The sequence below is a fragment of the Thamnophis sirtalis genome, unplaced genomic scaffold (assembly GCF_051295495.1).
Source record: "Thamnophis sirtalis isolate CommonGarterSnake01/CBP01778 unplaced genomic scaffold, rThaSir2_p1.2 scaffold_13, whole genome shotgun sequence".
In the NCBI taxonomy this organism is placed as follows: domain Eukaryota; kingdom Metazoa; phylum Chordata; class Lepidosauria; order Squamata; family Natricidae; genus Thamnophis; species Thamnophis sirtalis.
Window position 1 is genome coordinate 1,439,088 of NW_028261393.1, and position 125,000 is coordinate 1,564,087.

Consider the following 125,000-nt stretch of genomic DNA (forward strand, 5'->3'; position numbering starts at 1 on the left):
TCTATCTATTATCTACCTATCCTACCTATCTACCTATCCCATCCATCCATCCATCCATCTTCTCTCTCTCTCTCTCTCTCTCTCTCTCTCTCTCTCTCTAAATCCATCCATCCATCCATCCATCTGATCATTTCTCGCCTTTACTGTTTTCACAAGTAAGTCAAGGCAGAAAACACATCCCACCCACCTTCCTTCTTCTATTTCCCCCCACAACAACAACCCTGTGAGGTGGGTTTCGCTGAGAGGGAAGGGTTGGCCCAAAGACACCCAGCCGGCCTTCATGGCTACGACAGGACTAGAACTCCCGGTCACCCACTTTCTAGGCTGGCACCTTAATCGCGCCTAGACCAAGCCACCTCCTGCTTCCTCATCTCGGGTCCATTTCAATGGGGCAGCCCCCAATCCCTCCTAATAAAGTGGGGAGGGGAGGGGGAAGCCTGGGGATCCCACCCCCTTTTCTGTTCTCCTCAACACCCCCCACCCCGAGACATCCGTCCTCTGGTGCCAACCATTTAATTACTGCAGCAGTGACCTCCGAGCTGACTTGATAGGGGAGAAGCAATTTCATCTGTCAGCGGTAATTAACACGTCTGCACATTAATTTCCCCGACGTTCCTCTTCCCCGACTCCACCGGGGTTGGGCCAAAGCTTTTTCCTCAATGAGACCTGTTGCCCGGGAGCCCCCCCACCCCACCCCAATTGCCTAGGCCAGGGGGGGGTGTCTCCAACTTTAGCAACTTGGCGGACTTCAAAGCTGGCTGGGGGATTCTGGGAGTTGAAGTCCTCCAGGCTTAAAGTTGCCAAAGTTGGGAGACCCTAGAAACTGGGTGGTGGGTGATAAAGCAAAGGACCCCTTCTTGGCCCTGGACAGACGGACGTCCGTGAAACCCACTTTCAAGGCCTGGCAGATAAAAGGACCCAGAAAAACCTCCCATATCCTTTTTAAAAGAAGAATCAAGAATTGGCAGAGACACCCAGGAAAAATGTCTCGTCCACCCCAAACCAGTTCGACAGCACAGGTTAAGTCCTCCAACTTACAACCGTTCGTTTTTGTGACCGCTTCGAACTTACAACGGCACTGGAAAAAAAGTGACCGACGGCCGTTTTTCACACTTACGACCGTCGCAGCATTCCCCACCGTCACGTGATTTACATTCCAAAGGCGTGGCAACGGGTTCGAATTAAGGGGCTGGCAAAAGACACACACACACACACACACACACACACACACACACACACACACACACACACCCTCCCCAGGATCCAACAGAAAAACGGCAGTGAGAAGAGAAACCCCAAACAGCTTCCAGCCCCCTTGGTCATAATTGGGGAGGGGTCTTTTGTGGGAAGAGAAAGGCAAAAGTTTCCTGCCCACCGTCTGTTCCCCCCCCCCGCCCCAATATTCCCCTACACACCGGTGACACACACACCGAGGGACAAATCAAATTGCTTCCCCATAAATCTGCATTAGCTCCCGAAAAGGGTCTGGGGGAGGCAGCCGGCAGCACCAGGAGCCTGGGAAGAAATCTATTTCCGAAGGGTCTCCCACCTGGCCAAGCAGCCAAACCAGGTTAAGGCCTCGGTTTCCCTCTGTGTCGAGGCCCCTAACTCAATTGGCCCCCCTCGCCTGCCACCCCCTCCTCGCTCTCTCACAGCTGCATCCAGCGCTGGCTAATTAGGTTCCCACCAAGGGAGGGAGGGGCACCCCCAAACCCACCACGGCTGAACCAGCCCAGAGCAACGGCCTGAATGCAGAGTTCTGGGTCTTGAGAGAGGAGGAGGTGGGGGGCTCATGGGGAGGGAGGGAGCGGTGGGCAGCCTGAGTTGCCTGTGGGGGGGAGGAAGCTGGGTTGGAGAGGGGCAGGTGGGGGGCACGGAAAGGGACCAGAAGACGAGGGAAACAAGGCCTCAGATCCACTCCTTGCAAACACAGTCCTCAAGTTATGACTGATTGATTAAAGATGGCGTCAGACTTTTGACAGAGGGAGGGCGGAAGGAAAGAAGGAAGAAACGGAGAGAGGGAGGGAGGGGGAAGGAAGGGAGTTGTGGTCGGAAGCCCCTTGGTGAAGGGACACAACGCGGACTTACCTGCAGGATGTGGCCCCCCAGGTGCTTTTCGAAGAGCTCCGTTAGCAGCCCATTCATACTCCTTCGACCAGGCGCTGGAGAGAAACCAAGATCAAAAGGTTAGCCAGGAGGATCACAAGTGGCCACCCCCTCACCCCCGGTGGGCTTCTTGGGGTCATGAAGCCTGAGAGATCCGTGCTACAGGCAAGATCTGGCTAAGAGGAATCAAAGGTCCTCTGATATCTGTTCATCCGTTCATTCGATTTATATGTCTATTCTGCTTTTATTCTCCAATGTAGCCCTGAGATTCCAAACTCAGCTCAGAGGTTTGGGGGGGATCAGATCACAGATTCCCCCAGATTCCCCACCCATCTGAGATCCCAGATCGGGATCCAGATCTAGACCAAATGTTTGTTAATCTTTGCCCTTTTAAGATGGATAGACTTCAACTTTACTAATAGGTAGGTAGGTGGGTGGGTGGGTGGATGGATGGATGGATGGATGGATAGATAGATGATAGATGATAGATAGATAGATAGATAGATAGATAGATAGATAGATAGATAGATATGTATGTATGGATAGATCAGATAGATAGATGATAGATAGAATTATAGATAGATGGATACCATAGATGGATGGATGGATAGATAGATGATAGATGGGTGGATGGATAGATAGAAAGATACAATACAATACAATAGCAGAGTTGGAAGGGACCTTGGAGGCCTTCTAGTCCAACCCCCTGCCTAGGCAGGAAACCCTATACAGTTTCAGACAAATGGCTATCCGGCATCTTCTTAAAGACTTCCAGTGTTGGGGCCTTCACAACTTCTGGAGGCAACTTCTGTTCCACTGATGAATTGTTCTGACTGTCAGGAAATTTCTCCTCAGTTCTAAGTTGCTTCTCTCTTTGATTAGTTTCCACCCATTGCTTCTTGTTCTGCCCTCAGGTGCTGAACAAGATAGATAATGGAGATAGATAGATAGATAGATAGATAGATAGATAGATAGATAGATAGATGGATGGATGGATGGATGGATGGATGGATGGATGGATGGATGGATGGATGGATGGATGGATGGATAGATGGATAGATAGATAGATAGATAGATAGATAGATAGATAGATAGATAGATGATGGATGGATGGATGGATGGATGGATAGATAGATAGATAGATAGATAGATAGATAGATAGATAGATAGATAGATAGATGATGGATAGATGGATGGATAGATAGATGGATAGATGGATGATGGATAGATGATAGATAGATTGATAGAAAGACAGACAGACAAGCAGTGCTTTTGGCTGGCGTCCGAAGGGGAGGGTCTCTGGCCAGGACCGTCACTTAGCAGGGGGGAGGGGCAGAGGCGAAGGAAGGGGCTGAATTTGGGTGAAGTCAAGGATAGAGCAGGAGGGGGAAGGAAAGGGGGGGGGAGGACAGGACGCGCCATTGTGTCCTGCACATTCCTGCCAGACGAGAGGAGAATACTTATCAGGCTCAGCATTCACAAGAGCTCCGGCCAAGCTGAAAAGCTGGCCAGCCCCTAGGTTAACCTCTCCTCCAGCCCCACTGCCCCCCTCCCCCCCAAACGGCTGGGGACCGAGAAGGGGAAGGAAGGTGGGCTGGAAGGGAGCCACACGTGCGGGGAATGCTGAGTGGGCTGCATGGGGTGACCCTCAGTGGCATCCCCAGACCTTTCCACAGCCCAACCACCTGTTCAGAAGTTGCAGAGAGTTTGCGGGCTGTTTGGCTTCGTATTTCTCTCTCTTTCTGTTTATTAATCCTTTGTTTTTATGTGGTTGAGTCCACACTTGGAATCCTGCATCCGGTTTTGGTCGCCAAGCTACCCAAAATATCTTAAGATTTTGGACAAAGTTCAGAGAAGAGAGACGAAGATGATAAAGCAGATATGTCCAATCTTGGCAACTTTAAGACTAGTGGACTTCAACTCCCAGAATTCCCCAGCTTTCTGGGAGTTGAAATCCACAGGTCTTAAAGTTGGGGAATTCTGGGAGTTGAAGTCCACAGGTCTTAAAGTTGGGGGATTCTGGGAGTTGAAGTCCACAGATCTTAAAGTTGGGGAATTCTGGGAGTTGGAAGTCCACAGATCTTAAAGTTGGGGAATTCTGGGAGTTGGAAGTCCACAGATCTTAAAGTTGGGGAATTCTGGGAGTTGAAGTCCACAGGTCTTAAAGTTGGGGAATTCTGGGAGTTGAAGTCCACAGATCTTAAAGTTGGGGAATTCTGGGAGTTGGAAGTCCACAGATCTTAAAGTTGGGGAATTCTGGGAGTTGGAAGTCCACAGATCTTAAAGTTGGGGAATTCTGGGAGTTGAAGTCCACAGGTCTTAAAGTTGGGGAATTCTGGGAGTTGAAGTCCACAGGTCTTAAAGTTGGGGAATTCTGGGAGTTGAAGTCCACAGATCTTAAAGTTGGGGAATTCTGGGAGTTAAGTCGACAGAAAGTTGGTAAGATTGGCCAGTCCTTTGATTAAAGGGGCTGGAAACGAAACCATACAACGGAAAATTAAGGAAACTGGTCTAACAAAGATAAAAACTAGGGGGGGGGGCACGACAGCATCTTGAGATATTCGAGGGGCTGTCCCAGGAGAAAAAAAGAAGGGGGGTCCTCCTAGTCTCCAAAAGCCCCCGAACAAGAAGCAATGGATGGAAACTAATCGAGGAGAGGAGCAACCTGGAACTAAGGAGGAAAAACATCCTTAATTGTGAGAACGATTCATCAGTGGAACTCCCTGCCTCCAGAACTTATGGGTGCTCTTAACAAACTTCATTGATTCACTTAAGAACGGTGGCCCCAAAGGGCGTAAACATGAGGCTCCCTTGCACTAAAAGCTTCCCCAGACTCGCTTCCCAACTGTCTCGCTTAGCAGCGGAAATTTTGGCCTGAATCGGGGGTCGTAAGTCAAGAACTACCTGTAGCCAGTCCTAGGGGCTAACACCCCACCCACCCCAAAAAAAAGAAAATGGGGAAAACGGCTTGTTTGCTTTAGGCCGCAAAATTGATTGGATCAGACATGGGGTACAAGGAACCCCAATCTTTTTGGGGAAACTGGTTTCCCAAGGAGAAAAGCAATAAAAAATAAAAATCATGTTTTCCTTTCTTCTTTTCTCTCTCTCTCTCTCTTTAAATCGCTGCGGCAGCTTCAGAGGCACCGAGCAGAACGGCTGCCTCAGTTATCTGTACAAATTTACTTGTAACTAACAAACAGAGACCGACTTGACAGACAATTGGGAACAATATGAGCTCCGCTAATTGCAGCAATTTCCTCTGTCATTTTCTTTAATTCTTTCATTTTTCCTCTCTCGAAATAACCCCACAGGTCAGACAGAATGCTCCTATAATTAAAAGCATTTAATGCAAGAATTAGAAAGCTGCTCACATTATGGGGAAGGGAAGGGGACAGAAGCTGGGGGGGGGGCATTGCTAGCCCCCCCACCCACCCTCTTTTCAGGTTTGCAACTTGCCAACTTTTCAAAGCCCTAAAACAGCATTTTCACCCCCCCCACACACACACCCCAAAAAAGAAAGAAAAAGAAAGAGAAAAAAGGAAGCAAAGGGAAGAGAGGAAAGAAGGAAAAGAGAAAAAGAAGGAAGAAAGGGGAGGAGAGAAGGAAGGAAAAGAAAGGGGGAAAAGGGAAGAGAGAAAGAAGAAAAATAAAAAAGGAAGAAAGGGGGGAAGGGAGGGAAGAAGAAAGGAAGGAAGGAAAAGGAAGAAAGAGGAAGAGAGGAAAGAATAGAAAAAGAAAGAAGAAAGGAAGGAGGGGAAGGGAGGAAAAGAGAAAAAGAAGGAAGAAAGGGGAGGAGGGAAGGAAGAAAAAGAAAGGAAGAAAAGGGAAGAGAGAAAGAAGAAAAAGAAAAAAGGAAGAATGGGGGGAAGGGAGGGAAGAAGAAAGGAAGGAAGGAAAAGGAAGAAAGAAAGAGGAAAGAATAGAAAAAGAAAGGAAGGAGGGGAAGGGAGGAAAAGAGAAAAAGAAGGAAGAAAGGGGAGAAGAGAAGGAAGGAAAAGAAAGGAAAAAAGGGGAAGAGAGAAAGAAGAAAAAGAAAAAAGGAAGAAGGGGGAAGGGAGGGAAGAAGAAAGGAAGGAAGGAAAAGGAAGGAAGAAAGAGGAAGAGAGGAAAGAATAGAAAAAGAAAGAAGAAAGGAAGGAGGGGAAGGGAGGAAAGGAGAAAAAGAAGGAAGAAAGGGGAGGAGAGAAGGAAGGAAAAGAAAGGAAGAAAAGGGAAGAGAGGAAGAAGAAAAAGAAAAAAGGAAGTAAGGGGGGAAGAAGAAAGGAAGGAAGGAAAGGGAAGGAAGAAAGAGGAAGAGAGGAAAGACTAGAAAAAGAAAGAAGAAAGGAAGGAGGGGAAGGGAGGAAAGGAGGAAAAGAGAAGGAAAAAAGGAAGGAAGGACAGAAACAAAGAAGAGAGGGGGGAAATTAACTTGGAAAAGATGAGATTTCTTTTTCTTTCCTATTCATTCTTTTTCCTCATTTTCTTTTTCAGCCAAGGAAGCCCTAAAACAAAATCAAAGAGGGAAGGAAAACCACGGGAGGAATCACCTGGGATGTCAGCCCTGCCTGATGACGTCATCTTGGAAAGGTTGCAGATCTGCATGACGTCATCGGGATACAGGGGACTTATGGGTGGGGGTCAACACCCCTTTGCCCCCCGTTATGGTTGGCGTGCAAAGCCAATGGATTCCTGCGTCAATGAAATGCAACTTTTATCCCTGTTGCAACGAGACACGAAACAGCCAAAGGAGAATCTCCTGAGAGTGGGTGGGCTTTATTTGAGACCAGTGGGGGGGAGGTCTCCAAACCTGGCCTCTTTAAGAGTTGTGCCCTCCGAATGAGAGTTAACGTCACAATTTTGCTGAGATTATTGGAGCTGCGACCCGGCACGCAGCCGGCTCGGCCTCGTCACCGAATTCTTTGGCCGAAAGCGTAATTATGTGGGGAGAATAAAGCTGCCAGCAACACCGGGGATGATGGGTCCACAGCTGCAGCCCATTCTTCCCGTCCGGCTTGTGACGGAATTAGCTGCAGCTGAGAGGCCAAAGAGTTTGCCCGCCTCCCTCGGGGTTGACGGAGTTTGCGGGAATCGGAGCTGGAAGAGACCTTGGAGGTCTTCTAGTCCAACCTGCTGATCAAGGGGGAGATGGGAAATGGGACCGAGGTGGGGAGAATGGAGCAGGACAGCATCCTCTTGTCCCAGGGATCCTAGGTACGGTTTTGGCTACTCAGAGGTTGCGTGTTGCATTCGCCGTCCTTGCAGTGCTGTTTAAGAGCACTGTGGTGGAATGGGGTCTGGATTCCCAAGAGGGAGGGGCTGCTTCCCGGAGGGCAAAGTGGCAATGGGCTTGGAAGGACAGCTAGGGAGGAAGGAAGGAAGGAAGTTTAACGGCTTCCAGGATATACAGTCTCTGTAGTTATGCAAATAATTTATTTAGGGTCGTGGTGGCCTCTCAGCTTGGTGGCTTGAATGAAAAAAGAAAGAGGAAAAAAGGGAGAAAGGAAGAAAGAAAAACTGAATGAAAAAAGAAAGAGGAAGGAAAGAAGGAAGGAAGAAAAACTGAATGAAAAAAGAAAAGGAAAGAAGGAAGGAAGGAAAGAAAATAAAAAGGGAAGGAAGAAAGAAAAACTGAATGAAAAAAGAAAAGAAGGAAAGAAGGAAGGAAGGAAAGAAAATAAAAAGGGAAGGAAGGAAGGAAGAAAAACTGAATGAAAAAAGAAAAGAGGAAGGAAAGAAGGAAGGAAGGAAAGAAAATAAAAAGGGAAGGAAGGAAGAAAGAAAAACTGAATGAAAAAAGAAAAGAGGAAGGAAAGAAGGAAGGAAGGAAGAAAAACTGAATGAAAAAAGAAAAGAGGAAGGAAAGAAGGAAGGAAGGAAAGAAAATAAAAAAGGGAAGGAAGGAAGAAAGAAAAACTGAATGAAAAAAGAAAGAGGACGGAAAGAAGGGAGGGAGGGAGGAAGAAAAATTGAATGAAAAAAGAAAGAGAAGGAAGGAAGGAAGGAAAACAGCCAGCATCTGCTGATAGAGCTAGGCTATTATCCATAAATACTACCAACATTCTCAGAATCTTGGCCTAATGGCGGCTAACCAGCCCCTCGCCCTCTCCCAAAATACTCCCAAGCCCCCTGCCCACCTCCTCTTGGGATAATGAGTCATCCCGCCTGGCATATTTCCTTTCCACCACTCAACCATTCCAAGCCTTTTTTCTCCAGGCCCCAATCCGTACAAGTTTCTAGTCCTCATTGCAAAAACACAAACTCATGAAGCGCCAGGCATCCTCCCTCAACCAAGCCCCTCCTTTATGGGGCAAAAAGAGGGGAGGGGCAAAACCCCTGAGCCATTTCAGGCCCCCAACCTTTTTTTAAACAACAGGGAGCCACAGCCGCCCCCCCCCCTCCGGTTTTAAAAAGTTATTTTCGGTCTCCGTTTGGCAACTCTGACGAAGATGAGTTCCCAGCAGATTTGGGATGTCCCCCCAAGCCCCCCCCCCCAAATGAGCTGGGGAGGAAGGAGAGAGTAGAAGGGGACCAAAATGCCCCCCCCCCGCATCTCCCTCTCCTCAGTGCTGGAATCCGCTGTTGCAGGAGGGGAGGGGGGTAGGAAGGGTAGCCCCCCACCCATCTCCCCCAAAACAATAGACAGATGTTATCCCTAATGCTCAGCACCCTCGTTATGTGGCTGGTAATTACCCCACAGCTAATGATAGTAATCAGAAAATCCCGCAAGCCGTATTCTTCCCAGGCAGTTAATTTATTTAATTACAGATTTTGAAGCCCCATTATTTAAATGGCGATTTATTGCCTGGCTAATCAATGCCACTTTGCCTGGGTAAGGGGCTTCGGGCAGGCGGGGACGGGGGGCTGGCTGTGTGCTGGAATGGAGCCTTGCATTGGCCTGGGGCTGAGGGGGCTGGGCAGGGGGGGTTGGACTAGATGGTCTCCAGGGTCCCCAACAAGCCTTCCGTTCTGTGCGTTCTCTGCTTGCAAAATCTACACAATGGAAAGAAAGGAACTGTGCAGGGAGCCCTGGACTTACAACCCTTCACTTAGTGACCGTTTGAAGTTACGACGGAGCTAGAAAAAAGGGACCCGGGACCATTTCCCACACTTATGACCGTGGCAGCATCCCTTGGCCACAGGGTCAAAATTCAGACGGTTGACGACCGACTCCTACTTATGACGGTCACCTTTTGCGGCCTTCAGTCAACGGGAAAGCCAGATGCCAACTTAACCAAGGCCACGGTTCACTGAACAACGGCATCAAGGAAGGTCGTAAAACGGGGCACAACTCTCTGAGCAAACGTTTCGCTTAAGAATGGGAATTTGGGACTCAATTGGGGTCCTGGGCTGAGGGACTTCCTGCCGTTTGCCATTGCCATCTTCCGAGGGCTGCCAAAGAGTGGCTGGCTCAGGATCACCCGGCTGCGTTTCAGGCCCAAGGGAGGATTAGAACTCAAGGTCTCCCAAATTGTAGCCTGGCGCGTTCACCAACCTGGCTCCCTTTTTTCGTTTTACTCACAATAAAATTCGGGTTTTCACCCAGCCCCAGCCAGATGCCCTCTGCAGCTCCGGTTGCCCACCGCCCAAGCTCCCCGAGTGGTCAGTACTGCCCCCCGCCCCCTCCCCCTGCCCCCCCCCCAGCACCAGTCCCCTGCACCCACCGTTGCCCGCTGGGGCGGGGCCCTCTGCCCGCAGGATCCAGGGTGGGTCTCCCTGGAGGGCGAAGGTGCGCATCTTCAGGTAGGTGATGGTGAGCCGGACGATGGAGGCCTTGTCCAGCTGGCTGGTGATGGCGCCGGGCAGCGGCAGGAGCTTGGCCAGTTCGTAAAACTCAAAATTTTCCTTGCCTCGGCGGGAACGAGCTGCGTTGCGGGATTTTTCCTTGCGTAGAGCCTGCAGGCTGGGGAAGGAAGGAAGGGAGGAAGGAAGGAAGGAGAAATAGAGAAGGGAGGAAGAGATAGAAGGAAGAGGAAAAGGAAGAGGGAGGGAAGGAAGGAGGAGAAAGAGAAAAGGGAGAAAGAGAAGGAAGGGAGGGAGGGTGGAAGGGAAAGAAGGAAGGAGAAAAAGAAAAGGGAAGGAGAGTAGGAGGGAGGAAGCAGAAATAGAGAAGGCAGGAAGAGGAAGAAGGAAGGGGAGAAGGAAGAGGGAGGGGAGGAAGGAGGAGAAAGAGAAAAGGGAGAAAGAGAAGGGAGGGTGGAAGGGAAAGAAGGAAGGAGAAAAAGAAAAGGGAAGGAGAGTAGGAGGGAGGAAGCAGAAATAGAGAAGGGAGGAAGAGGAAGAAGGAAGGGGAAAAGGAAGAGGGAGGGAAGGAAGGAGGAGAAAGAGAAAAGGGAGAAAGAGAAGGGAGGGAGGGAAAAAAGGAAAAGAGGGAGGGAGGAAAAATAGAGAAGGGAGGAAGAGATAGAAGGAAGGGGAAAAGGAAGAGGGAGGGAAGGAAGGAGGAGAAAGAGAAAAGGGAGAAAGAGAAGGGAGGGAGGGAAAGAAGGAAGGAGAAAAAGAAAAGGGAAAGGGAGTAGGAGGGAGGATACAGAAATAGAGAAGGGAGGAAGAGAAAGAAGGAAGGAGAAAGGCGGAGGGAGGGAGGAAGGAGGAAGAGAGAAGGGAGGAAGAGAAAAAAAGAAGGGGGAGGGGGTGGGAGAGAGGGAAGGAAGAAAAGAAAGACAGGAAGAAGAGGAAGGGAAACAAAGGGAGGGAAGGAAGGAAAATGAGTTGAGCTGAGGGATAATGGGCCAGTGTGGTCCTCCAACTCCCATGCACCCCAGCCAGCAAGGTCAGGGATAATGGGAGCTGTAGTCCAAGACTATCTGGACATGTACCAGTCCTGGGTATCATAAATCGGTCAACCTTTTCTACCAAACAGCCGACCAAATGGAAAGATAGGGGAGTTGGGGGCTCCAGCCCCCCCCCCAAAGTTGCCCATCTGCCACCCCCATCATTCTCCCGAGGGGTCCGTGCCTGCAAGGAGGGAGGGTCCCAGCACCCCCCACCCCGACCTTCCCAACAGCCCCTGGAGGTGGGCCGAGAGAGCATCTAAGGAGACCAAACGCTCTCGGTCATCGCAGCGGCCCCTGGCCCAATGCCCACAGGATGCCAACTTACCAGGGCACCGGCTGGTTCTTGACCAACAGGCCCTGCAGGAAATCCCACTCCACGCTGACGCACTTCAGTTCGCTGCCGTAGAGGGAGGCCATGGCACCCAGCGGGGACCCTCCAACTGGCGCTGGACGTACCAGGCCCTCCGGCCACTCAGGACGTCCTCCGGTCAGCGAGGCCCTTCACGGACGCAGCCGTCTGAAAGACATGTGGGGAGGAGTCCCTGTCACATCCCTCTCTCTTAATACAGGCCGTCCTCGACTTACGACCACAATTCAGCCCGACATCTCCGTTGCTAAGCGAGACGCCTGTTGTGAGTTTTGCTCCGGTTTTACGACCTTTCTTGACCCAGTGGTTAAGCGAAACGTTGCCGTTGATAAGTTAGTCACCGGTTGTTAAGTGAATCTGGCTTGACAGAAGGTTTCCGAAGGGGACCAGGTGACCCCCGACGAGGCTACACCTGTCGTAAATAGGAGCCCGAATTTTGATCGTGTGTGACCGTGAAGGGGGGGGGGGCGTCGCAAAGGTCGTAACTTTGAAAATTTTGAACGGTCACTAAACTGGAAAGTTTGTAGACTTCAACCTCCCCGAATTCCCCAGCTAGCATACAGGGGTCCTGAGTTCCTGAGCCAAGGGAGGGCAAAAAAAAAAAAAAACCCTCAAGTTTCTAGTCCTTATGCTTGGAAGGGGAGGGAGAGCCAGGTGTTTAGAAGATGGGTTTATTTTTTTGCTGCATTAATTATTATTCTTTCTGGAGGAGGGGCAGAGAGAGAGAAATATTTTCTGAAATTGCTTAATTGCTGTTTTCTCCCAATTATCTCGGAAAGACCCTCAAAGTCCAGATATGAGAACTAGCCCCCCCCCCCCCGGAAAGAAATCAGCAATCTGTAAAAATTCCGAAAATGGCTAATCAGCCTTTCTTTTTTATTATAACAACAATAACAACAACAACAATAATGATAATGGCTGTGAATCTCACCAAAGATTACATAATAATAATAATAATATTTAAATAATAATAATAATAATAGTAATAATATTTAAAAGAAAGTCAAGAACATCTATTAATCGAAGTAAAGATCAAAAATCTACTGAAGGTCCAACAGGCGAAACAAGAATACAGAAAAGATGTGATAAAATCAAGAATGGAGAGTTGGCAGAACAAAGCACTGCATGGCCAATTTCTGGAAAAAATAAAAGATAAAGTGGACAGTGAACAAACTTGGTTATGGTTAACAGCAGGTACATTAAAGAAAGAAACAGAGTCACTAATCCTGGCTGCGCAAGAACAAGCTATCCGCACAAATGCCATTAAGGCCAAAATGGAAAAATCCTCTGATGATGCCAAATGCAGACTTTGCAAAGAAGCTGATGAAACTGTTGATCACATACTCAGCTGCTGTAAAAAATTCGCGCAGACTGATTATAAATTGCGGCACAATTCAGTAGCACAAATGATCCATTGGAATTTGTGCAAAAATTATCATATTAAAACAGCAACAAACTGGTGGGAACATCAGCCTGAAAAAGTCACCGAAAATCAGATGGTCAAGATCTTGTGGGATTTCCGTATACAAACGGACCAAATACTGGCGCATAATACACCAGACATCACACTGGTTGAGAAAAATAAGGTCACAATCATAGACATCGCAATACCAGGTGATAGCAGGGTCGCCGAGAAGGAACATGAAAAAATCGCAAGATACCAGGACTTAAAAATCGAAATTCAACGACTATGGCACAAACCAGCAGTGGTAATTCCAGTGGTAATTGGCACACTGGGTGCTATTCCAAAAGCACTGGAATTACATTTAAAACAGTTAAAAATTGACAAAATCCCCATCAGTCAAATGCAAAAAGCCGCACTGCTTGGATCTGCACGCATATTACGAAAATACGTTACGACGTCCTAGGCCCCTGGGTGGGGCCCGACTAGTAACCAATGCCAAATCCGGCGAAACAACTGGCCGCTGTGATTCAATTGTATAATAATAATAAAAATTAAAAAAAACAATCCTTGAATTCTACCCCTTCAGAGGGGAATGGCCCCACCTGCTTTTCGTCAGCGGCAAACCGAGGAATTTATTCCCGTGGCCTCCGTCTTTCGGGAAAAAAATGGCACGGAAGGATTGCCATCTTGATTTCCAAGTGTTTTGCACTCAGGACCCGTCCTCAGCCCTTCCACCCTCTCAGCTGCCCCTTAGAGGAGATTCCCCTTCTGCCTGCTCTGGCAAACGTGGGCAAGGGGGTTTACTTTTTGATGCTCATGGTGGGAAGAGAGTACAGGTGGTCCTCGACTTACGGCAGTTCACTTAGTGACAGTTCGAAGTTACAACGGCACTGAAAAAAGGGACTTCCACACTTACGACCGTTGCAGCATCTCCGCGGTCACGAAATTCAGACAGACTGGCAATTGCCTCATATTTATGACGGTTACGACCTTCACACAGATAATGGAGGAGAAGCCAGATTCACTTAACGTCTCTGGGACTCGCTTAACAACTTTAGCAAGGAAGGTAGTGAAATGAGGCAAAACTCACTGAACAAACGTCTCGTTGGGCCACAGACATGCTGGGCGCATCGGTGGTCGTAAGTCGTGGACGACCTGTATATACGACGAGCAGCCATGGACAAACCAAGCCTCCAGGGTCAGAAGCAGTCTATCTGAACCCTTTGTGGGCTGCAGGCGGATCTTCCTGGAGTCGCTTAATTTGAGCTTTTAAGTCGCCTTTAGATCTTGTTCTCGCTAACTTTGAGACCTGGGGACTTCGACCCCCAGAATTCCCCCTGCTGGCACTGAAAAGAGTGACTTAAAAGTGACGGTCCTCACACTTACGACCATCACAGTATTCCCCACTGTCCCGTGATCAGAATTCAGGGAACTGGCACGCCTTTTATGATGGGGACAGAGTTGCCTGATCGCCACTGGTGACCTTCGCAGCCGGCTTCCCCGCAAGCAAACTCACCACGGGAAGCAGGGTTCGCTTAACGACTGCCCAATCCATTTAACAACCGGAGCCATCTGCTTCACGACCGTGGCAAAAAAATATCGTAAAACGGGGGGGGGGGGGTGCCGCTCGATTAAACAACCACCTTGCTTAGCAATGGAGAATGCCGGTCCCTGTTTATGGTCGTAAGTCGAGAACTACCTGTGAATCCTGAATCTAGACCAGTGTTTCTCAACCTTGGCAACTTGAAGATTCGCTGGCTGGGGAATTCTGGGACTTGAAATCCAGACATCTTCAAGTTGCCAAGGTTGAGAAACACTGTCCTAAACACTCAAAGCTCCAGAAATCTGGAATATGGATTCATGGTTTATCCCCGAACAATCCGAGGAGAAATCCCGACCCTTCGAGTCGCAAACGTCAAGGTAAGAGAGATGCGACGGTTGCAATAAAATTAACAAACCAGAGTTTGCAGCCGGTGGAGAAGCGAGGATGGTCAGTCAGCCAAAATTTCCCTCAACGGTGAAATGCATGAAAGTGACTCTCAGCTGGGAAGGCCCATTTCTCTCGCACCTTCCTGGTTACAGAACAACAGGAGCTGGAAGGGACCCTTGAGGTCCTCTAGCCCAACCCCTGTTCAGGCAGGTCTCAAAGTTAGCAAGAACACGCTCTAAAGGTGACTTAAAAGCTCAAATCCGCCAAGATTCACCCGCAGTCCTTTTAAACTGGCACTCAAAACCCACAAAGGGTTCGGATAGACTGCTTCGGACCCTGGAGGCTTGGTTTGTCGATGGCTGCTCGTCGCATTTCACACAAATGGTTGTGCAATCTCTCCTTAAAAACCTCCAGGGTTGGGAGCACCCACAACTTCTGGGGGCAAGTTGTTCTCCCTGTGAAAACAGAGACCCCCCCCCACCGGAAGCAACCAATCCTGACCTTAATCCTAATCCTAACCCGACCAAATTGCTCTTCTCAAATTCCTAACTTGCTGCAAATGTGAGATCGACAGAACCAGCGTCATTTAAACAGCCAGAATTTGCAGCCCCCATCGGAGAAGCTGCTTGCTTTCCGGAAAAAGAAGAATGACACAGACGTGGGGGGCCCTATTTACGGCGAGGGTCGGGTAACCAGAGAGGCTTACTCCCTTCCCCAGCGAGTGGTAAGGCGGGAGGGGCGGCCTTCCTGGCTCCGGGGGGGGGGGGGAGGGTCTTTGCCTCCTGTTAGCACCAGGAGGGTGGCCGACCCAGACTTTCGGGCCAGAGGTGGCTGGAGAATTGCCACGGACCCTCGGCCCTTCCTGCTTCTCCATCACTTCAACCGCAAATAAATCAAAGGGAGGAAGCGCCTGTCACTTACTTCTCAACTGAGGGAGAGGGAGAGAGAGAGAGAAAGAAAAGAAGAAGAAGAGGAGGAGGAGGAGGAGGAGGAGGAGGAGGAGGAGGGAGAGAGAGGGGGGAGAAGAAGAAGAGAGGGAGAGGGAGAGAGAGAGAGAAGGAGAAGGAGAAGGAGAAGGAGAAGAAGAAGAAGAAGAAGAAGAAGAAGAAGAAGAGGAAGAAGAGAGGGAGAGAGAAAGAGAAGGAAAGAGAGAAGAAGAAGAAGAAGAAGAGGAAGAAGAGAGGGAGAGAGAGAGAGGAGAGGGAGAGAGAAAGAGAAGGAGAGAGAGAGAAGAAGAAGAGAGGGAGAGAGAGAGAGGGAGAAGAAGAGAGGGAGAGAGAGAGAGGAGAGGGAGAGAGAAAGAGAAGGAGAGAGAGAGAAGAAGAAGAGAGGGAGAGAGAGAGAGAAGAAGAAGAAGAAGAAGAAGAGAGGGAGAGAGAGAGAGGGAGAAGAAGAGAGGGAGAGAGAGAGAGGAGAGGGAGAGAGAAAGAGAAGGAGAGAGAGAGGGAGAAGAAGAGAGGGAGAGAGAGAGAGAAAAGAAGAAGAAGAAGAAAAGAAGAAGAAGAAGAAGAGAGGGAGAGAGAGAGGAGAGGGATAGAGAGAGAGAAGGAGAGAGAAAGAAGAAGAAGAAGAAGAAGAGAGGGAGAGAGAGAGGAGAGGGATAGAGAGAGAGAAGGAGAGAGAGAGAAGAAGCAGAAGAGAGGGAGAGGGAAAGAGAGAGAGAAGAAAAAGAAGAAGAGCGGGAGAGGGAGAGAGAGAGAAGAAGAAGAAGAGAGGGAGAGAGAGAGAAGGAGAGAGAGGGAGAAGAAGAAGAGAGGGAAAGAGAGAGAGAAGAAGAAGAAGAAGAAGAAGAAGAGCGGGAGAGAGAGAGAGAGGGAGAAGAAGAGAGGGAGAGAGGGAATGACATTCCCGGGACGAGCGTTTACCTAACGGAGGAGCAGAGGAGGCCGTAGGAAAACTGTTCAACATCCTGACACCGAGCCAGGAGGATGGAAATCCCGTTTGCCACGGATGGCTACACGCTTGCAACACGCACCTGTCTCAGCCCGGCGCGCTAGACGAGCCCGGGAGCAGCGCCTTCTGCCAGCCGACGAACCCGCCGGGGGGGGCCACCCGCCCTCCCTCCGTCCCCTTCCCCACGCATCCACCGCGCGAGCGCCCACGCATACCGATCCGGAGGCACGCACAACTGCACTCGCACCCCGTCTCCCATACCAATACAAAACCCACGCCTCTTGCGCATATAAAATGGAGATCATCAATAGACACACCGCCTGGCGCATACCAATGGGGGCAGCCTCCGGAGCTTGGCTAGAGCCACCTTCGCAAGCTCGGGCAGGGCAAAAGGGGGCAGGGGTGGGGTGAGTCCTGAAACTTTGCAAAGGCTCGCTTGGTGGGGGGGGGGGAGGCGGGGGCAAAAACGAGGGATTGCAAAGAGATTCTCTCAGCCCCCAATTTGGAAGGGGGCAAAGGGAAAGCGATGGGGGGGGCACACGCAGACCTGCCTTTCGGAGGGTGGCGGCCAGGAAGCGGTTTAAACTTAACTGCAGCTGGCAGGATCTGGTTGCATCTTCCCAAAGACTATTCAGAGACTTCTGCCTTTGAATAAAAAGTGCCAGTCTGGAAAAATATCAATTTTTTCCTAATCCTCGGCTTAAGGAGAAAGAATCGGTTGGGTCAAACCTCTTCCGAAGCATCCAGATTACCTTCCAAACAACACAGAAATACCAGGTTTCCACGGGCCAGAAAATTCATCTCCCGGATCACCTCGTGGTCCCCAGATTTTCACAAGGAGGTGGAAGGGGGGGGAGGAAGAAGCAAGGGGGTGCCCCCTCCAACACGCACCGGGCAACTTGACCCGATTGTCTGCAATTACGCTCTAAAGCCGAGCTGTCAAGACATCCCCCCCACCCACCCCACTCACTCCCAACCGTGGTCGGAACCCCACAATTGTGGGGTTGACAGGAGCCCTCCTGCTTCCAGCTGAGGTCGTGCCGACCCCCGGTGAGGAGGATTTGAACCCACGTCATCTAGACCCCAAGGCGAGCAGCCTTTGAAATGACAATCTCCCCCCCCCCTTTGCATGGTTGGGCAAAGAGCAAAGTTGGCACCAAAGCTTCCTTAGAGAGCTGGTGGCCAAGTGAGTGAGGGGCTCTGAGCTATTCTGGCTGCTGCCACCCCCAGCCAGCCTGCCTGCCCATTTGAAGGATATCTCCTTCCGTGCTCTCTTCTCCCCACCCCACGTCCATCCTCAGTCCAGAGGATTGGAAGGGGAAGAAGAGGGACCCCGGCTCCTCTCTGCAGAATTTCTGAGCCCTGGTGGCGGACAGCAGCGGGCAGCGGTGGGCAGCTTGCTTAGCGTGGCTCAAGGCTGACCACTCTGGCCTTCTCCGTGCCGAGTCTCTCCTGCCCATCTCAGTCGTGTCTCCTGGACCGAATTCCTTACTCATCAGCTCCACCCCACAAATAAGGGTGGGTGGGCTGGATGCTGCAGCCATGGCAGAAGGTGGGGTCCCTTCTAGGTCTGCAGCCCAAGACCCCTGACCCCCACAGGGATTGAGTGGGGGGGCAGGGGGAGCAAGCAGGCTGCCTTCTGGCTCTTCCCTGCTTGGAGGGTGCTGGAGAACCGGAGGAAAATGTTTCACTGCGGACATCCTTCCTCGTGCCAATCCCCGCTGGTTTTATTTTTTGCCCTCTGGAACCGTTCGGATGCAGGGGGCACCCCCACAGCCAAGCGAGACCCCCAAACCCATTTTCAGTGGGGCTTAGTAGTGCCCGGATGGGATGCCCCCTCCCCTTTCGAAATCAAATACGAAGAACCAAACGAATCCTTTGGGTGGGATTATTGATCTGGTGGAATTTCAAAAACCAGCGAACGACGTTGAACTGAACAATTTGGGGGAAAGAAACAGCAGGTCAAACTAAATATACGGCCCTTCCAAGGTCCGATTCCAGCCATGGGGGCCCCCCAAGCCCCTAACAAGCCCCATTTGAACCATTCTCCCTGGGATGGGGAGGGGGCTTCCAAAGGGCCCCTTTTTCAATGAAACCGCCTGCAAACCCAACCTTCTGCCCAAATTCGACAAACACACACAAGGTTTTTTCGGGATAACTCCACCGGCTGCCCAGGCGGGTTGAGGAAGCTGAAATGGCACAGCGTATTTTTGCAAAAAAGAGGGGAAAAAAGAGAGGAATTTAATGCATGCAACCTGGCAATTCCATTTCAGGATATAGAAATCCCCAAAAGAAATGTGCATTTTCCAGAAATGGCACTCATATGCTCCCAAGGAGAGCCACGAAAGGTGGGAGGAAGTGGGACCTGATCATCCAACCTCTACCATTTCCACCAATCGTTGGGGGACGGGGGGGTGTCAATAAAAGCACCCACCGTTTTTGGTGATCTCAAGGATTCCCTATTTCGAGCCCCCTCCAGTTGTCACCAAACAGCCCACCCAAAACCGCATAACCAGCATGGACCCATTTCTGCCAACGGGGCATCAGTTCAAAAAACTTGGAACTGAATCTGCAAATTGCAACCTTAAAAATCGTTCTATTTCAAACCGGATTCCCAAAGGCCCCTTTCTTTGACCAAGCCGTGCCCCTCCCCTCCTCCAGACAAGCACCCCAGACAGACAGCCCCCTCCCCAATTCACCCATGCATCTTCCAGAATGCGGCCACTTGGATTGGGGAGGGGGGTGTTTCTGATTCACCTTCGTCTGACCTGTTTTGGCTTCAGGTGTCCCGGCCCATCCTTCTCCAAGGCTGGTGGGGGGGGGGGTGTCTGGGGTCTTTGCCAGAAGAAATGTTCTTGGATTGAGGGAGGGGGCTATGGAACCCCAAGTTTTGGCTTCTTCATTCATACCTTGACAACTGCTGGCAGGGATGGTGGAAAAAGATGCTTGTCATCCGGAGCAGCCGTGGTGCCTCAGTTTCCCCCCCCCCTCCCTTGGCATCCAGCGGTTGGGCGAAAGACGGCAGCCGAAATCACGCTGGCACCTGTTGCCCAAGCGTGGAGGGGGAAATTCCCAGCAAGGTAGAGAGTGCCTCTGAGGGCATGCAGAGTGCCTTTCCCTGACCGCTCAACCAGTCTAATCGGACTCCCCCAAATTGCCCAGTCAAGGCTGGCAGCTCCCAAATTTGGCCACAGAGCCACCCACTGACCCCTTGGCACAATGGAGGGCAGAGAGAGAGAGTCCCGGGCAAGCGCCTGGCTCCAGCAGAGAGAGAAAGAGAGTTCTAGCATTCTTCACCCAGGGAAAGGCAGATTTCTAGTATGGGCAGGTTGCTTTGGGTGCCGCCCGACACCCCCCCCCCCGGTGCCCCATCCCTCGCCCAACTGGCAGCCTGGCACGGAGGCAGGTGAGGAGAGCAGACGCCCCCTCCCCTTCCCCAGCGGTAATCAGCATGGGGCTCATGCAGACAATGCAGGCGGCGGCATCTCGGCCGAGAGCCCGCAAGTTTCCTGCCCCGCACGCGGCCCCAACCCACGCGCGCACACAGAGCCCCGCCAGGCACCCCCAGGCACCGCCGAGCCCCGCTTCAACTCACCGTCCTCCGCCGCCGAAGAGCCGCCCGAGAGAGTCGCGCAAGCCGCGGGGAAGCCTCTCGGCCGCTGGGGGCGCCACCTTCCCTCCCGAAGACTGGCCTCCCCAACCGGGCGCCCGCCAGCCCTCCCGGCCCCAGCGCTGGATCCCCGGGCACCGCGGAGACCCTTCGGCCGCTTTCTCTCTCTCTCTCTCTCTCTCCTTCCTTCCTTTTCTTCTTTCTCTCTCCTTTCTTCCTTCCTTATCTTCTTTCTCCTCCCTTTTCTTCTTTCTCTCTCCTTCCTTTCCTCTTTCTCCCTCCTTCCTTTTCTTTCTCTCTTTCCTTTCATTTCTTCTCTCTCCTTCCTCCCTTTTCTTCTTTCTCTCTCCTTCCTTTTCCTCTTTCTCTCTTTCCTTTTCTTTCTCTCTCTCTTTCCTTTCATTTCTTCTCTCTCCTTCCTCCCTTTTCTTCTTTCTCTCTCCTTTCTTTTCCTCTTTCTCTCTCCTTCCTTTTCTTTCTCTCTCTCTTTCCTTTCATTTCTTCTCTCTCCTTCCTCCCTTTTCTTCTTTCTCTCTCCTTCCTTTTCCTCTTTCTCTCTCTTTCCTTTTCCTCTTTCTCTCTCCTTCCTTTTCTTTCTCTCTCTCCTTTCATGTCTTCTCTCTCCTTCCTCCCTTTTCTTCTTTCTCTCTCCTTTCTTCCATTTCTTCTTTCTCCCCTTCCTTCCTTTTCTTCTGCCTTTTTCTCTCTCTCCTTCCTTCTTTCCTTCCTTCCCTCCCGCGGGCCAGGGTCTCCCTCACCCGGACTGACCCCATGGGCGGAGGGCAGACCCGAAGCCCCCCACGACCCAGATCGGCGCCCTGCTCATCCCTTACAACCGCCGGAGCGGGAGCCGCATCAGGGTAGGAAGCGCCTCCGGGGGTCGCCGCGGCTTGGGCCGACCCCCGCCGCCTCCCCGGCAAACTTCCCCCGCCAGCCCGGGGCGCTCCAGCCGCCTCCCCGCCTCCTGCAGCCCATTGCAGGCGCGCTCCCCCCCCCCACGCCCGGGGTTCCCTCCCCCCGGCCCCTTCCCCAGGGCCAGCCCCCTCCCCACAAAGGCTGCCGGAGAAAGGGCTGCCGAGGCGCCCCCCTTTCCTTCCCCCGGGGGGGGGTTAATTCTTCCCCCCCACCGGCTCCTCCCCCCTCCCCTCCGGACGCCCCACCAGCTCCGCCCGGGACCCCCGACTCTCCCGACGGCGCCCCCAGCCCCCAACTCCGCCCTTCCCGCCCGGCCGGCAGCCACGTGCTCGGGGGCGCCTCCGGGCGAGACTCACTCACCGGCAGCCGGCGCGACCCCCGCCCGGGGCTGGCCGCCCACCGCTGCCTCCGGGGCTCCTCCGTCATGGGTCGGTCGGGCTCGGCAGCAGCCCCCTCCCCACTGCCGCCCGTCCCCCGCCCCCCCTCCCACCTCCCGGCTGGCGCTTTTCCCGGGGCGAGGAGCAGCGGGCGCCACGTTGCTCCTCCAGCCGCCGGTGGGCAGCCTGCAGGAGGAGGGGGCGGGAGGTAGGGGTAGAGGCAGGCCGAGCGGCTTGACGAGGCGGAGGGGTGTGTGTGTGAAGGCAGCCCAACAGCGGCCGAGACCCCCGCCGGCATCCTGCACGCAAGAGAGCGATGCACGTGTGAACGGGGGCGAGGGGGGTTAGGAAGCCAACCCGAGGTGGCCGGACAGCAGGAAACGGGGTGGCTTCGAAACCGACCCAAATCTTGGAAGTGGGGGGTGCAGAGGCAGCCAGCCCCCCCCCCAATTTAATCTCAGGGGACCAACTTGCAAAGAGGAGACTCTGCAGAAGGCGGGGAGGTGAGGGACGTATGGAGGGAGATCCAGGACCTCACCTGCACAGGTGACTGAGTCAGCTTGGCACCTTCCGTGGGTCTCTTAAGCCGTGGTTTATGGGTGGGCCCCCATATTTGGGCCCCCAAAGTGGTGGGGAGGGTGAACAGGTAGGACACGGATGGCCATGAGATCATAGGATTGGTTGGGCCTCATATCTACGAATATAACTGGAAGGGATGTATGTGTGTGTGAGAGAGAGAGAGAGAAGGGAGGGAGACAGAAAGAAAGAGTAAGAGGGGAAGGAAGGAAGGAAGGAAGGAAGGAAGGAAGGAAGGAAGGAAGGAAGGAAGGAAGGAAGGGACAGAGAAAAAAGAGAGAGAGACCAAGAGAGAAAGAGAGGAAGGAGGGAAGGAGGAAGGAAGGAACAGAGAGAAAAGAGAGAGAGACCAAGAGAGAAAGAGGAAGGAAGGAAGGGACGGAGAGAAAAGAGAGAGAGACCAAGAGAGAAAGAAAGAGAAAAGGAAAGAGAAGGGAAGGACAGAAAGAAAGAAACAAAAGAAGTGAGAGAGAGACACGGAAGGAAGGAAGGAAGGAAAATAAAAAATTTGGTTGCTATACAAGGGCGTTGTTAAGTGAGTTTCACCACATTTTACAAGTTGGCCATGCCTTCCTCTTGAACCCAGGTCCCACCTTCTGGTCTTCAAACTTGGCAACTTTAAGACTTGTGGATTCTTCAGAGCTGGCTGGAGGATTCTGGGAGTTGAAATCCACAAGTCTTAAAAGTTGCCAAGTTTGGAGAGCCTGATATAGATAGATGATGATAGATAGATAGATAGATAGATAGATAGATAGATAGATAGATAGATAGATAGATAGATGATAGATAGATAGATAGATAGATAGATAGATAGATAGATGATAGATAGATAGATAGATAGATAGATAGATAGATAGATAGATAGATAGATAGATAGATAGATAGATAGATGTATATATATATATATGGCATTTTTCCAGTCCTTATGGTTTGGGGAAGAAAGTTAACATTTTGTTAGAATCTTGTCACTTTTCATTTTTTCCAAGGATTCTCAGGCGAATGTCCATCCGGATCTGAGAAGGGACAGATTTTTCCACAGTCAGCAGAACAAAAGAATTTCATTTTCAGTTTTATGTGCTGTTCTTCAGATTCACATGCGTTGGCCATCATTCAAAGGGAAGATAAAACATTCATGGCTTTCTTCCCTTTTATCTCCTTGCAGTGACTCCCGATTATTTCCCTCCAGCCCAAACGCCTTCTCTGAGCCGGCCAAGAGGTCAGTCCATGGAGGCTCACGGGTCACAGGTCACGAGAAGTATATATATATATATATATTTCCAGCTTGCATTTATAGTAAGTAGAATTGATCTTTCCGCCTGAAAGTTCAGAGAGGAACTTGGAGATTCCCAAAAAGTCCGATAGCCTCTTCCTGAGAGGGAGGGTTTTTAAAAAAAAAAAAAGAAACCGAAGCAAACGAGGGGATGCCAGCATGGCTAAACAGCAGGGTCAAGGAAAGCCGTTGGGAGGTAGCTTCAATAAATAGATGGCATGGAAGAGAAGATCAGCCTCTATCCAAATTTGCAGGAACAAATATATCAGAAGCAGCATAGAAGCCTGGGCTTGCAAGAGATCTTAAAGGTCATCCAGCCCACCTCCCCTCTGCTCAGAGATGGAACCCCTTTGACCCCTGGAAGTTCTCGGGTCAGGAAACCCCCTCCTCATTTTGAGCTCAAATTGTCCCTTTCCCTTCCTAGCTTCTCCCCCTCAGGAGCTTTGGAAAATAAATGTGTTTGTTTGCTTAATTTCTGCCCTTAAGTAAATGTAGGCGCTTTGCAGAGGCATAATAATTGCATATTAATGTGCTGTTTATAACAGCCCAATTACGACATTAACGTGCCTAGATTAGCCCCAAGGAGAGATGGGCAGCAAATACGTTTAATTTTATTAATTCAGTTTAATTAATAAGACAACCCTAGAAATGCAGGCATCAAAACACAGCAGAGAACCAAAGTTAAAAACATATTAAAATTTGCAAGCAAAAGAGAAAGAAAGAAAGAAAGAAAGAAAGAAAGAAAGAAAGAAAGAAAGAAAAAGAAAGAAGAGTCTGCTTAGTCTCAGGGCTTCAGGCACCAGGCTAGAAAGCCGGAGTCAGTTCAAGGGCCGCCTTAAACCAGTCCTTCTCTTTCTCTCCACCCAGCCCACCTTGAAGGGTTGTTGTGATTGGGGAAAATAGGAGGAGGAAGATGTGTTGGGTATGATGTTTGTCGCCTTGTGTTATTTGTAAAAAATAATAAAGGCAGAATGCAAATAAACGAAGGAAGGAGGGAAGGAAGGAAGGAAAGGAAAGAAGGAAGGAAGAACGGTTGCAGGAACTGGGTATATTTAGTTTAATGAAAAGAAGGACTAGGGGAGACATGATAGCAGTCTTCCAACATCTCAGGGGTTGCCCCAAAGAAGAGGTAGTCAAACTATTCTCCAAGGCACCTGAGGGCAGGACAAGAAGCAATGGGTGGAAACTAATCAAGGAGAGATCCTTCATTCTCTCCTCCCTTCCTTCTCTCCTCCCTTCCTTCTCTCCTCCCTTCCCTCCTCTCCTCCCTTCCTTCTCTCCTTGCTTCATCCCTCCCTCCATTTTTTCTCTGCTTCCTTCCTTCCCAACTTCCTTCCTTCCCACCTTCCTTCCTTCCTTCCAGTATCTCAGGGGTTGCCCCAAAGAAGAGGGAGTCAAGCTATTCTCCAAGGCACCTGAGGGCAGAACAAGAAGCAATGGGTGGAAACTAATCAAGGAGAGAAGCAACTTAGAACGGAGGAGGAATTTCCTGATAGTTGGAACAATTAACCAGTGGAACAGAAGTTGCCACCAGAAGTTGGTGCTCCATCCCTGGAAGTTTTTAAGAAGAGATTGGACTACCACTTGTATGAAATGGTAAAGGGTCTTTTGCTTGGGGGGGTGGGGGGGTGTTGGACTAGAACAGTATTTCTCAACCTTCCCAATGCTGTGACCCTTGAATACAGTCCCTCATGTTGTGGTGACCCCCAACCATAAAATTGGCATCTCAGTTCTTAAGATCATCGAAAATATGTGTTTTCCGATGGTCTCAGGAGACCCCTGTGAAAGGGTCGTTCGACCCTCAAAGGGGTCCCAGCCCACAGGTTGAGAACCACTGGATTAGAAGACCCCCCAAAGGGTCCCTTCCCACTGTGATTCTGTTAGATAAATCCAGTCCATGGTCTCACCAGCGGTGCCACCCTCCTGCATGGAGGTGAGCTGGAAGCAGCTGGAGCAAGGATACCGTCGGATTCAGGCTCCCCCAGAAACAGCGGAGGGAAATCAGAGGAAGGGGTGCCCTACATTTATCTCCCCCCTCCCCATAATTGCGCCTGACGCATGTAAGTAAGCCCCTCTCTCTTCCAGCAAAGGGTGATTGGCAGCCCATGTCATAGGAATGCTGGGAGATGAGCAGATAATGGACATCTGTCAGCCATAATAGCCGAGGACGGCCCGTCATGTCACCTGGCGCTTGATCGACAGGTTGAGGCTGCTGGAGGGCAAAGATCACCGGCAGCCCCCCCATGGTGCTGGGCAGGACGCATTGTGTTCCCCCGGCCCATGGAGGTGGGCAGAGCGAGGGGGGGAGGGGGCAAGTCCCTCCAACGGCAGCCATCCTCCTGTTCTTCTCCCACTTTGACAAATCAGTTTGTCAGGCGTGGCAGCTGTCAATCCCAAGGTGTTATTGTTTTTTTTAAAAAGAATCTTTGTCTTTTCTTGATGTGCGGCACAAAACGGAGAAGTTTCTCCCTTTGATTGCAAAGAGATGCGGGAAATAAAACTGATTTGGCAAAGCTACCTTCGGTCAGATTATAGGAGACAATTTCCTTCCTTTCCTTCCTTCCTTCCTTCCTTCCTTCCTTCCTTCCTTCCTTCCTTCCTTCCTTCCTTCCTCCTTCCTCCCCTTTTCTTTCTGTTCCTTCCTCTCCCTCCCTCCCTCCTTTTTCTTTCTTTCTTTCCTTCCTTATTCATTTAACAGTTCAAAATCACCAAACTACTGAAAAAGTGACTTATGGCTGGTTCTCGCACTTACGACCGTCGCAGCATCTCCATGCTCAAATGATCAGAATTCGGGTGCTTGGAAACTGGCAGATACTTATGACTGTTGCAGCGTGTGTGTGTATGGGGGTGTGGGGGTGTGGTGATCGCCATTTGTGACCTCCCCAGCCGGCTTCCGAGAAGGAAAATCCATCAGGGAAGCCGGATTCGCTTAATAGCTGCAGTGCCTCACTTAACAACCACGGCGGAAGAGGTTAGAAAATGAAACACGATTCACTTAACAATTCTGTCGCTTAGCAATGGGAGTTCCTGTCCCAATTGTGGCCATAATTCCAGGACTACCTGTAGTTTTTTGGGGGGGAAGGGGGTGATATTCCCTTCCTCCAAGCACCTCTCAGACACCCAAATGGGGTGGGGAGAGAAAATGCCCCCCACCCCCATTGCTTCCATGTTGGGAGCTGAATTCCTCCTCCCCCCCCCCCACAGAAGGGGCCACAGCCCCCTGGTATCCACCTCCATGTTTTGCATCTATCTTTTGGCTGCGGTACAGATGGGGAGGGGGAGTCCCCTTCCTCCCCCCCTCCCCACCGGGCGATGCAGCTTCTGGAGTGTTTTTCTGCAAGTGGCACAGCCTTAACCCCCCCCTCCACTCCCCCTTGGCAGAGTCCCCCTCCAAGCGGTGGCATGCATGCCCAACCAGAGAGGGGAGCGTCCGGTGATGCACGGGGGGTGGTGGGGGGCAGGCGGGGTGTCAGGAGGGCCCCTCCCCGTCCTGCCTGAAGGGACCCGGCCCAAACGTGACCTATGGCTCAGCTGGGGAGGCCTTTGACACCGGCTGAGCCGGAGCTGTCAATCAGCAGCTTCCCGTCTGTGCCAGGGAGATCTCTTGGGGAGGCTCCTCGGTTTCCAGACGCTGCCAGCTGCTGACATGTGCTTGACCCCCATTAACTCTTCCGCTGCTGGTTGGGCTTGGCTGGCAAGCCCGCGGGCAGGAGAGCGGGGAAAGGGGGGGCCGCGGCCGATGGCAACAGGAATTTGCTGCGCCACCGACTTCCCTTTGCAAGGATGCTGGCTGCATCCTGTTCCATCCTCAGCCGGGTTTCTGTAGCCCAGGATGGACCAGGAAGGGAGTCGGTGTTGGTCTGTGGGAGCCCAGAAGTTAGTGGGGTGCTTGTAACACCTTTTGCCAACTAACCATTTTTCTTAAAGGGGTCTGATTTTTGTGAGTTACAGGTCAGAAAAGCCAGTGCCCTTCAGTAAGGAATTAACTGTAGTTGGAAAAGGTGTTACAAGCTTTTTTATTTTATTATTTTGTTTTATTTTGTTTTATTTTATTCATCTTATTCATCTTATTTATTTTATTTATTTTAGTTTATTTAGTTTATTTAGTTTATTTATTATTGTATTTATTTTATTTATTTTATTTATTTTATTTATTTTATTTATTATTGTATTTATTTTATTCATTTTATTTATTTTATTTATTTTATTTATTTTATTTATTTATTTTTTAATTTAGTTTATTTATTTTTTTATTTTTTATTTTATTTATTTTATTGTTTATTTATTTATTTATTTTATTTATTTTATTTAGTTTTTATTTATTTATTTTTATTTATTTATTTATTTTATCATTTCATTTTTTTACTTTTTATTTCATTGATTTATTTTAGTTTATTTATTTATTTTTATTTTATTTTTTATTTTATTTTATTCATTTTATTTTTAATTCATTTATTTTACTGCATTTCACTTCATTTTTATTTTTATTTATTTTCGATCTTATTATTTTGGGGGTGGTGGTCCTCAACTTACAACAGGTCATTTAGTGACATTCAGTTATAACAGCACTGAAAAAAAGGATTTATGGCCATTTTTCACCCTTACAACCATTACAGCATCCCCATGGTCACGTGATCAAACTTAAGACACTTGGCAATTGACTCATACTTATGACGGTCGCAGTGTCCCAGGGTCACGCGATCCTGTTTTGCGACCTTCAGTCAATGGGGAAGTCGGATTCACTTAACAACCCTGTCACTGACTTAAAAACTGCAGTGATTCACTTAGCAATGGTGGCAAGATAAGGTCATATCACGGGGCAAAGCACACTTAACAAATGTCTCACTTAGCAACATAAATTTTGGGCTCAGCTGTGGTCGTAAATCGAGGACTTCCTGTATTCTCTTATCCCAATTTGGGAATAAAGAGGGATGCGGTTACCTGTATACAACAGGTATCAAAATTGAACAATAGCACCATCTGCTGGCCGTGGAAGCAACTACATGGCACACTTCTGTTTCCAAGTAATTTAAAAGCAAATTAACTGGAGGGAATTAAGGCTTATTGTTACCTCATTTCACTGAATTAATGGCAGCATATAAACATCGATTTGAATATTCACCTTTTGCATCCATGTAATTCGCAGGCAATTCCCATTTTCCTCTTGAAGATTTAAACCCTGAAATTAAGAAAATTAAGGAACTCGGAAAGACAAGTGGGTCATGTTTAAAAGAAACAAAATATTGCATTAAGCAGGGGCCCTGCTTATTGCAAGATTTTGTTTCTTTTAAACATGACCCACTCGTCTTTCCGAGTTCCTTACTTTTCTTAATTTCAGGGTTGTCCCACCCAAGACGTCACATTTACCTTCCAGAACAATTATTTTGCATTTGATTCTCACTGATAGGAGAATCCCACTAAAATGGAGCAAAGCCAACTTTTGAAGTGTAATTTGCTTTTCGTTTGCACCAGGTAGTAGAAATGCAGCCTGCTTGCACTCGGGGTGCCCGGCCTGCGTCCCCAAGGGCATTGTCCTCCTTTTCTAGCAGAAGACAGAGGGGGTGAATAACTGTGCACTGAGAGCGATTGAAAAAAAATCAAAGGGTGGAATCTGGGCAATTGAATTGGAGCTAGCAGAGTGTTTTAATGGCCGGATGCCCTTCCTGTCGCCAATGCGGAGTTTCGTTCAGCAGATATATTTTCATTGCGCCCGGAGAGAGAAATATCTGCCTAGGATCGAACTCACAGCCTCCTGATCGTGAGGCGAGCGCTCACGTCTAAGCCACCGCACCACCACCCCATTTGCCAAGTGGGTTTCGCCCCATTGCACGACTTTTATCGCCGCCTTTCTTAAGCGAACGCTGCCGTTGTTAGTCACGTGGTTGTTAAGTGAATCTGGAATCCCTGTTGACTCAGAAGCTCGCAACGGGGGATCGTGTGACCCCAGGATGCCACAACCGTCATAAATGTGAAGTTGTGGTCAAAGTTAAATTGGCACTTATGGTCGAGGGGATTCACGGGGTGGAAATTGGCAGAGTTGGGTCGCTTGTGGCTGCACAGTGATTCCAAACTTATGACATGTTTAACGCTGCCTTCCAGCTCGGAATTCTTCTTCTCCGATGTTGGGGAGGCTCCGGTGCCCCTAGTCCTTCGCCAGCGAAGTCAAAGAGTTGCCTAGAAAGTGGAAATGTTGTCAAGCCCTTCCTGTCAATGTTGTGGAGGGTCCCCTCTGCCCTGTTAGGCGAACGGGCAGGATGTGCGATCAAGGAAACAATTAGCTACTTGCCCTTAAACAAACCACTTCGCTCCCCAGGATTTTTGCGGGCAGAGACGTAGATTAATCATAGGGTTGCATCTGCTTAATGTGTGAACGCATCCTTTTCTGGTGCACTGAAGCCAAAGGATCCATTGACTGGGGATGGGGGGGGGGGAGAGAGGGGGGAGGAAAGAGGGATATAAGCTTCCTAATTGCTGGGTGCAATTCTACAGGGCAAAATATTGAGTGGACTAAAAAGCCAGTCTGGGACTGGCTGAGATGAATAAGCAGGGGATTTGGGGACCAGAGAGAGGGATCCTAGGAGAGGAGGGGGAGGGGAGGGGCAGCCAGCAAAGGAGCATGTTTGGCAAAGGGTTAAGAGCAGAGGTGAAATGCTACTGGTTCGGGCCGGTTCACTCAAACCGGTGGTAAAAAAATGCTACTGGTTTGTAGAACCGGTAGTATAAAATACTAAAAAAAGTTTTTTTAAAAAATGTTCTGACGATCGCAGGTCGCGCGGCTGGTATTTGGATCTTTTTTTCCTTTTACTTTTTAAGCATTTTTTTAAAATACAGGTTGTCTGGAAACGCAGCGGGGTGTGTCCATTTTTGCCCCCAAAAACGGGGCTGGGGGCGTGCTGAGAATAAAGAAAGGAAGAAAGAGAGAGAGAGAGAGGGAGGGAGGGAGGGAGGGAAGGGAGAAAGAAAAAGGGAGGGAGGGAAAAAGGAGAGGAAGGAAGGACTACAAACCTGGCACTAGATGCAGCATCAGAGGATAATCCAGGGCTGAAAGGGACCTGGGGGTCATCTAGTGAGGATCCAGACTGTGGGGGCGATGTGCTGACTCTGTAAACTGCTTAGAGAGGGCTGGAAGCCCTATGAAGCGGTATATAAGTCTAACTGCTATTGCTATTAAGTTCCCTTTGGACCTTCGGAAAGACAGTAAAAAATGAGCCTTTTTGCTTTGAGCTTTTGCGCCCGATTGGGGTCTCTCCACGGGAGAGCAAAAGGATGGTGATATTTTGGATTTTTTTACTCCTTGCTTTGGGGTTTATTTCCATAAAGAATTCCTAATAAAAATGAAATCAAGGTAAAGGAGAGGGAGGGAGGGCTTTAAGCTAAGGGAGCCGAGGTGGCGCAGTGGTTAAATGCAGCACTGCAGGCTACTTCAGCTGACCACAGTTCTGCAGTTCAGCTGTTCAAATCTCACCGGCTCAAAGGTTGACTCAGCCTTCCATCCTTCCGAGGTGGGTGAAATGAGGACCTGGATTGTTGTTGGGGGCGATATGCTGACTCTGTAAACCGCTTAGAGAGGGCTGAAAGCCCTATGAAGCAGTATATAAGTCTAACTGCTATTGCAATCAATCTATCTATCTATCTATCTATCTATCTATCTATCTATCCATCTATCTATCTCTGTCTGTCTTTCTGTCTATCTATCGGATTGTTGGGGGCGATATGCTGACTCTGCAAACCACTTAGAGAGGGCTGAAAGCCCTATGAAGCGGTATATAAGTCTAACTGCTATTGCTAACTGCTATTGCTAAAAATGCAAGCACTCAACACTAGAGGGCAGCAGCTGCATTGCGGAATGCTTACAAGTTGGTTGTTTTTGTAAACTCCTCCCTGAACCTCCTGATAAGAGAGGAATAATAAGGGGGAGACGAGGCAGGCGGGGTGCCTTCCCCCCCCAAGCAGAAGCCGGAGGGAGATGCTTTCTTTGGGAATCCTGCACCGAGACAGAGCCAGGGGTCTCAAGGAGCTCTCCCAATCTGAGGACCACAAGATCCAGGTCGTCACAAGGGTCCGAAGTCCCTAAGACTGCTTTTTGAAAAGACCACCGGAGACGTTTCGCTTCTCATCCAAGAAGCTTCTTCAGTTCTGGTAGAAGTTCTGGTAGAACTGAAGGGAGCTTCTTGGATGAGAAGCAAAACGGGCAAAAAGCAAAACCCAGGGGCCCTTTGGGAAAAAAGGCATCTTGATCTGGGTGACTTGAGAATTTCCACAGACACAAACTTCCCAGGGCAGGAGAGCCGTCTCCTTTTGAGGGCCCACCTCAGGGGCCCCAACTGGGAACCTATAGCAATAGCAATAGCAGTTAGACTTATCTGCCGCTTCATAGGGCTTTCAGTCCTCTCTAAGCGGTTTACAGAGTCAGCATATCGCCCCCAACAACAATCCGGGTCCTCATTTCACCCACCTCGGAAGGATGGAAGGCTGAGTCAACCTTGAGCCGGTGAGATTTGAACCGCCAAACTGCAGATAGCAGTCAGCTGAAGTGGCCTGCAGTACTGCACTCTAACCACTGCGCCACCTCGCCAACCTGGCAGCCAAACAGGGCCGGGTCCAGTTGGACCTTCTGGACAAGCACGGGGGGATGAATTCTAAACTTGCCTGTAGTCTTTCGTAGATCCGGCTTGAAAGCGGGCAGGATGCACGGGAGGCCTGTTCCACACGATCCATGCGATGTAGGTCAAGGGTTTCTCTCCTTCGGCCACTTTGAGACAGTCGGACTTCCAACTCCCAGAATTCCCCAGCCAGCCAGCCAGCCGGGGATGGCGGAGGATTGGCAATTCCACATGGCTGGAGCATCAAGTCGGAAGTCAGATTCTTTAGAGCGGCGTTTCTCAAGCTTGGCCCCTTGAAGATGGGTGGACATCCAACTCCCAGAATCCTCCAGCAACAGGCTGATGAAGGCGAAGATGGGTGGACTTCAATTCCCAGAATTCCCCAACCCGCGTTGCCACCCATCGTCCAGAGCCCAGGTTGAGAGAGACTGAACAGAAGCCCACCGAAACATGCCAGGGGGGGAAAAAAGCCAGTTTTTTTTAACAAGATTGATTTATTAACTATGATACATATCACATAAGGCCTTTTAAGTTTTTACACCATTCCCATTGAGACACATACAATACTCTGTAGCAAATAACATGATTTTTTTTTCCTGTTTAAATTCAGCAAAAAAAAGGGGGAGCTTTTTCTTTCGTTTGCCCAGAGATTTCAACAATTTCATGCACTAATTGGATGGGCTGAGAGAGGAGGGGGAAGAGAAAGAACCACAAAGAGTTAAAAACGTCCTTAATAGAAGCATAAAAAGGAAATATAGTCTATCACCAATAACTAAAGGATGTCGTTAGGCTCCTAAAAATACAGAGAAATAACCATTATACTTTTTTTTCCTTTTTCTTTTTTACATACAGGTCTTTTCGGTAATTCTTGCTTGCTTTTGCTGAAGAGTGGGGGGTTTTTTTGGGGGGGGGGGGGCACAGGTTTAGCTGGAACTACTACCACGTTTTATTACCATTCATCGTTGTCTTCTTCAATTGAAATGTTAATCCAACATATAGAGAGATAATTTTACAATGTGGAAATACAAGTACCAGGAAAAAACGAAAAACCAAGAGCTGAGTGCAGAACTAAATCCAACTTTTCAGAAGTTTTATTCCCATACAATTTGAGAAATGGATGTGGCTTTTTTTTAAAAAAAAAAAATTGATATACACAGGGGAAAAAAAATTAAGATTACTTTAAAACAATAACTTATGCCCTGCTTTCAACTACATTTTGGAATACAATATGTCTCTATTGTATGTCCGTTTTACCGAAAGGGGAGGGAGGGGATTTGACCTAACGGTTAAGCTAGTGTTGACCAAAAGGGGCAACGAACCCCCCACAATGGGACCTCTGAAGAATACTGACCAGGTGAGTTGGGGGCAAACTGACCTTCTGCGTTAGGGGAAGCCACTGGCTGGTTAGAGCAGTGTTTCTCAACCTTGGCAACTTGAAGATGTCCGGACTTCAACTCCCAGAATTCCCCAGCAGTGGTTAGGACAGTGTTTCTCAACCTTGGCAACTTGAAGATGTCCGGACTTCAACTCCCAGAATTCCCCAGCCAGCGAATGGGAGTTGAAATCCAGACATCTTCAAGTTGCCAAGGTTGAGAAACACTGGGTTAGAGAACCAATAAAGAGGGGAGGGGGGAGCCAAAGCCAGAAGGGATCCACTTCTAGGAAAATTAAAAAGAAAAGCTAAGCCAGACCTTGACCGCTGCTGTCACCGCAGGACAAATGATTCAGACGAGCAATCCAGAACTTTCCTTTTCAGAGGCGAGGATTTCAAAGTGGGCCGCGGAGACCCTGCGTGGGGTGACCCACCAAGAGGCTCCCGGGGACCAGACAGCCTCAAGACGCTTCTGGTTTTTCACTGGGCATTGGAGGGGGGGGGGAACGGATGGGCCTTAGTAAGAGGTGGAGAACCATCCAACGGCTGGGCATCTGGCGGCCAAGAACCGAGGCCAGCAGTGCACTCGAAAGGAGCAAGGCCGCAGTGGCGGGACGAGGCGGGCCCATAAAAGCGCGCGGGGAATTGTTCAGCGCGCAGGGCCGAAGGCGCAGACGCTGCTGCCGCTGTCTTGGTGGCGGGAGTGGGATGGGAAAAGCCACCCCACGGCAACCTCCAGCGGAAGAGGGACCGAGGAAAGCTGGCCTCGGGCAAAGAAGAGGCAGCCCCGGGCTCCACTGTATGGAAACCCGTTGTCTGGATTGAGAAACGGGCATCGCCTCTGGACGGGAGAGGAGGCGGCGCTGCCAAAAAAGAAAGGCCCCGGAAATTGAAAAGGTAGGCAGGTTGTTTGGAGGCACCTGGCCCAGTTTAAAGGCCAGCCAATGCCAACTGGTCCCAGAAGAGGGAATGGCGACGGGCCAGGAAATCCATGGCCACACACTGCAGGGAGGCACCGATCTTGGCTCAGGCACCTGGAAAACTGCTCCCCTCTCCGGATCTTAAGGCCACAGGCTGACCTGTGCAATGGGCAGAGCAGCTCCGGTCCTTCCTCTCTCCTGCCCATTTCCAGCCCTGGGCTCGGTGTTGAAGTCAGGGGCCTCCCTACAAGATGGTTCCAACCCAAAGACCCTCCCGATAGCAGCTTGTCCGGTTGGATATTTGCGGCGCCCGTCGGAGCCCGATATTTTCTCGCCGCGATGCTTCCGGTTTCCCCACCGCCTTCCCTAATTTCAAGAGCTGCTAGCAATTGTTAAGGGTGAAATTTTTTAGCACACTCACAAAGAAGGCACAGCGGCACTGGACGCGGGCGTAAGGGAAGGCCCATCCCAGGTGGGGAACGGGCGTCCCCTGCCCACGTCAGCCCTCCCTTTGGGTCAGCAGCCCAAAGACTGCAGCTCGGGTGGGATTTCCACGCGTTTTCCCCACCCCGGAGAAAAGCCAGAGGGGGGGTTTTCCCCGCCTTCTCAGCCTCCTCCCTACAAGCTTCCTTTTCCCCCGTCTGCGTGTTTGTTTCACATGGCGCATGCATAATGGAGGGGAGGTGGGCCGATGCCGTGTTCCTTGTCAGGAGTCGAAAACAAACCGTTTTCCATTATTTACACAAAAGGCGGTGAGAGTTATAAAAAGGAGGGAGGAGGAATGCTTGCAAAGAGGGGCTTTCAAAGCACACAATTCCGACACAGATACAACTTTTAAATGTGGTTCTAAAATAAGGAGTACATAATTCAGCTTATTTATAAGAGAAAGAGAGAGAGAGAGATTGCGGAAGGAGGAGGAGGAAGAGGAGGAGGAGGGGGGGCTCTGGATAGCAGGAAGCAGAATGGAAGTGGAAGAGAAGTTGGGGGGGGGGGCTGAGGGGGGATGGGTGGGATGGGAGAAGGACCGGAATTTCACTCCCACCCAATGAATGTAACACAAGTATTCTTGAAAGGCTTAAAAACAGCATTAAACCACAGGTTTCATTTTAAAGTGCGAAAAGACAGTGAGGATGGCCGAAGGATCGCTCCCCCGTCCACCCCAGTGGTACCGTGGAAACTCCAGTTCAAACTGCCCTGTTGATGAGAACGACTATACCCCTTGCACGCTCTCGCACACACCCAGACACACACACCCAGGGACACTAACAGGGCAGTTTACCAGGCACTGCTGATACGCAACCCTCTTCGTTGGCAGCTTCTCCCAAACCAGGAAGCTGGGTCAACCTTGGCCTGGGAAGAGGGGGAAGGTCGTCCTTGGCCACCAACCTCTTCCTCCGCAGAAGGGTGTCCACCACCCACACACAACAGCCGCCGCTTGGGAAGGTGCCAAGGAATGTGGCGGCCCTGAAGGGGGCCCAATGGCAGGAGGCTCTGCCCAGGGGTTTTAAGCGTTTCCCATCAGCCTCTCTCTCATGGCAGGGCTGCCCGCTTCCTGGTGGGGCAGCAACCCCTGGAGTTGGCTCGGGGCTCCCCGCTTCAGCCCCCATGGACCTCTTCCCGCTCTCTTTTTCACCCATCTTTTCTTCCGGGGGCCCCCGTTGATTCGGCTCCTCCGAGAGACTCCAGCGAAAGAGCCCTCCGGAATATACCCCGCTCATAACTCGCCTCAGTTTCCCCAATTTCCAATGGAAAGAAAGGGGCACCTGCAGGTTTGCCTTGCTCTCTCTTCGCCAGCAACGCTTCTCCCCACTTGCTCCCAAACAGACACGCACACGCACGCACGCAACGAACAACAGTGTTTCTGTCAACGTAGTGTTCCAAAGGAGTCCAACCCCAGGCCTGACAGCCAAACAGCCAGCCTTCTTCCCAAATGGACATGTGCCTCCCCTCCTGTCCCCTCTGTCTCTCCTCTGCTAAGTGCTAACACCAAGATCCTTCCAGGGCGGGAAAGGGAGGAGGGGAGGGGGAGGGGAGTGAGAGAGATGCCGCGATTCGTCCCAGGGAGACAACACGGCCAGTGAGATGGCCCTGCCCTGCCCGAGAGACTCCGCCAGCCACCAACCCTCCGGGTTCTTCCTCTCCAGCCTTCCGGCCTTCGCTCGAGTCGAGTGGATCCAGCTCGCCTGAGCCACTGCTGGGGACGCAGCCGAGGGGTCTGAAGGGACCGAGGTGAGATGTCCAGCACTGCAGGAGAGGCCTCCATCGTTCCTGGAATGTGCTTGGGGAGGGGGGGGGAGGAGAGGGAAGGATGCCCCCCCCCTTGCTTCACAGTCCTCTCTGTCCACGCACGGATTGAGGCCGAGGAGGGAGGGGTCCAACGCCCCGACTGGGCTAAGCCTGCCTCTCTTGCGTGGGTCCGAGTAGATCCCGATGGGAAGGAGGCTCGCCCGGGAGGCTCTCCAACCGCATCCTCCTGCTTGTAAGCCCAGGGGTGCCCTCCCGTGCCAGCCCCCAGGCCGAACCGGGCTCCAGAGGGGTCCGAGGCGCCAGCCAGCCCGCCATGGCTCAGCCCCACAGAAGTCTGGAACCGAACGGCGGAGGCGAGGGCGGGCCAAGAGGCGCCAGGGCGGATGGTCTCGGCCTCTGCGTCGCGACGGAGGCCTTTCTTCCTGACCCGTCCTGGGTTCACAGTGTGTGCTGCTCGGCCTGGAGCTGCGGCGGGAGCAGGGACTGGAGGGGGGACTGGGGCGAGGGGGGCGGCGTCTGGGGCGGGGAGGGCTGGGCGATGATGGGCGTGGAGGAGAGGAAAGGGGCGCTGATGGGCAGGGCCGAGGGGGAGTTGGGGGTGGCGCCGGCGGGCTCGACGATGGGCCGGCTGCAGAAGAAGAAAGAGCACTGCTGGATGAAGAGTTCGATGATTGTCTGGTAGATGCGGGTGGCAGTCAGGGCGTCCATGGTGCTGAAGTCGGGGCGCATCAGGGTGGGCCAGAAGCAGATGGAGAGGTTCTCGCTGGTCATCAGGTTGCTGCGGTTGTTGTGGCTCACCCTGCAAGGACAAAGGGCGGGGAAGGGGGGAGGTCAGGCACTGCCCCTCACCCCCTCCCCTCCCAGAGGGGACCCTGCCGCTTTCCCAGGGCCACCAGCACTCCCTGCTCTGTGGAAGGGAGGAGCTGGGAATGCGGAAGCCGAATTTAGTGATCGTTCGAAGTTACCACGGCACTGGGGAAAAAGTGGTTTAACTGGAAGAAACGGGGAAGGGATTCACCTGGGGAGGGGGGACCTTCTGCTGTCCCAGCGGGGTTTGTGCAACGACCCCCATGGGAGATTTTAAAGCCCTTCCCGGGTGGGTGGGTGTGACGGAGGCGGCGAGGGTTCCAGCTCACCGCAGAGGGACGGAAGGGATTTTTTTTGGGGGGGGGGGTGCCTTACTTGTTCAGATGAGAGATGACGTATTTGAAGACCTCGTAATTCTCCCTGGGGAACTTCCTCAGCACCTCTTTCAGCGCCTGCAGCCTCTGCTCTCGGTCGTTGATCTCTGTTGGGGAGGAGAAAAGGAAGGCGATCGGAGGGTCTTCCAAGTGGAACCATCAGCAGCAGCTCCGGACTAAGGAATAAACCTATTTACCCTGGACTTCCTCCCCCCCACCATCGCCCCCCAATATCAGCAGAGGCTACCCCTACAAAGTTGTCCTAAGGAAGGAGGCGAGCTAATAAGGCAGTTGATACACACGACTTACAAATGGCAAAACATCTGAGAATTTTATTCAGCCAAATCTGTCTTATATGAAGATGACAAGGAATATGTGGCCATTAAAATTAGTTCCCCCCCCCCAAAAAAAAAAACAACCTACTGTAAGAGGTACCAGATACTATAAACTATATAAATTTATTGGACTTTGCATTTTTCTTCCCCAAGTCCCAAGAACCTCCAATTGCTGGCCTAGCTGAACTAGCAGGAAGCTGGGCCCGCCTAGTTCAAAGCCTCACATTTCATGAAATCCGTTCTATTTAAACCAGGAAGGGGAAAATAAGTTTGTCAGCAGAATAATCAAGTCTTCCCAAGTGATCACAGAAAAATCCAGGTACAATGTAGGCTAGAATACAGAACAACAGAGTTGGAAGGGACCTTGGAGGTCTTCTAGTCTAACCCTCTGCTCAGGCAGGAAAGCCTCTTATCATTTCAGACAAATGGTTTGTCCAATCTCTTCTTAAAAAACGTCCGGTCTTGGAGAACTCACAACCTCTGGAGGCCAGTTGTTTTGTTTTGAGTAATATATAATGCTTAGAGACAGACGGAGTCTGCCCTTCAGCACAAAACCAGCTGGGTGATCTCAGGCCAGTCATTTTCTCTCAGCCCTAAAGAAGAGGCAATGGCAATCTATTTCTGGAAAACCTGAAGGGACTAGCCCAGGCAGCCTCCAGAATCGAGACACAATCGAATGGAAGACACACACAAAACACACAGCCACAGCCTTGCTTTAGCAGCCTAGTATTTACTCCCTAAGCATTTGCATTTTTATTTACCAAGTCTTTACGACCCTGTTAATTAGTTTTAATAGTTAGGTTCCTTGGTATTTTATTATCTGCACGAAAGCATGATGATGAAGTCTTCCACTTATCACATCTGCGCTTTTTAATTTGCACTTGCTAACACCTCACAACAACAGCCCAAGATCCTGACGGTAATCAAGTTAAACCACACTACTCCTGTTTTTGTTTGAAAGGGTTGCATTAACGACGTCAGGGGTGGCAGCGGCAGCCACCATAAACATTACCGGAGGCTGCCTGCCGAAGAAGTCAACTCCTTAAGTCAACAGCAGCCTTTTATTCTCTTCTGAAGCTTTTTAATAATAATAATAAAAACAACACGCAGCGACGTCACCAGAGTGAATCCGTCACGGGAGAGGGTAGCGTTCTGAGCTTCATTATTTTTTTTAAATTCAAAAAAACTTATCTTTCAGAGCAACAGAAGCAAAGGCATCTTTTGTCAGGAGTCCCCTCGGAGACGGCTTCTAAAGCAGAGACGCCAAACTCCACTTAAGACAGACCACACAGTTAAATATTTAAAGAGCTCTCAGCGCCGTGCAGAGCTCCGGCAATTTTAAGTGCATCTGCAGTGAAATCCAGGATTGTCAACAGCAGCATTGCTGGCTCAGTTGGGGGGGGGGGGGGTTCGACTTCAGCATCCTCAGGGCTGCTTCAAAACGGAACAGAGGCTTCCCCAAACAGAGTCCCCAGACCAGGGACTCTCAATCTGGGCCTCTTTTAAGATGGTTGGGACTTCAACTCCCAGAATTCCCCAGCCAGCCTAACTGGCTGGCTGGGGAATTCTGGGAGTTGAAGTCCCAACCATCTTAAAATGACCAAATTTGAGACACGCTGTAGTAGACAAAGCTCAGATAAATTTGGATGCTGAATCTCTTCACTTTTTTCAAAAAAAGGGGTGTGACGTGAAGGAAAGCAGCGAATGAATGAATGAATGAATAAATAAATAAATGAATAAATAAATAAGCCCTTTTTACTGCCTCAAACCTTGTAAGTTTTCCATATATTTTGAGAAACTGGTGTTCCCTGGCTATTCATTTACCCTTTATTTGAACCAGCCAGGGGGCACTACTGAGATACCAATTTTATTTTGTATAATTCTGCAATTGGATGTGGAAACTGCACCATTTGCCCCAGCCTAAAGAAAACCAAAGAAAACAGACTTATGGGTTTGTCTGAATTAAACAGCCCCAAGGTTGCAGGTATTTCGCCTGCCCCAAGGCTGGCTGTATGCAAAATAATAATAATAATAATAATAATAATAATAATAATAATAATAATAATAATAATAATCAGGAAAGTGACTAGCATGTTCTAGCATTCTCTAATCCTATTTGAAACTGCTGTAGACGACTCAAATAACCATGGTTAAAAAAAAAACAAGAGATCGGGAATCACAGAACAATCTAATAACTGGCAGTGGATAGAATTAGAAAGCCAAGTCACCGAAACAAACCGGAACCCCAAATCAATTAATTTAAAAATAGAAAACGAGAGGAGATAAAACGACTTCAGCCTCCCGCCGTGGATTTTACGGCCAGGGAAGCTGGAAGCAACTCAATGAAGGAGGTGCTGCAGACCGAGCCAGGCTCCAGACAAACGCGCCAGTTAAAAATATGTTGTAATTTGTCTTCGGCTCTTTTGAGATACAAGACAACTAATTTTATCTTGCTAGACTTAAAAAAAACGGCAACTGGCCTTGCATGGGCCCAGATTGGCTGCACCCCTGCCACTTCATCAAGGCAGTGGCCACAAGGCACCCGTTCCTGCCCTATTTTTTTTTTTTTACTTGGGCAGCCGAAGAGGGCCTTACAGCTTCTGGATGAGCCAAAATAACCTGGCAGGACTTCCGAAGAAGTCATCTCAAGGGAGATCATGTTCTGGTCAGAAAAGGATCCTGGACCTGTTTCAGTTAGGTAGAAATGTATGAATGGGCCGAGTTGTTGGAGAACAACAGAATTGAAAGGGAGCTCGAAGCAATAGCAGTAGACTTATATACCGCTTCATAGGCCTTTCAGGCCTCTCTAAGCGGTTTACAGAGAGTCAGCATATTGCCCCCAACAATCTGGGTCCTCATTTTACCCACCTCGGAAGGATGGAAGGCTGAGTCAACCCTGAGCCGGTGAGATTTGAACCGCTGACCTGCTGATCTAGCAGTAGCCTGCAGTGCTGCATTTAACCACTGCGCCACCTTGGCTCTTCTAGGTCTTCTAGTCCAACCCCCTGCTTGAGGCAGGAGGCCCTATGCCAGGGATCTCCACCTCTGGCAACTGTGAGACCTGTGGACTTCAACTCCCAGCATGGCTGGCTTGGGAGTTCTGGAAGTTGGTGTCCATAGGTCGAATAGTTGCCAAAGTTGGGCACCCCCTTCCCTATGCCTATATTACAGAGCCAAGGTGGCGCAGTGGTTAAATGCAGCACTGCAGGCTACTGCTAGATCAGCAGGTCAGCGGTTCAAATCTCACCGGCTCAGGGTTGACTCAGCCTTCCATCCTTCCGAGGTGGGTAAAATGAGGACCCAGATTGTTGGGGGCAATATGCTGACTCTCTGTAAACCGCTTAGAGAGGCCTGAAAGCCCTATGAAGCGGTATATAAGTCTAACTGCTATTGCTATGCCATTCTGGACAAACAGATGTCCAATTTCTTCTGGAAAACCTGTAGCCATGGAGCACCTACAACTTCTGGAGACAACTTCTGTCCCACTGATTGAATTGAATTGAATTTGAATTTCCTTTATTTGTATGCTGCCCTTTTCCCTGGGGGGGACTCAGGGCGGCTCACAATTCAAAAAGGGAGAGGGGGGGGAAAGACAAACAGTATTCCAATATGGAAACAATACAACATATTAAAAGAGAGCACAACAGTCACACAATTCGGGTGGGGTTGGAATCTTAACCCCAGGCCAGCCGGGACAGCCAGATCTTCAAAGCGGCGCGGAAGGATTGGAGGGTGGTGAGGGTCCGAATCTCCACGGGGAGTTCGTTCCAGAGGGTCGGAGCAGCCACCGAGAAGGCTCTCCTCCGGGTAGTTGCCAGTTTGCACTGGCTAGTAGATGGGATTCGGAGGAGGCCTAATCGATGCGATCGTATCGGTCTAGTGGAGGTAATTGGCAGTAGGCGGTCTCTCAAATACCCAGGCCCACTACCATGAAGGGCTGATTAATTGTTCTCACTGTCAGGAAATTTCTCCCTAGTTCCAGGTTTTCTCTCCTTGATTAGTTTCCACCCATTGCTTCTTGTCCTGCCTTCGGGTGCCTTGGAGAATAGCTTGACTCCCTCTTCTTTGTGGAAGCCCCTCAAACACTGGAAGACTGCTATCATGTCTCCCCTGGTCCTTCTTTTCATTTGAGGGTTTTTTTATTAGTCTCCTCTTCATTTCTACGAAATAGTCTAGGGCAGGGGGGGGGGTCGTCAACCCCAGGGGGTCTGTGGCATCTGAGAAACCGGTCCTTGCAAACAAACAAAGCCCAATCTGTGGGATGCAGGCAGCGCAAGAAACCAGGCCCCCTCTGGCCCATGGAAGAACCTCTGTCCACGGAACCGGTCGCTGTGCCCAAAAGACTGGGAAGGCTGCCGGCCTAGGGAATTTCTCTGGCTCCGGTTTCATTGGTCTCCAGCCCCACAGCCCGAACTCTGCCTCCGTCCTCCGTTCCCCACCAGCAAACGTTTCCCTAGCAAAACCTGTGCTGAAGTGATTGGAGCGGATTAACCAAGACAATAAAAGCTTAGAAGGTGCTGCTTCAGCAGTCCACGCCCAAGGAGACACTTTCCTCTTCGGTTGTGGTTGGTAACTCTAGGTGGAGCCACGGAAGCCCGTCGCTCTACAGCAGTGTTTCTCAACCTTGGCAACTTGAAGATGTCCGGACTTCAACTCCCAGAATTCCCCAGCCAGCGAATGCTGGCTGGGGAATTCTGGGAGTTGAAGTCCGGACATCTTCAAGTTGCCAAGGTTGAGAAACACTGTCCTAACCACTGCTGGGGAATTCTGGGAGTTGAAGTCCAGACATCTTCAAGTTGACAAGGTTGAGAAACACTGTCCTAACCACTGCTGGGGAATTCTGGGAGTTGAAGTCCAGACATCTTCAAGTTGACAAGGTTGAGAAACACTGCTCTACAGCAACGACGCTGCCTGACAGGATGCTCAACAGCTCACAAGCTGGTGCTCCTTGTGGCTTCGGTTTCAAAGGCTTCCCAAACACGACGGATTCTCCCTGGGGCGTCCTAAGAGAGGCAGGCAGGGGACATACTCACTGTGAGCCTCCACCAGCTCGATCTGCATGTTGTAGGGTACCAGGGGATCCGGCAACTCGGAGAAGAAGCTCTTCATGGCTCCGGCTACAGCGTTCACAGTGAAATCCTTCTCAGCAAAGTCCAGGTTGTGATCTGCGAGGAGAGAGGATCGAAGGGTTATAGGGGAGGGGAGGGAAGAGCCCCAGCTAAAAAGTTTGGCTGTCCTTCTTCAAATGTCGATCAATTTAAAAAGAGTTTCAGTGGTTGGGAGGAACGAAGGGGACGGCAATGGCCGTTCATCCCCCTTGGCACTCGGAAAGGCGGAATGCAGCGCGAATTTAATACAAAAATCGCAATTTCCTCAGCCTTGTGGGGTTGTGGATGGAAACTAGACAAAGATTTATCAGCAGGAAGGCATCTCCGGACCAGAATCTCTCCAATTACAGGTAGTCCCCGGCTTACAAAGGGTTCGCTTAATGGCTGTTCAAAGTTACCTCACTGGGGGGAAAAAAAGACTATTCTTCACATTTACGTCCCCTCGGTCATCAAAATTGGGCGACTGGCTCGTGTTTATGACCATTGCAGGGGCTCCCGGGGTCACATGATTGCCTTTTGCGACCTCCTGATGAGCAAAATCAACGGGGGAGCCGGATTCATCTGGGAGACTGTCTCCTGTTACACACCTCCCAACGTCCCGTTAGGCCTCCTCCGGGTACTGGACAATGCCGACTGGCGACCACTCGGGGGAGAGCCTTTTCTGTAGCTGCTCCGGCTCTGTGGAACGAGCTACCAACAGAGATCCGGACCCTTCCTCCCACCCTTGCGGCCTTCCAAAAAGCCACCAAAACCTGGCTGTTCCGGCAGGCCTGGGGTTGCTGATTCAAATCAGGTTCAACCCCCAATTAAACCGGATGTATGTTGTGTTTTTAATACTGTTTGTACAGTTTGTATTCTCCCCCCTGTGTGTTATTTTATTTCATTCGTATTTGTAAGCCGCCCGGACTCCCCCGGGCGGCATACAAACCCATTAAATTGCGAATTACTTAACAACGGCGTGGCTAACTCAACAGCTGCAGTGACTCACTTAACAACTGCAACACCAAAGCTGTAAAATTGGGGGGCAAAGCTCACTCAGCAACAGAAATTGTGGGCTCAAGTGTGGATGTAAGTCAAGGACTACCCCTGTGTTAGGATCCTGCTGGGAAAAGCAGCTTGGGGGAGGCCCAGGAGCCGTGTTTCTCCATAAGGGAAAAACTGGCCCTCTGGAACAGCCCCCCATTTAGAGGTGCCTCTGTCTCCAACTTGGCTGGCCTTCCAGAAAAAGCTAAAAGCAAGAGCCCACCCCCGCCCCCACCCATCTGTCTATCTGCAAAGCATAACCGCGTTCTTAAACTGCTCCCCCCCCCCCTCAAGTGAAAGCACGGAGGCTGTGAGTCCTACCTTGGTCAAATTGTCGCTGCAAACTTTCCATCTCCGACTTGTTCCCGCTCACTCGGTAAATCCCTTCGGTACTCAACCCTGGTTTGGGGGGGGGGGGGGGAGAGAGAAAGAGATTAGAGCAGAGGAAAAGTGCAGATACAAAGAGGAAGAAATATCTTATGGAAGACTGAGCATAGCAGCCTTCTGCCCAGAAAATGGGGGCACAGAGATGCGAGCCATGATTTTCACTCCTCCTGGCACTGATGAGGTTACCTAGTTTGGTAATGAAAACGTCTGCAAGAAAGCAACCGAGTTTAAAAAGCATCAAAGACCACACGGGGAATTTATCATTGTCGTTTCTGTCGTCGTCCCTCCCTCTTCTAGAACTGATGATGTTACATACTTGGGTCATAAAACATCTGCAAGAAAACAAACTAAACTCACACAACACCGAGGACTCCACAGTCCTCCTAGCACTGATGAGGTTACTTAGTTGGGTAATGAAAGGTCTGCAAGAAAACAGCGCAGCTCAGAGAGCACCGAGGACTCCACAAGTCACAATACCGAGGAAAGGGTGGTTTTGTATTGAATTTGCGCTGCGCCCCACTTTCAAAGTGTCGAGGGAAATGAGGGGCCGTTAGTGCCCCGACTTAGTTCCTTCCAAGTCCTAAAGCTTTTTTAAATTGCTAAAAAGGCAGAAAGAGCAAATAAACCGGCAGCAAGGAAAGAAACGGGAGGCAGAAACTTGGGGTGATGAATAACCTTCTGCTTTCTGTATCCATGTGGCTGGAACAGTTTATATTACACCTTTGTGGTGGATTTTAATTGCTCTGAGATGCTGTGGGGAGATAATGATAGCTAAAAGTATAATTACTATAACCTCACGCCCCTGCAGAAATTATATTTCCTAATTACAAAGAGCTATAAATGACCCACGATGAATGGCTAAGGCGTTTTTTGGGGGTTTTTGCAATTGGGGGAAGGGGGAGAGGGTGGTATAAATCAATGGTCTCCAACCTTGGCAACTTTAAGACCTATGGACTTCAACTCCCAGAGTTCCTCAGCCAGCAAAGCTGGCTGAGGAATTCTGGGAGTTGAAGTCCACAGGTCTTAAAGTTGCTGGCTGAGGAACTCTGGGAGTTGAAGTCCACAGGTCTTAAAGTTGCTGGCTGAGGAACTCTGGGAGTTGAAGTCCACAGGTCTTAAAGTTGCTGGCTGAGGAACTCTGGGAGTTGAAGTCCACAGGTCTTAAAGTTGCTGGCTGAGGAATTCTGGGAGTTGAAGTCCACAGGTCTTAAAGTTGCTGGCTGAGGAACTCTGGGAGTTGAAGTCCACAGGTCTTAAAGTTGCTGGCTGAGGAACTCTGGGAGTTGAAGTCCACAGGTCTTAAAGTTGCTGGCTGAGGAACTCTGGGAGTTGAAGTCCACAGGTCTTAAAGTTGCTGGCTGAGGAACTCTGGGAGTTGAAGTCCACAGGTCTTAAAGTTGCTGGCTGAGGAACTCTGGGAGTTGAAGTCCACAGGTCTTAAAGTTGCTGGCTGAGGAATTCTGGGAGTTGAAGTCCACAGGTCTTAAAGTTGCTGGCTGAGGAACTCTGGGAGTTGAAGTCCACAGGCTTTAAAGTTCCCAAGGTTGGAGACCACTGGTATAAATCAACTACCTGATCGGTGCACCTATCAAAAACCCACAGCACAAATGCTAAACGTCTATGTCCACCAAGCCCTTTGACAGCGCCTCCGTGATTACAGGTAGTCCTTGACTTACGACACTTCATTTAGTGACCGTTCCAAGTCACAACGGCACTGAAAAAAGTGACTTACGACCGGTTTTCACACTTAAAACCACCGCAGCATACCCGTGGTCACGTGATCAAAGTTCATGTGCTTGGTATCGGACTCATATTTATGACGGTTAGTAGAATCAATGGAGGAAGCCCGATTCACTTAATGACCGCTTGATTCTCTAACAACTGCAGTTAACAATTGCGTCAAAAAAGGGTCGTAAAATGGGCAAAACTCACTTAACAACGGCATTGCTTTGCAACAGAGGTTTGGGGCTCAATGTTGGTCGTACGTTGAGGACAGCCTGTATGTACTTCAATATGGGAGCATTTTCCTCCCAAAGGAAGCAATCAAAACAAGCTGACTCTGGTTTAAATCTGGCCTGTGCCGGAATCTCATCTGTTGTTTTGCAAACAGGCTCTTTCGTTTTCTGCTTTCGTTTATCTTACTGGGCTGAAATAAAGATTGCAAGCTCCTATGAGAAAGCTTGACACATAAATCTCGGAGTGCCCAGTTGCTTTAAGTTCAAGGAAGTTTAATGGTTGCTTTTCAGCATCTTAGCATCCTCAAATCTGGATAGCTGCTTTCCGAGAGGTCTACTTGGGAGAAAGCTAAGGGCTGCCTCTCTCCCATTCAGGAAGGTAAGTTAAAAATAGGTTTATTCAGAGGGTAGAGATCACCAATGGGACGGCTTTAAAAAACTGCCAATTGCAACTATGCAATTGATCCCTAGCTGGCAGGAAAAGATGCCCGCCCACTTGCCCATCAGGGGTGGGTTGCTGCCGGCATTACTGCCGGTTTGCCACGCAAAAATGTTTGCTCCATGCACATGCGCAAAATGTTTAAAAGGGGGAAAAAATTACATTTCTGCAATGAAAATTGTTCTGCGCCGCCAAGATGGCAGCACCGTAGGAGAACCAGTTCGGGGACGTGGCAGGCCTGGGTCGCTGCCCGTTCCAGCGACCCAGGCCACCAAGTTACTACCGGTTTGGCTGAACCGGTAGGAACCCACCTCTGCCACCCACGTAAGGCAGGGGTCTCCAACCTTGGCAACTTTAAGACTTGTGGACTTCAATTCCCAGAATTCCTCAGCCAGCGATGCTGGCTGAGGAATTCTGGGAGTTGAAGTCCACAAGTCTTAAAGTTGCCAAGGTTGGAGACCCCTGACGTGAGGAATTAAAACAAGGCAGGGATTTTGTGAAAGACCAGACTAAGCGCACTGCACACAGCGAAACAAGCAGATTTGGGGGACGTTCTACTCCCCGGAGCCAGCAAGTAGAGCGTGGAGCCTACACGGGGGCTTAGGGACACCCAGGAGGAACAGAAACGCCCTTCCAATCCGAGCTGGCGGGAGCTTCCCAATCGTACCATCGATGGCGAAGGCGACTCTCCACTTTGCTGGGGCGCAAAAGCAATGTTTAGCAATGTTTCCTGCAATCCACTTCCATGTTTACGTTATCGAATCCTGTTTTACACCCAATCCTTGTCACACACAAAACTAGGCAGGCGTTGTGTACTGAGAACAGCAGGTGAGCTTATTACAATAGGCCCATTTCTGTGCCAAAAACAAGCCTCTTTGTTGACAGATGCACACCTCATTCACAAGCAGGCAAAATGTAGGCAACTGACTCATTTAGGGGACATCCAAAATGATAATTATACAAGAAACCGGGAATGCAACTTCCCAGGGTGTATAACCTGGGCTTAAAATTATGGGCTGTAAATTGTCCCTTTACACTACAAGTAGTCCTCGACTTACGACCCTTATTGAGCCCAAAATTTCTGTTACTAAGTGAGGTTCTCCCCATTTTTCTTGGCTCAGTGGTTGAGTGAATCCCTGCAGTTGTTAACAGGGTTGTTAAGTGAATCTGCTGGTCAGAAGGTCGTAAAAGGGGACCGCGTGACCCCCCTGGACACTGCAGCTGCCGTAAATACGAATCAGTAGCCAAGCGTCCCGAGTTTTGGTCATGTGGCCGTGGGGATGCTGCAATGGCCTTAAGTGTGAAAAATGGTCATAAGCCACTTTTTTTTTTGTGCTGCTGTAACTCTGAATGGCCACTAGATGGATGGTCGTAAGTCCGAGACCGCCTGCACAGAGACAAAGCAGCACTGGGGTAAGAGAGGAGGAGATAAACCCCTCCCTTTCCTTCCCTAACATCCTCGTCCACTTGAGAGGCCAGTTGGCGTCACGGGTCATTTTTAAGGCCACGTCCTTTGATGTTTACACCTAGCTTAGGTAATGTTTGTGTAGGCTATTTGTTCAGATGGGCAGAGTTGGAAGGGACCTTAGAGGTCATCTAGTCCAACTCCCTTGCCCAAGCAGGAGACTCTACACCCTTTCTGACAGATGGCAGTCCAGTCTCTTCTTGAAAGCTTCCAGGGATGAAGCTCCCACAACTTCTCAAGGCAACTTCTGCTCCATGGGTGGATTGCTCTCACTGTCCGAGGATTTCTCTCCTTATTTCCAAGTTGAATCTCTCTCCTTGTTCAGTTTCCATCCATTGTTCCTTCTCTGGCCTTCAGGGGCTTTGGAGAATAGCTTGACCCCTTCCTCTCTGTGGCAGCCCTTCAAATATTGGAAGTCCGCTGCTATCCTGTCTCCCCCTGGTTCCTTCTCTTCACAAGACTAGCCATGCCCAGTTCCTGCAACCGTTCGGTTTTCGGCCAGGCGAACAGAATGGGATTCTACGAACTCAAGAGGACCGACGGAAGGCAGGGAGGGGGAGCCCCTCTTCCGATGCCCGGCGGCTTCCTGTAACCAGCCCACACGCTCCATTCATCGGAGTCAGGCCCAGAGCAAAGCTGTCCCAGGGCAGCTCCTGGGCTTCCGCCGGTGGAAGAGAGGAATATAATAACGCCTCTTGGAACGGAGGCCTCGCTTTTCCCCCACTGCCCTTTCATTCAACAGAGAAGCCCACAGTGTCCCATCGAGTTACTCCATCGGACAACGGCCCTTTCCAGAATGGGACAATTGTCAGAAGCTGGACATTACGCAGCAACGCCTCCCCGTCCTTCCTGCAGGCACCAAACAGTCTCCAAATATAGCTGCTTGCTGGATGATGGGAGCACAATTGTTTTGCTGTATATGCAAATTAACGGCCAGGGCTATTTGCCCCCGTTGATGATCGACAGCGGGGAATAAAGTTTAAATTGGGGGAAAGAGGTAGGAATAGGGGGGGTTCTCAACGTGGGTCGAAAGCACCTGAACGCAGAGCAAGAAGCAATGGACGGGGCTGATCAAAGACAGAAGCAACCTAGAGTCAAGGAGGATTTTGTGAGAACAATTAACCAGTGGAACATCTTGCCACCAGAAGTTGTGGCTGCTCCATCACTGGAGGCTTTTAAGAAGAGATTGGACAGCCACTTGTCTGCAACGGGCATGAACAGGGGGTTGGACTAGAAGACCTCCAAGGTACCTTCTAAATCTGTTATTCCATTATAATGTGAACAACAGAAAATATTCAAAAGCAAACACATAGTAATCCTCATTTTAAAAAATATCTTAACAAATCTGCACGTTTCTGTCCAAGTCTGATCTCAGCTCTTTGTTTATCATTTCATAAAATGGGAATAACACCAATTGAAGTAGGTGGGCTCCATCTCAACAGACCAAATTCTCCGCTAGCAAAAACCCCAGGATGCGAGCGAGCTTATTTCCAAAGTATACATTTATAGCCTCCTTTTTATCACATCATGTCTTTCAAGGAACTTTAACCTAAATATGGCAATGGACTGCACCACAAATCTGTGTTTTTCTGTAAACATTTCATCTTTGAAAACAGATAATCAGCCTTTCAACACTCTGTTTGACGGCTGTCCTATATTTAGTGTTCTTCTTGCAGTGTTAGGAAATATTAAAAATATTCCTGCAAAAAAAAATCCAAATGTCTAATTGATCCAAGCCTATAACCAAATTAGAAACATTTTAAGGTGCCATTTGCTATCAAAGATCTGTCAGCGTAAACGGAATTTACTTTTCCTCAAATGTGTGTGAAAAATGTGATTAATATGAAAGTAGGTAGCTTCAGTTTCAGTGAAACTAGCAGAAATGCATTTAGTCGACATCAAATCATATTATGACCTGGGGTGTGTGTGATTTAAATGCATTAAATATGTCATAGATTGTGCTATCAAGGTGGCTTTTTCTCCTAACCCATTAAATCAGTAACAAGACAAGCTAACTGTTCAGTTAGAGGTCAGGGAAAATGAAGCTATTTTCCTTTCCCACTGAAGTTCATAGATTTCTTGAAATCTAACCCTGGTTAGAAACGCTTGGCCTGCATTGTCACCTACAAGAGTGTTTCTCAACTCTCTTTTTATGAGTTGTGGGCTTCAACTCCCAGAATTCCCCAGCCATTCTGGCAGTTTGGAGTCCACATGTCTTAAAGCTGTCAACATTGAGAAAAACGACCCTATAGAAGGCAAAATTTGCCTGGGTATTAAGAGAGATTTTACATAACCTCTACAATACAACGGCACCATTTGTTTGGTAGCCGATGCCACTCTCAAAAGAGACGGTTAAATTCTAAAGCAGTGGTTCCCAAACCTGGCAACTTTAAGACTTGTGGACTTCAACTCCCAGAATTCTCCAGCCAGCTCTGCAGAGCTGGCTGGAGAATTCTGGGAGTTGAAGTCCGCAAGTCTTAAAGTTGCCAAGTTTGGGAACCACTGTTCTAAAGCAATCCTTCCAGAGAAACACCTGGATTTAGCTTTCCTTCCAAGTCTGCAATTTCTTAGCCGAAAAAAAACCAAGTTGAAGCAATTCTTAAAAGTTTGCAAATTTCCTGATTTTTTTTTTTTAAATCTGCGCCCTGGTATCTATTCTTGCCTTACCACATTCCGAGTCCATGACATCAGTGGGCTGAAATTCTGACGGGGCCTTCATAAAAATGCCAGCTCCTTTTCGGATGCCAACAGCTCTTGCTGGTTTGGGACCGATGTGGCGCAATCCTTTTAGCCTAGAGCCACTGTTCTTTGATTTCAATCCGAACAGATCCAAGGAAGCCACATTAAAACGGGACGATTATCGGGGACTGGGGAAAAAGAAACTTGCCACGACGTCCCCGGGCCAGACAATCCAATTGTTTATCCTCTGTGTTTTGCTATCGGTAGCAAAAAAAAAAAAATCCTCGAGGTCGACGTTTACACGGGAGAAAGCTGCACGCGCATCTGTTTTGCAATGTGTCTGTGGCATCGCAAAGGGCAATTGTCAAACACAATAGGTGACAATTGAACCGATCTCCCGCCAAGTGAGGAATCGGATCAGCTCCAGGACAGTGAAGAGATGCTGCTGCTTTAAATCTGCATCGTTTCTCAGTGGAAACCAGAGCTAGGCCTGTCGGTCCTTTACAGGTGTGCATGCCACAGATGAAAGGGTGGAACTTCAGTTGCGAGTTTCATTATTTTGGCATTATGATTAATGACAGGGGCTTAGATTCTGCGGGTGCGACTGGCTGAATGAAAGTTACAGCCATTTCTAGAACAATGATTCTCAACCATGGCAACGTTAAAGACGCGTGGATGTCTGGGAGTTGATGTCCACACGTCTTAACGTGCCAAAGTTGATAAACGCTGGCTTAATACAACAGGTGGGACAAGAACATTTTCATAACCATGCCTTAAAATTCCAAACCATGGTTTGGAGCAACTGTGCAACTTGTAAAGGGAAATGGGCCACTTTGGGAAAATTGAAAATTGAGGCTTGAAGGAGCTGGCCTGTGGCAGAACGCCTTTGGGGATGGGAGCAGCCATAAACTGATTAGACTGAATTTGGGACACCCCACCACAAGGCTGCTTGAGGTTGAGGGCAATCCTGTCTATCATCTAAAATATATGGGGCAGCAATAGAGAGGAGGGGGTCAGCCTGTTCTCCAAAGCCCCTGAAGACCAGACAAGAAGCAAGGGATGGAAACTCACCAAGGAGAGAAGCAACCTAGAACCAAGGAGGAATCTCCTGACAGTGGAACGACTTGCCTCCAGAAGTTGTGGTTGCTCCAACAGGAGAACATTTTGGAGAACCATTTGTCTGAAGTGGTGTAGGGTTTCTTTCTTGAGCAGAGGGTTGGACTAGAAGACCTCCAAGGTCCCTTCCAACTCTGTTATACTGTTACTGCTACTCAAAGCTGATTGGGAAAGTTCTTGTCCTGTACTCATGCCCTCTTGTAGATACCAAAAACTAAAGGGGGGAGGGGGGGCAAGAGGCTAGACCAGACAGCTCTGATCCAGAAGCCTGGCTTCCAACAATCGTTGTGCCAAAGTTCACGAAATGCCAAACTACGGGTAGGTCAAACTACAGATAAGTTTAGGGAGAGAGCAAAACGGAGTTTGCCACCCCATGCATGTTTATAAACCAGGCTTGGAAAGTCACCCGTTAAAATTCTCTCCGTGCCATTCTTTACTGCAGCCCAATCTTTCTATGGCACTGTAGAAGACCGAATTCCGATTACGTTGCCAACTTCTCCAGGACATTTGCAGATGGTAACCATGTGAACTCTGGAAGATTGCTTTGAAAATACCTCAATGTTTCCTTTGTTCAACTAAGCCCAAACTCACCATGTTGAGTCATGGCCATCATACTAAGTAATGCTTGACGGAGCCAACCACTCTAGTAAAATTCCTTCCTTTATTTTTTTGGGGGGGAAAAGACCCTTCCCCCCCCACTAGATTAATCCCACAAACGCTACATTTTTACTTTTTTTCATTTCCTACTTCCTATTCCATCTCTTTAAAGAGACTGTTTTTCAATATCCCATAATCCAGACTCAGTTCCACTGATATTACATATCTGTATTACATACATATCTGAATCTCTTTCGTTCTTTCCAAAAATATTCTGTGTTAAATTATACCGTACTGTAATCTGGGGGGGGTTATTAGCATTAAGGAAAAAAACATCGTGGGTCACCATTGTATTGATTTTTTAATCCATTCTGTGTGAATTGACTATTTAAATTGTGTAGTATTAGCTTCATACAAGGGAGGAGCTTATATGAAAGTGGCCATCTTCAAACACTTTTAACAGATGATGAGACGTGTGTGTGTGTGTGTGTGAGAGAGAGAGAGAGAGAGAGAGAGAGAGAGAGAGAGGGAGGGAGGGAGGGAGGACACATAAATAAATAAAAGTAATCAAAATCCTTATTATTCTGCAGCCTCCTTGGCATCTGGCACTGCTAAACACAGCCACAATGTGGAGTTCTGTGCCAAAGTCCAGACTAAGAAAGTTCCTATCTCCCAATGCAGCATTCAATATAAGCCAACTTATTATTTTCTGCTTTTCCCCAATTATAACCGCTAAGAGGCTTATTGCTCTGACATGCTTCCGAGCACAGGAGAAACAGATGTGCCTCTCGGGGTGACCAGGCAGGTAAAAAGGTAGAAGAGGAATAGTGAACGTGGAGAATAGATTTAACAGGAAGCATGTCAAGTATGGGATGAATGGCAGAGAGGGCTGACCCGTGCAGGATACGCTCTCTGCAGGATACTGTTTGAAAATAACTCTCAAGGAGTTTCCCCCAAGAACATCCAAGGTATTAGCACCACCAAGAGTATCTCCCACCTTGCTTTTAAAGTGGCGGATTAGCAAACCGGAACTTCATCCAGGATTGAATGAGTGATTTCAACAAATAGCCCCGCCAAACCACCAGCAAATGCTACCTATGCCCCCAAAATGAAGGCTGACAAAATCTATCTTCATAAGGAGAAACGTTTCAATAGAAATAACTAACCTGACATTCTTATTTTCGCTAGAAATAAGAGCAAATATTCCGCAGCTTTGCAATTTTACCCTGAGGTTTGCCGAGGATTTATCCTACGGGGGAGACAGGCATATACAATGCAAGCATGTCTTTTAAGGCTTCCAGATCAACCTGGCTAATAGTTAAATAATTAAGCAGCCGGCAGATGTTATCCAATTTCACCTACTGTAGCTGCAAGGGATAAAAAGATTCATATTCTGTTTGAACCTCCACGGTTAGACACTACTGTCAATTATTGATGCAGTAAAGAGGGAAGAAGTTTGGAAGACTTATCACTTAGAGGGGAGAGGCCCTTAAAATTGGTTTAAGCCTTCACCGAAAAGCAGCCTCTCCATTTTTATTCATGGGGTTCGAGAGCCAAGTGCAAATGATTTAACTATAATAATTATTTGAATTGCACATATGTTTTTGTATAGTATAAGTCTACTTATTTAATGTAATAGACACAGCTGAATGACACACACACACATCTTTCTCCAAAGAGTTTTGCAGCTTTTGGGATAACATCAAGAGCTTTCTACCTGCGTGACACACCAGGAAGAATCAGCAAAGAACAGGGGTAGTTGTGAGGCAAGACACAGTTGCCTACAATTCTTCTGGCGGTTCAAAGGTTATCTCTACATAATGAACCGAGGGGAAAGACAGATGGCAGCAACATCCACACAACACTTTGAAGTCCAAGTTCAAATCCTACCAGAATACATCATGCCTTCCAAGCAGTTTAAGTTTAAACTGCGTTCAATAGTTACGTGGACAAATCATTTCCGTTTCCTAACCAGCGTGCTGAGACATTTGGATTTATTCCCATTCCCGGATTCATTTTTTATTTCTTCTGCTTAGGCAGGCAGTGGATGTCCCCGTGGTTTTTGTTTAATAGTGTGTTATTTGCTCACAAGACAAAGCGTGATAAAAAACCCCTTTATTTTGCTCCATCATTGCAGGCTGTGAGAACCCGAAGTGAGGCAGAAACAGAGAAAAAAAAACAGTGCCAATTAGGAGCTCCTGACGTCGTCCTTCACTGTGCAAGCATTATCACAATTTAGCAGAGGGGAAGCACCCTCCACAATTTCTAGCAACGAAAAATTACAAAGCCACTCTGAAAGCATGAGAAATTGATAGAGAACAAGAATCTGAGATTTCCTCTGTGTTACCCAGGACTGTAAACCTCAGAATAATCACCCTAAACCAACCATCTCCAAAACAGTGCCAGGTATCTCCAACCCAAAGTGGGAAACCCGTGGTTCCAGAGCCATATGTGGCCCCGAGTCCCCACTTTGTACCCCTCAGAGCACCCCTGTCTATGATTACAAAAAACAACAGTGGTTTCCCTTCATTATAGTGAAGGAAATAGATGAAAACTGGGATGCGTGTCTTAAAACAGGTATGAATAACTGAGAATATTTGTAATGTTACTGAAATGCGGCATCCTTGATGCTCTCTGAGCTTGGTTGGTTTCTTGCAGGCGTTTCACTACCCTAACTAGTCAGACTGATGACATTATAGCAGTAGCAATAGCAGTTAGACTTATATACCGCTTCATAGGGCTTTCAGCCCTCTCTAAGCGGTTTACAGAGTCAGCATATCGCCCCCAACAATCTGGGTCCTCGTTTCACCCACCTCGGAAGGATGGAAGGCTGAGTCAACCCTGAGCCGGTGAGATTTGAACCGCCGAACTGCAGCTAACAGTCAGCTGAAGTAGCCTGCAGTGCTGCACTCTAACCACTGCACCACCTCGGCTCTTACCTAGTTTGGGTATCACATATGGCTTTATGTGATAGGTACATCACATAAAATACGATACACCTATTTTAACCTGTCATTAAAATAGGTATATCACACTTTTAAAAAAAGGGAGGGGGGTGAGAACCCCACATTTTGACAGACCCGGCTGTGTCCAGCTAAGCAATGTGGCCCTGCCACTCTGTGGCCACCGCTCCCCTTAAGCACCAACTTTAACCATTAAAACATGGCCTTCCTGCTCACCTGTTGCTTCAATGTATTCAATGCATCTCTCAATAAAAAGGGGGATGGGCTTCTCTGGGGTCACTACAGTGGTCAAAGGCACCCCAAAATAGTTGCTCTCCCATGTAGTCTTTGTGACAGATGGTCGAGGCTTCGGCTTTGGTTTCTGTAGAGAACAATTAATCAGAGTTAGTATGGCCAGGAATGTACAGTCACCAAGGGAGGGAGGGAGGCTGTTTTATTGCCTAAAGACATTTCACATTTCACTTAAAAACCTTATATCTGATTAGACAAATGGGATCCATATATCTGAAATTGCTAGTAAATCACATTTGTTTAATTATGCCTGCAATATTCAGTTCTGTGTAATGGTTAAGGTGCTGGTTTAGAAATCAGGAGGCGGTGAGTTCTAGTCCCACCTTAGGCATGAATTTGGCTGGATGTCTTTAGGTCAATCTCCAGGAGACGCTGAGTTCTAATCACACGTTAGGTACGAGAGCAGCTAGGTGACTTTGGGCCAGTTACTCTCTCTCTCAGCCCAACCTACCTTACAAGATTGTTATAGGGAAAACAGGAAGAGAAAGGAGTATTGTGTATACTTGTCACCTTGAGTCACTTATAAAGTAATAAAAGTGGCATAAAAATCTAATAAAGAAAGAAATAAGAAATAAATGTGACATGAGAGCCATTGTATAGGACAGTGTTTCTCAACCTTGGCAACTTGAAGAGGTCTGGACTTCAACTCCCAGAATTCCCCAGCCAGCGAATGCTGGCTGGGGAATTCTGGGAGTTGAAGTCCAGACCTCTTCAAGTTGCCAAGGTTGAGAAACACTGGTATAGGAGATACCAGACTCAACACAGGGCCACCAAGATTCGGAGTCTCTCTGGTATCTTTGGGTCAGCCACCCTCTGCCCATCCATGAGCCGCGGCAGGCTTGTGATGGTGGGAAAATGGGGAGGGGGGAGGGGAGGAGCTGTGACTATGCCACCATGAGCTTCTGCAAGCAGGAAGCTAACCAATAAATAATACCAGTTGGAAAACGTTACATAAAAAAGCAGAGAGCCATTCAAGGGATATGTCACAACACAAGCCACGAGAAAAATAGGCTCAGCGCAACCAAAATAAGGATGAGCATATTTATACACCGAGTGGCAGGGAATTCAAAATAGCAACAGGCGTCAAAGATGACAAAAGGGAACGAGGGAAAATCTGTTCCGCTCCCCCCCAGATTAAGGCACCACAATGCAGATCACACACAATTTTGTTTCGAAAACAATGGCGTGAAAGGTGTTTTGTGCCAAGACTGGCTTAGAAGAACCATGACAAGAGCCAGTAGATTCATTCAGGATGAAGATGAGCAGCAGAGGATCATTAAACACTGAACCACAAGCTACAGTTGGTCCTCGACTTACAACCGTTCATGTAGTGACTGTCCGAAGTTACAACGGCACTGAAAAAAGTGACCCATGACCATTATTCACACTTACGACCGCTGCAGCAGCCTCATGGTTATGTGATCAAAATTTGGATGTTTAGCAACCTGGTTGATATTTATGGTGGTTGCAGTGTCCCAGGATCACTGGTCCCCTTTTGCGACCTTCTGACGAGTAAAGTCAAGGGGGAAGCCAGATTCACTTAACAACAGTCTTAATTACTTAACACCCGCCATGATTGCCTTAACAATTGTGGCAAGAAAGGTCACAAAATGGAGCAAAATTTAGTTAACAAACATCTCACTTAGCCAAGGAAATTGTCAGCTCGATTGTGGTCGTAAGTCAAGGACTGCCTGTATAGAAAAGAAGACAAATGAAAACAATCACCGATCAGAGATTGCATAAGAGAAGGATTAAATCCCCAAATCAGAATCCTGAACCAAGCCTCTCTTTCAAATATACAAGAAAGAAAGAAAGAAAGAAAGAAAGAAAGAAAGAAAGAAAGAGAGAGAGAGAGAGAGAGAGAGAGAGAGAGAAAGGAAGGAAGGAAGGAAGGAAGGAAGGAAGGAAGGAAGGAAGGAAGGAAGGAAGGAAGGATGACTGGCTGAGACAATCCTGAATCTTCCAAATCAAACAGAGATTTGATCCACAATATTTGGATATAAAAAGATGAGGAAGCAGAATTAACAGGCATCATATATATATACATACATACATACATACATACATACATACATACATACATACATACATACACATACTATACTATACTATTCTTTCATGTCCTTCATTTCAATAATTTTTCATGTCTGATAAAAAGTTGGCTTTTCCAGCAAGCCAGCCTGGCTTGAACAAAACAAAATAACTTATTGATCACTGTTAATTTTAATTTGAATTCTTTTTTAAAAAATGTATTGTCAATTTTAATTGGGTTTGGGATATGCCATTTAATTTTTTTTAAACTTTTGTATTATGTGTTTCTTTTAATTGTTGTACGCCGCCCTGAGTCCTTGGGAGAAAGGGCGGCATATAAATCTAATAAATCTCAATCTCTCAATCTCAATTTGTAACCTTCAATTGAGCGAAACGATGCATCGTACAGGAAGAACTTTTTGTATCGATGTACCTCAAATGAGCTTACAGAATGCACCCCAAATTCAAGGCCCATGACTCCCATGGGATGCAAATTTTTGCAAAGTTGATGCGCTTCAGTGCTCCCAAACTGTTACCAGTCACTTTTTGACTTCGAAAGTTCCCGACTAGCTTTATGCAGGGAAAGTCAATGGGCAAGTCGGAAGTTGCTCCCACTGCTTCTTTGCCCACCTGTGGTCATCCTGCTTCTCTGTTTAGGTAAGGAAATATCGCCGAAACAATCAGCCACCAGTCACAAGGGGAACCTCATAAATAGCTCTTTAATCCTAAAATTTGCCCCATATAACTACTTTTGCAAATCTCAAATCACTGAGTGACAGGAGCCAGTTGGCATCGGATGTAGTTTTGTAGCTCCCCCTTTCCCCCATATACACACACACACACAATCAAACAAAAAAAGAAAGAAAGAAATATACGATTACTTTTCATCATAAAAATAGTAATTTACTTTTTCAAGGTGAGGAAGTTGGCAGGAAACCTGAGAAGATGGACACACTGTAATAATTAAAAAAAACAATAAGTGGGGTGTGACTCAATTACAATGAGGGTCCCAACGTACAAGGACAGATGTTTTGTTATTTTAAGCTCAAAAAAGGAAAAGAAAGAAAGAAAGAAATCTGTGGCCTGGATGAAATACCAATCCTTGAGGACATCTCCTGAACTATGTGGCCCCAGGAAACTTCTCACCCTCTCCATTGTCTATTTCCTGTTTAGTCTATTTCCATACAACTTCCTCTTCTAAGGTTCTGGTGACAGAAGGATATTTTGAACAATACTTGCTTGTAACAACAAGGTGTGTGTGTGTGTGTGTGTGTGTGTGTGTGTGTGTGTGTGTGTGTGTGTGTGTGTCCATTTATTTTCAGACCAAAGAGAAAGAACATCTCTGTACGAAGATAAGCAGATACTTTAACAAGAAATGAAACCAGGTAACCGAAACTTAATAAGAGCTTAAATTCTATCTATCGATAAAATACAGGTAGTCCTCGAATTGCAACCATTCATTGCAACCATTCGAAACTTAATAACAGCTTAAATTCTATCTATCGATAAAATACAGGTAGTCCTCGAATTACAACCATTCATTTAGTGACTGTTTGAAGTTACAAATGCACTGAAAAAAGTGACGTGGCTGTTTTCCCACACTTATGATCGTTGCACCATTCCCATGGCCACATGCTCCAAATTCAGATGCTTGGCAACTGACTCGTATTTATGACAGTCGCAGTGTCCTGGTCACATGATCCCCTTTTGCAACCTTCTACAAAGAAAAGTCAAGAGGGAGGCCAGCTTCACTTAACAACGATGCTACTAACTTATCAACTGCAGTGATGCACTTAACGACTGAGGCACGAAAGATCGTAAAACGGGGCAAAACTCACTTGGCAAGTCTCGCTTAGCCAAGATGTTGGATTCAAATGCGGTCATAAATCGAGGACTATTTGCAAACCATCCATCAGCCGAATTATAATTCGGTGAAATTTCTTGACTCAATCAGACTTAAAGTGGTTAGGCCAAACGATTCAAGGGATATTTATTATTGTGGGTGACTTCAGCGAACAAGATCATACGCTGAAGTCCTCTGATGTGTATGAAGACTGAGTGTGTCTTTTTTCCTTGTCCACTCACCCTAGCAGATTATATTTCAAGATTATACAAGGTGCATCGATTCACCTCGGAGGAAGATGCTTGTAACTTCTGCTATCCTACACTGCTTACCATACAGTGATTTATTGAGGGATAAATCCAAAAGGTAACAGCTATATATATATATATAGCATCCTGACCGTAAGCGAGAATAAAAGGAGCCAGCTTTTTAAAAGCCCAGGTGATTTACAACCAGCACTTCAGCTACACAAACTGAAAGAGCAAAGTATTATTAGATCTCAATCGGTTGAAAAGCTTGCACAGGGAAAGGGATGCTAGATGTAAACCTTGATGCTCTCGTCTTTATGCTATTTGTGGATATTATTTCAAGAATGGAAATAGGCGAAATGAGGATTTTTTGGAGATAACACTACTTTTTCCTGACCAGAGCGCTCTGGGACAACCTAAAAGCTAGAACACCTCTCAGAGGGAGTCTAACACGCTCCAGGGTGGTTTTCCCACCGTCTCATTCATAACCCTGAAGGGCTGCACAAAAACAGACATTCTAGGCCAGCAAGAGAAGAGTGGAAATACATTTAAAGGAACATATTCTGAAAAACTGTAAGATGTCTCCATTCCCAGTGAGTGTCCTAATACCTTTCAGCCCGCAGATTTCTGCTTTGAGGCAGTGTTAGTGAATGACAATTGAGAGAGGCAGCTTGGTCTAGTGGTCAAGACACCAGGCTAGAAACCAGGAGACGGTGAGTTCTAGCCCAATAATACTTGGGGATAATGAACTGTGTAAACTCTTTTCTACAGATGGGATCGACCCGGTCTTCCATTTTTTTTGAGTCCAAAACTTGTTAGGATTCTCCTGCTATATTTAAACGGGGAAAGTATTTAATGGATTCAGTTCATTGTTTTCATGTTTCAGAAGTGACTTCCAGCATATGCTGAGTCAGCTCTTGAACTAAAAAGCAAAGTTTGATTTATCATGGAAAAAATCAATGTGACAGAAGCAGCTAGAAATCCATGATGACACAGTCCGTTGAGAACAGGCCTAATGAAGCAGCAAAGGCAGTCCTGGTTTAAATGCCTGAGCCATATTAACTTTGCAATATGGCCGATAGCCATGATCTTGGCCAGCTGCCTGTATGGACATAGAAATAAAAAAGATGGACACAAAGGCCTCTTTTACCTATTAATAAACTGTGAGGTCCATCCCTTTTATAACACATTTCTATCTATCGGGGAAATAAGCCCCAAAATTGAGCCGCAAAGAGGCTCCCCCATGCCTGGCTGAAAGGTGGCTGAAGAATAAATGAAGACTTTTAGAGAAGGCGCAACATGGCAAGGAACACCCTCCACTCTGAAATCCACTTGCAATACAGTTGGTCCTCAACTTACGACCGGTTGCTTAGCAAGTGTCCAAATTTTTGATAGACCTACCTTGGGGCTACCTACCCCCTGGTTTAAAGTTCTGATGACCATCTCCCTCATGTGACCAAACTTGGCAAAAGGGCTGCATTTACAGCCACCTACAGCATCCCGCAGTCACACAATCGGATTTTTACGAGAGTTTTGCTGAAAACCAGCGATTTCTCCCAGTTTGGCCAAAGCGCACCCCTAGGAATCATGGCATCTCTTGACAATCACAGTGGCTGCTTTACAACTGTGGAAGCTGTTTAACAGCCGACGTGTTCATTAGGTAGTCCTTGACTTACAACCACTGGTTCAGTGACCGTTCGGAGTTACAACGGCACAGGAAAAAAGTGACTTACGGCTGATTTTCGTGCATATCATCCCCCATGGCCACAGGATCAAAATTTGGGCACCTGGCAACTGACGAGTGGAAGCCAGATTCGTTTAACGGCCTCATGATTCACTTAGATCAGTGTTTCTCAACCTTGGCAACTTGAAGATGTCTGGACTTCAAGTCCCAGAATTCCCCAGCCAGCATTCGCTGGCTGGGGAATTCTGGGACTTGAAGTCCAGACATCTTCAAGTTGCCAAGGTTGAGAAACACTGACTTAGATGCAGTGGCTCACTTAACAACAGTGGCAAAAAAGGGTCACAAAATGGGGCGAAGCTCATTTAACAATCACCTCGTTTAGCAACAGAAATGCTGGGCTCAATTGTGGTCATAAGTCAAGGACTGCCTGTGCCTGAACTTCCAGAAGAGCAATAGGTAGAAAAATCTTTCCGGTTATTTAAACTTTCCCTCGCGCCAGCTTTGAAACCCTACCCACTGAGCTTCGTGGCCTGTCTGAGCTCCCTCTACTGCAGTGTTTCTCAACCTTGGCAACTTGAAGATGTCCGGACTTCAACTCCCAGAATTCCCCAGCCAGCATTCGCTGGCTGGGGAATTCTGGGAGTTGAAGTCCGGACATCTTCAAGTGGCCAAGGTTGAGAAACACTGCTCTACTGATTAAACAATAATTCCATCTCCCCACCCTGAATTTTCCAGGGAGCAGGTTTTGTTCATGTCTGGATGGCGAGTTCGAATTTCTGCAAACTGCTGGAAAGGACCTCTTGGCCAGTGACTCTCTCTCTCTCTCTCTCTCTCTCTCTCTCTCTCTCTCTCCCTCTCTCTCTCTCTCTCGAAGCCCAATTTTACTCTTTTCTTTACACTAACAGTTCAAACAGATGGCCTGGTACAAGAAGGAGCCTCGAGGGTTTCCCCCCCCCCCTCGCCCCATAAAGGAATGGAAGAGTTAATAATATTCATACCCTTTCTAATCAAGGGTTGTGATTACAATTAGGAGATGTAAGATGCCATTGTAGACCGGGAGGAAAAAGGGTTAGCTTTTATTCCTGCTTTCGGCTTGCAATGCATGCAGCCGTCATGTAATTTTAAATATAGTAGGGTTGTGTTTTTTTTGAAGTAGCAAGCTCTGAGTCATTGTCGAAGCTTTTCCAAACAGAGAGCATTAAAAAAAACAAAAAAACCTATCTGGCTTGCTTTTGTATCCCCCCCACCCCACCCCACCCCTCTTCCAGTAACAGAGCCCTCCTGCCAATGCGGAGAAGTCCACCCCGCTGGCAGAGGGACAACCGCAGCAAGAATGAAATCACCACCGTTTTGCAAAGCAGCCACACAGCCTTGTTTAAAGAGACCAGGTCCTTCCTTCCGTGGAAGAAAAGGAATATTTTCAGATGTCGTTTCAAACTCCTCTGCAAAAGTATAGATTAAAGGGAAAGGGGGGTGGGGGGTGGAGATCACATGAGAAATGAAAACGTTATTATCCGCCACTTCCTACTGACGTTGCAATCTGTCCTTTCAGGCGTAATTGTGATGTCTTACTACCAACCAGAAACAGTAACGAGGTTCCAGGAAAATAAGTGGAAACACAAAAAGTCCATATTGTACACTTGACAACCGGGCTCTTCAAAATTCATTCTTTTTCAAAAGGGCCAGCTGCTTATTTGAAAATTGCTTTCTGAAGCTGGATTTAAAAGGCAGATATGAAATCTTACGTGGGGGGGGGGAGGGGGAATATTGGACTAATATCTGATTAAAATGCTTTTCTTACACTTATTGGACAGACCCTCTAAACTTCTGCAGCATTACTGCTGGCTACCTTCTCGCAATGCAAAGGGTACAGGGTCTCGTGAGAATTTGCCTTATCGGAGTAGCCCTCCCTTATTCCTGTGCAACTCAAGGCCGTGTAAATAGTACTCCTTCCTTATGGGTTCCCACACAACCACCATGAGTTGGGCTGAGAGGAAGAGTGACTGATCCAAGGTCAGTCTTCTGAGTTCTAATCCAGCACCTGAATTTCTGAAACCAAAATGTTATCTTTAAATCAATGCGGGAAGGGTTTGTTGCATTTGTCCCCAATGTTTCTCACATATAGATAGATGCTTCTGAATAGCAAATAAATTGCCCAAATCTTACAGAGACATGCAGCCCTCTATTCCATAAATATCCATAAACCCCCCCTCTTTAAACATGGCAAACCACTCCTAATTATTGTTCAGTGGGATTAATGCAGGAGTGGGAAACCATGGCCCTTTTGTGACTTGTGGACTTCGACTCCCAGAATTCCAGAGCCAGCATAGCTGGCGGTTCCACCACAAAACCGCGTTCGACTAAAGCGCGCTCGACGAAACCACGTAGCTGACGTCATCACAGTGCGACGAAAAAAGCACACTGTAAACGCTAAAGCTAAAATTAACCCCTAAACCTAAACCTAACCCCCCTAAACCTAATCCTAATCCTAACCCTAAACCTAACCCTAACCCTTAACCTAACCCTAACCCTTAACCTAACCCTAACCCTTAACCTAACCCTAAACCTAACCCTTACCTTAACTTGAATCGGCTTGCTTTCAAAGCGCTATTTAAAGCGCCCTTTTTTCTCCGCAGTCGCTGTTGTCGCCCTGCTGATGACGTCAGCGAGGCGGTTTAATCGGGCACGCTTTAGTGGAGCGCAGTTTTGTCGTGCCACGTAGCTGGCTCTGGAATTCTGGGAGTCGGAGCCCACAAGTCATAAAAGGAATATGGTTCTCCCACCTCTGCTCTAATAGCTGTCACACCACACGATTTGGAGTTAAAGACACCCCCAGACGTACACACACACACATTACCTTGGTGGTCCTTCTCAAGCTACGTAAGATATTTCTTTTCCTGGGGTCTTCGTCCGTTGTCTCGTAGGGAATGACAGCGTTATCTCCTTTGTAGCCCTGGGACGTCTGGTCTTCCTCTTTCTTCCTGATGGGCCCCAGCTCGTCATCGCTGCCTATGCTGAAACTGGTCCTGAAACTGGCAAAGCGCCCGAGTCTCGTACACCGGGTCCGATACAGCACCGGCTTGCTGGTCAGCGACACCTTGCGCCCCCGCTCCAACGACCCGGTGTCCATCTCGCTGTCCGACCCGTTGCCGCTCCCGTTGGACTGGGTTTTGTTGATGTTCCGAATGGTGATGATTTTGCCCTGGGTGCTGTCGTGAGGCACGGAGTAGATGTTCTCCTCCTCGCTCCTGGGTTTGACCACGGCGTCCATCGGCTCGGCATAATCCGAAGGGTCGAAGCCATCGGTAGGCGGCCAGCTGCTGGAGGAGACGGGTTTCCGTTGCCCCTCTCGGTGCCCTTGCTCCAAGTAAGAGAGATCCCCCTTGGTAATATCGAAGTGGACGGCGGGCTTTGGTTTCACCGGCGGAGGAACCTTGCTGTTCAGCTTGCTTTCGAAAGTGCTCATCACGGAGAAGACCGAAATCCCATCGTTGCTCTCCAGCTCCATGGAGAGCTTGGACAGGTCCTTGGACAAGGCAGGCATGGAGCCATCGTCGCGGAAAGGGCTGTAGCTGGGGGGCTCGACGTCCTCTTCGGAATCCTGCAGGTTGGAATTGCAGAGAGGGGAGCCCGCCCGGGGAGAATTGAAGACTTCCTCCGTGGTGCTGCAGGCCTCCGCCGCATTGTCGTACATGTGGGTCGCCTCAATGATGTTCTTCCTCTCCACCACGTCCTTGAAGAACAGGTGGAAGACTTCCAGCTTGTGCTGAGGCTGGCTGCAGGGGATGCTCGTGAATTTCCCTTCGATGTCCTGGGCGATCTCCTCCCCCTCGGTCAGCTGCTCCCGGCTCAGGTCGTTGTCCAGGACGTCGATGGAGCCCTCCGTGAGCGCCACAATCTGAACGGGGATGATGTCCTGCACTTCGCAAAGAAAGGCACGCAACATAGCCAGAGATGCCTTGCGCCTGGCAGAGTAAAACAAAATGTAGCCGTGGACCAGCCAGCTTTTGCGGATGCTGAAGGCGGAGTGGAAAGAGAGCAAGGAGAGCTCGATGCGCCTCTTGTGGGGTCCAATGGGGTACTCGAGTAACACCGCATTGCTACTTCCAGAAGGGGAGGGCCGGCAGGTTTGGGACTGAAGAACGGGGAGAAGGATGTCGTCGGCGTTGAAAGGGTCTCCGCACAACAAGCACATGACGATCCGAAGGTCGATGTCGGCCAGATCTTTAAGGCTTGCGGTTGAGCTCATCAGGTTTAAGTTGCGCTTCGAATCCAGCAAGCCTTTCAGGACTTGGCTGATCTGCTTTTCGTTAATGTTGCGCCCGTATCCTATGCCGGTAGAAGCCGGGTCGAGGAACACGCACTGCAATTTACTCGCAATCTGCTGGCCTTGCTGTATTAAGCTGTGCAGGGTTTCTCCACTGGTGTCCCCTCTCTTGTTCACCAGAATCAGGGTGAGAGGAAGGTGAGCGAGGTGGTTGTCCCTTCGGCTGAGGGTGGACTCTCGACTCTTCTCGATGCTCTCCACCACGTAAGACAGGGACTCCTTAGAGTTATAAAGGCAGAGGCAGCCGTGGGGCTGAAAGGTGGGCGTCTGGAAAGAGTTAACGGGGAGCCGGACGTTCCCTTCAATGGGTCTCAAGGAGAGCTCATACATTTTCCCGTCTATCACGTACTTGTCGTCGTTCGTGCAAAGAGCTCGGATCTCGTTGGCTAGCTCACGGGCGAGTCCGTCTTTCCCGAGGATGACTAAGTTGATGCGGTCAATGTTGGAATCGGAAAGCAAGTTCTTCTGATTGCGATCCGAGGGCCTGATAAACCTGGAACTTATTAAGTGCTCTATCTTAGCATCTACGCAAGCTGGGCAGCTGGGACAGGTGTCCTTGGTGGGATGGTAGACAAAGTGGATGTGTTTCAAGATCAGGGCGTCTCGTTCGGCCTGCAGCTTTTGCAACGCTTTAAACCTCTGCTCTTCCCCCAAGACGTCCTGGATGACCCCCATTTTTTCTTTGCTGGGTTTGGCATCGAGCTCCAGCTCGTAGAAGAGTTCCGAATACTCCAGGAGCAGCTCCTGGAAGTCCTCCTTGGCCTTCTCGATGATCTGCTTCTGATGCCGACCGTAAATGTCCAGGTACACCGATTCTTCTAGCCACATGTAAAAATCCTCGTTCATGATGAAACTGCGAGCTTCCTCCCAAGGCTTTCCCGGGGTGATGAAAAGAGACGTCTCCAGATTCTCCTTGAAAGCCCTTCTCATTTCTGCCCTCTTCCTCTCGTTCCTCAGCTTCTCCAGGTGGGTCTCGTAGAGCTGCTGGGCCGCCAAGGTGTCCATAACATCGAAGGGGATGCGGTCGTTCTCCATGTTGTCGATGTGGCTGGTGGCGTCCCAGGGCGTCTCCTCAAGCACGACGAACCACTTCAAGAAGTCCGGCTTGGTCTCCAGCAGCTTCTCCACTTTGATGCAACTCAGATGGTTGATTTCATCCAGGTTTGGGATCAGGGCGTCGAAGGCGAGAGGCAACATGGCCAGGTACATCTTTTTCCTGCGCTCGATATGCTCTTGCCTCAGGCGAAAGATGTGTTGTGAGAAAAGCTTCTTTGCTTTCTGAGTCCCTTCCAAGTAGACATAATCCTGATATTCCGGAGAGGATTGCATCTTTCGCGAGACGTTGACCCAGGTTTCATTGTGGTTTTTAACAATCCGGCTCACCAGCCACTCGTACTTGTCCTTGGCGGCAGCTATCTGCTGGCTCTGTTGTTTCAAAGCCTCGAAGTAGGGGATGATTTTAGTCTTCCCCCGGCTTTTGTCGATCAGCTGCACCAAAGTGCTGAAGGCCAAGTCGACGTTCACGTTGGACCTGGCCGAGGTCTCCACCACCTGGAGGTTCTTTTTGCTGAAGACGAACGTGTGGGCGTCCCGGATGTAGCGCTCCACGCCTTCGTCGCACTTGGTCAGCACCACCACGGTGGGCTTCTTCGTCTTGGCAAGCTGGTTGTAGAGGTTGGAGACGAACTTGAGCTGCTCATCGAAGTTCCTGTTCATGCCACGGCTGACGTCGATGCAGAGGAGGAAGCCGTCCACCAGCAGCTTCCCGTCGGGCATCTGCTTCTGCTCGAAGTCTTGCTCCAGGCCGAGCTGGTCGGTGCAAAAGTACATGAGCTTTTCGGCGGAGGCCAGCTTGGTGGCCGCGGCCCTCTTGATATACGGCTGCAAGGCGGTGCTGCGGTGCGGCTGGAAAGTCTGGTCGTCGATGAACTCGGTCTGCTCCACAACGTGCATTTTACATTCCACACAGTCCTCCAGGGAGCGCACCACTTCTCCCCAGTACAGGAAGTGGTCATTGTTAACCACCCGTCCCCCAAAGTCACTGGTGCTGAGAACGGAGGTGTGGTCCAAGTGGAAGTCGTCTGCCCTCGGCCGCACAAACCGATTACAGAGGCAGGACTTCCCGATGCCGCACTGGCCTTTCTCTTTCTCCGTCCCGGACAAGCCCACCACACTGATGTTGTAGGTGGGAATGCGGACATCTTGCTTCCTTGCCATCATCATCGTCCAAACATCCTGTTTTGCGCGGGGCTGCTTCCTAGGCTTATCGGGGTTCTCCCGTGCAACCCCAAAACGGCAAGGGGCGCTACTGGCAGTTCAGATTAAGGACGGTTAGCACGGCAAAGACAACTGTCCCCACTCTTGGCACGCCACCAGCGCTCAGTTGTCACCGGTCCTCACAATTGGATGATCAGCATTTTTCCCTGAAAGAAAAGAAAAACAAAAAATGGTTCAGGATGGTTGAAATTTAATTTAACATACAGCAGACATAAGTGTGAGGACAGGTTATAAATTTTTTCAGTGCCATTTTAACTTTGAAACGTCACTAAGCCAATGATTGCAAGTCAACTGTCTCTGAAGCATCCCCCCAACTCAGCCTCTTCCATGAGGAGCACCACATTGGGGGACATGGATATCATTCTTCTTCCTCCCTTAATTACTGAATGGTTGATGTTTTTGTTTTTAAGGTTCAGGAATGGCACTTTGTGCTCCTTGTGTAAAGGGAACAAAGTGGATTATTCTATTGTGCTATGTTAACCAGAGCGTAGGTAGTAATACATAGGTTAATTAAAAAGCAGTAAGCAATTTGTCTCAGCTCAAACCATTCTGAAACATATTAGGCGTGTTAATCTGCGGGGGAGTACTCTAAAATAGATTTTATCTGTTACTTATGCTTTTAAAAGTGGGGATTGGCCTCTGGTCTAGAGTTATGACCGATGGGTGGTAGATCTTGAATCCTCCGTCAGTACAGAATACCTTTTGCTCTAATCGTTAAATAATGCTGCTTAACTAGTTCTTCATATGGAATAGATTACAAAAGACAAAAGGGTGGCTGTAAGTTTTTAATTCTATTGTATGTTTGAGTTAGAAAAGAAACCTGGAACATTTGATCCCAAGTACATTCAATTTTTCTAAGTGGCAGTTTAAAAATCAGCTGAGTCACCAGATAAAACATTCCGAACTCTTTAAAAAACTGGGAAGGAGAAATCAGCACAGAGTAGAAATTCAACCCTGCTCTGAATTTGACCAAGGGTTTATCCCAAGTACAATTACACCTTAAAGGTATAGCTGATTTAGACCAGCTCCATTCCACACTGTTCATAGTATGTCAGTTAGTTTCCTACCAAGAAAGGTTTTTAAATGGGGGGGGAAATTGTAATACAAGTGTTTCAGCATTTAAACCCTTGAAACCAGCTAAAATCTGCTTTATCCCATCCTCATTCCTTTGACTGCAATCAGGGAATTTTCCTGACTGCTGTCTACAATCTGCCATCCTTGCTACTCTCCTCAATCTTGCAGGGGTTTGCATAATGCCAAGTTTCTATTACTATTCAGCAAATACAGAGAGCCTCTCTGTAAAACACATTGTTTTACATTCAAATTGCTTATTGCGGATCCATGCATGAAAAGCAGGATTCAAATGTACAAAATACATTAAACCGGTAATATCTTAAGCCATTCATGGGGATGATAGTACATTGAGGATTTCTGTCTATCTCCATTGGTATCTTGTCCCTCTTCTTCTTCTCCCCTGAAGTATGGATTGGCCCCCACCAACATCAAGAGCTTCATCAGTATAACCAGTACTTTAAGTTCTCAACATAGCAAATAAGCAACCCTGAAGAATCTGATGAGTAAAATCCATCCATCCATCCATCCATCCATCCATCCATCCATCCATCCATCTATCTACCCACCCACCCACCCACCCACCTAAAGGTACACTCACACACACACTCCCCCTCCCCTCAGAGCAGTGTTTTTCAAACATGGCTAGATGTGCTTCAACTTCCAGTATTCCTCCATCTGCAAAGCATGGACTTCAACTCCCAGAATTCCCTAGCCAGCATATTCTTTACAAATCATAATGGATCGGGCTAAGCCAGGAATGGGCAAGCTTTTGATGCACATGCATCATCAGGTGTGATGGCCAAGTTGAGGGCCCAGTGGGTGACTCTGTATTATGAACATCAGCAGGATACTTCCACTGGGAGGAAATTTGTGGGACTTAGTTTTGTTAATTGTGCTATGCCTAATTTATGGCTCAGGGGTCTCCAAACTTGGCAACTTTAAGATTTGCGGATGCAGCCGTGCTGGCTGAGGAATTCTGGGAGTTGAAGTCCACAAGTCTTAAAGTTGCCAAGATTGGAGAACCCCTGGCTTACTTACATAAAAGTTTCATATGCCTTCTACCTCAAAGTAGGGATATGTGTCCTTAGTTTTCAGATGGTGGGATGGTGGGAGGACTCCAAGGGCTACTGGCTGTCCACCCTTAGGTTAAATCCAAAGCAGATCATGGTCTTAGAGTCACAAATGCATGTATTTTATTATATCCGTGGAAGAGTTATTCGCTTGCAGGAAAGAAGGGGAAATTCCTCAGCCCAGAAGATTACAGGAGTTGGCTAGCTGAACAGGACCACAGAATGGCTGCCAACCTTAGTTAATCCCACCCTGATTTAGAGAAGTAGGACTCTGCATTATTTTATCATGTTTTATGGTTAAGGAACGACAACGCTTCCCTACCACATGCAGCTCACAACTAAATTAGCTTTCTTGTCTGCTGGATGCTCTTCTTAACCAAAAGGAAACAAGTCCCGACTTAGCCCGTTTCGAAACTCACCACAAATTAACTTAATTTAAGGGCGCTTGCTTGGCAAACAATATCTGTGATATTTGTACTTAATGCTCGCTTTTCGCCTGGCGTGGTTCGAGCGCTTGAAACGACATGCTGCTAAAAGTCACTTTTAATAAAGCCAATGGCAAGTGAGCCCGAAAGCACCCCGAGCGCCAGAGGAGGGAGACGCTGCCTGACAATGGGCAAAAGGAGCTCCGCGCAGAGCCATAAATTTTCTCACTGCACTGTGGCGGCTGAAGTGTAGAGAAATGGGTCATTTGTATCTTTGGAAAGGCCGATTTAAGCTTTTAACCATCTGGATCCGAAATGTTTTAATCTCAGGCAACAGATGGGCTATTCTTAGAGGCAGGGCACACAGGAGCTTTCAAACCAGGCCCCCCTACCAAGGCCAGAGCCAGCCCATCTCCGAAAATCCACTATCAGGCGGGTGGGGAGGAAACACCAAGTGTTAAGAACTGGGCTCCCTGGTTTTGCTGCTCCTCTCTCGGATCTTCAATTGGGAATTAAGGGAAAGTACACCGGGCAGGAAAAGACAAGATCGTTATTAAGACTTTTGAAGTATTTTGAGTTCCAAACAGGGGTTCCTATTGAATATATGACTACTGTTAAGTCCTTGATTTACAACCACTCACTTAATGACCAAAGTTACAACAGCACCTGTAAAAGGTATCTTATGACCGTTTTCCACACTTACAACCATAGCAGCATCCCCATGGTTACACGATCAAAATTCAGACTCTTGGCAACCGACTCATACTTATGACGGTTGCAGTGTCCCCGGGTGTGTGTGTGCGTGATATGATCCCCTTTTGGGACCACTTGGTGAGCAAAGTCAATGGGGAAGCCAGATTCACTTAACAACCATGTTATTAATTGCAGCGATTCACTTAACAACCCTGGACAAGAAAGGTCATAAAATGGGGCAAAGTTCCCTTAACTGTCTCGCTTAGCCACGGGAATGTGGAGCTTTGATGTGGTTAATTAAAAAAAAACATTTATACATATAAATGAGCCAAGGTGGCGCAGTGGTTAAAGGCAGCACTGCAGGCTACTTCAGCTGACTGCAGTTCTGCAGTTCGGCGGTTCAAATCTCACCGGCTCAAGGTTGACTCAGCCTTCCATCCTTCCGAGGTGGGTGAAATGAGGACCCGGATTGTTGTTGGGGGCGATATGCTGACTCTGTAAACCGCTTAGAGAGGGCTGAAAGCCCTATGAAGCGGTATATAAGTCGAACTGCTATTGCTATTGCTAAATCTTCTACGGCACATAATCTGAAGGATGTAGAATGTGGCAGGTTACAACGCAAACAGCTACACAACTGACGCTGTCCAGCAGAGTATAGCACAGAGCAAGAGAGAAACGGCCTGTCGGCTCCAATCTACACAGCAAACAAGTCAATCCTTATCAAGTCCACCAGCCTTTTACTCCCAATGGGAGGAGGAGTAATTTCTGTCGTCTCCTTCTCTTTTGGTGTCACCATCCAATGGGTTAAAATAATAATAATAATAACCCAAGAACTTGCTCCGTTTTCTGCTAATGGACACACTAAAGAAGTGACGGTTATGAATCAAACTTAGCCCTAATTAAAAAAAAACAATAGGCCTCCATAGTCAAAAAGAGAAAGTGACTTTGCAAAGACACCCTTCTGGCACCCATTTTTCACCTGCCTCGTAATTCGGAACTTTCTTAGAGAAGGCAAAAGTGCCCAAGAATCCCTGCAAAAGGACGGGCTATTAGCTTACGGCAGTAGTAAAGCTCCGTTATCCCTGTGGTATCACAACACTTTGAAGCATCGAGAGCCACCCGGATGGTGAAGGAACTGGACACTCGCCAAGCAGCTGGACGCCTTCCCAGCTGGGTCATTAAAGCTAACTAAGTGGAGATGGGAGTGGAGGAGGAATCCGAGCCCCCTAGATAAAGGGAGCCTCCCTGGTGGGGGAGCCTGGGTACCCCCGAGAGCCAAGGGTACCAGGAGGTGTGGGCTCCTTCTGCCTTTCATCCTTGGAGGTGGGCCTTCTCAACTGACGGCCCTCTTCCCTGGAATAGTAATGATCCCACATACGGAGTGTCCTTGCCTTACGACCCAACTGAGCCCAAAACGTGTCGTTAAGCGAGATACTTGTTAAGCGGGTTTTGCCCCATTTTATGACCTTTCTTGCCACTGTTGTTAAAGTGAATCACTGCAGAGATTAAATTAGTAACGTTGTTAAGTGAGTCTGGCTTCCTCGACCTTGCTTGTCAGACGGTCGCAAAAGGGGATCCCATGACCACGGGGCTATCGCAACCGTCATAAACATGAACCAGTTGCAAAGTGTCATTTTGCATTTTGATCACATGACCATGGGGAGACTGCAACGGTTGTAAGTCATAGAACAGTCATAAGTCTCTTTTGATGAACAGTCTCATAAGTCTCTTTTTTCAGTGCTGTTGGTCACTAAATGAAGTGTTGTTAGCCGAGGACTACCAGTACTGGTTATTTCAACAGGTTTTTGAGATGGAAAGAAATTAATTTACATCTTTCCTTTGATGCAGGTAGTCCTCAAGTTACAACTATTGGTTTAGTGACTGCTCAAACGTACGATGGTGCTGAAAAAGGTGACTTGCAGCCAGTCCTCATCTTACAACCGTTGCAGGATCCCCACAGTGGTATGGTCACAATCTGGGCACAAGGCAAAGGGGTGGCATTTGCAATGGTTCCAGGGCAACTTGATTGCAATTTGTGGCCTTTCCACAAGCAAAATGGGGAAGACATCAGGGAAGGTCGCAATAACAATCCCATGGTATCTCACTTAACAACCATAGCAAAAAGGGTCATCAAATCAGATGCTTAATGACCATACTACTCAATGACAATTTTTCTGATTCCGATTATGTTGAGGATTACCCGTAGAAAGGCATTACAACCCCCGGTATGCCCAAATATGGGAGGAAGATCACTACTTCCATTTTCTGTCCTTCGGCTTGTCACAAGAGACCATCCAGACAGAACCCAATATTTTTTTTACTGTTGCCTTTTTGTTACATTTGTTATATTTGTGCTAATAAATAATTTATTTATCAGCACATACATACATACATATACATATATATGACAGACTAAGTACAGCTCTGTCTTCTGCACGCCTAGTAGGGGCATTTTTAGTGGAGAAAGATGTTTTCAAAAGAGACCGATGCTGTTGAAAATATAATTTAAGACATCTGTAATTATTACCAAGAAGTAACAAGGAGAGCTGAATTTAGCAACAGCTGAATTGAGAGGGAGAAAGAGAGAGATCCACTGGGGAATACTACCTGCAGAAATCCCACTGAAATTAATAAATGCTGACTAAGAACCCCCGTTCTTGCTTCCCTCACATGTCAAATCAAGACATTCCCAGGGGATGCAGGAGCCAGACCCAATCTGCTAACAGGCTGTCTTGCAGACAAAAATTCTTCTCTGATTCTTCTCTCTCAGCAAAATCATTACAGAGCTTTAGGACAAAGGAATCCATCTAAATAAAACTATTTGGAAAGAACCCTCTGAAGATAGCAGCCACAATTGTTTAATGCACTGGCATTATTTCTACTTCCACATTCTCCGAAAGAGATGCTATAGGCAGTCCTTGACTTATATCCATTCGTTGAGTGACCATTCAAAGTTATAATGGCACTGAAAAACTTATGACTGTTTTTCACACTTAGGATCACTGCGTTCCCAGGGTCATATGATCCAAATCCAGCTGCTTGGCAACTGACTCAACCTATGACCATAATGACTTACAAGGTCTACGGCCGAGCACCTGCTCCATTACCGCATGGAACTATTCCAAAGTGCCTGTCACCTGCAAAACTCAGTTAAGATCAGACCGTCAAGTTTCTCGGGGCATAAGATGAACAATGCCTTTAATAACCCAACAATCCTTTAATCCAACTACGCTGGGTTTTTTTTTTCCAGAACACCCCGAATTACAGCTCTTACAATTTTAAGAGAGGAAGCAGACAGTCCACAAAAGGGATCTGAATCTACTTCTGCTAACAATGATACTTAAAAGAAATCTTAACGGACAAAGAACGCACTGAATTGCAAGTGCCGAGTCCTGCCATAACATACCTTCACGCCCTACTTGAGAGCTATTCACAGGCAACCAGCTGTTCATTCTTGGAAAAAAAAGAAGGAATATACCGAATATGCAGACGAGCAGACCGATTGCTAAATTGCCACACTCCGCAACATACGTGTCAGGTGGTCCCTCTTCTTTCTCCTAATGTGTTTGCCCAGTGATGTGGTGAGTGCTCTCTTTTATGAAATATGACCAACTCTCTGTATATTCTTTTGCTAACACGGCTTTTATCAGTCCACCGGCATCTTCAATTTTATTTTAAAAGATAATCAATACATTTTCAGCCACTAAGTAACTGTAATAATGACACCCAGAAGTAATCTTTGACGAGAAGCCTCTGCTTGCATCAGTCTTATCTCATCAGTTTAGAAAGACAATTAACACCAATGCATTTTCAGTGCTCCGAGGGAGTGTAAAACAAAAAAAAAATCATTGTCGAGAAATAAAAGCATCAGCGTCTGGCCAGCTTATTCAGCACCTACCACTCAATTCATTTAGCAAGGGTGTCCAACCTTGCCAACTTTTAATACCTGTGGACTTCAACTCCCAGAATTCCCTAGCCAACCATGCTGGCTGGGAATTCTGGGAATTGAAGTGCACAAGCAATAGTTTCTTTTCCTGTGCCTTGATTCTCAACCTTCATCACCAAACTGCCAAAATTCCTTTTATGCCCTTAAGAGAAAGCAAGAGCGATAAAAATTGATGCATTTTTTTTTCTATAAATCAGGTCTAATTTTTTTTTTAAAGTTGATTATTTCAAAGTTCTCCTTAAAATAATTTGGATATATTTTTGTAGAGAAACAAATTAAACATTAAAATTCAAAGCTACAGTACTGAAACACTATGCAACTCTTCAAATTTAATTGCAAAAAATGTGGATTGGAATATATGGTGGACCAAATGTTAACATTTTTGGCAACTCTTTAAAGCAGGTGTGTCTTTTCCCAGGGTCACAAGGCAGCTGCAGATAGAAGCTTTTGAAGTGAATTCTAACATTACATTCTGTATTCTATGCAGAGTGGAAATCCATTGTTAATAATTAAGGAACCAGCAGTTGAGAAATATGCCACAGACTTAGCACTTGGTACAAAAACACTGAAAAGCCTCGGAAAAGATATTGAGATGCTGTGATGTGCCTTTACTTACAAAGATCAGAATCATTTCAGACAATGTTTTCCCCTGCGACGTGCAATGGAAATTAAAGTTCAATTCGGAAGAACCAGGATTGAAAGAGTACTGAGGCTTTTGAACTTTGGCGTTGGAAGTCTCTGGAGAATATACAAGAACAGCCAAGAAAACAAATGAATCAATCAATCCAAGCTCCTCACTTGAGGCACTAATGACCAGGTTCAGATTATATTTTGGACATGTAACGCAGAAGACCTAGCTCCCTTGAACATTTATAATGCTGGCAAAGATGTCAAAAAAAGACGAAAAAAAAGAAGAAGAAAAGAAATGGATGACTAGCAGCAGGCTGGATGGACTTAGTTACAGTGATGAGTGATACACGATGAAAGATCTAAAGCAGTGTTTTTCAACCGAGGCAACTTGAAGATGTGTGGACTTCAATTCCCAGGAGAATTCTGGGAGTTGAAGTCCACACCTCTTCAAGTTGCCAAGGTTGAGACATACTGACTTAAAGGATTCGGTTAAAGATTGTTCCTTATGGAAAAAAATATCTGGTCATTGAGAGTTAAGGCCAACTTGATGGCACACAAATCGGTCGATCAATATACATCTCACTGAAGCCAAAATGCTCGCATTCAACAAAGCTGAAGAACATCTTCAAAGAAAATCAGAAAGCCCAGTTGCCTCTTGAAAAAGCACCTTTGAGACAACCTTGACCTGGTTGATTATCTCTAGAGACATCTAACTAAATCTCAAGCAAATCCACCAACTTACTCACTTTTGTTAGTTTTAATAAGAATTAACTGAGACAAAAATGTGGATTTTCCTATCAGATGTAAATTAATTTTAAAAAATTGCCAAGAAATTGCAGTCAAAAAAATTTAGTCTATTGAAAAAAAAGAAGATTCTTCCAATTATGATTAGCGGTAAAATGCAGGCTGAACAGGAGAAACAGCTATATTAAGAAATAACTGCTTCTTGCTTCTGGGAACCATATAAATTTATGTTGTTCAGAAGGCATGTGGGATAGATGGGGAGAGCTCCTGCGTTATGCCTGGAAAATGCAAAGGCTCCAATTATCAGCAATAGAAATAGTTTAACTAATATAGCAACTAATTGGCAAGTGTACAGTATTTGTTCAGAAAATAATTGACTTGGAAAGTGAACACTTGATTTAAATCACTTTGTCTTGAAAAAAAATCTCAGCATGGCAGAAGCATATTTTGAAAATAGAAAAATTGGATTCTTAGAAGTCTGCAATTTTCTCAAGCATTTGCCTTATAAATTACTATTCTCGTCCAGAACCCCCCCAAAAAATCAGCCCAGTGTGGCTATTATTGGATCTTTAAGGGATTTTATTGCATTTTAAGGCACGAACTGGCCAGAAATTCCAGAGAACTACTATCATTATTATTATTATTAAAATTTATATGCTGCCCAATCCCGAAGGACTCCGGGCGGCTTACAAAAGAAAAACTATAGTAAACCAAGTTTACTATATAAACTTGGTAAGTTTTACAGGAAAATAGAGTATACCTCTCTGAAAGGCGCAGCACATTAGATTTCTCACTAAATCAGAAATGAGATTTTAAAAATATAATTTACAAATATCTGTTTCTTCAACAAAGTAGCTAGATTCACATATCAAGCTAAACTATATTTTCTTTTATGATGGTTTATTGAATGGTTAAAATATTGGGGCAAATCTCTACAAATCACATTGTGGCTAGGTGCAAAGCCACTTAAAGTCGCCTCGAACCACAAGATAGGTGGCAAATAAATTTAATAATAATTAGCATGAACCCACATTGTACACTGCCAAGGAACTTGTGCACCTCATACCAAACCAAAGTAGCCTCCCTTCTTGGAAATATTTAGTCAGCAACCCAAAACTTTTATCTGGATGCTTTGAATTTAGTGGATTACACTGCAGACCATATGCATGGAAGTTGCAGTGCCAATGTTTTTGGTTTGACTGATGAAGCAATATGCTACAAAATACTTATTCATCACAGCAGCATCCCTATTTGTTCCATCTATGTTATGCAACTTGATATGCAATTTGCTAGCATCGCTCCATTTTCTTACACTAAATGTGTGTGTTCTCCAAGGACAAGGTAGGTTTTAGTAATTATAGCACCTTTGCAGAACATATAAATTATACAATTTAAACTTCATGTTTATATTTAGCAGCAAATTGCACCAACTTGAAGCAGTAACAAAGAGAGCCGGCTTGCTTTGAAATGCATAAGACCAAACAAAAACTTTGTAAGTTATCTGTCAGCACACAATGACTGAGTTGTTTCAGAAAAAAAGAAGGCCAGCTAAAAGACAAGTGGTTTCTTGATAAGCTTATAAGGAAGGAATTCAATTTGACCAAAAGGAAAGGTAGGGAGATTGCCTAGGCCCTAGGATAACTAGAATCTGAGTCATAGCAACTGGACTTTTCTTTTTCCGGTTTGAAATTCGCTGCTTATCCCAGCAGATTCTTCGACCACATTAAAATGGCTCAGTTGTGCATTCCATCTCCATCAAAAGTAGGAAATTAATATTGGGATTAGGCTGCACGTGAAAATTTATCTGCTATGATGAGTCTGCAAGTAGCCAGTTCTATAGTTAAAAATAGTTAGAAACACTTACACCAAAGTGTTAGTTTGTTCCTGAAACACAATTCAAACTATTCATTCAATTGCTATTTGAGGACAAGGTCAAAATGACTCCATAAGAAATGCTGGCACTGTATGCCTTTTTAGACGGGTTTTATGCTGCATCCTAAAATATTGATAATATTTTTACTAATGCACCTAACTTCCAAGTAAATATATTATTTAAAAAATAAGGCAACAATTACAAAAATAAAGCTAGGCACAGATTGACTGAGCTATAATATAAAAATATAAACTCGTTCAGACTATCCAAACTTGATTGAACAAAACGCAATGGAATTTCATCAGAATACCACAGTTCATTTTACAAGACAAACATGAAACTGATCAAATCTCCTATGGTTTCAGTTCAAACTCTAAACTACATTTAACTGAAAATTAGTGGGTTATATGTCTCTTCCTTATATCCTTCTCTCTTCAGCACCCCATTTTTTCCTTCCAGAAACCAAACAAAAAAAGAAAAGGAAAAATCTGCGCCTCTACAGAATATACAATGAACCTTAGAAACAAGAATACATAACAACTTTTGAAAATCTTGCCACTAAGGATCTCACAGCCATCAAAACCTAAAAACATATAAAAATATCATTTGTCTTGCATTTTCTCCCTCTCAACTTTCAGCATGGAAAGGGAGTTCCTACAACCACGTGGGAACCATAAGGAGAATAAGCCATGGGTGAAGCTGCCTACTTAATGTATATAAAATGTTCTTGCAAAAGTACACACTAACATTTCCCTACAAGAATGTGAATGGTGGTTAAAAGCCAGGTCTAAGGCTTCAGTCCATCCTGTGTGAAGGAATGGAAAAAAACAAAACTATTTACTGCCACATCCTGAAAATCTGCTGTTGGCAGTATGTTCAGACCTTACCAGGGAGAGAGAGAGAGGGAGAGAGGGGGGGAGAGAGAGAGAATGCTCAGATGCAAATAAATCTAAAATGGCCTTTCAGGATCAAAATTATTTATTTAATCAGTTTTACCACCCCAAAAATATCATCCTTAAGTATCAAGACTCTGCAAATAGAAAAGCTAAGATTTCTCCAACACATTTAGAATTAAAAATTCATGATTACCTCAGTGACAGAAATTATGATTATTGGCAGAATTAGTTCTGCAAAAGACTCCTTGTTTAGACTGTGGTTGCACATAGTCTGATAAAATATATTATTTTGTATAAAAGATTAGCAACCCCCCCAAAAAACAATGATTTTGGAATCCATATCAGTAATAAGAACTGATATCAAACACGGTAAAACAAAAACCTCAGAAATTAGATTAGAAGCTTATAAATATCAATGAACATTTGAACCAACTTTCACAAAAAAAAAAATTTCCCATCCTATAAATGCTATTTAAGACACCTGATGATTACTAATCTCTCAAAAACCCATTTATATAAATGAAAATGTGGATTTGTTTTAAGTGAGTGGCAGAGTCTTTGCCCTTGCAGACAAACAGAATGCTCATTATTTGTCATTTGCATATTCTAATTCATTTGCTATGTAAGGCTATGTAAGGACGATGTTTTGATGATTTCTGGACAAAGACAACAAGGGGGAAACAAAGGAAAATTGCTGAAATACTGTTATAATCTCAGATATACATCCTTGGAAAATTCTGTTCCTGTCTTTTAGGATAAGTTCAAAGCCTCCTAAAGTAAAAGTGATTCTAATTTTCCAAAAGAAGGAACCTGAATATTCATGTCATGTCCACTACAAAGGCTACATTCCTCCAATTAAATTATTCAAACAGAACAATCAAGAGATTCTAAAGAAAAAGGCGATCCATCCTTGGGGAAGACGTAATGGCGAGAGCACATGTGATCTGGAAGAATAAGCCTAAGGAGGCAAGCGGAGCCTTCAAGCACCTCAACAGTCCACTGGAGAGAGATGGAGAGAATTTGGAAGAAGAATGTAAAGAGCATGTTCCTTAATGTTATAGGTCGTCTTCTTTTTTGCTGTGCTTCGGATGGCTATTACAATAATGGGCCATTTTGTCTAGGCTTGAAAGCAAGGGGATATCCAGTCAAGTTTGACTTGGATGATAGAGCACAGCATCACAGATTTTCCAGGATTGGGAAATTGAAAAAATAACATTTTGGAGAAGCATAACTGCTTCTGTAGTGTGGCCAAGAGAATTAGATGAATACATCCACAAAGTCACCAGAAGCATGACTTGTGCTATGACATTTCCCCAAGTGTTTTGTTAAAGTAACATCAGCCTGATAAATTCTACCGCATCGAACAAAATATCCCATTTGCATTTGCAGCCACAAGTTAAGGAGAGCCTCTTTTCGCTTCCTAAGCATTACTGACTTGCAGAGATGACGACTACAAATAGCCAAAGGTTGCTATTCTGCAGAGAGTTTGGAGATGTTGTTCCCAGGAGAGCCAGATGGAAGCAAAAAATGAGACACGCAGAAAACAGCACCTCATTTCTCCAACAATTTTACCGCTCACACACAGGTAGGCCCTAACGAAGGCTTATTTTCAGCATTACAATAAATCTATGCAGAAAAGCGTGAAACCAATTTTGGTCTGGCCATTTCTGGCAACAGGAAATGTAGGTGGGGGAGACAACACACTCACAATGGAAAGGTATGGATCCTGCCCCCCCCCCCCCAATGCACCCTCAGTTCTGAAACTGGGGCAATAGACATGAATCCCAACATTCATTTCAGTTCTGCAGCAACACATGAGCTCAACGTACAGGTAACTCCTCGACTTGTGACCTCAATCAAGCCCAACATTTTCAATGCTAAGTAAGGAATTTGTTAAGCGAGTCATGCCCCATTTTGGGACCTTTTAGCCATGGTTGTTAAGTGAACACTACAGCTGTTAAGTGAATTGTGCAGTCGTTAAAGCAAGTCTGGCTTCCCCCATTGATTTTGCTTGTCGAACACCAGCCGGGAAGACTGCGAATGGCGACCACGTGACCCCAGGATGGGACAACTTTCGTACCTACATGCCAGTTGCCAAGTGCCCGAATTTCAACCACATGGGGATCCTGCAACGGTTGTAAGTGTGAAAAAGAGTTATAAGTCAACTTTTTTCAGTGCCGTCGTAACTTCGAAATATCACGAAACAAACGGTCGTAAGTGTCAAGGCTACCTGTATTCCAACGTCTTCAACATTAGGAGAGAGGAATTTCCACCTCCCTTGGAGAGCAGGGCTGGGAGAAGCCCTCCTTCCCAGTGGCAAAGTAGGGCCACTTGGAATTCCAGCTGTCCATCCGAGGGGACCCAGGAACCCCCCCAATTGCGGGTTCCCAGTTCCTGTCCAGCATTCCCAGAGCAAGATGGACACAAGTGGGAGCCTTCCCAGCCTCTCTCTGCTGCTCCAAACAGATCTGGCTGCTTGCTGATGGTTGACAGAGGTTAGTCGAGCCTTCCCACCCCCACCTTCCAGCAAATGGTCCCTCCTTCCCAGCCCCCCCTTAATAGGCCTTTTGTCCCTCACACTTTCTCTGGCTCTTCTCCCCTTTTACCTCGACTCCAGCCTCCCCCCCCCCCCCGCATTATGCCAAAACGGACACCCCCACCCGACCCCCCCCCTCCAGTCAGAGCACCCTGGGAACTCCAGGCCCCTCATTGTCTGGGTCCGCCCAGCACATCCAAGCCGGCCTCGGAATTCAGGCATTGGCGCTGCCTTTGCAGGGAGGGCGGTATAAGACTGGGGGGGGGGGCTCTTCTTCCCCCTCCCCGAGAGAGCAGCCAGACGGACACCCCCCCCCAGCAGGGATGCCCCCTTCAGAGCCCGGGGCGGTCGGGAGGGGCGACCCATTTCCTCCTTCCCTCCCGCTCCCTCCCTCGATGCTACATCTCCCGAAGTGGGGGGGGGGAACCCACCTGGCCCTCCCCGAGACCGGGAAGGGTCTCCCCCCTCCCTCCCTCCCGCGCACCCTCCCGCAGAGGGGCGCCTCCCTTTCCCCATCCCCGCCCGCTGGCAGCGCTCCGGGGGGGGGCGCCGTGGGGAGGGGTCTCCCCCCGGGGACCCCCGCCTCCTCCCCCTCCCCTCCCCCATTGTTCCTGCGCGGGGCCGGGCCGGGCCCGAGGCGGCGGCGGCGGCGACAGGCGAGGCGACTCACCGGGTCGGGGGCGGCGGGGCCGGGCCAGGCCGGGCTCTCGGGGCGGGGCTGACGAGGACCCGAAGCGGCGGCGGCGGCGGCGGCGAGGGCGGAGGAGGCGGCGCCATGTTCCTCCCTCCCTCCCTCCTCGCTCGCCCGCCCGCCCTTCCTGCCTCCCCTTCACCCGGCCGCCGCGAGGGAGGAAGGGGGAGGCCGGGCGGCGGCGGAGGCCGGCGGGGAGAGGCGGCGGCGGAGGCCGAGGAGGCGCCTCAGGCTGAGAGGAGGCGGCGGCGGCGGCGGCACCATCGACTGAGGGAGAAGCGACAGGGCGCGGGGCCGCGTGCGTCTCCAGCGGGGCGTGGGGGGGGGGCAGCCGCGCGCGCTCCGAGACGCTAACGCGCACGCGCGCCCAAAGCAAGCCGAGCCTTTGCGCAGGAGCCGCGGCTCGCGCCGCCGGCAGAGCCTGAGAGAGCGAGCAGGGAGGAGGGGGGCGGGGCCGAGAAGGGGGGCGGGGCCGACGCTGCGGGCCAAGCAGCAGCAGCAGCAGCAGGAGGAGAGGACGCGGGCGCGCCCCCGGAACGGAGTGAAACGCGCCTGCGCCCGGGTAGCCCCGCCTCTCACCGTCCGCGCCGGGGGAGGAGGAGGAGGGTGTGCGGGGCGCCTATGCGGGCAGGGGGGGCGAGCGCGCGCGCGCACGGGCGGGCGCGCGCGGTGGAGGGAGGGGGGGCGGGGAAGGAGGGTTGCGCGCGCCGCCTGTCCGTGGCCACGCGCGGGCCGGAGGGGCGCAGCCGGAGTCGGGTGCGCGGCGGCGGCAGCGGCGGCGGCGCGCTCTCGCTCGCACGTTCCTCGGAGGGATCGCTCTATCCTAGGGAAGGAGTGGTCCACGCACCCCGGCCCAGCCCGTGGAGGGTCCCTCTGGCGCCTCCCTGGAGAAAAAAAGGGGTCTCGCCGCCGCCGCCGCCACTGGGCTTTTGTTCCGGGAGCGCCTCGCCGCTCTTCCTCCGCCCGGCCGTTCTGGGCTGACTCGTCCTCCCAGCCGGGGACTGATTCCCTGCCTTTGGTGGGCAGCCCCAGGAGTCTCTAGTGCCTTGGGACCCCCCCGTGCCAAGCCCTGGCTCTGGAGGAGGCTCCGATGCTGTGGAAGGGCAAGGACGGAGGGGTCCCTGGTGGTCTCCGAAAACGGAGGAGGAGGGCTAGGATGCCCTCTGATCTTGCCGGTTTTCTTGCAGACGTTTCATGACCCAACTCGGGAACATGATCAGGGTTAGAAGGGAGGGCGAGTTGCCATCTGTTTATATACTAGTAGTAGCTTGCCTTGCAAGTGTGCGTGGAGTGATGCTTTTTTCCTGGTCATTAAACAGAGCAATCCCCCCTCTCTTTTAGCACTGATGATGTTCCCTAGTTGGGTCATGAAATGTCTGCAAGAAAACCACCCAGCTCATAAGTCCTTCTCCATTTTCCAGGTGCCAACTTGGCTCTGCTTCTGGGCAAATAGATAGAAACCTGGTCTGCACCCTCGCCGACACCATTTCTATTTTCTATAAATCTCTCTAAGCTTCAATGAGGCCCAGAGGCCGTTTTTTTAAATGAATTAAGATAGTGGTGGGAAGCACTGCTTTGCTCTGCAGTGAACCAGCTTCTCGTTTTCATATTTCATGTTAAATTAAAAACCTTTGCAAAACAAAGTCGGATAGAACAGGGAACCCATCATACGCACACAGGAAGACTGCGTGATTCGTCCCTGCCTGACTCAGGCTGGGAATCGCTACAATATTTGGGGGGTCCCATCCAGATACCTGGTTTATATTTTATGGCAAACTGGTTTGCTTAAATCAAAATTGATTAAATAAAGAATATTTACCCAGCGTGTTAAACCACAACCAATTTCACATACATTGTCTATATGTTAGATCAGTCAAATCGATCAGAATAGAGCTGGAAGGGGCCTTGGAGGTCGTCTAGTCCAGTGTTTCTCAACCTTGGCAACTTGAAGATGTCCGGACTTCAACTCCCAGAATTCCCCAGCCAGCATTCGCTGGCTGGGGAATTCTGGGAGTTGAAGTCCGGACATCTTCAAGTTGCCAAGGTTGAGAAACACTGGTCTAGTCCAACCCCTGATCAACCCTCCACCATTTCAGACAGGTGACCCAGTCTCTTTCTTAAAAGGCCTCCAGGGATGGAGCAGCTTCTGGTGGCAGGCTGTTCCACTAGTTGATTGTCCTCACTTAATTCCAGCTTGCTTCTCTCCATGAATAGTTTCCATCCATTGTTTCTTGCCTGCCTTCTGAGGGTTTTGGAAAATAGGTTGACAGCCGCCCCCCCTTCTTTGGGCAACCCCTCAAATGCTGGAATACTGCTACCATGTCGTGCATGAAGGCGAATAATACATAATACATAATAATACATATCCCAGGATAATGTTGCAAGATCCATGAGGACCAGGGGTTTACTTTTTCCGAGCCGGAGCCCATCTTCAGGGATCTTCTCTCCACTGGAATATGTTAGTTAATAAACTCATAATTCACCCATTTTCCAGTGGAGAGAAATTCCTTGAAAATGGGCTCCAACACCAGTCTGAAAGCCCAGAGAACTCTTGTCCCAATGACTAAACCCAGTTTGGGCACAGTTGTGAGATTAAAACTACTTGTATTTGGGGGGGGAAACGGTGGAGGAGCGAGAGGAAGACTTACAGACATGTTTTCCACAGCAGAAGAAAAATCAACCAAAAAGATCAATTACTTTTCAGACAAAGTCGATGGTTTAGGAGTGACGTAGCTGGATTAGAAACCTACCTTGTCACAAACCTGAGCTTTGCCCAGAAATCTTTAAAATAAACAAAGAAAGCAAATACGGTTGTCCCCATGGGCATTCTACGGAGGGCAAGTGACATTCCAGATGGCACAAAGTTGTGGCTGGGACCCGAGAGACTCTGCCTCTCCCAGCTCCTCCTTCCTGCTGCCCTCCAAAAGAGGTGGACTTCAGCTCTGGAATGGGATTTCACACAGTCCGTCCTTGGTCTTTTTAATGGCAGATGACGAGGACTTTTGTCTTCTGCTATGAAGTGCGGTCTCTTCCAAACTCATTTCAGAACAGGGCCCGAAATCTCCCAGAATTCCCCAGGGGATGCCAAGAATCACAATCTTGGCAAAGCGGTTATGATGCCCACTCCCATCCACCTAGCTTCCTACTTACCACAAAGTTTCAGGCAGCTGCACTCCCATGTTTCTCAGAATGCTTAATTCAGGCAGTCCTGGACTTATGACCATTTGTTTAAGTGTCAGCCACTGGCCTGCGTTTACAGCCATTTGCAGTATCCTGTGTTCAGATTATTGCATTCTACAATGGTTTTGAAGGAAACCAACACTTGTTGAGCCGAGATGGCGCAGTGGTTAGAGTGCAGTACTGCAGGCCACTTCAGCTAACTGCAGTTCAGCGGTTCAAATCTCACCGGCTCAGGGTTGACTCAACCTTCCATCCTTCCGAGGTGGGTGAAATGAGGACCCAGACTGTGAGGACAATATGCTGACTCTGTAAACCGCTTAGAGAGGGCTGAAAGCACTATGAAGCGGTATATAAGTCTAACTGCTATTGCTATTGCTACTTAGGATTAAAATATTCATTACAAGGCAAAGTAATGCAGATATATAGGCCGTTCCTTCCTGATGATTTGCAAACCTGCCCTCTAATGAAGGTAAGGAGGGAATTGTGGGATGGGGCCCAGAAGTGGCTACAGGTAATCCTCGACTTATGGCCACAATGGAGTCCAAAATTTCCATTGCTAAGCAAGACAACTAGTTCTTAAATGTGTTTTGCCTCATTTTACAACTTTGTTTGCTACAGTCGTTAAGTGAATCCCTACAAAGTTAGCCACACAGAATCCGGCTTCCCCACTGTCTTTGCTTGTCAGAAAGTCACAAAAGGGGATCGGTTGACCTCAGGGCACCGCGACCGTCATAAGTACGTGTCAATTGCCAAGTGTCCAAATAGCTCTGTGATGAGGACGCTTCGAGGGTCGTTAAGTGTGAAAATGGTCATAAGTCACTGTTTTCAGTGCCGTTGTAACTTTGAACGGCCACTAAACAAGCAGTTGTAAGTCAAGACTACCTGTAGTACACAATACCAGGAGTGGACATTCAAATGGAAGTAACAGCAGTTTTTGGACTTGCTGAAGCCCTGGGGAACCATTTTTTTTTAATGAAATATACTTTTTTATTTTCCATTTTCATAACATATAATCACATGTATGCTATTACATAGCCAATATCCTATTGTATTAAGTAGTAATTACATCAGTTCCTCTTGTCATCAACGCCCAGAAAGATAAAAAACCCATTATTAGCTCTTCTGCTCTCCATACACCTCTTTCTTCTGCCTCTCTCCTACCTCCTTTCTTCTCTCCATCCTCTTTTTCTACTCTACTTCCCCTTCCTTTCTCCTTCTCTTCTCTCTTCATTCCACTCCTCGTTATCCTCCTCATCTCCCCCCCTTACCCTCTCTCCTATCCCTCTCTTCCCATCTTTCTTCTCTCCTCTGCTTCCCACTCTTCCTCTCATTCGCTTGGTGTATTTCAGCTTCTGAGCAAACTCCATTCTATGTTGATGGCATTTAGGCTTCCATATCCATATACTTAACATATCTTAGTTTTAAAGAAAAAATAAAGAGAAAACAGTATACATATGCAATCATATTACTTTAAAATCTAACACCCCTCGTCAAGCCTAATATACATCCCTCCTTCCCCCCGCCCAGACTTCCCTCCTCCGACTTCCCAGAACCCATACATGGTATAAATCTTTAACAAAAACAGTCTAGAATATATTTGAAAAAAGAATAGAAAATTGATAACATCTTTACATTGAACTTAGCTCCTCCTTGCTAGGCTAACTTTAAACAATTTATATCATTCCTGATCTTAAGAATAAGCTATCTGGAATTTCTTAGTCCCATATTTATTTTGTATATAATCGATCCATTTTTCCCAGTCTCGTTTATATCTCTCGTTTGAGTAGTCCTTAAGATATACAGATATTTTAGCCATCTCGGCTAAATTTGTGACTTTCAATGTCCATTCTTGAATTTGTAGGCAAATCTTCCTTCTTCCAGTATTGTGCCACCAACAATCTAGCTGCAGTTATTAAGTGCAAAATCAAATTAATCTCTACAGCTGTGCAATCAGTAATTATACCTAACAAAAATAACTGAGGGGTAAACTTTATCCTTTTTTAAAGAACATGAAATTTGGTTGGGAACCACATTTTTCTTGAGGCTGACAAAGAAATACCCTTTGGGGCAGGAGATGCTCAACAACGGCCCACCTCCATTATTTGAGTTTATTATTATCTTGTCCCTATGCATGGGATGTTAAAAAGTTTATGAAGTTCTCAAGCTAGAAATCCATCACGGTGACATGTCTCCTATTCCTTCTAGACCACAGCACCCTCTTGCGTTAGGGCTCCGAAAACTTGGGCCTACAAGGCCCGACTGAGCCTGGGGCTCAAGTCCGGGCCGGGCAGCGCCAGGGGCATCATTCGCTCAGCTTTCTTCTGCCACCCGAGTCCCCGGCTTCGCGTGAACCTCGCGGAACACGGGCTCCCCCTACTGGAGGCAAGCGGCACACTCCTCCCGCCCCCCCAAACAAACCAAAGAAATTACAGCTCCCGGCATGCAGCGCAGCCGTCGCGTGGCCCGCCCGGCCGGGAAAACAACTCTATAGGCTCCTTGCCTGCGCAAAGCCTGACGGGAGTTCCTCCATTCCTAGGCGCTCTTCCGGTTCCTTCCCTCCTTTAGACTACAATTCCCGGCGGGCTGAGCGCTTGGCAGCCGCCCTGTCGGATATCCCGTAGGAAGGCAGAATTGAGTCGGGGGGCTGAAGCAGCTTCCCGGGGGCTCTGCGGGCAGCAGCGGCAGGAGGGGGACTCCGGAGCCATCATGGTAAGGAGGGGCGGGAGTCTCTTTAAAGGAGGCGGAGGGGGTCACTGGAGGAGTGGGGGGGGAGGAAACCTGGGGGGGGGTCTTGCTTGGGGTCGTAATAAACCCTAATAATGCCTTTATTTTGGGTGGGGGGAGCGACTGGGGGGAGCTCAGCGTGGCCATAAGCCCCCCCAGGCCATGCCATATTTCTAGGGGCCACCCAAGCGTAGCTGCCCCAATCCCCCCCCTTCCCTGCGTCTCCCCCCCCCCAGTTTCCAGCAGCCAAAATAATGAACTTTATTCCTCATTTATCACAAAATCTGTCAACCAGCAGACACTCTGGGGGTTGGGGTGGAATCCCTGGGGTAAATGAGGCTCAGAAAAGGGGGGCAGGGGCAAACCCCCCCCCCCGCTCCTGTCCTGGATCTGTGCAACATCCCTGTAAGGTAGGCTAATGGTATTTTTTTTTTGTAGTTTATTTATATGCCGCCCTTTTCCCTGGGGGGACTCAGGGCGGCTTACAACTCGAAGGGAGGGGGAAAGCAAACATTTAACACATAAGACAGTACATCATTAAAAGCACAACATTCATACAATTCGGGTGGGGTCAATATCTTTAACCCCAGGCCTGTCGGGACAGCCAGGTTTTAAGGGCTGTGCGGAAGGTCTGGAGGGTGGTGAGGGTACAAATCTCCACGGGGAGATCGTTCCATAGGGTCGGAGCTGCCACCGAGAAGGCTCTCCTCCGCGTGGTTGCCAGTCGACATTGACTGGCAGATGGAACTCGGAGGTGGCCTAATCTATGGGATTTAATTGGTCGCGTGGAGGTAATTGGCAGTAGGCGGTCTCTCAAGTACCCAGATCCACTACCATGAAGGGCTTTGTGGGTGACAAGTAGCACCTTGAAGCGTACCCGGAGATCAACAGGTAGCCAGTGCAGCTCGCGGAGGATAGGTGTTATGTGGGTGAAGCGAGGTGCACCCACAATCGCTCGCGTGGCCGCATTCTGGACTAGCTGAAGTCGCCGAATACTCTTCAAGGGCAGCCCCATGTAGAGCAGCCCCATTGCTAGGGATGTCCCCCACCCCCCTCCTGTCATCCTCAGCCAAAATGTAGAAGCAGCGAAATCCAACCTACAGGAAGTCCTCAACTTAGGACCACAATTCGGCCCAAATTTTTGTGGTTAAGCAAGACATTTGTCGGCTTGAGTTTTGCTCCGTTTTACGACCATTCTTTCCCCAGGGGTTAAATGAATCGACGCCGTTTCTAAGTTAGTTTGTTAAGTGAATCCGACTTCCCCGTGGAGTCTTGCTTGCCAGAAGGTCGCAAAAGGGGAGTCGTGTAACCCCGGGACACTGCGACCGTCATAAATACGAGTTCAGTGGCCAAGCGTCTGAATCTTGATCGCATGACTGTGGGGATGCTGCAACGGTCGTAAGTGTGAAAATCGTTCATAGGTCACTTTTGTTCCGGGCCGTGTGTACCTTTGAACGGTCGCTAAATGAATTGTTGTAAGTCGAGGACTACCTATATTGGGAAAATTGCCTTGATCTTACCAAAAAAAAACAGCATTACCCTTTTTTTAAATTTGGCAAAGAAGCCATTACTGTTCTACTCTCTTGCACACGCGGATGTTTCCTGATTAACCAGGACATAAATCTGCTTGTCTTAATTCCTGGAATCAAAAGAAAACGTGTCTTTTGTGGTGTTGTAAGAGATCACAAACCGTTGGGGCTTTTTGCTGTTTTTGCTGAGCTGGTTTTCTTGTTTAGGGTGGGTCACTTCCCTATCTAAGCTCCACAGTTGGAAAACGGAGCTAAGCAAAATAGCAATAGCAGCTAGACTTATCTACCGCTTCATAGGGCTTTCAGCCCTCTCTAAGTGGTTTACAGAGTCAGCATATCACCCCCACAGTCCTCATTTCACCCACCTCGGAAGGATGGAAGGCTGAGTCAACCTTGAGCCGGTGAGATTTGAACCGCTGAACTGCACAGTCAGCTGAAGTGGCCTGCAGTACTGCACCCTAACCACTGCGCCACCTCGGCTCTTAAAAAATGGGGTCAAGCTAGCAAGGTTTTTGCAATCCTCTTGGGGGGTGGGATGGGGAAATGCCCCCGTTCTCCAGTGTACAATTCATGCAGCAAAAGATGGCAAAAGGAAGCAGGCAGTCTGCTAAATGGGGAGACCAAAGAGGAAAGAAATGGTTCTTATTGCAGGCGCCTGATGTTAGTGTTAAATTTAGGTTTTACCAACAAAAGGAATAGAGACTAGCATAGATCTGTTTCAAGCTATTTAGTTCTCATCAGCTAGTCCTACCCTTTAGATCAGCAACTTTAAGACGCGTGGACTTTAACGCTCAGAATTCCTCAGCTTTGCTGGCTGAGGATCTCTGGGAGTTGAAGTCCACAAGTCTTAAAGTTGCCAAGGTTGGAGACCTCTGCTTTATATAGAATAGAATAGAATAGAATAGAATAGGGAATGGAAATAGAATTAGAATAGGAATAGAATAGAATAGGGAATGGAAATAGAATTAGAATAGGAATAGAATAGGGAATGGAAATAGAATTAGAATAGGAATAGAATAGAATAGGGAATGGAAATAGAATTAGAATAGGAATAGAAATAGAATAGGGAATGGAAATAGAATTAGAATAGGAATAGAATAAAATAGGGAATGGAAATAGAATTAGAATAGGAATAGGAATAGAATAGAATAGGGAATGGAAATAGAATTAGAATAGGAATAGGAATAGAATAGGGAATGGAAATAGAATTAGAATAGGAATAGAATAGAATAGGGAATGGAAATAGAATTAGAATAGGAATAGGAATAGAATAGAATAGGGAATGGAAATAGAATTAGAATAGGAATAGAATAGAATAGGGAATGGAAATAGAATTAGAATAGGAATAGAATAGAATAGGGAATGGAAATAGAATTAGAATAGGTATAGGAATAGAATAGAATAGGGAATGGAAATAGAATTAGAATAGGAATAGAATAGAATAGGGAATGGAAATAGAATTAGAATAGGAATAGGAATAGAATAGGGAATGGAAATAGAATTAGAATAGGAATAGGAATAGAATAGAATAGGGAATGGAAATAGAATTAGAATAGGAATAGAATAAAATAGGGAATGGAAATAGAATTAGAATAGGAATAGAATAGAATAGGGAATGGAAATAGAATTAGAATAGGAATAGAATAGAATAGGGAATGGAAATAGAATTAGAATAGGAATAGAATAGAATAGGGAATGGAAATAGAATTAGAATAGGAATAGGAATAGAATAGGGAATGGAAATAGAATTAGAATAGGAATAGGAATAGAATAGAATAGGGAATGGAAATAGAATTAGAATAGGAATAGAATAAAATAGGGAATGGAAATAGAATTAGAATAGGAATAGAATAGAATAGGGAATGGAAATAGAATTAGAATAGGAATGGGAATAGAATAGGGAATGGAAATAGAATTAGAATAGGAATAGAATAGAATAGGGAATGGAAATAGAATTAGAATAGGAATAGAATAGAATAGGGAATGGAAATAGAATTAGAATAGGAATAGGAATAGAATAGGGAATGGAAATAGAATTAGAATAGGAATAGGAATAGAATAGAATAGGGAATGGAAATAGAATTAGAATAGGAATAGAATAGAATAGGGAATGGAAATAGAATTAGAATAGGAATAGGAATAGAATAGGGAATGGAAATAGAATTAGAATAGGAATAGGAATAGAATAGAATAGGGAATGGAAATAGAATTAGAATAGGAATAGAATAGAATAGGGAATGGAAATAGAATTAGAATAGGAATAGGAACAGAATAGAATAGAATAGGGAATGGAATGGAAATAGAATTAGAATAGAATGAATAGAATAGAATGGAATTCTTTATTGGCCAAGTGTGATTGGAGCCACAAGGAATTTGTCTTTGGTGCAGATGCTCTCAATGTACATAAAGAAAAATAAAACACATTCATCAAGAATCATAAGACACAACAAGAACTTAGTGATAGTCAAGGTTACCAATAAGCTATCAAATCATGCTAGGAAACAAATAAAAACAATATAAATCGAAAGATACAAGCATGAGAGCTAAAGATGAGAGCTAAACCGCTTGAAATAGATCTATACTACCCTCCCTCTATTTCTTTTGTCAGTTAAAAACATGCATTTTAACACAAACAATGGTTTTGTCGCGAAAGCCCCTGGATTGAGGCTGAAAGGGCGAAAGCTGAAGCCGTATGCTCCTCCATCCCATAATTGCGTAGACCAGGTTGTCCTAATACAGTGTTTCTCAACCTTGGCAACTTGATGATGTCCGGACTTCAACTCCCAGAATTCTCCAGCAGTGGTTAGGACAGTGTTTCTCAACCTTGGCAACTTGAAGATGTCCGGACTTCAACTCCCAGAATTCCCCAGCAGTGGTTAGGACAGTGTTTCTCAACCTTGGCCACTTGAAGATGTCCGGACTTCAACTCCCAGAATTCCCCAGCCAGCATTCGCTGGCTGGGGAATTCTGGGAGTTAAAGTCCGGACATCTTCAAGTGGCCAAGGTTGAGAAACACTGTCCTAATAGGCTGCTCCCACCAGAGAGGAAAAAGACCCCAAATGGGAGCTAGAGGATCCCTGCACCTTCAGGAGTTCTGCGCTGCGAGTGGGAGCCTCTCACTGCTGGGCAGCTGAACGATGTTTGGATTCCGGGCATGTTTGTTGATCCTCTTTTACAGATCCGCTTTATCCTGATTCAGAACCGGGCCGGCAAAACCCGCCTGGCCAAGTGGTACATGCAGTTTGACGATGACGAGAAGCAAAAGCTGATTGAGGAGGTCCACGCGGTGGTTACCGTCCGAGACGCCAAGCACACGAATTTTGTGGAGGTAGTTCCTTCCTGGCCATATTTATTGATTTAGGTTTGTTTGTTTTTTAAATCCTGCCTTTGTTGTTTATCCAAATGACTCAAGGCAATGAATGTACATCATCATCTTTCCTCCTGTTTTCCCTACAACAACAATCCTGTGAGGTAGGTTGGGCCCAAAGCCACCCAGCCGGCTTTCATGCTTAAGATGAAACCAGAACTCAAGTGGGACGTGGTGGCTCAGTGGCTAAAATGCTGAGCTTATCAATCAGAAAGGTCAGCGGTTCGAATCCCTAGCGCTGCATAACGGAGTGAGCTCCTGTAACTTGTCCCAGCTTCTGCCAACCTAGCCGTTCGAAAGCACGTAAAAAATGCGAGTAGAAAAATAGGCGCCACCTTTGGTGGGAAGGGAACAGCGTTCCGTGCGCCTTCGGCGTTGAGTCATGCCGGCCACATGACCACGGAGACGTCTTTGGACAGCGCTGGCTCTTCGGCTTTGAAACGGAGATGAGAAGCGCCCCCTAGAGTCGGGAACGACTAGCACATACGTGCGAGGGGAATTTTTGCCTTGAAAACTCCCCATCTTCCTCTCTTGGCCAAAGTCAGCCAGCTGGCATAGCTGGCTGAGGAATTCTGGGAGTTCTACTTCCATAAGTATTAAAATTGACTCCTGCTTTAGAAGCAATAGCAATAGCAGTAGACTTATATACCGCTTCATAGGGCTGAAGCCCTCTCTAAGTGGTTTACAGAGAGTTAGCATATTGCCCCCAACAATCTGGGTCCTCATTTTACCCACCTCGGAAGGATGGAAGGCTGAGTCAACCCTGAGCCGGTGAGATTTGAACCGCTGAACTGCTGATCTAGCAGTAGCCTGCAGTGCTGCATTTAATCACTGCGCCACCTTGGCTCAGGAAGACCTCATCAAACCTTCTCAAGCCAGCAGATACCTCTGGACACCATGTCCTCCACCATGGCAAAATACCAGCCCCGAATTGTGACGTTCTGGGTCAAAATGTGCCTACAATGGAGATTTATTTTGCTGATTTCTCAGCTGCGCTGGGAAATGAAGTAAAAAGAATTATATTTGCAGCTTAGGGACACATTTGTAATCTTCCTGTTAAGATTTCGATATTCTATGTGTTGAATTTTACTCCCGGGCTCCTTTTTCACTGGAATATGAAATTTCATTTATTGAATTTCTATGCCGCCCAATCCCGAGGGACTCCGGGCGGCTTACAGAAATGAAAAAAAATTAAAAAGAATTTTTAAAAACAATGGGACACAACAAAGTTAAAAAAAGGAACACAACAGACACCCAATCGAAAGGGGGCTGGACCTCAATCAAGGGGTCAACAGCCCCAGGCCTGCCGGAAAAGCCAGGTTTTAATGGCTTTGCGAAAGGCCACGAGAGTGGGCAGGGCCCGGATCTCTGCAGGCAGCTCATTCCATAGGGCCGGAGCAGCAACAGAGAAGGCCCTACTCCTAGGCGTCGCCAGCCGGCATTGTCCCGCTGACGGCACCCGGAGAAGGCCCGTCCTGTGCGGTCTTATTGGTCTGAGGGAGGTATGTGGCAGGAGACGGTCTCGAAATATGACACACCATCAGTAAAAGCCGACAGACAGGCAGAAGGATATAAGGCTGGTGGAGCCACGTTTGGCTGATTCCATAAAGATATTTGTGTGTGTGTGTGTTGAGAAGGGGATCGTGGTTTGATGGTGGACCCGCCAGATAAGAAGGCCAGCCTTTCCCCCATCCTTGGCCAGCTAACAAGCGCCAATGTTGGTTTCCTCCCTCCAGTTCCGAAACTTCAAGATCATCTACCGACGTTACGCGGGGCTCTACTTCTGCATCTGCGTGGACGTCAACGATAACAATCTAGCTTACCTCGAGGCCATTCACAACTTTGTGGAGGTGAGTGTGGGCCTGTCCGTCCCCCCACTCCCCCCCCCCGGCAGCCCCCTTAACGCCTGTCTTGGCTTCGAAGCCGTGTCTGAAATTCTACCCTTCCGGATGGGCGGATAAAAGAATGGCGCAGGCAGTCCTCGAATTACAACAGTTTGCTTAGTGACCAGTGGCACTGAGAATGTGGCTTTTGACTGCTTTTCATACTTACGACCATGGCAGCATTCCCAGCGTCGGATGCTTGAGAGACTGACTCGTATTTATGATGGTTATAACGTCCCAGGATCTTCTTTTGCGACCTTCTGAAAAAGCAAAGTTAACGGGGAAGCCAGACTCACTTAATAGCCGTGTCGCTAAACTGCAGTGATTCACCTAACGGCGGTGACCAGACAGGTCGTAAATGGGGGATAAAACTCACTGAACAGCTGCCTCGCTTAGCGACAGAAATGTTGGGCTCAAGTTGTAAGTCGAGGGCTGCCTGTACCTCTGAAACGACCTGATAGGGCACAGGTTATAGTAATAGTATAGTAATAGTAATAAGGTGGCAGCTTCTCACTCCTTGTTGCTAGAAGAACCGCGGAGGCGCAGGGGTTAGAATGCAGGATTGCAGGCTAACTCTGCCCACTGCCAGGTGTTCGATTCTGACCTGCTCAAGGTTGAGTCGGCCTTCCGTCCTTCCAAGGTCGGTAAACTGAGGACCCAGATTGTTGGGGGCCGGAGGCTTTCTCTGTAAACCGCTTAGAGGGCTGGAAAGCCCTGTGAAGCGAGATATAAGTCTAAGGGCTATCTTCCTTCCTTCCTTCCTTTCTTTCCTTCCTTCCTTTCCTTCCTTCCTTGGTGCACAGTGGTTAGAATGCAGAATTGCAGGCAATCTCTGCTCACAGTCTAGAGTTCGATCCTGACCGGCTCAAGGTTGACTCAGCCTCCCGTCCTTCCGAGGTGCGTCAAATGAAGACCCAGGTTGTTGGGGGGCCAGAGGCTGACTCTGTAAACCGCTTAGAGGGCCGGAAAGCCCTGTGAAGCGGGATATAAGTCTTAAGGGCTACTGCTCCTCTTCTGACGCTGAGACTCTACAGAGCTTTTTCCATTACTTGTGACCCCAACCAGTTTCTCCTCCCCATCTTCTCTTCGGCTTTGATCACCGCAGAAAAGAACTAGTCAACAAAACGGTCTCCCCGTGTTCCTGGTGCCTCTCGCAGGAACAGCACGTGCTCTCCCTGCCCACAGCGTACCTGGCAAGGTGTTCTTGCATCCCACTTCCTCCCCCTTGTCAGGGTTCAAAAGTGGGACCTCTTGCGCAGGGCTGAAGTACCCCCTCCAACTTCCCCTCTTCTCTCTCCTCAGGTTTTGAACGAGTACTTCCACAACGTCTGTGAGCTGGACCTGGTCTTCAACTTCTACAAGGTGGGAGTTCGGGACTTAAGTTGTTTTGAAGGTGTCAGGCCTGCCTCAATCTGATCCCTCGGCAAAGAGAAACCCTCAACTCCCATTGGGTTAAAGCAAAGGGTTCTTTTACTAAGGATGTTGGTTGCAGTGAAGTCAAGCCAGCTCTGAAATCTACCATGCTTGGTGGATACAAAAATAAGGTGTAGGCTTGCCCCCCCCCCCAAAACCCATCCCTTCCCCCCCCCAGTCCTTTTCCAGCTAACCAGAGCTGGCCAAGATGTTTTGAACACTGACTCGTATTTATGACGATGGTGTGTCCCAGGGTCCCCCCTTTGCGAACCTTTTAACAAGCAGGAAAAGCAGATTCACTAAACCAGTGTTTCTCAACCATGGCAACTTGAAGATGTCCGGACTTCAACTCCCAGAATTCCCCAGCAGTGGTTAGGACAGTGTTTCTCAACCTTGGCCACTTGAAGATGTCTGGACTTCAACTCCCAGAATCCCCCAGCCAGCGAATGCTGGCTGGGGGATTCTGGGAGTTGAAGTCCGGACATCTTCAAGTGGCCAAGGTTGGGAAACACTGCACTAAACAACCTTGTTACTAACTTAATCCATGCAGTGGTTCACTTAACAACGGTGAAAAGCAAGGTCGGATAACCGGGTAAAACTCAACATCCGTCTCGCTTAGCATGGAATTTGGGGGCTCCCTTGTGGTTATAAGTGGAGGCCGACCTGTTTTCCGGAGGGCGGAAAAGCTGAAATTCTTCAGCGAACAGGATGAGAAATAGACCCATTATGTATCCAATGTGCTTATTTGCCGCTCGTTCAAGGCCACTCAGCTGGACAGACGCCCGATAAGCTGCTCTCAGGCCGGCGGCCATCCTCGGTGGGGGGGGTGTTCTTCCGCGTGGGACCCTTTGCCCCCTTCCCCATTTCATCATCCCCCCTCTGCTCCTTCGCAGGTCTACACGGTGGTGGACGAAATGTTCCTTGCTGGGGAAATCCGGGAAACGAGCCAGACGAAGGTCTTGAAGCAGCTGCTGATGCTGCAGTCCTTGGAATGATTTGGGTGGGTGGGTGTCTCATCCGCTGCCTCTTTGGGGAGGGGGGGCTCTTCTTCCTCTGACCCGGCCGCTTCCTGCCAGCCCTTCCTCTCTTCCCCTCCAGCGCCCCCCAATCACAGATTTCCTCGCTCCGTAACCCAGAGCCGAAGGCTGGCAGGGAGGAAGCGTTTGGGGAAGGGGCCCCGTTGCGGTGTCTCTTCTGTTGCCCCCCCCCCCCCGCCTGTGGAAGAGAGAGAGAGCTGGCAAATTGGGCCTGGCTCGCCTCTTTGGTCAAAAGAGGGGGGGGATTTGGAGAGGAGGGAGCTCCTAAACTCCCTGCCACCCACCCACCCACCTATCCTTGTCATTTGATCTCCCACTGCTCTCCACTTTCCCTGTTGCTGGTCTGTTGCCCCCTCCCCTTCTGGCCATCCGTGTCAACGTGTTGTTCTGCAGAAGAGGGACCACGTCTCTGTGAGTGTGTGTGTGTCTGTGTGTTTGTGTGTCTGTGACTACAGGCACCTGTAATAAGTGGATTTGAGTGATTCAACTGCCAGTAAAGTGATGTCTTGAAATAAACCATCCATCCAACACTGAAAAAAAGAGATGTTGCTCATTTGAATCCTGGCCTGTTTCTGGAGGAGCAATGCATCCCCCCCCCCCCAGCCCATGTTCACCCCGATGAATCGAACAAATGCAATTAATTACGTTTTTGTTTCGGTGTTTTGTATGTGCCAGACCGAGAACTGCTGGACAAAAGAGAGCACCAAGTTGACGAAATTTATGAACCCTTTCTGTAAAATTTGGCAGTCTCCCACTCCTTATATGCCTCTTTCTCCTTGCTGAACCTAAAAGGGGGGGGGGAATAAACCAGGTTGCCTCGCCTCCGTGTTAATTAGTCCAAAATTTAATTTCCCAACCAAAATTAAAATTTAATAAGGAAATAAAGGACCAAAATGTCAGGCACTTTTAACCTGTATGGCCTTCAGCTCCCACTATTCTCCCCATAGCATGTTTGAGGACGTGTGGACTTCAACTCCCAGAATTCCCCAACCAGCATGAAGCAGGCTGGCTAGGGAATTCTTGTAATGTTCCCGTGGTTCGTCCATGAGGCCAATCTGAGAAAAGACACGGACACGATCTTTCTCGGGATGGAGCGACCCAGATTGGGGGTCTGAGAGCCCCTTTTATTGAGATAGGACAAAGGCAGGAGGAGCAATCAGCATGTGCTTAAAAACAGCCTGTAAAAGTACAATTTCTAATCTACTGCTCAGGGAAGTTGTGTCTATATATGGTCAAATCCTGGGCGTCATTGGTAGGGCACATCTCAGGATGTTATAGCAATAGCAGTTAGACTTATATACCGCTTCATAGGGCTTCCAGCCCTCTCTAAGCGGTTTACAGAGTCAGCATATGGCCCCAAACAACAATCTGGGTCCTCATTTTACCCACCTCGGAAGGATGGAAGGCTGAGTCAACCCTGAGCCGGTGAGATTTGAACAGCCGAACTGCAGAACTGCAGTCAGCTGAAGTAGCCTGCAGTGCTGCATTTAACCACTGCGCCACCTCGGCTCCCTCGGTTATGTTATGAACTAGGAGTTTGTTTTCTCCTGTGTGGTTCAGCGTGGCTCTGCATGCCCTGTTATGAACTGGGCCATGGGTGACCCACACCTACACAAGGAACTATATTACAACAAATTCTGGGAGTTGAAGAACTTAAGAAGCTTCTTGGATGAGAAGTGAAACAACTTCCAGGAAAAATAAAGTCCGGTTACCTCTTGAGAAAGCACCTTCGGGACACAAGCCTTAAAAGTTTGCAGCGTGGGGCACCCTTGCTCTGAGATACTAGAGGTCTGGCATCTGATGGCATTACCCAGGCCGGTAACGAAATGTTCAGAGGCTAAATCGAAACAAGCTTGGAGAGATAACCACTGCCAAAATCTTAAAACTGGTCTCTTATTATTTCAAATACTAGAGGTCTATTACACAGACCCAGCTGATTCCTTAGCATAAGAGTTCAATTAATATATATATATATATTACCTTGATTTGCCAGCCATTTCCCTGCCATGCAACCTTGTCATGGGGCTTAACAGTCTGGGAAAACAATATTACAAAAGATGAAAATAAGAAACGTATTTTTAAAAAAAGAAAGAAAAGGAAATTAGGCTGGTTAAACCCCAGTCAGTTAACCGTGGTTAGGTGGGGGCCACGCAGACCTCTGGATTTCCCCTGGCAAGACACGGATCTTTTCCCAGAGCCAACAAATAGAATTAATTAAGGCCTATGAAGCGGTATATAAGTCTACTGCTATTGCTATTGCTATTAATTCGAAATTCCTAAATAAAATTAATCGATATAGCAGAAGCCTCGGCCTGCCACGTGAGAAGGAGGAACCTGCCATTCTTATGTTGTTCATACTAATAGGAGCCGAGGTGGCGCAGTGGTTAAATGCAGCACTGCAGGCTACTTCAGCTGACTGCAGTTCGGCAGTTCGGCTGTTCAAATCTCACCGGCTCAGGGTTGACTCAGCCTTCCATCCTTCCGAGGTGGGTGAAATGAGGACCCGGATTGTTGTTGGGGGCAATATATGCTGACTCTGTAAACCGCTTAGAGAGGGCTGAAAGCCCTATGAAGCGGTATATAAGTCTAACTGCTATTGCTATTGCTATAGAACTCACAGTCTCCTAGTGATTGGCCCAAAGTCACTCTGTTGATTTCCATGCCTAACGTAGGACTAGAACTGTGGTTAAATGCAGCACTGCAGGCCACTTCAGCTGACTGCAGTTCTGCACTTCGGCTGTTCAAATCTCACCAGGCTCAGGGTTGACTCAGCCTTCCATCCTTCCGAGGTGGGTGAAATGAGGACCCGGATTGTTGTTGGGGGGGCGATATGCTGACTCTGTAAACCGCTTAGAGAGGGCTGAAAGCCCTATGAAGCGGCATATAAGTCTAACTGCTATTGCTATAATATAATGTTGGTGCCACAGACCAGATGGGTGTCTCCCATCTCTGCATGCCAATCCAGCAAGGGTATTTATTATTTATTATTAAAATTTATATGCCGCCCAATCCTGAAGGACTCCGGGCGGCTTGCAAAAGAAAAGAAAGAGGAAAACAAAATAAGAAAAAAGACAGTTTAAAAACACAAAACCACATGCATTCATTCTAACCTCAACAATGAGGTCAGCACCCCCCAGGCCTGCCGGAACAGCCAGATTTTTACAGCTTTCCTGAAGGCCTAGAACTGTCCCGAGATCGGGCGGACCGGACTTTACGAAACTCTTCCTCCGGAGGCTGTAAAATGCCTGTCTGGGAGGGCAAATGGCCTTCTGTGTTGCCCCTGCTGTCGGACGGAGGTTGGGTGGGCAAATCAAAGGCCTCCTCTGGCTGTCAATCACCTCCATCCTTCTACCTTGCAAACCAGCCACCAGGTTTGCCCAGGTGGAGGATTGGTGACCACCAGGGGGCGCTTTTTAATACTTTGCCTGCCCCATAGGTAGAGCAGTGTTTCTCAACCTTGGCCACTTGAAGATGTCTGGACTTCAACTCCCAGAATTCCCCAGCCAATGCTGGCTGGGGAATTCTGGGAGTTGAAGTCCACAGGACTTAAAAGTCACCAAGGTTGAGAAACACTGTTCTATTGTATTCATTCATGCCTAAGGCGGGACTAGAACTCACAGTCTCCTGGCGATTGGCTCAAAGTCACCCAGCTGGCTTTCATGCCCCAGGCAGGACTAGAATTCACTTTCTCTTGGTGATTGGCAGCTTTTGTGCCTAAGGCGGGGCTAGAACTCACAGTCTCCTGCTGCCTGGGGAATTCTGGGAACGGAAGTCCATGCATCTTCAAGCCACTGAGATTGATGCCGATCTCCAGGAAGCATGCCAAACACTCTGCACGGCCAACGAATTGGGGGCAGCCGTGGGCCTTCCTAGGGGAGGCAGCTGTGCAGAAGCCAAGGCCGCCTTTCCCTCACCCGCAGGGGGAAACACCCAATTGAAAGAACCAGTCACAGCTGTCTTGCTTATCTTTATAAATATCTTCGGATGCAGCGTTTTTATTCTCCGTGAAGGAAATGAGCAATTTTACAATATAGATGAAAGAGGAAGTGAGAGAGAGAGAGAATACAGATAGAGGACACCAAAATGAGATAAATTATTGATGAACAGATGATAGGCAGAAACAGATGAGAGAGAGATGGAAAATTGGTGATTTAGATCAGGGGTTCTCCAACTTTGGCAACTTTTAAGACTTGCGGACTTCAACTCCCAGAATTCCTGGCTGATTCAAATTCAAGTTGCCAAAGTTGGCTGAGGAATTCTGGGAGTTGAAGTCCGCAAGTCTTAAAGTTGGCAAGGTTGGAAAACCCTGATAGAGATGTGTTCTGAGCCCCTCCCCCTTCTTCGCTCGTTCAAAGACGACAGGCAGACAGACTTAAAAGGAAATAACTTTATCAGTCCTGGCTCCCGCTGGCTGCGAGCCCAAAATAAACCTAAATAAAGTCTCTGGCGAGAAGATAACAGAATGCAAAAACAAAGATCTCTTACGGCCAAACCAGGTGTACAGAAAGGAAGCAAATCACTTCTCCAAGTGTCTCTTTGAATCAGGGTTACAGAAAGCAAATCTCTTATCCAAGTGACTCTCACAAACAAACCCGACCGATGAACCACGAACAAACGATGAACGTTGACTTCTGCAACCAGGGCGTGGCACCATCAGTCCTTTTATCTCCAGAAGACCACACTAATGAGCCCCAGATGCATTGTTAATCCTGCATCCCAACTCAACTCACAGCAAACTTCTGCTGAGTCAAAACAGAGATGATACCTAACACCGAGAGAAAAAGATAAAACGATTCGCAGACAAACATGATTGAGACAGATATAAGTGATAGATCAGAGACAGACAGACGGACGGACGGATAACAGATGCATACACAGGTGACTCTTCTTCAGCCTTGTCTGGGATCTGGTCTGTTTCGTCAACACCTTTTTCAAAGGCTCCCCGCACTTCTAGGGAAGATTCCCCCGAGGATGCCCCTAACAAGGAAGGGGCAGGCCGCGCTGCCCCCTTTAATCCTGGTCGCTTGGCAAGGGCCACGTCACAGGTAGCAACGTTTGTTGATCAGCCGGTTTTACCTGAAAAGAGACACGGCCTTTTTATTGGCAGAGTAACCAGGTGATGTGAGACAACAAGCCAGGATCTCGGGGGCATCCGCTAAGAAATGGGTAAACCATGTCCTAACCACCCCACCTTCTCCTCCCCAACAATGCTACACACGGAACGGCTCTTTGAAATCGTCCAGCCTTCGAAGCTGTAGCTGGTTCAACCCCCAACCGCCTGGGGGGGGGCACATTTGCTTCACCACCTGCAACGGTTTACACAACTTGTCAAGCTGAAGACAAGCAGACAGGTGTCCTGGGCTTTTGATCACGAGGATCCGTTTCGTTTACGCCTGCACCATTGCAGGCACTCCCCTGGTGGGCTTGCCCAGACTTTGCAAACCCCCAAACTGGCCGCAAAAATTTTGTGCATTTTTTTTTGCGCTCCACACGCATACGCATTTGCACTTAAAACAGTCTGCGCATGGGCACAACATTAAAAAAGGGGTGGGGGGGATTGCATTTTTTTTCCCAACGAAGATTGTTCCGTGCGTGTGCAGAGCAGAAAATCGAGATAGCACCGCTGAGGATAAAACCAGGTGTTACTACCTATTCGGCCGAACCGTACCGTACCGGTAGGAACCTACCTCTGATCCAAAGGCAGGACAAGAAGCTACAGATAGAAACGAATCAAGGAGAGAAAAGCCACCTGGAATAGCAATAGCCATAGGAGTTAGACTTATATACCGCTTCCTAGGGCTTTCAGCCCTCTCTAAGCGGTTTACAGAGTCAGCATATTGCCCCCAACAACAATCCGGGTCCTCATTTCACCCACCTCGGAAGGATGGAAGGCTGAGGGAAGGAGGAAGGAAGGAAGGAAGGAAGGAAGGAAGGAAGGAAGGAAGGAAGGAAGGAAGGAAGGAAGGAAGGAAGGAAGGAAGGAAGGGCAATAGCACTTAGATTTATATACCACTCCATAGTGTTTTTATAGCCCTCTCTAAGCGGTTTACAGAGTCAGCATATCTCCCCCAACAACAATCCGGGTCCTCATTTGACCCACCTCGGAAGGATGGAAGGCTGAGTCAACCCTGAGCCGGGGAGATTTGAACCGCCGAACTGCAGATAACAGTCAGCTGAAGTGGCCTGCAGTACTGCACCCCTAACCACTGCGCCAGAGGAATTTCTTGACAGGGGGGGTGGGGGGACAATCAACCACTGGACGTTTTTTTAAGGAGAGATTTTGGAAGTTGTGGGGTTTCCAAAAAAGAGATTGGGCAAAGGTTTGTCTGAAAGGGCCTAGGGTCTCCTGCTTGAGCCGGGGGTTGGACTGGAAGACCTCTGAGGTCCCTTCCAACTCTGTGGTTTTGTCAGCCTAGAACAGTGTTTCTCAACTTTGGCAACTTGAAGTCCTGTGGACTTCAACTCCCAGAATTCCCCCAGCCAGCTATGCTGGCTGGGGGAATTCTGGGAGTTGAAGTCCGCAGGACTTCCAAGTTGTCAAGGTTGAGAAACACTGGCCTAGAATGAAGGAGAAATTTCCCAAACAGAATAATTAACTAGGGGAACAGAAGTTGGTCTCCAGAAGTTGCAGTTGCTCCATCACTGGAGGTTTTCAAGAAGAGACTGGACATCCACTGGTTCGGAAGGGTGCCCTGCTTTGAGCAGGGGGGCTGGACTAGAAGACCTCCAGGGTCCCTTCCAGCCCGACAATCCTCTGCTTTGCGGGCCACGATTTCTGCAGGCTGGTGATGCAAGCGGGGAGGACTCTTCTCGGCCCTGAGTGAGCAGCTGTCCCACTTCCTCCGCCGGCTGATGCAACCACAGCCCAAAACAACATCAGCGGTTTTGTTTTATCGGTGGCTAGGGGGAAAAAAATTGTATTTGTATTTTTGTATTTTGTATTTATTGCACATTTATAGGCCGCCCTTTTCCCTGAGGGGACTCAGGGCGGCTTACAATCAAAGGGGAAAGGGAGTGTAAGACAAATACAAAAAGAGGTGTGAACAAAGGTAAATTAAACAGTAAAACACAACATAACACAACACAACTTTGGAAATGAAAAATGATATACTTATGCCTTAACTGAAAAAAGTAAATGATGATACAATTATGCTGTGAAATAATCTAATAATGACACAACGAAGTATTAACATAAGGCCTGGGGATATAATGTATAAGGTTAAGAATTTATTATAATGATATTTCGCTGCTGATAAGGCAATTCCAATAGGGGAACAAATGAAAACTGGTATATATAGGCAGCGATGCCTTGTTGAACAATGGAGGAATAAGATCTCTGTTTGAAGGTATGAAATGCAAAGTTAACAATAAATAGAAGTATACTCTCTGGGGGAAAATAATGCTAATGTTAACTGAATATATATTGTAGAATGAAAATGAGGCCTTTAGTTATATTAGATTAAATATCTGAGACGGTAAATATTATTTGAAGATGCAGAGGTTAAAACAACTGTAACCAAACGACATGCTCCATGTGATGATGGGTTTTTTCTTTTCTTTTTTGTCTTTTTTTGTCTTCCCCCTCCCCCCCTTTTTTTTCTTTTTCAAACCCTAGCTTATTGTGGTGTTTATTAAATATACAACAGAGAGATACGGGATGTATAAACGTAGTAGCAATAGCAATAGCAATAGCAGTAGACTTATATACCGCTTCATAGGCCTTTCAGGCCTCTCTAAGCGGTTTACAGAGAGTCAGCATATTGCCCCCAACAGTCTGGGTCCTCATTTCACCCACCTCGGAAGGATGGAAGGCTGAGTCAACCCTTGAGCCGGTGAGATTTGAACCGCTGAACTGCTGATCTAGCAGTAGCCTGCAGTGCTGCATTTAACCACTGTGCCACCTTGGGATGCACCTGTGATCAAATGACATATTGTATGTGATGATGGGGTTCCCCCCCCTTTTTTTTGCTTCTCCCTTTCCCATTGTTTTTTTTTCCTGTTGTTATGTGATGTTGTCTATGTAATAAAAAAATAAAATTATATATAAAAATAAAAACAACAACAGCCGCCGCAGCAGAAGAGGAAAGGGAAGCCCACATCTGCACCGGTGCACTCTTGAAAGAAAAAAAAAAGGAGGGAGGCGTTTGTTGGAGTCCCCTAACCCATCAGCCACAACCTCCCTGCTAACGGGCATGGCTAAGAATCAGGGAGAAGGGAAGGCAGTGGGAATTGATCCCAAACAACTTGCAGCTGTTTCATGACCCAATTAGGGAACATTATCCATGCTGGGGAGTGTGGGGTTTACCCTCGGTTGATATGCAAGGGGCTTGCCCCCCAAAAGCCACCTTTTTAGGCACCAAGGAACCCACAGTATTTCCCCCTCTCCGTTGCAAACTTCACTCCCTTCTAGCCTTGACAATGTTACCTAGTAGGGTGATGAAATGTCTAGAAGACAGCTGACAGAGCACTGAGGATCACACAGTACTTCCTTTCCTCCTCCTCCTCCTGCTTTCCGCAAACCCCACTCCCTTCTGGCACTGATGATGTTCCCTAGTTGGGTCCTGAAACGTCTGCAAGAAAACCACCAAGCTCCAGTCCTCTTCTTCCTCCTCCTCTTCCTCCCCTTCATCATTCTCCTCCCCTCCTCTTCCCCACAACCCCCCTCTCTTCTAGCACTGATGGTGTTACCTAGTTGGGTCATGAAACGACTGCAAGAAAACCACCAAGCTCAGAGAGCCCCCAGGGACCCCACAGTCCTCTTCTTCCTCCTCCTCTTCCTCCCCTTCATCATTCTCCTCCTCCCCTCCTCTTCCCCACAACCCCCCTCTCTTCTAGCCCTGATGGTGTTACCTAGTTGGGTCATGAAACGTCTGCAAGAAAACCACCAAGCTCAGAGAGCATCAAGGACCCCTCAGTCTTCTTCTTCCTCCTCCTCTTCCTCTCCATCATTATCCTCCCCCCTCCTCTTCCCACAAACCCCACTCCTTTCTGGCACTGATGATGTTCCCTAGTTGGGTCATGAAACGTCTGCAAGAAAACCACCAAGCTCAGAGAGCCCCCAGGGACCCCTCAGTTCAACCCTGAGCTGCAAATATTCTATTCATCCGTAAGTATTCGTTTGGAATATTTCTGTTCCTTCCCCCTTTTCCCCCCCAATTTTCCTCTCCTTCCTTTAGAATTTTGTGTCTTTTTCTCTTTGCTTTTAGTTCATTAAAAATATTAAAAAAACAACAACAACTTGGATTGAATTGAATTTTATTATTTGTATGCCACCCTTCTCCGGGAGGGACTCGGGGCGGCGAACAACTCAAAAGGGGGAAAAGGGGAACATAGAACAGAATACAAGGAATTAAAATAGGCAAGAATCACACAACCACACAGGTCGAGAGGGGAAAGGAACTCATCGATCCCAGGCCTGCCGGCAAAGCCAGGTTTTGACGGCTTTTTCGGAAGGCCTGGAGAGAGGTGAGGGTCCGAATCCCTGCGGGGAGTTCGTTCCAGTGGGCCGGAGCTGCCACAGAGAAGGCCCCTCCCCCGGGTAATAGCCAGGTGGCATTGGCTGGTAGACGGAACCCGGAGGAGGCCAACGCTGTGTGATCTAATGCAGTGTTTCTCAACCTTGGCCACTTGAAGATGTCCGGACTTCAACTCCCAGAATTCCCCAGCCAGCGAATGCTGGCTGGGGAATTCTGGGAGTTGAAGTCCGGACATCTTCAAGTTGCCAAGGTTGAGAAACACTGTCCTAACCACTGCTGGGGAATTCTGGGAGTTGAAGTCCGGACATCTTCAAGTTGCCAAGGTTGAGAAACACTGATCTAATGGGTAACTTGGGCAACGAAGAGACAGAAGAGCAAGTTGGAGGAATCCGCATCTCCCCAAACTTCCCCCCCCCAGTCAGCCAGAGGTGCCGTTAGTCACCGCATGGCTTATCCGTCACGAGTGGACGCCGTTGTGACCCCGAACAATTCGTTCTGCCACAAAACCGGTGGTCCATTAAGCGATAAACGCAGGGCCAGCTGTCCGGAGTGTTCCGAGGCTGGTACACCGCTTGACCAACTGGCCGGGCATTCTGCAAACCTTACCCAGAGCCGGTCACTCCCTGGAACAACCCACCTGTCCGCATATGGAGGGAAAGGGAGGGGCACCTGGAGGCCAAACTCAGGTAGCAAATAACTTTTCTGCAGGCGAGGGAGGGAGCCGGTGGGGGTGATGCAAGGAGGATGCAGCACAGCCTGTTCTCTGCCAGGCGCTGATGACCTTTAGCGATGCCCTCAGGTGATTGAAAGGTGCCCAGGTGAGGTCCGACTGAAGAAGGAAGAGAAAGGCTCTTCTTTGTCCTCTGGGTTGGTTTTGAGGGGGGGGGGCAGGTTTGGCAGCTTCTGTTGGCACCTTTTCTCTTCTGGGGGCCCCCGGCTATCTCTTCTGGGGCTGCAAAGGGCACTCCAGGGCAGAGAAGGGCATTTCCTAGTGATGCCCTGCCTACCATAGACACAGTTTTTAAAAGAGGAATGTCCCCAGCAGTTATCGCTCTCATGGGTTTTAATTTTGTTTATTGCTTTTGGTTGTGTGGCTGTAAAAGATCAAAAGGGCATTGAGGTTGGTTGAGAGGAGGAGGAGGAGGAGGAGGGGAGGGGAGGGGAGGGGAGGAGTGGAAAAGAGGTGAAGGAGGGCAGGAGGGGAAGGGAGGTGAAGGGGAGAGGAGAGGAGGAAGGGGAGGAGGAGGAGGAGGAGAGGAGGGAAGCAGGAGAGGGGAGGAGGAGAGGAGGAAGAAAGGAGGAGGAGGAGAAGAAGGAAGAATTGCAATAGCAATAGCAATAGCAGTTAGACTTATATACCGCTTCATAGGGCTTTCAGCCCTCTCTAAGCGGTTTACAGAGTCAGCATATCGCCCCCAACCACAATCCGGGTCCTCATTTTACCCACCTCGGAAGGATTGGAAGGCTGAGTCAACCCTGAGCCGGTGAGATTTGAACTGCTGAACTGCAGTCAGCTGAAGTAGCCTGCAGTGCTGCATTTAACCACTGCGCCACCTTGGGAGAATTGGTAGTAGTACTGCTACCACCAACACCACTACTATGGGCCCACTTCGTGCATGCTCAGGGGTCACACTTCCACACGCTGCTGACCTGAACCCCCCCCCCTTCCACATGGAGCTGGATCGAGAACTCTTCCACATCCTGCGTTTTATCCGATGATCCATCCAGCATTGCACATTATTGCCGTTGGTGGCTGATGGGTGTTGGTTTTGTTTAAATCTCAGGTTTACTCCTTGCCGTAAGCAGCCCAGGCTGTTCCAGAACTCTGCGTCCTTTCAACACCTAAGTCCAGGCAAGCCCGAGCTCCATTCCTTGCCTTGATCTCCCCTGCCCTGGGGGGGGGCAGGGGGGGGGAGCTGCCTATGCCGTCCTTGCAAAACAGGCGGGCGTCGGGGCAAAGCTGCACCCCTTGCCCTGGCACGGACAGGCGGGTCCCGATTCGCCTGGGATCAAAAGACGGGGATGAAATGTTAATTTCCGCCTCCTCTTTTGCCCCCCACCCCACCCAAAAAAAATACAAAGGCTCTCAAGAGAAGCCGGAGGGCCAGTTTTGGAGTGGGGGGGGATTGGCAGGCCGTCCACATTCCTACAGTGATGAAAAAATCACAAAGGATTCCTGCCACAGCTTGCTTGCCGAGGGAGGAAAAAATTGTGTGTCCCCCCCCCCAAGCGAAGGCTAAGCCAGCAATTAACTGACTTTGCGTAACTGTGGTCAGAGTGCAGGTGGGGAGACACACGGGGAGCCCCCCGGGGGGCAATTCTGGGCCTTTTTTCCCACCTGGAGAAGAGGAGAAGATCTCCCAGAAAGATTATATCCCGTTTCGCTTCCTCTCCTCCTTTGGCCTCCACAGTTTTCCCACCAACTGGGAAACGGCTTCTACAGGTAGTCCTCGAGTTACGGCTGCAAGGGAGACCAGAAATGAACTTATTAAGGTTGCAGGAACTGGACATGGCTAGTCTGGCCAACAGAAGGTCTGGCGGGGTGAGGGTGGGGGGACATGATAGCAGCCTTCCTATATTTGAGGGGCTGCCACAAAGAAGAGGGGGTCAAAATATTATCCAAAGCACCAGAAAGCAGGACAAGGAGCAATGGGTGGAAACTAATCAAGGAGAGAAGCAACTTAGAACTAAGGAGGAATTTCCTGACAGTTAGAACAATTAATCAGTGGAACTCCTTGCCTCCAGAAGTTGTGGAGGCTCCAACACTAGAGGGTTTTAAGAAAAGTTTGGACAACAATTTTTCTGAAATGGTATAGGGTTTCCTGCCTGAGCAGGGGGTTGGACTAGAAGACCTCCAAGGTCCCTTCCAACTCTGTTATTCTGCTATCCTTCCTTCCTTCCTTCCTTCCTTCCTTCCTTCCTTCCTTCCTTCCTTCCTTCCTTCCTTCCTTCCTTCCTTCCTTAACACTGGAGGTTTTCAAGAAAAGACTGGACTGCTGTTTGTCTGGAATTGAATAGAGTCTCCTGCTTGTCCCGGGGGTTGGACTAGAAGACCTCCAAGGTTCCTTCCAACTCTGTTGTTCTGTTATTGTTATTCTGCCCTTCCTTCCTTCCTTCCTTCCTTCCTTCCTTTCCTTTCCTTTCCTTTCCTTCCTTAACACTGGTACTTTTCAAGAAGATACTGGACAGCCATCTGTCTGAAATGGTATAGAGTCTCCAGCTTGAACAGGGGGTTGGACTAGAAGACCTCCAAGGTCCCTTCCAACTCTGTTCTTCTGTTATTGTTATTCTGCTCTTCCTTCCTTCCTCCTTCCTTCCTTCCTTCCTTCCTTCTTTCCTATCTTCCTTCCCTCCTCCCTCCTTCCTTCCTTCCTTAACATTGGTGCTTTTCAAGAAGAGACTGGACAGCCATCTGTCTGAAATGGTATAGGGTCTCCAGCTTGAATAGGGGGTTGGACTAGAAGATCTCCAAGGTTCCTTCCAACTCTGTTGTTCTGTTATTGTTATTCTGCTCTTCCTTCCTTCCTTCCTTCCTTCCTTCCTTCCTTCCTTCCTTCCTTCCTTCCTTCCTTCCTTCCTCCCTCCCTTCCTATCTTCCTTCCCTCCCTCCCTCCTTCCTTCCTTCCTTCTCCACCCCTGGAGGTTTTCAAGAAGAGAAGGTCAACCATTTGTCTTGGATGGCATCAGGCAGAGATGTCCAACGTTGGCAACTTTGAAGTCTGCCAGTCCCAGAAGTGCCCAGCCAGACATGTTAAACCTGCTAAAGTCCGGAAGTCTTAAAGCTGCCAAGGCTGGCCATCCCAGGCACAGGTTCACCTGCTTGAGAAGAGGGGTGGACTAGAGGACCTCGGAGGTCCCTTCCGACTCTGTTCTTCTGGTTGGAAGCCAGACCAGCCAGCGCCCAACCTGGGGTGGCAAATTCCAAAGTTCGATCCGATGGCCTCTTGACCACTTGGCCCAACTGCCGGCCTCAATGAACTTCCCTTGATGGGCTACGGTGTGGAAGGGACCCAGCGGGAGACCAAACCTTTCAGCCAAAACTGTCTTGGGATCCAGATCGGAAAATGAAGAATTCTCCACCGTCAGTTTTATTTCTGCATCGCTGAGTTTGGGAGGGACGTGGCTGCCGACTCATCTTTCCTGGTGAGGAGCCATAAAGAGGCTCCGTGACCCCGCAGAGGAACACAGAGGTCAGCTTGCCAAAGGGTTCGGTGTCTGGAGTCTCCCTCTTTCAAAGCAACCGACTTAAATAGGTGGACACAGGTAGTCCTTGACTTACAACTGCAAGATTGGGGGGGGGGGGAGACTGGAATTTCCATGGCTAAGCAAGGCAGTTGCAAAGTGAGTCGCGTCTGATTTTATCGCCCTTTTTTTTGCCACGGTCGCTAACCGAATCACCGCAGTCGTTAAGCGAATCACGTGGTCGCTAAACGAATCCAACTTCCTCCCATTGACTTTGCTTGTTGGAGGCCAGCTGGGAGGGTTGCAAAATTTACTTTCTGCTGATTCTGGGACATTGCAACTTTTGTGAATATAAGCTGGTTCCAAGAGCCTGGATTTTTTATTAAGTGACCATGGGATTGTCGTAATGGTCGTAAGTGTGAGGACCAGGCCTAAGCCCCCTTTTCCCCCGTGCCGTTGTAACTTTGAGCAGTCGCTAAACGGAAGTTTGTAAGTCAAGGACTAGAGTCATAGGGACGGAAGGGACGTTGGAGGTCTTCTAGTCCAACCCCCTGCCCCTACCGGCACAATTCAGATAGTCCTCCACTTACAACGGTTCATTTAGTGGCCATTCAAAGTTAGGATGGCACTGAAAAATAGAGGATCATTTTTCGCACTTACAACGGTCGTAACATCCCCCCCCAATCACATGATCAAAATTCAGGCCCTTGGCAACTGACCCATATTTCTGATGGTTGAAGTGTCCACGTGGTTCCCCCTTTTGCGACCTTCTGGCAAGCCAAATCAATGGGGAAGCCAGATTCACTTAACAACCGGGTTACTAACTTAACAACTGCAGGGATTCACTTAACAACCGTGGGAAGAGATGTTGTAAAATGGGGGCAACACGTCTCACATAGCAACAGACATTCTGGGCTCAGTTGTGATTTTAATTCAAGGACTACCTTGAAAGAGCCGAGGTGGCGCAGTGGTTAGGGTGCAGTACTGCAGGCCACTTCAGCTGACTGTTATCTGCAGTTCAGCGGTTCTAATCTCACCGGCTCAAGGTTGACTCAGCCTTCCATCCTTCCGAGGTGGGTGAAATGAGGACCCAGACTGTGGGGGCAATATATGCTGACTCTGTAAACCGCTTAGAGAGGGCTGAAAGCCCTATGAAGCGGTATATAAGTCTAACTGCTATTGCTATTGCTACCTTTTTCCCCCCTTAATCATGGCCACTTTATGATGGGTGGACTTCAACTCCCAGGATTCCCCAGCCGGCAGAGCAGAATTCTGGGCATTGAAGTCCATACATCTCAAAGCGGTCAAGTTTGGGAAAACACCGTTCTGAATAAATTCACTTTCTGGCCAATGACCCAAAACAGCTCTAACCTCAGTGAATTTTCCCAAACTTTCTACAGAAGTGGAAATCAACACAGCACCAACTTTGCAAACTGCGATGTGAAGTTTAGAAACGTCTGCTACAAAACTTTGTGCCATCTGATCAAAGCCAGGCAGATCCTTCACCCATCCCATCCCTCCAGAGCCACCGATCTTCATAAAAAAGGATCTATTCTATGGAGGGACGAAGGAATGGAAAGGAGTGGAGGGTGGAAGAGAGAGAAAGAGAAGGAGAGATAGTAGGAGAGGAAGAAGAAATGTGGAGGAGAGGTAGGGGAAGAAGAAAGAGGTAAGGAGAGGTGGGTGGAAGGGAGAGAAAGAGAAGGAGAGAGGGTAGGGAAGGAGAAGACAGAGGGTAGGAGTAGGGGAGAGGTAAGGGAAGGAAGAAGGGGAAGGAGAGGCGTAAGGAAGGAAGTAGAGAAGGAAGGGAGGGAGAAAAGAAAGAGAAAATAAGGTGAAATGTGGAGGAGAGGTAGGGGAAGAAGAAAGAGAGAAGGAGAGGAGGGAGGAAGAGAGAAAAAGAGAAGGAGAGAGGGTAGGAAGGAGAAGACAGAGGATAGGAGTAGGGGAGAAGTAAGGGAAGGAAGAAGGGGAAGGAGAAGAGGAAGGAAGTAGGGAAGGAAGGAAGGGAGAAAAGAAAAGAAAGAGAAAATAAGGTGGTGTCATAGCAGGTGTAAAGGATGGTAAACAAAACACTCCAAACTATGCCTTATAAACTTTTAAATTGAATAATAATAATATAAAAATGGCAAAGAAAAAGAATATGTGAATGTATATCTATAATCTATAGGTAAGAGAATAAATGACAGTAAAAATATAAAGCACAATATAGGTAAATAATATTTGGTGATAAGTAGCTAAGCATAAATAAATAAAGAAATGTACATAAAAATGGATAACGAATAAGGAGATCATGAACGCAAGATAGAAATGTATAGAAGGGAAAACACTAACTGCAAAGAAACCGAATTCGGAACTGCGGTATGATATACGATGGAACTTATTGTTCCTACGTTGTTTTTAAGTCACGTGTTTGTTTCTGTTGATGTGCTTATGTGTTTAAAATAAAAATTAATACACACACACACACACACACACACACAAAAGGATCTATTCTCACCCACTCCCATCCTTGCTGACACATCCTTCCTGCCCCCCTCCAGGGACTAAGTCTTAACTCTCCAGGCATCTGCCTTGATGGGAAAAAGGTCTCCATGGCAACAGGTACCCAAACTCCTGGTTCACCTCTCTCTGTGCTCTCCCCCCCCCCCCCGGGAGAGCATCTCAAAGAGCTTGGATTCGAAATGGCCCAGTCAAATCTGCAATGTCTCTTCTCGTTCTCGGTGGGTCTTCCGAAGGAAAGTGGATCCCATACCAGGAGCCGCTTCCCGCTGGGAAGAAGCTGTGATGGATGGTTTGGGCAGGCAGAATTCTGGGGGTTGAAGTCCACAAGTCTTAAAGTAGCCGAGACTGGAGACCCCCCCCTAGCACATCTGTTTACTTCTAGCAAAGGCAGGCGAGCTGTTTTTGGAGGACGCCGATGGCTCTTCTGAACCGGGAGGAAATTGGTGAGAAGGATGCCAGTGCAGGAAGCCGGAGGCTTGGGACAGGGAGGGGGAAAAGAGGAGAACACAACGGCCATGGCATATTTTTCTGTCCACTTAGACACCCAAGCAGGATCCGGAGGTCTAGAATTACCCATTACATAAAGGAGTCCTTTACATAAGCCAGCACGTGGTTTTGATACAGACACAAAATAATTGTAAAAACAAGAGGAGAAAATTCTCCCTTTGTTGTTTTGTTGGCTTTCACGAGAACCAGTTAGGAAATCTAGCAGGTTTTGTGGAGTGCAGCTAAGTCCTCAACTTACAACAGTGCCGGAGTCCTTCGGGATTGGGCGGCATACAAATTCATTAAATCTTCGGTTCTATATATATTTATTTCGTTTTCGTTTTCATTTTGTACAATCACTTATATACTGTGCAATTAAGAAAACAGTAAACACAACTCATCTTATATTCCACCATAGAAAACCAACATAACACTTCAATCCTCCATACACCCTTTCTTCTCCCCCTCCAACTTTCATTTCTCCCCTCCAGCATTCCCCTCTTCTACTTCCCCTCCCCCTCAGACGTTCCTTTCTCCCCTTCCCTCCATCTCACCCTCCTTACATTCCCCTCTCACTCCCTCTCTACTCCTCCCTCTTCTTCCCCTCTACTCCTCGCTTCGGTGTATTTCTACTATTCATTAATCTATTCGATTTGTATTTTATACTAAAATTGAAAGGAAAGAAAAAAAAAGGAAAATAAAAGGAAAAGCAAAAGAAAAAGAAAAAGGAGCAACAGTATACAAGTGCGTTCTTATTGTTTTGGAAATTGAAAAATTGGAAAATTCATTAAATCTTGAATCTTAATGACTGAAGTTACAGCATTGAAAAAAGTGACTTTTTAAAAGGTTTTTTTTAATTTTTCTTACAAAAAACACATCCGTTGTGTGAAGAGTGTGGATGTACAGAGTTACATTTTAGTACAAATAAAACCATACCCTTCATATTCAACACAATGAACAATCTTATAGATTCTCTAACTCCCAACCCGCATTTTAACTTACCCCACTGTTGTTTTAAGGGAATATATTTAAGGGAAAAAAGTGGCTTGCCATCGTTTTTCAGACTTTGCAGCATCCAAATTCACACGCTCGACAACTGACTCGCATTCATGACGGCCGCAAGGGACCTTCCGACGAGGGAAGTCAGTGGGGAAGTGGCGGATTCACTTAACAACGGTGTGATGAACTTAACCCCAGCAGTGATTCACTTAACAACGGTGGCAAGAACAGTTGTAAAACTCACAGCAGTTGTCTTGTTTAGCAACGGAAACTTTGGGGGTCTATTGTGGTTGTAAGTCGAGGATTACCTATATGTAAATATTTCCTCATTTGGTTTAATCCCCCCTCCTCCCCCCAGCCCAGACAGAGAGAGTTATGGTAATGTCTGAATTGCAGTAGAGGAAGGAGATCCAGAGAGTTTTTATTGGCGGATTTGAGTTAAACGTTTACAGGGTTTAATGATGGCAACTGATCTACAACTTGATCACGATTGGTCCAAATTTTATTATATTCTTTTATTGTAATATATATTTAGGTTACAGACTGTTTTTGACAAGACGTTTCTGACTGTGTAAATAATGGGTGATAACTTTCCATTTTTCTGAACTTGTTCACACTGTGTAATCTTTTATCACCCGCAGTGTGTAAAAAATGGTTTCTTCTAATATACTAATTTTCTACTTAGAATACAGTCTATAGTTAATGTGCGGTTAAGGACAGGCAGATAAGTAATTCCAATATTTTTTGGTTTTAAATCCCTAATTCTCTCGGTATTCTAACAGTTTAATAGCCATTTATTGCCACAGAGCTCTCAAATCTACCAGATTTTATTCCCCCACCCCATTTTATTGAAAATTTAAAACATTGCAAATACCTTTAAAAATAGTTTTGCATAAATTACAGTCCTTTTTGACAGCGCTAACGTAACCATTTGTTATTCAAATACGCTTTTATACATTCCTAATGGTTCCTATATCTATGCATCTATCTTTCTAAGCTGTACATTTCATGTTCCTACTATTTATCCATCGATAACCAGTTTTCCCAAACTGTGGAATATTCTGAATCTCCCTTCTCCCCTAACTCTAAAGTGAGTTTATCTATCTCTGCACAATCCAGGATCTTTTGGATTCTCAAGCCGGCATGGTGTCTTATCAGATTTTAGATGCTCTGGGAATATCACTGTTAAACCTGAGAATTTGGAGGTGACAAACTAAATCTAAACTATCGTTTCCCAACCTTGGCAACATTAAGATGGGGCCAGGCTAAAAGTCTCTGCAGTCCCATCTCTGCAGACATCAGGAAAAATAAGGCAGAAGTCCACCAATAAGAAGGGACTCCACCTGTTGGACTTCTGCAGACCACAGCTGGAGTGTCCCTGAAATACAGCCTCTGGCCAGAATGCCCTTCACTGAGTCAACAGCTGTGGAGGAGCGGAGCCTCCAGGTGGTGTCCTCCAGAGGTTGGCATCCTGGCAGGGAATGAAGGGTTTTGTAGTCTACCTCTCTCTGGAGGACTGGAGGTTGGTGCCCTGGCAGGGCATGAGGGATGTTGCGGTCTACACCTCTGGCAAAAACACCCTTTCACTGAGCTATATCTCCTTTCAGGGTATTTGGGCCAGGAAGGAAGGCATGGGGAACACTGGCAGGGGAGGAGGGATGTTGTAGTCCACACCTATGGAGGACCAGCGTCCCCAGCTGTCACATGTCGATGCCCTGGCAGGGGATGAGGGATGATGTAGTCTTCCTCTCTGGAAGACTGGAGTCCCCAGTAGGTGCCCTCCAAGTGTCCTGGCAGGGGAGGAGGGAGGTTGTAGTCCACACCTATGGAGGACCAGCGTCCCCAGCTGTCACATGTCGATGCCCTGGCAGGGGATGAGGGATGGTGTAGTCTTCCTCTCTGGAAGACTGGAGTCCCCAGTTGGTGCCCTCCAAATAGCAATAGCAATAGCAGTTAGACTTATATACCGCTTCATAGGGCTTTCAGCCCTCTCTAAGCGGTTTACAGAGTCAGCATAATGGCGGTGTCCTGGCAGGGGATGAGGGAGGTTGTAGTCTACACCCTCTGGGAGACTAGAGGTTGGTGCCCTCCAGAATGCCCGTGGCTGTTCTCAAGCCCGACGCCCATCCCTGCTTAGGGCTGGGCTCCCTCTGTATGGGGTTGATGGGACCTGTTGCTGAGCGCACCTGGGACCCAGGTGAGGCTCCACAAACCCCCCCTCCCCATGCCTCCCCCCCCCCTCCGGAGCCGCACCCGGGAGCCGCACACGCTGCAGGGCTGACGCAACCGCCCCTCCCGCCAAGCCCCTCCCCGCCCCGCGTCTCCTTCCAACCCCCAGCGGAGCGGACTCTCGCCGCAGCCAATCCAGAGACCCCCCTCTCCCGCCTCCCCCCTCCCAAGGCTATAAAAGGAAGGCGGGCGCGCGCGGGAGCCGCAGAAGGCGGCGGCGCCTGGACGGGACGGGCGTTGCAGCAACAGCAGCAGCCGGGAGCCGGAGCCACGTGCGCCCACAGCTTCCCTTTGCCGGAGAGCCTCCGAGGACCATGACGGCCAGCAAGGGCGCTTCCAACGGGGACATCGGGCCGGAGGCGAGGGGGACGACGGTGGCGATGGCCGGGGGGTCCAGCCGGCTCTCCCGCCTGCGGGGCTTCCTGCGGTCCAACCTGCTGGTGCTGCTGACGGTGTCGGGCGTGGTGGCCGGCGTGGCGCTGGGGCTGGCGGTGCGGCGTCCGGGCGGGCTGAGCGAGGCCGAGGTGCAGCTCTACTCCTTCCCGGGGGAGCTGCTGCTGCGGCTGCTGAAGATGATCATCCTGCCGCTGGTGGTCTGCAGCCTGGTCGCCGGCGCCGCCAGCCTCGACCCGGCCGTGCTGGGCAAGCTGGGCGGCTGGGCCATGCTCTTCTTCCTCCTGACCACCCTGATGGCTTCCTCCCTGGGCGTCGGGCTGGCCTTCGCCATCCAGCCCGGCGCCGGCGCCGCCGACCCCAGCCTGGACAAGTACGGCGGCACGGACGGGCTGCCCCCGCGGAAGGAGGTGGTCGACTCCTTCCTCGACCTGATCAGGTGAGAGAGAGAGAGAGGAGGGCGGAGGCCAGCGAGGCTGAACCTTGGCGTAAAAGGCTTCTCCCAGGGCGGGTAGGTGGGTGACCGGCTTCCCCTTTTAGATCAGGGGGCAACCTTGGGAACTTGAAGCCTGGGGGGACTTCAACTTCCAGGATTCCCCCAGCCAGCTTTATTGGTCAGGCAAGAGGCAGATGCCAGCAAGGCTAAACCTTGGTGTAAAAGGCTTCTTCCAAGGCAGGGGATGGATGCCGGGTTTCCCCTTTTAGATCAGGGGGTCTGCAACCTTGGGAACTTGAAGCCTGGGGGGACTTCAACTCCCAGAATTCCCCCAGCCAGCTTTATTGGTCAGGCAAGAGGCGGATGCCAGCGAGGCTGAACCTTGGCGTAAAAGGCTTCTTCCAAGGCAGGGGATGGATGCCGGGCTTCCCCTTTTAGATCAGGGGTCTGGTGGACTTCAACTCCCATAATTGGGAATTCTGGGAGTTGAAGTCCGCCAGGCTTAAGGTTCCCAAGGTTGCAGACCCCTTTTTCCAGATCCCCTAGCAACCCTCACCTTCAGGGGTTGTTTTCCAAAAGGCATCTGGACTTTTGGGGAGGAAAACATTTCGCTTCTCATCCAAGAAGCCTCTTCAGTTCATTGAAAGAAGCAACATGGTTCCCCCCCCCCCAAAAAAGAAACTACAGTTGCCTTTTGGAAAAGGACCTTCTGACTTATGACCTGGATGATTGACAGCCCCCATGGACGGCCATCTTCAAGGCTCCCCAGATGTTTTTGGGGGGATTTGCTTCCTGCAAACATCTGGCAGGGGGAGGAAAGGTTGCTCCCCAACTAGAAGATGGGGGGCATGGATGTCCTGCAGCCTGGTGGCCTGGATTGCGGCCACGTTCTCCTGTGTGCGATGCTCACTTTGGAGAACGAACCCCCCCTCCATATGGCTGGGTATATGAATGAGTGTGTGTGTGTGTGTTTTTGTGTGTGAATGAGCCTTTTGTGTCTCAGCCAGTACAAATAAAACGTCCCATGCTTTGCATTTCGGGCTGAGCTCGGCTCGTGAGCCCTGCAAACATATGGCAAGGACCGAAAAGGCCACGTTGTTGGAATGAGCCACGCAACGGAGCAGCAGCCGTGGTGGGACTTCCCCCTGGTGTATCCGTATCCGGGCTGAATGATTATCAGTCCTCTTTTCTCAAGAAAATTGTAACACACAACCTCATGTCATCTGGGACGATTGCGTCATCAAACTGGAGCCAAAGATTGAACCCAGTTCAACTAACCACAAAGGGCAGAGAGAGACACGGATCGGCCCACTCAAGATAGCGCTGGCGGGGTGGGTGGGTGGGTGGGTGGGTTCCCCAGAGAGCCGGTGTTTGGTCCCTCCCTTCCCCTCCCTTTTCTAGCCTTCTCTCTCCCCCCCCCCATCCTCACCAGCTCCACCCCTAAAAAGCTGGCTTTTTCCAGGATGCAAAATTAGAAAGAGACCAGCTTTCCTAGTTTCCTGGGGCATCCTGGTTTCTCCTTAAAAGGGCATTGATTGTAGTCTGTTTCTCTCCCCCACCCGCTTTACACCCAGACATGGTACAGAATGTTCTCTGGAGGTCCCTCCCCAACAGGATTTTCCGTAACTGACATGGCTTCTGACGAAATATTTGGGGTGGGAGGCAGAGTGGAGAGACGTAGGAGGGAAGCAGATGGCTTTTGGGATCCTGGTTTGCAACCTCAGGTCCACCCTGTCCTCCCCCCCCTGTCCTCCCCCCCCCAAGAACCATCTGTTGCTTTGAAAGATCCTTTTGGGGGAGTGGGTGGGCAGGCACGGAGGCGGGGTCTCTTCTAACCAACTGTGGCTTATAAACCAGCTTGTCTTGGTTCCCTCCTGCCAATGCATGGTTAAAACCCGCTTTAAGCTAATTTCCAACATCCGTTGCGATTGGGCAACCCTCCTTGTGTGTGTCATTATCCAAAGGAAAATAAAAAAAACCACTTTTTTACAAAATTTGCACTAATTGCCGCCAAGTTTGGGCAGCCCTGTTGTAACAGCTGCTCGGTTAGCTCCCCATCAAACTCGGTGGAAAGTCGTGGTTGCAAAAGGCTTGTAACAACGGATAGACTGACTTGAGTTCCGGTTTATTTCAAAGTTAGCGCCACAGGTTGGGCATCCCCCCCCCCTCTGGCTCAGCCCCCTATGAGGGGAGACAGACTATAATCAATGCCCACCGGTTAGTCCTAAGGGGAGGGGGCTGCCAAATCTCTTGATAAATGTTTCCCCTTTTGAAACGTGGTCCTTTTTGTAATTCTGCCTGCTGCTTAATTGTAAAGGAGGATGCTTTTTAAGCGAGGTGTTTATTAATTTGTCTTGAAGAGGGAGGGACGGTTAAGAACTATAAAATAATAAAATGAGATGAGGCATGTATTAGAATATTTCATATATATTTTTTCCCCCAGGGTAATCTTCATGGTATGGGAAGATTCTGGGTACCGGAATTGGGTTTTCTGCAATTTTTTTAAGCCAGTGTTTCTCGAAGTTGGCGGCTTGAAGATGGGGGGGAATTCCAAGTCCCAGAATTCCCCAGCCAGCTTTGCTGGCTGGGGAATTCTGGGACTTGAAATTCGCCCCCCATCTTCAAGCCGTCAACTTCGAGAAACACTGCTCCGTCTAAGCATCTTTCTGGATTTCTCCTGGTGTTGTTAACAGAGGTAGCCAAGCAGCCGACACTTGGCAATCCCTGGAGGCAGAAAAAAAAACACCCTGATGTGGGTGATGACTTATACATCTTCCAGCGAAATTTTAAACTCTGGTGCTGGGTTTGAGAGATGCCAGGACTTGCAGCTTGGCACTTGACGTGTCCCGGGCTTCAAGCGTCTTGGGGAAAAAATCGCTCTAAAAGCCCAATTAGCAACCAACGAAAAGCACTCCGATTTTCCCCAGAAACCACAGTTTGCAAGCCGCCGTTCACTTGAATCATCCACCCCGTCTCCCTGGAACACCTTTGGCCTCAGGGATAGGTAGATACGAATTCCCTGAATTCCCTAGCCAGCTGAGAATTCTGGGATTCGGAATAATGGCTTGGAAAGAGCCTGTACAGTTTCCCCCCCAGAGCTGAGGAATGGAAGCGAAGGCAGAGGGTTAGACAGGCATCTTAGTTTGCAAAATGCCAGCGAGGCTAAACCTTGGCGAAAAAGTCTTCCTTTTTAGAGCATCGTTTAGAATCGGCAAACCTATGGCGTGCGTGCCAGAGATGGCACATAGACCCCCCTCTCTGGGCACACACGCGTCGCCACCAGCTGCTTTTCTAGATTTTGGCACGCACATGCTGGTCTTTGCAAGCAATAAGAGCCAAGGTGGCGCAGTGGTTAAAAGCAGCACTGCAGGCTACTGCTAGATCAGCAGGTCAGCGGTTCAAATCTCACTGGCTCAGGGTTGACTCAGCCTTCCATCCTTCCGAGGTGGGTAAAATGAGGACCCAGATTGTTGGGGGCAATATGCTGACTCTCTGTAAACCGCTTAGAGAGGCCTGAAAGGCCTATGAAGCGGTATATAAGTCTACTGCTATTGCTATTGCTAACAAGCACCAGAGTGCTGGAAAACAGCCCCAAAACCCTGGCCATTTTAGGATGGTTTTTTTGGGACAAAAACAGCCTGAAAAACTACCCCAAAACGGGCATGGATGCACCGGTTAGCTGGTCGTTGCTCCGGGATAGACACATCCATGCAGAGGCGTTCCGATTTGGGCACTGGGTGCAGAAAAGGTTAATCACTGATTTAGAGCATTCTGTTATTGCTTCTTTACCTTGATAATCTGCACCCTTCAAAGTCAAGATTATTTGTACAAATGCACCAGGTAGCTTTTATAATTCAGGGTTTTTTTCTGACTCAATAATACCTTAAATAAAAGTGCTCGTACTGTGTTCTATGGGCAGGGATATATCCTTAAGAATTTGCTCTCCTTCTTTTTTAAATCAACTCTGGTCATTGCAAATATTTTCTTTTTTTAAAAAGTCCAGGAGGAGTCATTATACAGACTCCCACCTACCCAGTTTCCTTCCTCTTTAAGACAGCTCACGGCCACGAGGCCCTTCGGCTTCACCTGCTTAACGACAAAAGCTCAGAATTTCCTAGTTTAGCATCATGGAAAATGTGATTTATATATATCTGTCCTGTTGACGTCTGCTGCAGGGAGAGAAACGGCTTTTTTAAAAAGCCTCGAGAGGCAGGGAAGATTTAGCTAAAGTGGCGGATCGATGCCCTGAGTGAAATCCTTCACCTGCAACCCATTTTTCTCCCCCTCTTTCTGACCGTTTTTTTTTTTTTTGTTGCAAAATGGGCGTTGCAAGGGGATGGATTTTTCCGCCAAATCTGATGCAACATTTCCCTGTTGTTGAGTGTCTTTGCCAATGGGGAAGTTGGCTGGTCTTTGTTTTCTCTCTCTCTCTCTCCCTCCCTCCCTCCCTCCCTCCCTCCCTCTCTCTCTCTCTCTCTCTCTCTCTCTCTCTCTCTTCTTAAGATCTCTTTCCTCCTCTTCCCGAAACCTGCCTTAAAAAAAAAGGTCTCATTTATGAGGGGGGTTATTTCAAGAACCGAAAAGCAAATAGTTTCAGATTTGCAGACATATTTTTTTTTTCCAGTAAACAGAAAAAGGCGCCGAGTTGTATTCAGTGCATTGAGTAAGCTCGGGAAAGCTAGTGAATTGGGGAAAATGCAGATAGCATTTATTGGGGGGCGGGGGACACACTCACAGAAACTCCAGGAAAGGAAGAAAGACAGGCTGAATTGCTTGTTTTTTTGAAAAAAGAAATCTGATTTTTGCAAGTTCTGGAGAGACGTTTGTTCAAGGGAGAACGTTATGTTTTTTTCTTGGGTTCCAATATATATATATATTTTTACAGTGCTGGATTTGAGCACAATGAAAAGCTCCTGGTGGGGTGGGGGGGTTGCAAAGACCCTCCCCCCTTTTTATGGGATGGTCTCTCTTCAAACCACTTGCAGTGTTTTCTAGTTTGCAAAGTTATGTGAGTTGTCGGTCTTTCCGGCAAAAGGAAGCTGCAGAGACCTTGAAATTAAAATTAAGAATTAAAGTTGCAGGGGGGGGGGGAAGCAAGAAATTGGATGAGCCTGGAGGGGATGCCCCCCACCCGGACGGAAGGCTCATGTGTGGCAAGGTTTATTCTGCAGCAAATCTTGCTTGGGAGGGGGTGGAGTGGAGGGGGGGGGCTTAACAGAACCCCAAACAGCTCCACAAAACATATACTCCTTGACTTACGGCCACAACGGAGCCCAAAGGTTCGGTCACTAAGCGAGGCGGTTAAATTGCTTGCCAGAAGGTTGCAAAGGGGGAATCACGTGACAAACCCCCCCCCCCCCGGACACTGCAACCGTCATAAATGTGAGTCGGCTGGCCAAGCGGCCAAATTTTGATCAACGTGACCACGCAGAGGATGCAACGGTCATGTCACTCTTCCCCCCGCCCCCCCCCCCCGGAAAACAACTCACTGGAATGACTCTTGGCCTTGGATTGCAAGTTGCCAACATCCAACAGGTTTAATAATAAATAGACTTGAAATCCTTGCAGACAAGGATAAGCTGCTATTTACACACAGACTGCACATCCGGGAGGAGCCGAACATAAAAATGAATGGCCAGCAATTCAGGCCGAGAATGAGCCCTCTCGTGATGACTTTACTACCTGTAGTCTGGGCATTGTTGCAGGCTTGGGGAGGAGACGGAAACGCTTCCGGTGGCTGGAGGGTCAAGAACCAACTCCAGATCCAAGAGGAACTGGCCAGCTTTGCGCTCCGCATTCAACCATCCCGCGGAAGCCGGCTGGGTTGAACGAAGCGGGTCCTTAGTGCTCTCTGAGCTTGCTGGTCTTCTCGCGGACGTTTCGTGGCTTCGGAGAGTTGAGTTTTGCAGCGTGGAGAAGGAGGACGACAACATCTGTTGGAGCCAAGGTGGCGCAGTGGTTAAATGCAGCACTGCAAGCTACTGCTAGATCAGCAGTTCAGCGGTTCAAATCCCACCGGCTCAGGGTTGACTCAGCCTTCCATCCTTCCGAGGTGGGTAAAATGAGGACCCAGATTGTTGGGGGCAATATGCTGACTCTCTGTAAACCGCTTAGAGAGGGCTGAAAGCCCTATGAAGCGGTATATAAGTCTACTGCTATTGTTGGGGTCCTTGGTGCTCTCTGAACTCAGTTGCTTCGTTGCAGACGTTTCATTACTCAAGGAAGTAACATCATCAGTGCTAGATGGTGCAAAGCTCACTCCTATGTAGCATTGACAATGTTAACTA

The 125,000-nt window shown here is 48.0% G+C and overlaps 4 protein-coding genes across 4 annotated transcripts in view; 2 read left to right on the forward strand and 2 right to left on the reverse strand.

The window, feature by feature from the left end:
* The window catches only part of NPAS1 (neuronal PAS domain protein 1), a 33,425-nt gene extending 22,035 nt beyond the window's left edge, over window positions 1-11,390 (reverse strand). The window contains exons 1-3 of the mRNA XM_087728293.1: window positions 11,188-11,390; window positions 9,750-9,988; window positions 2,089-2,162 (exon numbers count right to left, since the gene is read on the reverse strand). Coding sequence (XP_087584419.1) covers window positions 2,089-2,162; window positions 9,750-9,988; window positions 11,188-11,279 — 405 coding nt within the window. The 5' untranslated portion in view covers window positions 11,280-11,390. The remainder of the gene's footprint in view (window positions 1-2,088; window positions 2,163-9,749; window positions 9,989-11,187) is intronic.
* A 21,324-nt stretch (window positions 11,391-32,714) lies between these two features.
* On the reverse strand, window positions 32,715-83,167 carry ARHGAP35 (Rho GTPase activating protein 35). Its single transcript, XM_087727983.1, has 7 exons — window positions 82,854-83,167; window positions 64,550-68,442; window positions 55,812-55,956; window positions 44,316-44,393; window positions 42,897-43,028; window positions 37,530-37,635; window positions 32,715-37,146 (listed from the first exon to the last, which is right to left on the reverse strand). Exons 2-7 carry the CDS (start codon window positions 68,240-68,242, stop codon window positions 36,786-36,788), a joined length of 4,515 nt encoding a protein of 1,504 aa, XP_087584109.1. The 5' UTR covers window positions 68,243-68,442; window positions 82,854-83,167; the 3' UTR covers window positions 32,715-36,785.
* A 5,441-nt stretch (window positions 83,168-88,608) lies between these two features.
* AP2S1 (adaptor related protein complex 2 subunit sigma 1) lies at window positions 88,609-98,547 on the forward strand. The gene is made up of 5 exons (XM_087727357.1): window positions 88,609-88,763; window positions 93,486-93,635; window positions 95,411-95,524; window positions 96,860-96,919; window positions 97,864-98,547. Exons 1-5 carry the CDS (start codon window positions 88,761-88,763, stop codon window positions 97,963-97,965), a joined length of 429 nt encoding a protein of 142 aa, XP_087583483.1. The 5' UTR covers window positions 88,609-88,760; the 3' UTR covers window positions 97,966-98,547.
* A 19,547-nt stretch (window positions 98,548-118,094) lies between these two features.
* Window positions 118,095-125,000, forward strand: part of LOC148042876 (neutral amino acid transporter B(0)-like) — a gene marked incomplete at its 3' end in the record, with an annotated part of 12,013 nt that continues 5,107 nt past the window's right edge. The window contains exon 1 of the mRNA XM_087727940.1: window positions 118,095-118,716. Coding sequence (XP_087584066.1) covers window positions 118,199-118,716 — 518 coding nt within the window. The remainder of the gene's footprint in view (window positions 118,717-125,000) is intronic.

Bases quoted from the DNA above. Each gene is read 5' to 3' on its own strand.
- ARHGAP35 (XM_087727983.1), bottom strand. From the start codon at position 68,242: ATGATGATGGCAAGGAAGCAAGATGTCCGCATTCCCACCTACAACATC. The intron at 43,029-44,315 runs GTAGGACTCACA...CTCTCCTCGCAG, and splicing joins GCAGCGACAATTTGACCAAG to ATCACAACCTGGACTTTGCT. The intron at 37,636-42,896 runs GTGAGTATGTCC...CCTCCCCAACAG, and splicing joins CGAGCTGGTGGAGGCTCACA to AGATCAACGACCGAGAGCAG.
- AP2S1 (XM_087727357.1), top strand. The intron at 93,636-95,410 runs GTAGTTCCTTCC...TCCTCCCTCCAG, and splicing joins AGCACACGAATTTTGTGGAG to TTCCGAAACTTCAAGATCAT. The intron at 95,525-96,859 runs GTGAGTGTGGGC...CTCTCTCCTCAG, and splicing joins CCATTCACAACTTTGTGGAG to GTTTTGAACGAGTACTTCCA.